This window comes from Blastomyces dermatitidis (genome assembly GCF_000003525.1).
Source record: "Blastomyces dermatitidis ER-3 genomic scaffold supercont1.7, whole genome shotgun sequence".
NCBI lineage: Eukaryota > Fungi > Ascomycota > Eurotiomycetes > Onygenales > Ajellomycetaceae > Blastomyces > Blastomyces dermatitidis.
The window spans coordinates 1,258,996-1,400,686 of record NW_025544780.1 but is presented as its reverse complement, the minus strand read 5'-3'; the positions used below and the strand labels follow the sequence as shown (position 1 = coordinate 1,400,686).

General features: G+C 35.9%; 21 protein-coding genes and 1 pseudogene across 23 annotated transcripts; 10 read left to right on the top strand and 12 right to left on the bottom strand.

The window, feature by feature from the left end:
* Positions 1-16,864: 16,864 nt before the first annotated feature.
* On the bottom strand, positions 16,865-16,945 carry BDCG_17378 (annotated as a pseudogene). The gene has a single exon. The product of its transcript is annotated as a tRNA-OTHER (tRNA).
* Positions 16,946-27,489: 10,544 nt separating this feature from the next.
* Positions 27,490-28,146, bottom strand: BDCG_17377 (uncharacterized protein; the record flags this gene model as incomplete). Its single annotated transcript, XM_045426512.1, has 2 exons — positions 27,490-27,687; positions 27,967-28,146. The coding sequence occupies 2 exons, from the start codon at positions 28,144-28,146 to the stop codon at positions 27,490-27,492; spliced, it is 378 nt and encodes a 125-aa protein (XP_045281810.1).
* Positions 28,147-40,290: 12,144 nt separating this feature from the next.
* On the top strand, positions 40,291-40,902 carry BDCG_17376 (uncharacterized protein; the record flags this gene model as incomplete). The annotated part of the gene is made up of 2 exons (XM_045426511.1): positions 40,291-40,750; positions 40,790-40,902. 2 exons carry the CDS (start codon positions 40,291-40,293, stop codon positions 40,900-40,902), a joined length of 573 nt encoding a protein of 190 aa, XP_045281809.1.
* A 20,390-nt stretch (positions 40,903-61,292) lies between these two features.
* BDCG_06711 (uncharacterized protein) lies at positions 61,293-64,941 on the bottom strand. The gene is made up of 2 exons (XM_045422463.1): positions 64,796-64,941; positions 61,293-64,733 (listed from the first exon to the last, which is right to left on the bottom strand). The coding sequence occupies exon 2, from the start codon at positions 63,967-63,969 to the stop codon at positions 61,720-61,722; it is 2,250 nt and encodes a 749-aa protein (XP_045278100.1). The 5' UTR covers positions 63,970-64,733; positions 64,796-64,941; the 3' UTR covers positions 61,293-61,719.
* On the top strand, positions 64,448-67,178 carry BDCG_06710 (uncharacterized protein). Its single transcript, XM_045422462.1, has 3 exons — positions 64,448-65,933; positions 66,001-66,379; positions 66,441-67,178. The coding sequence occupies exons 1-3, from the start codon at positions 65,197-65,199 to the stop codon at positions 66,477-66,479; spliced, it is 1,155 nt and encodes a 384-aa protein (XP_045278099.1). The 5' UTR covers positions 64,448-65,196; the 3' UTR covers positions 66,480-67,178.
* BDCG_06709 (uncharacterized protein) lies at positions 66,875-68,776 on the bottom strand. The gene is made up of 2 exons (XM_045422461.1): positions 68,614-68,776; positions 66,875-68,472 (listed from the first exon to the last, which is right to left on the bottom strand). Exons 1-2 carry the CDS (start codon positions 68,645-68,647, stop codon positions 67,247-67,249), a joined length of 1,260 nt encoding a protein of 419 aa, XP_045278098.1. The 5' UTR covers positions 68,648-68,776; the 3' UTR covers positions 66,875-67,246.
* Positions 68,777-68,780: 4 nt separating this feature from the next.
* On the bottom strand, positions 68,781-70,326 carry BDCG_06708 (uncharacterized protein). Its single transcript, XM_045422460.1, has 2 exons — positions 69,723-70,326; positions 68,781-69,650 (listed from the first exon to the last, which is right to left on the bottom strand). The coding sequence occupies exons 1-2, from the start codon at positions 70,102-70,104 to the stop codon at positions 69,187-69,189; spliced, it is 846 nt and encodes a 281-aa protein (XP_045278097.1). The 5' UTR covers positions 70,105-70,326; the 3' UTR covers positions 68,781-69,186.
* Positions 70,327-70,354: 28 nt separating this feature from the next.
* On the top strand, positions 70,355-72,965 carry BDCG_06707 (elongator complex protein 5). Its single transcript, XM_045422459.1, has 3 exons — positions 70,355-70,673; positions 70,955-71,123; positions 71,201-72,965. The coding sequence occupies exons 1-3, from the start codon at positions 70,515-70,517 to the stop codon at positions 71,944-71,946; spliced, it is 1,074 nt and encodes a 357-aa protein (XP_045278096.1). The 5' UTR covers positions 70,355-70,514; the 3' UTR covers positions 71,947-72,965.
* Positions 70,517-73,457, bottom strand: BDCG_06706 (vesicle transporter SEC22). The gene is made up of 5 exons (XM_045422458.1): positions 73,252-73,457; positions 73,137-73,174; positions 72,892-72,998; positions 72,413-72,818; positions 70,517-72,341 (listed from the first exon to the last, which is right to left on the bottom strand). Exons 1-5 carry the CDS (start codon positions 73,283-73,285, stop codon positions 72,279-72,281), a joined length of 648 nt encoding a protein of 215 aa, XP_045278095.1. The 5' UTR covers positions 73,286-73,457; the 3' UTR covers positions 70,517-72,278.
* A 146-nt stretch (positions 73,458-73,603) lies between these two features.
* BDCG_06705 (uncharacterized protein) lies at positions 73,604-76,232 on the top strand. Its single transcript, XM_045422457.1, has 3 exons — positions 73,604-73,928; positions 74,000-74,497; positions 74,584-76,232. Exons 1-3 carry the CDS (start codon positions 73,794-73,796, stop codon positions 75,691-75,693), a joined length of 1,743 nt encoding a protein of 580 aa, XP_045278094.1. The 5' UTR covers positions 73,604-73,793; the 3' UTR covers positions 75,694-76,232.
* Positions 76,019-78,268, bottom strand: BDCG_06704 (short chain dehydrogenase/reductase). The gene is made up of 5 exons (XM_045422456.1): positions 77,806-78,268; positions 77,601-77,686; positions 77,340-77,504; positions 77,214-77,284; positions 76,019-77,078 (listed from the first exon to the last, which is right to left on the bottom strand). Exons 1-5 carry the CDS (start codon positions 78,081-78,083, stop codon positions 76,386-76,388), a joined length of 1,293 nt encoding a protein of 430 aa, XP_045278093.1. The 5' UTR covers positions 78,084-78,268; the 3' UTR covers positions 76,019-76,385.
* A 137-nt stretch (positions 78,269-78,405) lies between these two features.
* BDCG_06703 (ClpTM1 domain-containing protein) lies at positions 78,406-80,820 on the top strand. Its single transcript, XM_045422455.1, has 4 exons — positions 78,406-78,538; positions 78,609-79,685; positions 79,751-80,236; positions 80,315-80,820. Exons 1-4 carry the CDS (start codon positions 78,497-78,499, stop codon positions 80,657-80,659), a joined length of 1,950 nt encoding a protein of 649 aa, XP_045278092.1. The 5' UTR covers positions 78,406-78,496; the 3' UTR covers positions 80,660-80,820.
* A 1-nt stretch (position 80,821) lies between these two features.
* BDCG_06702 (Mis6 domain-containing protein) lies at positions 80,822-84,189 on the top strand. The gene is made up of 4 exons (XM_045422454.1): positions 80,822-81,373; positions 81,451-81,495; positions 81,569-82,626; positions 82,706-84,189. Exons 1-4 carry the CDS (start codon positions 81,352-81,354, stop codon positions 83,792-83,794), a joined length of 2,214 nt encoding a protein of 737 aa, XP_045278091.1. The 5' UTR covers positions 80,822-81,351; the 3' UTR covers positions 83,795-84,189.
* Positions 81,345-85,185, bottom strand: BDCG_06701. Of its 2 annotated transcripts, XM_045422453.1 has the most exons (4): positions 84,555-85,185; positions 84,292-84,483; positions 82,144-84,222; positions 81,345-82,065 (listed from the first exon to the last, which is right to left on the bottom strand). In XM_045422453.1, exons 1-3 carry the CDS (start codon positions 84,763-84,765, stop codon positions 83,861-83,863), a joined length of 765 nt encoding a protein of 254 aa, XP_045281808.1. In that variant the 5' UTR covers positions 84,766-85,185; the 3' UTR covers positions 81,345-82,065; positions 82,144-83,860. The 2 variants fall into 2 exon arrangements, with proteins under 2 accessions (XP_045281808.1, XP_045278090.1); XM_045422452.1 differs by having other exon boundaries at positions 82,144-84,483.
* On the top strand, positions 84,224-91,796 carry BDCG_06700 (HEAT repeat protein). Its single transcript, XM_045422451.1, has 6 exons — positions 84,224-87,460; positions 87,514-87,876; positions 87,927-89,204; positions 89,269-89,500; positions 89,555-89,853; positions 89,914-91,796. The coding sequence occupies exons 1-6, from the start codon at positions 85,007-85,009 to the stop codon at positions 91,537-91,539; spliced, it is 6,252 nt and encodes a 2,083-aa protein (XP_045278089.1). The 5' UTR covers positions 84,224-85,006; the 3' UTR covers positions 91,540-91,796.
* Positions 91,494-93,617, bottom strand: BDCG_06699 (uncharacterized protein). The gene is made up of 2 exons (XM_045422450.1): positions 92,314-93,617; positions 91,494-92,199 (listed from the first exon to the last, which is right to left on the bottom strand). Exons 1-2 carry the CDS (start codon positions 93,494-93,496, stop codon positions 92,033-92,035), a joined length of 1,350 nt encoding a protein of 449 aa, XP_045278088.1. The 5' UTR covers positions 93,497-93,617; the 3' UTR covers positions 91,494-92,032.
* A 40-nt stretch (positions 93,618-93,657) lies between these two features.
* Positions 93,658-96,683, bottom strand: BDCG_06698 (uncharacterized protein). The gene is made up of 3 exons (XM_045422449.1): positions 96,203-96,683; positions 95,982-96,133; positions 93,658-95,915 (listed from the first exon to the last, which is right to left on the bottom strand). Exons 1-3 carry the CDS (start codon positions 96,343-96,345, stop codon positions 93,835-93,837), a joined length of 2,376 nt encoding a protein of 791 aa, XP_045278087.1. The 5' UTR covers positions 96,346-96,683; the 3' UTR covers positions 93,658-93,834.
* Positions 96,553-99,234, top strand: BDCG_06697 (cell division cycle protein 123). The gene is made up of 2 exons (XM_045422448.1): positions 96,553-97,024; positions 97,111-99,234. The coding sequence occupies exons 1-2, from the start codon at positions 96,915-96,917 to the stop codon at positions 98,357-98,359; spliced, it is 1,359 nt and encodes a 452-aa protein (XP_045278086.1). The 5' UTR covers positions 96,553-96,914; the 3' UTR covers positions 98,360-99,234.
* Positions 98,511-100,602, bottom strand: BDCG_06696 (enoyl-CoA hydratase). The gene is made up of 2 exons (XM_045422447.1): positions 99,801-100,602; positions 98,511-99,708 (listed from the first exon to the last, which is right to left on the bottom strand). The coding sequence occupies exons 1-2, from the start codon at positions 99,992-99,994 to the stop codon at positions 99,078-99,080; spliced, it is 825 nt and encodes a 274-aa protein (XP_045278085.1). The 5' UTR covers positions 99,995-100,602; the 3' UTR covers positions 98,511-99,077.
* A 61-nt stretch (positions 100,603-100,663) lies between these two features.
* BDCG_06695 (mitochondrial cytochrome c oxidase assembly factor) lies at positions 100,664-102,154 on the top strand. Its single transcript, XM_045422446.1, has 2 exons — positions 100,664-101,252; positions 101,346-102,154. The coding sequence occupies exons 1-2, from the start codon at positions 101,199-101,201 to the stop codon at positions 101,586-101,588; spliced, it is 297 nt and encodes a 98-aa protein (XP_045278084.1). The 5' UTR covers positions 100,664-101,198; the 3' UTR covers positions 101,589-102,154.
* BDCG_06694 (uncharacterized protein) lies at positions 101,804-103,342 on the bottom strand. Its single transcript, XM_045422445.1, has 2 exons — positions 102,765-103,342; positions 101,804-102,667 (listed from the first exon to the last, which is right to left on the bottom strand). The coding sequence occupies exons 1-2, from the start codon at positions 102,886-102,888 to the stop codon at positions 102,375-102,377; spliced, it is 417 nt and encodes a 138-aa protein (XP_045278083.1). The 5' UTR covers positions 102,889-103,342; the 3' UTR covers positions 101,804-102,374.
* Positions 103,343-127,175: 23,833 nt separating this feature from the next.
* On the top strand, positions 127,176-127,406 carry BDCG_17375 (uncharacterized protein; the record flags this gene model as incomplete). Its single annotated transcript, XM_045426510.1, has 1 exon — positions 127,176-127,406. One exon carries the CDS (start codon positions 127,176-127,178, stop codon positions 127,404-127,406), a length of 231 nt encoding a protein of 76 aa, XP_045281807.1.
* Positions 127,407-141,691: the final 14,285 nt, after the last annotated feature.

Below are 141,691 nucleotides of genomic sequence, written 5' to 3'. Positions count from 1 at the left end.
AGTGTAACAGAATAGTCTATATAATTGATCAGACACAGCCCGTCACAAAATATATACTCTTAATAATTTTTTATAACTCTAGAATTAATTTAATATATAAATTTATCAGATTATCTTGAAGATAGCAGTTAAATTCAGTTTTATAAGTATATAGTTTTATCTAATTTTCAGTTGTAATTAATATATATAAGTTCTATTTCAAAGTTAGTATTATAATTCTATATAATATAAAGTATTATCAAAGATTATTACTTATTAGAGAATTATATTTCATTATTTTTATATTTGTAATATCTGCTTATTCAAATCTCTGATAGTTAATATTGTAGTAATCTCAGACTAATTTAATAAATAAGTCTTATTTCTTCTCTATTCAATCTTGAGAAGTATAGATATTAATTTGATAAGAGAGATCTAGTAGAGCTATTATTATTATTATTATTATTCTTTCATTATACTCATATGCAAGTGAAGCTTATGATGAGTCCTTGCGTGATGTTAAATACAGGTCAAGTGTTGATTATACAGGAGAAAATACAGGTGTTGACACCACGCCAAGATAACAAGAACATAGGAAAATACAAAGAAGTGACAATTAGATACATGCGATAATAACTTCCCAGCCCAGGAACATAGAGCAATTCATTGAAGCAATTTGTACACCTCTGTATTTATTAGAAACCTGAGGTGCTTGAGTTCCGGATTTAATGTATCCCCTGCGGGTTTCAAACCCACGCGCCTTGGTTTCCCACGCCAAGGTGCTACCGGGTGGCCGCATTAACCATTCAGCCACCGGGGCCTAGTAGAGCTATTATAGTATAGTACTCTGTAAAAGATTATTCAGTTTTACTGTAATAATATATTAGTTTATCTCTTATAGTAATAACAGTCTGTGCTATAGTATTATCTCAGACTGAATTTCTTTTTAAGTAATTTAACTACTTCTTATTATACACTTATCAGACTAACTGCAGTATTAGTATATAAGTGATTAAGACTGTCTTTATTATGTTATAAAACTGAAACAGTAAATTAATCATATATTTTAACTGAGTTTACTTTATATTAGAAAGTCTTAATATCTGAATCTTTTCTCAATCAGAGTATTACACTTAATAATTAATTATCTGATATAATTAAAGAGTCTGAACAGTTATCTTATATATTGAACTTTATTATATTTTAATATTCTGTATTATATTCAGTGATATGACTGATTTATTTATTTATTAAATATTATAAAATTATTATTATTATTTAGAGAAGATATAAATTGTATTAATAATGTTTCAAATCTATGATATTTAAATTATTAGTCAATCTATTCAAAATTCACAGTAGTATTATTAAAAAGTATTATTAAAAAGCATTATTAAAAAACAATATTAAAAAGTGTTATTAAAAAACATTATCTTTTACAAAGTAAATATAAAAGTTACTTACTTTTATCTCATTCTCATTTCAAGAATCAGTCATTTTATTATTTATTATCTTAATGTTATGATTCTTTATCAGTGTTTCTATTATAAGTTGAATTATATAAGCAATATAGAGAATATAATCTTATTTATTATTTTAGAAATACAAAGTTAATTTTTGCTTCAAGCTCTTCATTATAATATAGTTATTCATAGTATTATCAGTTATAATTATAAGAAGACTGAGACTAATATCTTAATAGTTATTTTTAATCACTGTTATTAATAGCTCTATTATATAATTCTCAGTATAACTACTGATTAATGATTTAAATTCAATTAATATCTTTTAATAAGTTTAGTTCTTGTTAATATAATAATATATAACTCTTATAAATGTAAGATTATTTATACTAGTTTATCTATTCACTGTGAGAGATACTCTTCAATGATTTTTCAACTCTGATTCTAGATATTGTATATTAACTTTGTAGTATATCTTGAGATTGAATTAAAGACATGATTGATATGAAATATAAAGATTTAAATTAAGTATTTAAAGAAGTGTTCAGAATTCAGAGTTTTCAATTAATTAAAGAGAAAGATTCAGAGATATATATATATAAAGTAATTATTCACAGAAGTTATTAAATAAGAGTTATAAAATTAGAATACTCATATATAATTATTTTCATATAATTTTCTTCAAATTATAAAGTTAGTACTATTAAAAATCATTATCTAATAGAGTAACTTATCAGTCTAGTAGTAATTTTTTAATTATTTTTCCTTTATTATCTGCATTCTGATGATTTCAGATATTAGAAAATTTTATCAGAGTTATAATCAGTTTATAATAAATGTTTCTGAATAAAGTTACAGTAATTATAGCAGAGAGATGACTCTTCAATAATCTATAATACAATCTATTAATAATTATTTCATAGTTTATCTCAATATTTATGTTAAGTTTTTCATAAATTTCATGACCTGAAATCAGATGTGAAGAATGAAGTGATTATTTATTATAATTGAAAGAGAGTATTCTGTATTGAATTATAAATAATACAGACTTTGTAATTCACAGTAATTTCTTGAAGAGTTTATAAATCTTTAATAGAAGTGAAAGAAGTGAAAGAAGTGAATTCACAAGATATAATAAAGATTTAAAAAAGATAATAATTTATTTTTAATAAAGATAATAACTGATCACTGATGTGTATAAGAAGAATTATTATAAGAGAAAATAATCTTCTTTCTTAACTTAGTTATAATTTTAATATTAACTCAGATTGAATATTATTAATATATAAAAGTAAATAAACAATTTTAATTAATCTCTGTTATATTTCTTGAAATATATTAATATTATAAAAGAGAGTGTTACTAAATTACATTATCAGATAATATTATTTAAAATATATTAATATTATAAATATCAATGTTGAAAAAATATTGATACTTATATATTATAATGATTTGTAAATTATGATAGTTAAATATATATATATATATTATTTCTGACATTGATTACAACATATACAATAATTTTTAAAAACTTAAAATTAATTTTAATTATTAATAATTATAAACTTATAACTAATTAATATAAAAAGAAAAAAACTTTTTCTACTTATTATCTTTCTTCTCTTTCTTATTCTTCTTATTATTCTTTATAATTTACTTCTTATTCTTATTCTTCTTCTTCTTCTTCTTATCTGAGATGATAATCATCTTAAAATCTCTCTCTGCTATCATTTCAGAGAAGAGTTCTTACTACTCTCTCTCAGTCAGATTAATCTGTATCTTAAAATCCTGTATTTTCTGATCTGCTGTCTCAGGTTTCATCTCAGCAGTAAGCAGATTAATATACTCAGAGAGTAGAACTATCTTCTCAATGTTCTGAATTATGAAGTATATTTAAAATCTGAATAAGATCTTAATTCTCTTCTTCTCTGTCAGCTTCTGCTAATTAATTAGAGAACAGAAGTGTTATGAAAAATTATTATCTCTTAATAAATAAAAAACTTATTAGTTTTAACTTCTTTATCTCTTACTTTAACACTCTCTTAATCTTCTTCTATTATTTTGATGTGGAAAAAGATGCTTTCTCAAATGCTATTCCTGAGATTGAAGTTCTGAAGAGAAGAAAGAAAGAAGAAATAGAGAAACAACAAGTTCTTGAAATACAGAAACTTGAAAAAGCAAGCAAGATTCTTGAAAAGCAGTGTCTGAGTGAGATGAATGAAGAAGTTCTGTTAATTCTTCATGCTCAGGCTAGACAACTACAGGAGGTGATCAAGTTCAAACTTGGAATCTCAAACACAGTTCAAAAAACCTTGAAAATTTCTAGTACAATCACTGACTCTTCATCTTGCTCTTCTTCTTTCTTTCTTCCTACTTCTTCTTCTTCTTTGAATCAGAAGAAAACATATGCTCAAGCAGCTGAATCTGCTGTCTCTAAACCTGCTGTCTCAAAACCTGCTCAAAATCCTGAGAAAACTGAGAAGAATACTGCTCATGCCTCTATTCATAGAAAAGTGGAAAAGAAAATGCAAAAAGAGAAAAACTTTCAAATCTTCAGAAATAGAAGACTTATTCTCAAAGTCTCAAACCAGGACATTCTGCAAAGAAACAAGCTAAACTCAAATCTCATTTTCAGAATCAGAAATGAAATTAATCAGCAGTTCTTTTCTCAGTTGTTGACTGATATTGAAGTTCAAAAATCAGTTATAGCTTCAATTGAGTCATCATTCTTTGAAAACTCCATCATTCTGACTACAATGCCTGAATTCAGTGCTGAATTCCTTATTCAGAATGAGAATCTCTGAAAGTCAGCAGTAGAATCTTTGTTAAACACAACAATTCTATCTGAAAGAGATGAAAAGTGGGACAAATTCATTCTTCATAATATTCCAGTTGAAATTTTTGACTGTGAAGAAGGAATGCTACTTCTCAAAAATGAATTGAAAGAATACAACTTCATTCAACTGAGAAAGAAGCCTGTATGACTAAATTCAATTGAGTTCAGACAAAGCAGAAGAAATGCCTCTGTTCTAGTATATATAAAAACACTTGAACAGTCAAAGATCTCTGAAGTAAGAGTAACAGGTTTGAAAATGAGAGTTCATGAATACAAAGACTCAAGAATGAATCTCAAAGCTCAAACACAGTGTTCAAACTGTCAAAGATATGAACACTTTGCAATCTCATGTTTTAGAGACTCAAAATGTGCATTCTGTGCCAGAGATCACAAAACTAGTGAGCATAAATGTGAAACATGCTCAAAAAGAGATGAAATTTGTCAACATACTCTGCTTAAGTGCTCTAATTGCAAAGAAAAACATGCATTCAGCTCAAAAGAATGTATGTTTGCTTCTAGAACTCAAAAGAACTGGAGAAAAGAGGAAGTTCAAAGTCAATCTAGAACTGAAGAGAAGAGTCAAGCCAGTAAACTCACAACTGCAAGCTCAAAAAGAAGAAACTCTCAATTATCTAAGTCTTCAAACTTCAATTCTCCAGCAAAATGTAAACAGAATTTGAATTCTCAAACTCCTGTTAAGATTAGAGAATTGAGAAATAACTCTGATGATAAACTAGATATAATGCAAGCAGTTGAGATTTCTACTTTTCAGAACAGTTATAATCTACTATCTGATGATAGTGATTAGACTCTACTCTACTCTCTTTTAGTATGAATATACAACAAAAACAACAAAAAAAGTTTAAAAACTCTTCAAAAATCACATTTATTCAAAATAATGTGAATAGAAACTCAAATTGCATTTATTCTTGTCTTCAAATTGTATTTGAATAAAAAGTTGATTTTGTACTACTTCAGGAGCCGAATTTTGATGCTGAGCAAAAATATGTCATTTCTTATTCAAGCTACTACTGCTTTTTACCTCAAAAGTCTGAGATAAAGTCAAGAGTAGTGATCTATGAAAGAAAGAGATCAAGATATCAATTTAATCTAAGATTTGATATCATGTCTGACCCTGATATTCTGATGAGTGATATTATAGACAAAGAAAATGAGTTTGATACTATACAGCTCATAAATATCTATAATGAAAAGTCATTGAAGGAAAATAACAATATCTGAACAATTGATAGAGAATTTCTGAACATAACTTCATCAAGAAACTCTATAATTGCAGGAGATTTCAATGCACATCATCTCTGATGAAATTCAGAATGCAAGAGAGTAGTGAGAGCTGATAATCTGATTGAATGAACCTTTGAGCATTCAATAGATTTGGTTAATAAGTCTGATCAACAAACATTCTTTAGAAAAGGCATGAAACAGAAGTCTATTATAGATCTAACATTCATGTCACAAAATCTAATGAAAAGAAGACTTGTAAACTGATTTATTGATTCAAATGAGACATCAGAATCAGATCATGAGATTATTCAATTTGATATTGAACTGAGTGAAAAACAAATGAGTGAAAATCCTCTTCTCTCTAATCAGTATAACTTTGAAAAAGCTGATTGAAAAGCAGTTAAAGAAAGTATAAAACTGTTAAAATCTGAAAGACAGAATAAGCTATATTGAAATTCTGATCAAGATATCTCAAATGAAATGCTTGAGAATAGAGTGAAGCTTATTACATCTATTATTCTAACAAGAGTTAGAGATAATATTTCAAAAAGAAAATCTTCTGAGTATTCAAAACCTTGATGAAATGAGAATATCTCATCTAAAAGAAAAGAATTAGCTACTGTTAGAAGAGATTGAAAGAATGATGTAATTTCTGATGAAGAGTTCAAAGCTGTCAGAAATGAATATTTTTCAGATATTAAAAGAGCTAAAACAGACTGCTGGAATAAATTTCTTGAAGAAGCACAAGAGAAGGAAGTTTTTAAAGCTTTTAACTATACTAAAACAAGAAGTGTAGCAAAACTTCCAGCTCTAGAATATGAGTTTCAGAATAAATCATATACAGTAAACTCTTTTGAGGAAAAATGTCAAGCTTTCATGAGAATTCTCTTTCAGAACTCACCAGATTCAGATTCAGATTCAGAGAAAGAGAATATATCACTTCTCAACTATATTGATGAAAATGACTGAGAATGGCCTGATCTTATACAAGATGAATTAGAGTCAGCTATCTTCTCAAGTTCTATTAAAACTGCTACAGATCCTGATTCAATTAATCACTTGATTATTCAAAATACATATTCCTACTTAAAGAATGAATATTTTGAGCTCTTTTTTAATCTCTTGAAAAATGAATATCATTCTGAATGCTGGAGAGAAGCCACTGGAGTGATTCTTGCAAAACCTAATAGAAAAACTTCAATTTCTAAGTCATATAGAGTAATATCTCTATTGAACTGTCTAGGAAAGGTTTTAGAAAAGATAATAGCTACTCAACTATCTTTTATAAGCTCTATAGATGATTCTCTTTTATTCAGTGAATAAATGAGAGATAGAAAACAGTGTTCTGCAATTGACACTGTTCTCTCAATTGTTCATGATATTCAAATAGCAAAGCATGAGAGTCTGGTCTCAACTGCAGTGTTTATTAATATAAAAGAAGCATTTGATCATGTTTCAAAGTCAAAGTTAATTCAGACATTGAAGATATTAAAACTGCTACTTTCTCTAATAAAATGAGTTAACTGTTTTATATCTAAAAGAATTATACAACTCTTCTTTGATGGAATGAAATAAGACAAGACTGAGATAAAAATAGAAGTATCACAGAAGTCTTCAATCTCACTCATTTTATTTGCAATATACACTGCATATCTATTCAAGAATAGAAATATGAGAATAGTGTGATCTCTGAGTTATATGAATGATATTGGTCTAGTCTACAGCTCAAAAACTATCAAAGAGAATTTGAAAGTAATTGAAGAAGCTGCAAAGAAAATCTTTGTTAGAGCAGATATCAATCAAATTCAATTTGATATGAATAAAACTGAGTTAATTCATTTCTTTTCTAGATTCAATGAGAAAGAACTATCTCTAACTCTTTTAAATAGAGAGATTAAACTCAGTGTAAATGTCAAATAGTTAGAAGTATGGTTAAACTCTAAGTTGAATTTTAAATATCACATTCAACAAAGAACTGTCAAGGCAGAAAGACTATTGAATAACATAATCAGACTATCAAATACAGAGAGAGGTCTATTCTTCCAGGCTATGAGACAGTTATATATAGCCTGTATTACATCAGTAGCTGATTATGAAGTTCAAGTTTGATAAAATAATCAAGGCAATTTCACTGAACTCTTTCAAAGTCTGCAAAACAGAGCCTTGAGAAGAATTCTGAAAGCATTCAAATCATCTTCTATTAAAGCAATGAAAATTGAAGCTTCAATTCCTTCTCCTGCTATTAGATTTGAAAAGGCCTGTATAAACTATGCTCTGAGAGTTGTAAAGATGAGCTCAAATCATATAATCAGAGAAAGAGTCTCTTCTTCATTTTCATTAATTAACTCTGGAAATGAACTGGATTGAAATAGATTTCTTGATTAGAATGAAAATAATTCTTCAAAGAAAATGCCTTCTCAACTGTACAGACTATGCTCTCTGATTAAAAATCAATTTTCTTCTTTAAATATTGAAAAAGTTGATCATGAGAAGTTATCTCTCTGAAGAAAAAAGCTTGAATCTCTTATAGACTTATAAATAAGTGAACTATCAAAAGAGAAAGAATATGAACAGCATTTGAAGAGAATTTCTACAATCAATATAAAAGACTCTATTCTGATTTATTCAGATGACTCAAAAAATGAGAACTTGAATAGATTAGACACAGGCATTGCTTATACTGAAGATAATATTAATTTTATCTCAGATTTCTGAAATCTAGGCTCTGAATGTGAAGTCTTTGATGCTGAACTATTTACAATAGTGAAAGCTTTCAAACTCATTGAAATAAAATCTCATAAAAGAGGAAATTGTTTGAAAGAGGCATGAATATTCTCTGATAGTCAAGCTGCTTTAAAAAGACTTAGAAATAGTCAGATTCATAATGATCAAATGAATCTTGAACTGATCTTAAACTCTGTTTTAAAAATTCAAAAGAGAAGAATATCAAAGCTGAGAATTTATCTACACTGAGTTCCTACTCATATGAATATTCATGACAATGAATTGACTGATTCAGCTGTAAAAAAGGGTGCAGAATTAAGCAGATCTATTCAAAAAATTATGTTCTGATCTTTTATAAAGAGAAAAATAAAAGAATCTTGTTTAGACAAGTGAAATGAAAGCTGGCAGAAATAAAAGAAGAGTATACATTATTCAAGATTTGAAACAAAACTCAAGTGAAAATCTTGTTCAATTAAATGTAAAAAGAAAATATTCTCATCTATAATACAGCTGAAACTAGAACATGGCTATTTCAAATCTTATATACAAAGATTTGATGATAGATTTGACTCAATAGAATGCTCATTCTATAATACAAATGAGAATTCTGAGCATATTATAATACACTGTGCATTATACAATAGTCTCAGAGTCAGATTGAAAGAGAAGTATGATCTAAATCAATTAAATATGAGATTCTTATTCTCAACTGAGATAGGAATTAAATACTTAATAGACTTTCTATCAGAAACTCAAGCAGTTATAAGAAAATGACTAAATTCAGAATTATCTGAATATGAAGAGAAGGAAATCAATCAGATATAGTCTGTTAAAACAGCTATACACTCTCTTTTAATAATTTGTTTTATTATAGTCTCTCTTTACTTTATCTTTTTCTGTATCTTTTTCTTTCAGTTTCTTTCTATCTATCTATTTAATGTGTCTATCTTTGAGACTGTGTTCTTTCTCTCTTTTCTTTTGTCATGATATTGTCAAATGATTTCAAAGTATCAAAAGATGTTAAAACACTGCAATTTGTGAACAGTTTTTGTATTCTGGGCTGGAATTTTCTGATTTTGCATATCTGAAATTGATGAATGTACAATAGGTAACTTTACAGACATAGAAAAAACCCTGAGAACTAAAGTTCTCAGGTAGATGTCATAGTCTCTGACTGCATACATCTATAATTGAAGAATAATAATAATAATAATAATCTTCTATTATTACTTATTTATAGTAATACTCTTCTTCTCTCTCTCTTAGACTGACTGCTGAAATCATGAATTTCACATTTGATTTCATTTGATCTGATCTCATACATTTTTTGACGTGAATCCCGCTGGGACTAGTCATTAAAAAAACATGTAAAGTGACTATATATGAGATCTTAAAATGAAATCATGACTTGAAAAAAATGAGAAAGTGATTTCATTTGATTTCATTTAGTCTCATTCTTGACATAAAGTGACTATTTTTAGACATTTTAAGGTTTTCTTTTGACTATTTTTAATTTTTTAAAAAGTAATGCTTTTTAGTAATACTCAAATTAGATTTAAAGTTATTTAAAGCAATAAAAATAATTTAAATTGAGAAGTGAAAATCATAATCTTATTTGAAAAATGTGATAAGAGTAGATAGTAAGTCTCACTGAGACAGTATGAGACTACTATCTAATGTTAAAACTGTGTAATAGAATTGATTGAATTGGTAATAAGACTATCAAAAAATCTGATTCTAGTCTCAGACACGGTTATACAGTCAGTCTACTCTCTCTCTTTTTATCTTAATTTTAAATCATTCTCAGAACTTCTTCTGATCTTACTACTACTGTATAAGACTCTTCACTATTTTCTTTTTCAATCTTTTATAGATGATGTTATCTGTATTATTTCTATACTTAGTTCAATCTAAATCTATCAGAAGTATTACTTAAAATTATTATTATTTTACTTTCTTACAGAGTCTCTTTAAGATATTATAACATGTCTTATAATCTATCTTCTCTAGACTGACCGTGTGACCGTGTCTGAGACCAGAATCAGATTTTTTGATAGTCTCATTATCAATTCAACTGATCTCATTACACGGTTTTAACATTAGATAGTAGTTTCATACTGTCTCAGTGGGACTTACTGTCTACTCTTATCACATTTTTCAAATGAGATCATGATTTTCACTTCTCAATTTAAATTATTTTTATTGCTTTAAATGACTTTAAATCTCATTTGAGTATTATCAAAAAGTGTTACTTTTTAAAAAATTAAAAATAGTCTAAAAAAAACCTTAAAATGTCTAAAAATAGTAACTTTACGCCAAGAATGAGACTAAATGAGATCAAATGAGATCACTTTCTCATTTTTTTCAAGTCATGGTCCCATTTTAAAATCTGATATATAGTCACTTTGCATGTTTTTTTGATAGCCAGTCCCAGCGGGATTCACGCCAAGAAATGTATGGGACCAGATCAAATGAAATCAAATGTGAAATTCATGGTCCCGGCGGCCAGTCTAATCTTCTCTTACTTAAATGTTTTCTTCTTCTCTCTCTTCAATCTGTGACAGCACTCACGCGCCTTGATGATTCACAGAACTGTAGAATATTTGAAGAAGAATGATATAATTAATTTCAGTAAGTATTGAAGAGAGATAAAGACAGAAGAGATAATTAGAAATAATATAATAATAATAATAATAATAATAATGATAATAATAATAATAATAATAATAATAATAATGATAGTGATAATAATAATAATAATAATAATAATAATAATAATAATAATAATAATAATAATGAAAGAAGAAGTGTATTGAAATATATTACTGACTTATCAAATATAAGAAGATTCAAAGAAAATATTAATAGCTTTCAGAGATGTACAGAAACAGCTACAGTATTATATAGTAATATTATCTTCATTTAATACATGTACTGTTAATATTCTTTGTATACAGTTATTATATAATCTGTATCAGAGATACATGTGAAAAACAGATCTGTATTACTAGAATAAATGATTGCAGCAATTCTCTCTTTTCATATTATAAAGATAAGTTGTTCTTATTTCTTTCTTCTCTCTTTTCTCTTCTTCAATCAATCATTAATTTCAATCTAATATGCATAAGACTTTATTATTATTATTATTCTTCAATTATAGATGTATGCAGTCAGAGACTATAACATCTACCTGAGAACTTTAGTTCTCAGGGTTTTTTCTATGTCTGTAAAGTTAACTATTGTACATTCATCAATTTCAGATATGCAAAATCAGAAAATTCCAGCTCAGAATACAAAAACTGTTTACAAATTGCAGTGTTTTAACATCTTTTGATACTTTGAAATCATTTGACAATATCATGACAAAAGAAAAGAGAGAAAGAACACAGTCTCAAAGATAGACACATTAAATAGATAGATAGAAAGAAATTGAAAGAAAAAGATACAGAAAAAGATAAAGTAAAGAGAGACTATAACAAAACAAATTATTAAAAGAGAGTGTATAGCTGTTTTAACAGACTATATCTAATTAATTTCCTTCTCTTCATATTCAGATAATTCTGAATTTAGCCATTTTCTTATAGCTGCTTGAGTTTCTGATAGAAAGTCTATTAAGTATTTAATTCCTGTCTCAGTTGAGAATAAGAATCTCATATTTAATTGATTTAGATCATACTTGTCTTTCAATCTGGCTCTGAGACTATTGTATAATGCACAGTGCATTATAATGTGCTCAGAATTCTCATTTGTATTGCAGAATGAGCATTCTATTGAGTCAAATCTATCATCAAATCTTTGTATATAAGATTTGAAATAGCCATATCCTAGTTTCAGCTGTATTATAGATGAGAATATTTTCTTTTTATATTTAATTGAACAAGATTTTCACTTGGGTTTTATTTTAAATCTTGAATAATGTATACTCTTCTTTTGTTTCTGCCAGCTTTCATTTCACTTATCTAAACAAGATTCTTTTATTTTTCTCTTTATAAAAGATCAGAACATAATTTTTTGAATAGATCTGCTTAATTCTGCACTCTTTTTTGCAGCTGAATCAGTCAATTCATTGCTATGAATATTCATATGAGCAGGAACTCAGTGCAGATGAATTCTCAGCTTTAATATTCTTCTCTTTTGAATTTTTAAAACAGAGTTTAAGATCAGTTCAAGATTCATTTGATCATTATGAATCTGACTATTTCTAAGTCTTTTTAAAGCAGCTTGACTATCAGAGAATATTCATGCCTCTTTCAAATAATTTTCTCTTTTATGAGATTTTATTTCAATGAGTTTGAAAGCTTTCACTATTACAAATAGTTCAGCATCAAAGACTTCACATTCAGAGCCTAGGTTTCAGAAATCTGAGATAAAATTAATATTATCTTCAGTAAAAGCAATGCCTGCATCTAATCTATTCAAGTTCTCATTTTTTGAGTTATCTGAATAAATCAGAATAGAGTCTTTTACATTGATTGTAGAAATTCTCTTCAAATACTATTCATATTCTTTCTCTTTTAATAGTTCACTTATTTGTAAGTCTATAAGAGATTCAAGCTTTTTTCTCCAGAGAGATAACTTCTCATGATCAACTTTTTCAATATTTAAAGAGAAAAATTGATTTTTGATCAGAGAGCATAGTCTGTACAGTTGAGAAGGCATTTTCTTTGAAGAATTATTTTCATTTCAATCAAGAAATCTATTTCAATCCAGTTCATTTCCAGAGTTAATTGATGAAAATGAAGAAGAGACTCTTTCTCTGATTATATGATTTGAGCTCATCTTTACAACTCTCAGAGCATAGTTCATACAGGCCTTTTTAAATCTAATAGCAGAAGAAGGAATTGAAGCTTCAATTTTCATTGCTTTAATAGAAGATGATTTGAATGCTTTCAGAATTCTTCTCAAGACTCTGTTTTACAGACTTTGAAAGAGTTCAGTGAAATTCCCTTGATTATTTCATCAAACTTGAACTTCATAATCAGCTACTGATGTAATACAGCCTATATATAACTGTCTCATAGCCTGGAAGGATAGACCTCTCTCTGTATTTAATACTCTGATTATATTATTTAATAGTCTTTCTGCCTTGACAGTTCTTTGTTGAATGTGATATTTAAAATTCAACTTGAAGTTTAATCATACTTCTAATCATTTGACATTTACACTGAGTTTAATCTCTCTATTTAAAAGAGTTAGAGATAGTTCTTTCTCATTGAATCTAGAAAAGAAATGAATTAACTCAGTTTTATTCATATCAAATTGAATTTGATTGATATCTGCTCTAACAAAGATTTTCTTTGCAGCTTCTTCAATTACTTTCAAATTCTCTTTGATAGTTTTTGAGCTGTAGACTAGACCAATATCATTCACATAACTCAGAGATTGCACTATTCTCATATTTCTATTTTTGAATAGATATGCAGTGTATATTGCAAATAAAATGAGTGAGATTGAAGATCTCTGTGATACTTCTATTTTTATCTCAGTCTTGTCTTGTTTCATTCTATCAAAGAAGAGTTGTATAATTCTTTTAGACATAAAACAGTTAACTCATTTTATTAGAGAAAGTGACAGTTTTAATATCTTCAATGTCTGAATTAACTTTGACTTTGAAACATAATCAAATGCTTCTTTTATATCAATAAAAACTGCAGTTGAGACCAGACTCTCATACTTTGCTATTTGAATATCATGAATAACTGAGAGAACAGTGTTAATTGCAGAACACTGTTTTCTATCTCTCATTTATTCACTGAATAAAAGAGAATCATCTATAGAGCTTATAAAAGATAGTTGAGTAGCTATTATCTTTTCTAAAACCTTTTCTAGACAGTTCAATAGAGATATTACTCTATATGACTTAGAAATTGAAGTTTTTCTATTAGGTTTTGCAAGAATCACTCCAGTGGCTTCTCTCCAGTATTCAGAATGATATCCATTTTTCAAGAGATTAAAAAAGAGCTCAAAATATTCATTCTTTAAGTAGGAATATGTATTTTGAATAATTAAGTGATTAGACTGACCGTGTGACCGTGTCTGGGACCAGGACCAGATTTTTTGATAGTCCCATTATCAATTCGACTGATCCCATTACACGGTTTTAACATTAGATAGTAGTCCCATACTGTCTCAGTGAGACTTACTGTCTACTCTTGTCACATTTTCCAAATGGGACCATGATTTCCACTTCTCAATTTAAATTATTTTTATTGCTTTAAATGACTTTAAATCTCATTTGAGTGTTATCAAAAAGTGTTACTTTTTAAAAAATTAGAAATAGTCTAAAAAAAACCTTAAAATGTCTAAAAATAGTAACTTTATGCCAAGAATGAGACTAAATGGGACCAAATGGGACCACTTTCTCATTTTTTTCAAGTCATGGTTCCATTTTAAGATCTCATATATAGTCACTTTACCTGTTTTTTTGATAGCCAGTCCCAGCGGGATTCACGCCAAGAAATGTATGGGACCAGACCAAATGGGACCAAACGTGAAATTCATGGTCCCGGCGGCCAGTCTACAAGTGATTAATTGAATCAGGATCTGTAGCAGTTTTAACAGAACTTGAGAAGATAGCTGACTCTAATTCATCTTGTGTAAGATCAGGCCATTCTCAGTCATTTTCATCAATGTAGTTGAGAAGTGATATATTCTCTTCCTCTGAATCTGAATCTGAATCTGATGAGTTCTGAAAGAGAATTCTCATGAAAGCTTGACATTTTTCCTCAAAAGAGTTTACTGTATATAATTTATTCTGAAACTCATATTCTAGAGCTGGAAGTTTTGCTACACTTCTTGTTTTAGTATAGTTAAAAGCTTTAAAAACTTCCTTCTCTTATACTTCTTCAAGAAATTTATTTCAGCAGTCTGTTTTAACTCTTTTAATATCTGAAAAATATTCATTTCTGACAGCTTTGAACTCTTCATTAGATATTACATCATTCTTTCAATCTCTTCTAGCAGTAGCTAATTCTTTTCTTTTAGATGAGATATTCTCATTTCATCAAGGTTTTGAATACTCAGAAGATTTTCTTTTTAAAATATTATCTCTAACACTTGTTAGAATAATAGATGTAATAAGCTTCACTCTATTCTCAAGTATTTCATTTGAGATATCTTGATCAGAATTTCAATATAGCTCATTCTGTCTTTCAGATTTTAACAGTTTTATACTCTCTTTAACTGCTTTTCAATCAGCTTTTTCAAAGTTATACTGATTAGAGAGAAAAGGATTTTCACTCATTTGTTTTTCACTCAGTTCAATATCAAATTGAATAATCTCATGATCTGATTCTGATGTCTTATTTGAATTAATAAACTAGTTTATAAGTCTTCTTTTCATTAGATTTTATAATATGAATGTTAGATCTATAATAGACTTCTGTTTCATATCTTTTCTAAAGAATGTTTATTGATCAGACTTATTAATCAAATCTATTAAATGCTTAAAGATTCATTTAATCAGATTATCAGCTCTCACTACTCTCTTGCATTCTGAATTTCATCAGAGATGATATGCATTGAAATCTTCTACAATTATAGAGTTTCTTAATGAAGTTTTATTCAGAAATTCTCTATCAATTGTTCAGATATTGTTATTTTTCTTCAATGACTTTTCATTATAGATATTTATGAGCTGTATAGTATCAAACTCATTTTCTTTATCTATAATATCACTCATCAGAATATCAGGGTCAGACATGATATCAAATCTTAGATTAAATTGATATCTTGATCTCTTTCTTTCATAGATCACTACTCTTGACTTTATCTCTGACTTTTGAGGTAAAAAGCAGTAGTAGCTTGAATGAGAAATGACATATTTTTGCTCAGCATCAAAATTCGGCTCCTGAAGCAGTATAAAATCAACTTTTTATTCAAATGCAATTTGAAGACAAGAATAAATGCAATTTGAGTTTCTATCTACATTATTTTGAATAAATGTGACTACGGGCGCTAGCTACTCACAGGATGCATCTTAAGCTAATTACATTTAATCCTCTATAATTAACTGATCACTGTGTCTGTCTCTCGGGCCAGTCACTAATTTCCAGGGGCATTAGTTAGTGACTGCCACCGCCCACTTGATGGTGTACACACCAAGCTTCCGGTTGCTGATCTCAGCTTCATCAGATGTTCATAGGCCTATCAATCAGCTGTCATGGCCTCGCCCTGTGTTAGAGACTAATCATAGGCTTGATGACTGCAGTTCTCCCTGCCAGTATTAGGGGCTGGCAGTGAGCTTGCAGGCTCTAGCCTATCAGGGTGCCCTGTCTAGGGTCTAGATGCGCATCTAGACCTGCTAGTCAGATGGTTTTTAAAATCATTCCCTGTATTTGAGGGGGAGCTAGGCTTCAATGATGGCCCTAGTTAGGGACTTGCTTAAGTAGTGTATAACCACTACATTAGGCTTGGCTCTATATCATTAGAACCTTGACAGGTGCACAGTAGAATAGTGGGACATTGACATCTCATGCCGGCCCTGGTGGGTGTTTGCAGGATCTCACTTAACTAGTGGCTTGGCTTGCAGTTGAGAGTTCTACCCCGCATCAAGCCTTACTAATTAGGCTCAGCCCCTATTACATGGGGGCTTTCATGGGTAAGAAGTGGCAGGTGCCAGCGGTGGGATTCGAACCCATACACTTCTAATGTGTGCGGCCTTGATTACCAGTCTTACCAACTGGGCCACGCTGGCATATGCATAAGACTCTTAACTCTCTTCTTTTTCAATCTTTTACAGATGATGTCATCCGTATTATTTCTATACTTAGTTCAGTCTAAATCTATCAGAAGTGTTACTTAAAATCATTATTATTTTACTTTCTTACAGAGTCTCTTCAAGGCATTATAACATGTCTTACAATCAGTCTTCTCTTACTTAAATGTCTTTTTCTTCTCTCTCTTCAATCTGTGACAGTGCTCACGTGTCTTGATAGTTCACAGAACTGCAGAATATTTAAAGAAGAATAATATAATTAATTTCAGTGAGTATTAAAGAGAGATGAAGATAGAAGAGATAATCAGAAATAATATAATTATAATAATAATAATAATAATAATAATAATAATAATAGTAATAATAATAATAATAATAATAATAATAATAATAATAATAATAATAATAATAATAATAATAATAATAATAATAATGAAAGAAGCAGTATATTGAAATATATTACTGACTTATCAAATATAAAGAGACTTAAAGAAAATATTAATAGCTTTCAGAGATGTACAGAAACAGCTACAGTATTAGACTAACTGCTGAAATAATGAATTTTACATTTAATTTCATTTGATCTGATCTCATACATTTCTTGGTATGAAGTCTGCTGAGACTAATCATTAAAAAAACATGCAAAGTGACTATATATCAGATCTCAAAATAAGATCATGACTTAGAAATATTAAGAAAGTGATCTCATTTAATCTCATTTAGTCTCATTCATAGCATAAAGTTACTATTTTTAGACATTTTAAGATTTTTTTAAACTATTTTTAATTTTTTAAAAAGAAACACTTTTTGATAATGCTCAAATAAGATTTAAAGTCATTTAAAGCAATAAAAATAATTTAAATTGAGAAGTGAAAATCATGATCTCATTTGAAAAATATAATTAGAGTAGACAGTAAGTCTCACTGAGACAGTATGAGACTACTATCTAATGTTAAAACTGTGTAATGAGGTCAGTTAAATTAATAATAAAATCATTAAATATTCTGATCTCAGTCTCAGACACAGTCACATAGTCAGTCTATACAGTGTTGTATAGTAATATTATCTTCATTCAATACATGCACTGTTGATATTCTTTGTATACAGTTATTATATAATCTATATCAGAGATACATGCAGAAAACAGATCTTTATTACTAGAATGAATAATTGCAGCAATTCTCTATTTTCATATTATAAAGATAAGTTATTCTCATTTCTTTCTTCTCTCTTTTCTCTTCTTCAATTAATCACTAATTTCAAGCTGGTATGAAAACTATTAAAACACTCTCAGAAACTTTCAAATTGAAGAGTATAGATTAATTAAATTTCAAATGCAGAAGAAATTAAATTATCTTCTACAGATTCAATTACTCATCTCTCTCTTAAATAAAATAGCAGTTATGTCTTTCTTTCCTCTCAATCAAACAAAACATAGTCTGTGAAAAGTAAGTATCATATCAGATTATAATGATCAACACAGTCTCAGCATGCAGAGCTGTATACATGTAGTATGTACTGAACTGAGAGACTGTATAAGTTGCAAATCAGCAGCAGCATCTCAGAAAGAGCTGTGCAGTGTGAGAAAGCTGTAACTCTCTATTATATATACAGAGAATGAATTGCTGCAGTAAGTGTATATACATTGTATAAAAGTAATACTTTTTAATAACACTCAGTCTCTGATATCATGAAAATAGAGTCTCTTCATGAGATCTGTTTTTATCAAAAGTCAGAGAATCTTATATTTCTCAAGATCATCTTTATACATCTTATCTGTGAAATTAATGAGAGAAATCATCAATTTCAGCATTCTATTCTTAATATTATTCAAGTGACAGCAGAGTTCATTCTAATCACACTTTTTAAGTGTATGTTTTCTAATTATTCACATTTATACAGATATATACTGATTATTTATTAAATAGTGTTAAGATAATAACTCATTGTAGCTGTGTTACTCTCACTGTAAGAAATATACAGTTAATAATAAATATTATAAAGACTCTGAGAAGTAAGTATTTTAAGAATACTGCAGCTCTACAATCTTGATTTTTTTATTTTTATTTTTTATTTTTTTCTTTTTCTTATATTTTTTTTTCTTTCTCTTTTTATTTTGTTTTTTGTTTTTTTGTTTTTTTTGTATTTTATATTTTTTTATAATTAAAATTATATAAATTATACTCTATATTCAGAAAAGTAATGATATTTGATAACATTCTCTGTTGAATTTTCAACAAATGAGTACTATATTATAATATTATGTAAGTGAGAAATGATTTCATGATCTCATTTAATATTATTCTCAATAATGAGATCAGAATGAAAATGTAACTAAGAATTCAAATATATTCTTTATTTAAGACTAGATTTTTATTTGAAAAGTGAATCTGAAATCTTTAATATTTGAAATAATGTGATTTGAAATCAATGTAATGAATACAAATCATGATCAGAAGTAATGCTTTTAGACAATATAATAACTATAAAGTTTGATTCTGGTCTCAGACACGGTTACACGGTCAGTCTGAAGATTACAATATAATTATGCCTTTAGAATGAATTCTAAAACACAAGAATTGTTAACTGAACTTGATCAAGAAAGACGACGGCGTCAAGACGCGGAAGCTGAGAGAAGAAGTGAAAGAAGATGATGTGAAAAAGAGCAATGACTATATGAGAAGAATTAATAATAACATGAAGAAGAGTAATAATGACATAAAGAAGTAGAAGTTCTGACTTTAAGTACAGAGTTATCAACACTGTCTCTCTTTCTACATGTCTGTTATGAATTATTAATCATCATTCAGATTGTGACAGACTCTACTCAGACAACTCAAGATATAATAATAAGACTGATAAATTAAAGAGTTTCATCTCATATTACATTGTAAGAGATATTCACTGAGAAGTAAATGAAGATGTAATATAAACTTAATCAGTATTCTTATTTCTTAATAGAAAAGCTCTTTCTCTTTCTACATTAGCTTAACTACATTCATTAACTTATCAGCTTAATTTTCTCAGAGTGAGATCTTCAGTACTATGAATGAGAAACAGTGAAAAATCAAGTATGAGTTATAGTAGACTGAATATATGAGAATAATGAGCTTAAACAGACATTCAGCTTGCATGAATTAATTATCTTTGAAAGTCATGCTAATCTTAAGCTTTTAATACAGATAGATGATTTGAATCTGAGTAATTAACAGTTATTCATTAAACTTATGATGAGAAATAAATTAAGTAGTCTCAGTGACTAAATAATTAATGCGGTCACTCAGTATTATCTTGATATAAGAAATCAAGACATATGAGTTTGAAATCTGCAGGAAATACATTAAATTCAGAACTTAAGCATCTCAGGTTTCTAATAAATACAGAGATGTATAAATTACTTCAATAAAATCACTCTATATTCTTGAAATAGAAAGTTATTATTGCATGTATTTAATTATCACTTCTTTGTATTTTCTATGTTCTTGTTATCTTAGTATAATCTTAACATCTGTATTTTCTTCTGTATAATTAACACTTAATCTGTATTTAACATTATATAAGAACTTATCATAAGCTCTGCTTGCATATAAGTATAATGAAAGAATAATAATAATAATAATAATAATAATAATAACTGAATCAAGTATCAGAAAGAGAATGAGTAAGAAGAATAAAATAAAGAAAAAAGAGATTACAGTGATTATAACAGAATAGACAGATTAATTCTATATCTATTATTAAAATGATAATAAGTATATCTCATCACTTACTATTAGACTGACCGTGTGACCGTGTCTGAAACCAGGATCAGATTTTTTGATAGTCTCATTATCAATTCAACTGATCTCATTACACAGTTTTAACATTAGATAGTAGTCTCATACTGTCTCAGTGAGACTTACTGTCTACTCTTATCACATTTTTCAAATGAGATCATGATTTCTACTTCTCAATTTAAATTATTTTTATTGCTTTAAATGACTTTAAATCTCATTTGAGTGTTATCAAAAAGTGTTACTTTTTAAAAAATTAAAAATAGTCTAAAAAAAACCTTAAAATGTCTAAAAATAGTAACTTTATGCTAAGAATGAGACTAAATGAAATCAAATGAAACTACTTTCTCATTTTTTTCAAGTCATGATTTCATTTTAAGATCTGATATATAGTCACTTTACATGTTTTTTTAATAGTCAGTCCCAGCGGGATTCACGCTAAGAAATGTATAAGATCAGACCAAATGAGATCAAATGTGAAATTCATGATCCCGGCGGCCAGTCTACTTACTATCAAGTACAAGAGATCTCACAAGCTTACTTAGAATGAAATTGTAAGAGAAATGACTCAGAATATTCATTCTTTTAAAGAAATAATTAATAAGAAGTCAGATAATTCTTATTTCTACTTAAAGTAATTAGTTACGGTTATCATCACATAGTTATTCTTCTATATAGTTATCAAGAGAGTTCAGTACAGTTATATATACACTGAAGAAGTCTTTATCTTTCTATATATTATTGATAATCTGTTATTTATCATGTATTTTATTCATACTTTCAGTCTAGATGTTGAAGAAATCAATGATATCAGTCTTTATTTAACTATTATCACTCAGATACTAGTATTTATCTAAAGAGCTCTAGTATTCTCTTCTACTCTATAAGAATAATATAATTAAACTGACTGTATGACCGTGTCTGAGATCAGAATCAAACTTTATAGTTATTATATTATCTAAAAGTATTACTTCTGATTATAATTTGTGTTTAATACATTGATTTCAAATCATGTTATTTCAAATATTACAGGTCTTAGATTCACTTTTCAAATAAAAATCTAGTCTTAGATAAAGAATATATTTAAATTCTTAGTTACATTTTCATTCTGATCTCATTATTGAAAATGATATTAAATGAGAATATAAAATCATTTCTCACTTACATAATATTATAACATAGTGCTCATTTATTGAAAATTCAATAGAGAGTGTTATTAAATATTATTACTTTTCTAAACACAGATTATAATTAATATAATTTTAATTATAAAAAAAAATATAAAATATAAAAAAAACAAAAAAATAAAAAATAAAATAAAAATAAGAAAAAATCACAATGAAAAAACAAGAGAAAGAAAAAAAGAGAAAGAAAAAAAATAAAAGAAAAAGAAAAAAATAAAAAAAAATCAAGATTGCAGAGCTATAATACTTTTAAAATACTCACTTCTCAGAGTCTTTGTAATGTTTATTATTAACTGTATATTTCTCACAGTGAGAGTAACACAGCTGCAATGAGTTATTATCTTAATATTATCTAAAAATATCTTAATGCACACGAGCCTCTGTGTGCAAAGACATTGCGGAGCTAAGCTCAAAACAGAAGGCCTCACAAGATTGATTTTACAGCTTATTATTAATAATAATAGAAGGGATAGAACTGTAAAAATATATAGAGATTCATTTTTCAGTGCAAAAGCATCAGCTAACTAAGCAAGGAAAAAAATAAAAAACACTCTGCTCTGTCTCACTGACTCATATATCATTCTCAAGAACAGTTTGAATGATCTGAAGAAGGCTTGTAATAGTTCTGAATTTAGTCTTCAGAGCTGTATTCTCCTTGTGCAGAGCCTCATTTTCAATATGAAGAGTCAAAATTTCAATATCACAATCATCAACTGACTCAACACTTACTGTCTGTTTTTTCTAGACTCTAGTCTCTGTATTCTCAGCTGCAGAGCACTTCTTGAATGAACTCTTCTTCTTAACTTTCTTTCTCTTTTCATTCTTCTGCTTCTTTTCTTTCACTTTATCATTCTTCTTACTGACATTGACTATGTATAACTATTAGTTAATTATATTGAAATTGACATATTTCATGTTGAAAAGTGACTCACTTCTATGATAAGAGCAGTGACTTCCAGTGCCATTGTAATAACAACTGACACAAGCTTCATGGCACTGATTCAGAGCGCTGATGCAGATGGTAAAAGAGTCTTCTCCTCTAGCACAGTGACTGCAGGGGACTGCAAAAACAGCATCACAGAATTGTAGAAGAAGAGCTTTATAATTTGTATTGATTTTTGTATTGACCTGACAACCCTCTCACAAGACTGGCTCACAAGTACAGGACAATTTGATGAAAGTCTGTAGCTTCTTTGACAGCTTCTCAGGCATTCTTTCAGTCAAATGAGTCAACAGTTGACTTGATGGTCTAGGACCGACAGATGCAGCAGAGGCAGGCGCAGGCGCAGGTGCAGGACTGAGAATGAGGTTGATAACTGACAGCTCAGCAGGCTGGACAAGGTTGTTAAGAACTATGCTGACTGTTAGAATTGTAATTTTCATCATTTTGAGAATCTTACTTACAATGAATGTGTTTCAAGACATTGTTTTCAGCCATAATAACAGCATTGATGATTTTTTGAACTTCTGATGAATTAATAGAGATAAATGACATGATTTCTGAAAAAAAAAAAAAAACAGCTGGCAGAGATGAAAGATGAGAGATAAGATGAATTCTTCAAAGAGAAAGAGAATACTCTGAGATTCATTCACTTCCCCTCATACATGTGTTGATGACTGCAAGAATTCAATATCCCTTATCACATGATGCAACACAGGTCTTAATAACACAGGCCTCAGAAGATTCTCAATCTCTCAGATTAAAGATGTTATTATATTAAATCTGAACTGTATAGATTAATATTCAGATTGTTTCAATACCTTCTGTAGATCACTAACTACTCATTCTCAGGTTCAGTGATTATAATAGAATTGACCGCAATAGATTCATCAAATTCAATGATTGAATTCAGCAAATCTGTGAGCAGAACAGGCAGAGAGAATGATAGAACAGAGAGTGAAGAACTTGCAGTAATAAAGAATGAGTGAATGAGCAGATCAAATATGAACTGTGAAAAAGATGGAATAAAGAGCGGATGAAGCTATATAGAATATAGATTAGCAGAGACCTATAAAAAGAAAAGGAATATAACTTAGTTATCTGTTGACTTTGATATCTTGTATAATCAATCTCACACATCTGCATGCTTCTGCTTACTTCATCATCAGGCCAGTGAAATCTGAAATAATCAAAGAGTTGTTCAAACAGAAGATCTTGATATGTTTTGACCTGTGAAACTGCAACATATGTGAGACCAGTCTGGAATTCAGTCTCAGAAATATCAAGGACAGCCTGATCAAGTGATAATCCTTGGAATTTATGAACAGTAATGGCATATGCAACTGTAATAGGGAACTGCGTGCAGCTGCAGGCTTGATTAATATGAGAAAAGTCATGACAGCTGTGAAAGATAGGCACAAGTTTAAGACTCTTTCATTTCAAATAAGCAGGGCTGTCATATTTGTCAAAATTAATTAGCAGTGTAAATGAAGAATCTTGATGAGAATCCTTCACATCTGAACTTCATACAATGTTATGAAGAGTCTCAAGAGCATCATTAACAAGGCTGCAGTCTGTTCAAATATTCTGTAGAAGCATGATTCAGCAGCTGATAAAGAGAGAAAGATTCTGATGAAGATTGTCAGCCTTATCAGAATCTAACTGAGAAGTGTCTATATCAATATTTATAACCTGAATATTAATAACAGGTTGTTTACAGCTTTGAATAGTATCATCATTATAGACATGAACATGGCACTTCTTTGCATAAATGTGAATTGCATTCTCAAAGACCGGGGCTTCATGAGGGATAAGAGCCTGCACATACTTTGAAAGAAACTCTCAATCATTCAGAGTTAACTGATCAAGATGAAGATTTTTCAAGATCTCATGAAACTGGCAGCTGATGACATCTTCATCCACTTATCATCAAATCACAGTAAGTTGAATGATTTTACTAAAAGCTAAGTAGATTTGACAGCTCTGAATGTCTTCTTTATAATCAATACATTCATTATGATAGAGTGGAGTTTGAAAAACAGGTGAGAGCTGGTAGAAATCTTCACTGAGAATGACACTGAGATCATTAAAATGAGCATTCTTGTGAGAGAATATATAATAACAGGCCTGATCAATTCATGAGAGTTGTCATAAATCAATCATTGACTTTTCATCAATTAACAGATAGTGAACATCCTTAAAAAGAGCCTGCAAAGATTGAAGATTTTGGGGATTGAGTAGTTCATATGGCATGTTCTTGTGTATGAGGAGCCAAAATAATGCATGCAAGGTTTGAGTGTTAATGAAGTGAGCAGCTACACCAGTTAGTACAGCTTGAATGATTAGGATTGAGAGATCTTGAGCCTCTGCAAGATTTTAAAGAGTTGTAGACAAAATCATAATCAGATAGGTTTTATCAGTGTCACCTTCATCATCTAGATTAATTAGCAAAGGATTCAGAGACCCGCTGTTAAGAATCTCAGTATAATGATAGAGAATAGTGTCATGAAGAAGGTGTTAATCAGAGCCTAGAGTCTTGAGTGAGCCATGTTCATGAAGAGTAGTGTCTGCGGGAAAGTCAGTCTTCATATTGTTTCAAAATTCTGTGTCAAGATTGATATAAGTGCTAACATGAGAGCTTCAATCATAGTTGAAATCTAAGAACTGATGATCAAGCTGTTCACAGTTTCAGGTGTCAATGAGGCCATTATTATCATGCTGTGAGTTTTGACAGGTGAGCAATGCTTAAGAGAGATTAAGCTCTTCTTCATCATTCTGACCATCTTCAAACTCAGGTTCTGGTTCCAGCATGTCTTTATCATAGACATCAACTGAGTGATTATGAGAAAGACAGTAATAATTAAAGACCTCTGTAAAAGAGGGTCAAGAAGTGAGAAGATCAACAATCTTGAGATCTTCAATTTGATGAAAAGAGTGATGAAGAAGAAGTTTGACATAAGTATAGTTCTCTGAATCAGTTTTGAACTGATAAACAGAAAAGTAGATCAACACTTGAAATTTTACACAGGGACATCTCTTAATTTAATGACTGTGAGAAAAGATTTAAAGAAATTCAAGAAATAAAAGATCTTCAAATTCAGTTGATCACTGCTTATATTTTTTCAAAAAGAATGAATCACATTGTAATTCATCAGATTCAAGAATATAGCTATGACAATATTAAGATTCAGGCTGACAATCAACTGCAATTGACTCATGAGAACTCATTTGTAAAGAAAGATTTAAAAGAAGATGATAAATCTTCTGAGCAGATCAATTGCACTTGTCAATGAGCTGATTCATAAGTTTAACAACTGTAGAGAGCAGTGAGTGGCTTGAACTGGCCCTTGGAATCACTTGTTGAACAATCTGATGATAGGATTCTGTGTCTGTTTCAGCCTTGGCAATGTACTTAGACAGATAATTAAGAACAGCATGACTGTCAGTGCAGGGAGCAATGTCAGTATTTGCTAGTCAGCTTACTATAATCAATCTATTGTAGTTATTGAGAATTGAGTTGTTATGATGAGAGTGCAGCTGATAATATCTACTACACAAAGGTTTGAGAATAGCACAGTCAGTCCGGCATTCATGCAGGAAGTGAAATTGGTAATGTAGATTGTCAGTGATCTGGTGTTTACAAATGCAGTACTTTTCACTACAGTGATGACATTGAACACAGTTGAGAACTGCAGATAAATATTCAATGATATTCATCTGATCAGAATGGCTGAGGAAAAGAGATGATCATGCATCTTCAGACTGAGTGTAATTAGGCTCAGGATTCTCAGCTGTAATAATGAGATCTCAGTAGTCAGCAAAGGCTTGATGAGAGTCTTCATCCATGTCAAGTTCAGAATTCAGTGCATTCTTACATTAAAATACACTATGTGAGTGCACTGATCTGCGGCCTTGTCACTTGTAACAAGTTCAGTGATCTAGGATTTTGAATTTTGAGTCTAGAATCTTTTCCTTGAAGATTGCAAGTCATAGATGAAAGTAATGTGCAACTATAGTAGAATAGTCATGAATACTATCTCTTACAAACTTCAACCTCTCAAGGTTGATGCTGTGCTTTCAAATGGCATAGCCAGGGAAGTGATGCATCAGATCATCTCAGTGATAATCTGCAGCTGAGAGAGTAAGAAATAGATGTGAAGATCTGATATTTTGAACATAGGCTTATAGCTGATAACATTTTACATCTTAAAAAGAATGAGTTTCATGAAGACTCTCTGCAAACTGTGTAAGTGAATTCAAAATTGTGACAGATTGTAAAGTGTCAGCAGTAAAAGCAGTCTGCAGCTTCTCTAGAGTGAGGTTCTTAATAAGAGAATCAGTTTGATTGTAGAAAAAGCAGTCTCAATTATTAATCTATCTGTGAAATAGAGAATTGAAAAGAATATATTAAAAACAGCTATGATGAGCAAAGCAGCTGTCATGATATTTAAGAAGAAACTGTGTATAATCTGTAAGACTAATTGTTCTTTATCTAGAAAGAATGAATTCAGCTTCACCTTGTGAGAAAAGTGTTGAAAAGGCCTAAGAAAAGAGTGAGTGAGTGTTGTTAAACTTACTAAGTGATGTATTACAGACTGAAGACAGAGTGAGATGATCAATCTGTTCTCACTGTGATATTTCAAGTTCATAGTGAAGTTGCTCAACTTTGAACTGTGAGATTAAAAGATCTGAAACATCAGAGTATTCAGGTGAGATATTCAAGTTGTCAAGATTCAAATAATTCTCATTCTCAATGACTGTTAATTCTTGCTTATCAAGCTCATGAAAAGGAATCTGATCAGAGACATCTTCATTTTCAGATAACTAATTTCAAGTCTCTTTGTCAATCACAATGTTCTGATAACTGGGATGGTTTTTATGAAGATAGATTAGTCATTGAGCAACAGCTTCTTTGTAAATCATGAAATCTCAGTGAAACTGATATTGCAAGCAGAGATCTGTATTTGAATTTAAAGACTTCAATATAATAATATTAAGGTTCTTAGAAAGAAGTGAGAGAGTGTTATAAACACAGTCAGTGTCTCTAAGAAAGCTAATAACATGGTCTTTATACTTATACTGATGTTCTCTGACTTGACAGACCTCAATGAAGACATGCATGTGTGAAATTAATATCTCTTCAACCTGACTGAGAACAGGGAGATCTGAATCAAGATCACTGAGATCAAGGTTATTCTCTTGAGAGAATAAAAATGACTTGTCAGACAGCTGTCTCAAATCAACAGTATGATAATGAGTACAAATGTCATCTTGAAGATTCATTCTGAACCAGCAAATTCAACAACAGCTACAGGTCTTCATCTGTAAATCTTCAAGTATGTGATGAAATTCCTGCATACACTGCTAATCATCAGAATTAACAGCTGAATCTGTAAGATAAGTAGAACTCTGAGAGTTCATCAGAGAATCTGGGACAATTGCAGCCTGTAACTGATCATGTTTCTGAAGAATTGTGAGAGCTTCTATATTTGATATGTCAATTGAGCTTTCAGGCCATGTAGAATGTCAAGATGTCAAGAGGCTGCTAACTCTTCTATTGAGTCAATTAATGAATGAATCTGCAGAGCTCTGAGAAACAGGGCTTTGAGAAGTTGAGAATAAGAAAAATGATGTAAAAGGTGTCTGCAGTGAAAGCATGCCTGTAAAAGTGAAATGAGATTAACTTGAAAATGAGTTGAAGAGTGATACAGATAATTGATGAAAGGCTGAAGAGAGATCTGTAGAACTGAGAGATGAATTAATTATCAAAGATAACAGCTGCAGCTGTTTTCTCAATTGAGTTAAGAATGAAGTTGATGAGAGATATTCTCTATAATATCTGACAACATGATGAGCTCTTTGAATGGCAGTTTTCTTTTTACAGACTGCTGTCAATGAAGATGCATCAGAACTATGAATCTCACAGTGATAAAACTTAACCTCAGATGACATGTCTGTTTCAATAGACTGTTCACAGGCTCAAGAGGCTGCTGTTGATTGCATGAAGTGTTGACATGCCTGAGGTGGCAGAGGAAGTTCAGGCTCATTTACCACAGAATCTGTGACTGTAGAAGGATCTGGTTTCACTGCACACATCTGTTTATAGTTCTACACAGTGTAAAGAGGTAATCAGTGATAGAAAAGATGTAATGAGAGAAGATTACAATACCTGAGTCCTCTGAGTGCAGCATTGAAGGCAGACAGCTGTAGAAGTAGTAGAATGCTGTAAAGAAATGAATTGATCAAGAGACTGGTTTTACAAGCAGTGAATGCAGGCTTTTGACGCATTATTCATTCTTGAGAATCTATGAGAGGTGATTGATCAGATGCGTTATCTATTCAAGAATCTGTACAGAGTAGGTAGTTGATAAGATGCATGATCAATTATTCAAGAATCTGTATTCAAGAATCTGTACAGAGTAGATAGTTGATGAGATGTGTAATCTATTATTCAAGAATCTGTACAGAGTAGATGATATGATTGATGATATGGTTGATGAGATGAAAGATGAACGCGTTGTGAGTGTGTAGAAGAAGTCATAGTGTAATGTCACAGAATTGTGCTTTGCTTAATTCTACATCAATCAGTGGGCTGTATTCACACCAAGAACCTCAAAAAGGAAATTCTCTACTTTTAATGACCAGGGTTTTCATCATATATTTGCTTCGCTTCGCTCCGCAAATAAATAATCTGTATATATCTGTGGCGTGCTTCCGCCCTCTATTCAAGTCAATCCTCTATTCAGCTCTAGCTTCCGCTTCATTCCTTACTGTTTTCTGAAGCTTTCACTTCTATCTTCTCTCTCTGCTCTTTCCTTCATATGTGATTACTTCTTCTATGAGAGCTTTCACTTCTTCTCTACAGAGTCTTCATTCTTTTCTTCATATGTGATCACTTCTTCTATGAGAGCATTCACTTCTTCTCTACAGAGCCTCTGTTCTTCTCTTCATAGATGATCACTTCTTCTACAAGAGCTAATCTCTATAGAACAATCACTGTATATATAAGAGTGTACATCTATCTCTCATCTTTAAGAGAATAAGACAAGTTTTTACCCTTATATCTGACTCTATATAGCAGTGTACACTACAATTTAATAGCATGTCTTATTAAGAATCAAGTTCTTCTAGTCTCTTTAACTTTCACTTCACTCTCAATATACATAGCACTGGTGATTGGACCAGGCTGCGGACACTGAGAATTGACTAGCTGATAATCAGTCTGATTAGTTACTCTATCTTCTTTCAATACTGCAGCTAGTGATTAATCTAGCCTGCAGTCATTTAAATCTATCTCATTCAATACTACAGCTGATGATAGGTCTGACTGATAATTATTTAAGCATCTTTCACTTCAGAATGTCATAGCACTAGTGATCAGTCTAGAACATGATCACAGTCACAGTAAACTCATCTTCACACTCTTATATAACTTCATCAGTCTCATCAAAATAATGAAGCAGAACAGATAAATCACTCAGAGCAGCTTCTATCAGTCACTTTCTTTCACTGAACTGAACAAGCTTATCAGTGAAATTGAACAACTCATCTGAGAATTCACTGATGAACCTGACTTAGAATGAACTTACTCACAAGCAATGACTGAAAAGCATGCTATTATAATTACAGAAGTCTGACAGAACATAGATGAATAGTATAAGAGTGTCAAAAGCCAAGTGATGCTGTATAATTGTATCAAAGTGAAAGACATTCTTATGAGTGTATCAGTCAGGTGTTACAATAACATAAAAACAGCTCTTAACTCTGCTTCAGTAGCAGAATAGAAGAATGTCATTGATCTCTGATTGTGAGCCTTCTGCACAGATGTCACAAAGAATACTAAGAAGAGAGATTTAATAGCTTCAAGCTTTCATAAATTCAACTATCAGAACTGTGCTTCTTCTGATGAAGCAGCAATACTAGATATAATTAAGAAGTTAGAACAGCTAGAAGCCTGACTGATCTGACAAGAGAGTGAGCTCAATGAATATGAACATTAGCTTGATCAGTGAAAGAAGCAGTTGAATGAGTGTACTGCTCTTGTTAATGAATATGTTAACAAACTTCAAGAGAATCTCAAATGATTGATAGATGAAAGAAGCAGATTAGTGAAAGTGTGAAATAGCTTCTGTACTGAGAAAGCCACACTCACTGTTCAAAGACAGGAGCTGAACTGTTGTCAGCAGATGAACTGTTCAGCTCAGATTGACAGAACAGATATTAAAGCTGATAATCTTCTCAATGAGTCTGTGTGACAATTAGATGCCTTCTTTAAGAAAGGCTTCAAATCATCTTCTAGAATCTGACAAATATCAGCAATTTCATGAAGACTGTATGATGCTGAAGGCAGAACACACTGTCATAATCTAATGAGAGACAGGATTAATTTCCTCAGAGAAGCTGACACTGCATGTTTTACTTATAACTCAGAGAAAAACCGGATGCGCAGGGATCAGGCACTCACTCATGACAATCTTGATCTTTTACTTGATAGTGAACCTCATTCATCTGCATGAAGTGATGATAGATCAGTGAGATTACAGGCTGATAACATCATGCTATTCAACTCAGCAGAAACAGATGTAATGATGTTTATCAGTTGCTTGAAATTCATTGCCATGCAGGAGAAAGATGATGTGATTCTCTGTGTATTCTCTCTATGCCTGAAGAGTCAGGTGTTGAAATAGCATAATGATCTGTCTATTGAAATGAGAAAGAATATGAATGTCTCTCTTTCTATCACTGTCAATGAGTTAAAATGCGAGTTTCAGCTATCAGAAGAAGAAGCTTGAATGAAAGCTCAGACTCTGTGTTTTTTCTTTGAGAAGTTGAATAAACTGTCTCTGATATTATACATCTCACAGAAGATTAACTTACTGTGAGTCACTGCAATCTCTGACTCTGTTATGATAAAGAGACTCTTGTAAAAGAGTTTAGAGTTCAATCTTTTCTTAATCACACTGCTTGTTCTCACTGAATGATTGAATAACTTTCAATGATGAATTAGAGATAATGAGTCAGTCATCTGACATGTCTGAACTGATCAGAAGACTCAATTTGCTGACTACATACATAGTTTCAGATGTTTTGAACAGAATAATAATCACTGTCTATATCACATCTCTCTGTTCAAGCAGACAGAAGCTACAAAGCTGTCTGTGTCTACTGCAGAGACAGCAGCAATTCTCATGAGTGCTCTCACAATAAGTAAGTTACTGATTCAGTGTACAACAGAAGAAGGAAGACTGTCAGCACTCACAGCAGAGTGCTACATCTGCAGAGACTCTCATTACATCAATCACTATCTCAAAAAAGAGGAGAACAGTGATTATTCAGTGAATTAAGTCAAACTGAAGAGTATCAGAGAAGATGATGATAAGCTGCTGAATCTAGATCTTAGTCTAGATTTCAACAGTGAGTCAGAAAAATAATCAGTGAGATGAACACTGAGAGGCTCATCTTGTCTACAGACATTTTCTCAGATAATTATCAGAACATCTTTAATGCTGATATATATGCAGTTGCAGCACATGATATCTTTATAAGTGATTGAGAATATGTTAGCAGACTACAGTATTTGTCTTACATCTTTCTCATCATTTCTGTCATTACATCACAAGGCAATCTCTCTGTTTATATGAATACAGATGCAGATATATCACTTATCAATATAATAATAGCAAATCTATTCTTCTTTCATTGTTGACTGACCTCTATGCTGCATGATCAATGCATGAGTATTTGAGAAGTTGGCTCAGAAGCTGATGAATCAAATCTATTCATAATAACAGACCTTATCTTGAGAGTGAATAATGATTCTCTTTTCATTGTTGAAGACAAATTCCACTTAGTGCAATATCTTGAATGCAATATAATCATAGCTAATGATGTATTATCATCAGTGAAAGCAACTATCAATGTTCACAGTGAACTTGTTACATTTCATGAAAGATATTTCATAAATGTCAAGATCATCAGAGACACTATCTGCGCGGGTAGATGCCTGTCAAACTCACAGCTGCTTCAGCAGTGAAAGAAGATTGTCATTTATGTTATCAATGCTGATATCATTCATCATTCTGACTGGGAAGACCCTCTGTTTCCTATCTTGTACATTGAATTACATTTGACAGATGCAGAAGACCAGAATAATCTGCTTCAAATTTCCACAGCAGACACTCTCATCAAGCAGGTTCAAGTGAATGTATCAGATCACTGAGTGACAGAAGACTGAGCAGTCATTCAAGTAATCATTGACTGACATCACAAACTATTTAGCTCCAGCCTAGGCTTATTTTCAGATGATGTTAAGATGTCACTGCAGTTCATTGATAAGAGCAACTTTTCCAGCCTGAAACAGAGACTCTATTCTCTGTCTTGAAGAGATTATGAAGTCACTGACCAGATTCTGAACCTGCTTCTGTAAGATAGAAGAATTGAACATGTTTCTCTCAGAGATAGAAACCTCATTACTTCATTCATCTTTGTGATCTGACTTAGAGAGAAGCTGAGAGTGATGATTGATTTATGAAAAGTAAACACATACTTACTTCTCAATGCATATCTTCTACTGATACAACAAGATGTGTTGTAATCACTCAGTGATTCTATGATATTCTTATTCATGAATATCTATCAAGACTTCTTTCAATAAGCAATTGAACAGAGTGATCATTTCAAAATCATATTTATAACCCTGCACTGAGATCTTGAATGTTTTATAGTTATTATAATGAGGTTGACAACCTCATCTGAGTTCTTTCAACAGTGTATGAAGAAGATTCTAGTGAAATTTCTATAATGATTCATGTTAGTCTATGTAGATGATATCATCATCTTCTCTCACTTGCTGAATGAACATCTTCATTATATACAGTAAGTCTTCACAGCTCTCAAGACATCTGAGATAATAATGTCATTAACTAAATGTCATTTCATATACTTCTCAGTGTGTTTGCTGAGTCATCATATCAGTTAACTAGATATATCTACTTAAGAAGAGAAAGTAGCTGCTATTACTAATCTAGTCTTCTCTATAACACTCAGAGAACTAGAAGAAATTGTCAGTCTCTTCAATTAGTATCATAATTTTGTCAGTTTTTATGCAGATCAGATGAAAGTATTAGAGACTCTCAAGATTAAGTTGCTGCATAACAGTTCAAAAACAGGCCAGAAAAGAGTATTATACACAGCTAAGACCAAGTTGATGAGATTTGAGAACTTACTGCAGTTTCACACTCTGCTTGCAGAAGCCAGACATTTGTTTAATATGATAAAGCAAGTCTTGATGAACACTCTCATCTGAGCATATTCTGACTTTAAATGTCTCTTCATATTGTATGTGAACATCAGTAAGTAAAGAGATATCAGAGTAGCTCTACATTAAGTCAGAATAAATAACATTGAAAGATCTGTTCTATTTCTCTCTCACTAATTAAGTGTGGCTGAAAAGCGCTACTGAGTAACTGAATTGAAGTGTCTTGAACTTATATAAGTTCTGTGGAAATTACTGCAGTATTTAGACAGTGAGTTTACAGTTGTCATGAATCATATTACTCTTGTATTCACTTTTCAGTCACTGATAATAGGTTATCATAGCAACTGACTGATGAATTGAGCCTTAGTTCTAAGCTTGTACCTCTCACAAATGATAATCTGCTATCACAAGAGTGCTGTATATGCTAATGCTGACACTCTATTCAGGTTGTGCTGTCTAGATAATGATTCAGAAGAGATTTTCTCTGAAGAGCAGAAAAAAATCTGTCAGATCATTATCAATCAGACAGACAGACTGATAACAGACACATCTTCAGTGAAGATATATATGATTTCAACTACAGCAATAGAGCTCACTGACAAATTCAAAAAACAACTATACTGAGATATTTCTCACAATCTGGTATTGAGAAAGGTCTTTTGCAAGACCAGTCAGAAAGAGTGATATCAGTCATTTACAGTGCAGAACAGGCTATTATTCTTTGAAGAATTATATCTCTGTATTCTCAAATCACTGATGTGAGACATCATCTGTATATGTCATGATACAGCAGATCACTCTGATCTTCATCAAATGAAAAACCTTATTCATCAGTTCTTCTTCCTTCTTCATGCCTGAAAGAGAATCCTGGATCATCTATCACAATGCTCTAATTATCAACTAGTCAAACTGTCAAATCACTTGTCAGAGAGCAAATTACACCTCATCTCATTCTTAAAACAGCTGTTTGAAGTTCTTTCAATTGATTTTATTACAGGATTATCTGTGAGTGACAATCATAACACTATATTGACAGTCATAGACAAATTTTTGAAAGCAGTAATTCTAATTACAGAACAGAAATGATGAAATACTTCACAATGAGTAGAAGACTTCTATAAGAAGATAATCTGCTGCTGACAGCTCTCACTAATGATTATTTTAGATAGAGATCTCAAATTTACATTACAATTTTAAAAGTCAGTTCTTCAACTCATGAGAATTAAGACATGGATGACAACTGTCTACAATTCTCACTCAAATGATTAAAGTGAGTGAATTAATCTCATGATTGAAGTCACATTGTAAATACTTTTTATAGATGAATATGAAGTAAATTGAACTGCTCTGCTTGAATAAGTGAAAAGAGTATTAAACTCAGTAGCTGTACAGCCAGCAATGATCTCTCTCTTTGAATTACTCATGAGTGTAAAGCCTAGATAACTGTCATTGAATAATGAGAAAGCTCTGCTAGATGTAGCTGAGTTCATCACTGTGTGAGATGCAGTGCAGTAAGACATTCTTGACTCATATATTCTGACAAAAGCTAGAATGACTGAGTTCTTTAACTGATTTCATTCTCAATCAACTATTCAGATTGATGATTGAGTCTTCTTGAACCTCACTTAAAAAGCTCAAAAGAGCTATACATTAAAAGGGACATTCAAGCTATTACTCTTATAAGTAGGCTCATTTCACATTCTTCAGAAAGTATCAGATGCTGTATTTCAATTGAAACTGCCAGCTGATTGATAAATGTACTCAGTAATCTTCATCATTTATCTGAAAAAGACTGTGTTAACAGAAGCAGATATGAAGCACTTATTATCAGAATCAGTACTTATTGATGATTAGTTATAATTTGAAGTTGAAAACATCATAAGAAAGTACACAGAGAATGATAAGACTTATCTTCAGATTAAGTGAAAGAGATATGAAGACCTGATCTGAGAGTCTCTTGAAGTCATCATACAAGACACTCTGCACCTGGTCAAGATCTTCATGACTAAGAAGCCTCGCAGTCAGCTGAGTAAATAATAGAAAGAAAAGTAAAATAGAGACAGAGTGAAAGAAAGAAAGAAAATGTATTACAATCTAATTTTAGCTATTAAATGAGAAAATAAAGAAAATAAGAAAATCATCATCTTTCACTCTTTTCATCATTTCACTTCATCTCTTCTTATCAATCATCTTCAAGCTCTTCCTGCAGCTTGATCTCCTGCTCAGTGAGATATGCATCTCAAAATGCAATATTCACTGATAATCTCTCATTTATAAGATCACTGAAACACACCCTGCTGAGCAACTTAAAGAAATGATTATTAGTCATGATATTCTCTACAGCTGAAATCATATTGATAAACTTAGCTATCTTATTCAGTTTCTTCTGCACAGCCTGAACAGTGTTCAGATTATACTTGTCAAGATTAGACAGCTACCTCAGCATCTTCAGATCTTGAGCTCTACAATTGATTATACAGTCTTCAGAAGACAGAATCAATGACTGTCACACACTACTTATCTTAATCTTGTTAATCATCTTAGCAGAGGTCAAACAGCTTATCTTCATCTCACTATCTATCTTCACAGATGTTGAGATACTTTACTCACTGATTTAAACATGTTTTGAGAGTTTCAGTGCAATCAGACTCAACATCTTATGCTTGAAAAATGTAGATATTCTCTTCATTGAAACTATAGTTAAATTGTCCTTCTTCTCTGTATTACTGATCTTAACAATGTTATCAACATCTGTCTTCTCAGCTGCAGTCTTTTCAAATTCAGACATACTCTCTTTAAATAGCAAGTTATTCACATTTCATCTGAGTTCATATCAGCTACAGCAATTTAAAGAGCAGTGAGATCTCTTATTTTCTCACTGACAGTTAGTGTAAGTATCATGTTCTTATCATGTCTGTTTGTCATCTGCAGAGGTGATCACACATTTCTTGAATCACCTCTGGCTCTTCACATAACACTGATATGACACAGGAGCTATTTCTTCACAGGTCTGCAGAATAACAATATTCTGATTAGTGAAATCCTTAGAATTAATAATCTGTGAAGTGATTAGCTTATCATTATTCATTTATCAGTGCAACTTTCACTTAACAGATAACTATCTCAAATCTTTAATCAATTACTGACTGAGTAAAATGAAAAATTCATAATTAATAAATGACATCTTCTCACTATGTTCTGTAAGTCTTTCAATGATTAAGACAGTATCTGCAAGCCTCTTCACAGTTGAGTTCTGCATGATTAACATACTTGAGTGAGTGAGCTTATCATTCTGCTGAAAGTGCAAGTTGATCTTGTCATTATAATGCAGATGTCTCATATATACTGTGTCATACAGTTAAGATATCTGATCATTCTCAATGTTCTTCTTTCATTCTGACTTTCTCAAAACATTGTTACTCAGAGTCTCATATTACTTCTGACTAGCTCTTCAGCACTTCTTATTCTCTTTCATCAGTGATAGTTCTTCAGTATCTGTATCTGCTCATTCAGCTTCTACTTTCAGTTCTACTTACAGCTCTTCATCATCAGCCACTTCTGCAGCAGTCTTCTGACTCTCTTCTCTCTCATTCATCTTAATATCTTCTTCTGAAAACCAGTGTGTGAACAGCTATGACTTTTTCAAATGAATAAATAATATTATAAGCTTTCACATCACAGTCTTAGATTCTTCTTGACTCTTTGAGCTTCTATTATACAATTCATCTGTTAACTCTTCTGCAGCAGCATCATACAGCCTAGCTGAGCAATAATGAGATATCACTGTCTTTTCTTTATCTTGATCTTTGATCACTTCATATGTGAAAAGATAAGTTGATAGTGTTGAAAGCTTATCTGTTCAGAATTCTAACTCTTCATCTTCATTATTTTCTTTCATCTCATTCTCACCTGTTCTCTCTTCATCAGTCTTCTCACTCATCTTCTCTTCTCTATCACTCATATGAAGAAGAGCATCACACTTCTTCTGACTTAATAACTGAAATAATTTCTCTAAGATCAAGACCTTTTTCATCATACTTACTATACCTGTCTTCACAGCTGTTGACTTCTTCTTAAGACTCATTATTTCCATGATCTAATCTTCTATATATCACAATTTTCACTAATTCTGCTATGTTAAATTTTAGCAAGATGTGTGAGAAATAAGAGAAGAATAAGAAGAAAGTGATTATAATATATATATTGATACAATTATTCATCTACACTAATCTCTATCACTCACAGAATCTTTCTCTCATTATAATGAAACTTTCACTCTTATCTATCTTATCAAAGAATTCTTTCTCATTCAAGCTTCTTGTGATTTCTTTACAATTTCTTTCTTTTCTTACAGCTGTTTTTAGATTAAAGAACTTCTGTCTCTTTCTTATCATTTCTTTTCAAGTTATTCTTACATCTTTCACTCTTTGTAGAGATAAATAATTCTTACATCTGATCACTCTTTGTATGAATAAGTAATTCTATCACTCAGTCTCTTCTTTTCTATAATATCTGCAGTATATGTAAATGAACTAGCACTTCTGAATAATATCTGCCTCTTTGAGCCTAGCGCCCGTGATACTCATCATCTTTTTTCAATGTTATTTTTTTCTTCTTCATAAACACATCCTTTCAGATAGAGGAACTGTGGTGTGCTTTTACTCTCTATTCAAGTCAATTCTCTATTCAGCTCTAGCTTTCACTTCATTTCTTACTGTTTTCTGAAGCTTTCACTTCTATCTTCTCTCTCTGTTCTTCTCTTCATATGTGATCACTTCTTCTATAAGAGCTTTCACTTCTTCTCTACAGAGCCTTCATTCTTTTCTTCATATGCAATCACTTCTTCTATGAGAGCATTCACTTCTTCTCTACAGAGTCTCTGTTCTTCTCTTCATAGGTGATCACTTCTTCTACAAGAGCTAATCTCTATAGAACAATCACTGTATATATAAGAGTGTACGCCCATCTCCCATCTTTAAGAGAATAAGACAAGTTTTTACCCTTATATCTGACTCTACGTAGCGGCGTACGCTACAATATCTGTATAAATATAAATAATTAGAAAATATACTGTAAGGGGCCTACGCCGAATAGATCAGTATAATATTGATAGGTCTTATATAACAAAGATAAAAACATTAAAGAAGAAAGAAAAGAGAAAGTACAAGAATCAGTGATTAAGATGAATATTTATACACATATGTGATAAAGCTTCAGAGTGGAAGAATATACACACATTCATAGCAGTCAAGAATCAGTGATTGAGAATGACTGAGAATCAGAGTGTACATGTTCATAGCGGCTGAGGATCAGTGATTGAGAATGGCTGAGAATCAGAGTGTACATGAAATCTGTGAAGTGTAATGAAATAGTCTATATGATTGATCAGGCACAGCCTGTCACATTAGTCCCCTCTTTTCAGAAGCAGTTCCCATCAGTCAAGGACTACTGTTTCAGATAACATTAAACTTGAAGTTCAGGTTGATTGATTGTAGTCAACTCATTTCACAAGATACTATCAGCTGCAGTTATATGATGTCAGGAAAAAGAGGTTATACACTACTGAACGCCACCAACATCGTATTACTGAACGCCACCAACATCGTATTACTACAATATTTCTCATCATCATCAGCTTACTACAATACTTGTCTAATACTCGCTTATGCTAGCTCTCTTGGCTCGCACATATATTTTACTATAAATAGCTCCATCTTTTGTATGAAATAGATATATTAGATAGTGTACAGATAATATAACAAGCAGATCTTGATACAGATAAGATTTATATGTCTTCAACATATTCATCTGTGACACCCAATCCGACAGTTATGAGCCCAGTAAGCAGCATCTGAAGAGAAGTGTGATACACCGATCCCAATCCTCATTTGAACTGATAACTATCATTTGAACTGAGACAATTGATCCTCATTTGTATATGGTCCAATCTACTCGACTGTCATACCCAATTCCCAGTAAGCAGCATCTGAAGAGAAGCGTGATACACTGATCCCAATCCTCATTTGAACTGATAACTATCATTCAAACTGAGATGATAGATTCTCACTTGTATACATTCTGAAATACTCGACTGATATACACCCTGAATTCTGATCATATCTATTCTCAAATACTTGAACCGATTCCTCAATCCATTCAATATAACTGATATGACAGACAAGATAATGTCTAGTGCGACAGTACACCTTAGTGTTCCTGGAGATTGGAAACTTTGGTACAAGCATATGCTAGGATATGCAAAGGACAAGAAGATATCAGACTTCATCAATCTTGATAAACCTGATATCTTCTCTGAACTAGAAGAACCTCTGGAACCCGAGAGTCCAGAAGAAGCCACCGCGGAGGCCAAGATAGCATATGACATCAAGGTCACTGCGTGGAAAATCAAATATATGAAATATGAAAAAATGAATGAAGGTATGACAAAGATACGAGATGTCATATGGAGAACAGTGGATGTCACAGAGCTACGACATGTACACAGTGAGGATGATGATGTGAAGGAGATTATCTGTTCATTAAGAGATTGTCTCTCATCCATGACTGCGGACTATCAAGATGATGTGAGAACCCGATACCATGATCTCTGCAAAGCACTGAAAAACAGAGGTATAGAGAAGTGGTTAAATGACTGATCACTCATTGAAGATGATATCAAAGAGGCGGATATAGCTGGACAGTTCAACTTGAAGAAAGATTTCTTAAATGCGAACCTAGCTATTGATGCAGGTTATGCACAAGCATGGGCTAAGGATGTCTGATGTGATAAAGATGTTATATCTTTGATAGAGTTAGTTAAGGACTTCAAGGAATGGTATAGGGAAATGGGTATTCTCAAAGAAGATAAACCTATGAACTTTGCTACTCTTAATGAAAGATCTCAGCAATCATCACCAGCAACATTCAGAAACTGCATCTGCAGAGCCCGTCACCGATACACCCAGTGCTACTATCTCAATCCATCAAGAAAGCCACCTGAATGGAAGGAAAATGGGGAGAAGAGAACTCAGATCAATCAAGCTCTTAAAAATCAAGGATTGAAGAGACGCGTTGATCGTGCGATATCTAGAGATTCATCCACAAATACAGATATGGTAGATGCCAATGAAGCAGTCATAGGAGGAATGGTTCTGAAGCAATCAGTTCCTCAATCTATCGATCATCAATCTATCAATCATCAATCTATTGATCATCAATCTATTGATCATCAATCTATCAATCATCAATCTATTGATCATCAATCTATTGATCATCAATCTATCGATCATCTATCTATTGATAATCAATCTATCAATCAGCAAATCCGAAAAATATCAATGAACTCTTCACATTCTCGCTCCTACCTCCGAAACTCCTGGATCTTTGATACTGGCGCGGAACAGCATATATGCAATAATCGAACACATTTTCTATCCTTTACACCTGCGAATGAGAATGCGGAAGTCTATACAGGCGATTCCAGCACTAAAGTTGAAGGTTATGGAACTGTTAGAACTATCATGATAAATGAAGCAGAAAAGCAGTTCAATGTCAATCTCACCAACGCGGCTTACATCCCGAATTTCCATACAAATATCATCGCATGGAAACCATGTTTTCATATAGAAGGCATCTATTATGATGGAAAAGACTTCAGATTGTGAAAACACGCAGATAATACAATCTTTGCACATGTTGAAGTATTTGGGGGGTTGCTAGTTACAGAATATAGTGATATAACTGTTTTCTCAACTATATTGGAAAAATCCACTACTGAAGCTGATGCAGCTACCACATCACACACAACTAACATCACTATATCTGAAAAAATGAAATCTTCAAATTCTTCAACTTCTACAAATCATCCTTCTTCCAATCTGCCAAAACACACAAAACCTTCTCAAAAACCTAAGATCTCTATAGCTACTCAGTCTACATGGCATAAGAGATTAGAACATCCATCAAAAATCGTCATTCAAAAGCTTGCAAATGATGCAACTGGTGTTCAAATCACCAATCTAGAAGATGCTGTGAATGAGCTTACCACTGAGCTTTGCGAACCCTGCCATCTATCTAATGCAAAAAATCAAATATCTAGATGTTCCCACATTAGATCTCAAATATCATTTGAACACCTACATGCGGATATCACACATGGCCCTACACAGTGCTATAATGATGAGTGTTATCTCATACATTTCATGTGTGATTATCTACATTTCCATATAGCTATAACAGCTATCCGAAAATCAGAAATCTGAAAAGCTCTTAGATAAGCTATCAATTGAATTAAATGTCAATTCAACTGTACTATAAAGATCATTTGTATCAACAATGATACTGCAATCAAGGAAGCAGATGATTTCACAAATTGAGTGAATGATGAGGGCCTAGAGATGGAGTATTCTTCAGAGTATATTCATGAACAAAATGATGCAGCAGAGTGAGTAGAAGCAATATTAATAACAAAGGCAAGAACTCTATGAATAGAATCTCTTCTGTCACAATCACTATTCCCTGAGATTGCACTTGCTGTCACCTACCTAGCAAATCGAACCTCAACTAGAATTCTAGATTGGAAGTTATCTCTATGAGCATTGGAAGAATTCCTACAAATTGAACTGCACTCCTGTGCTCATCTTCAAATCTACAGATGTCACACCTATGCAAAGATACCAGATGAAGTCCTCAATAGGAACTGCTCTCAGAAGCTAGATCCCCGAGCACATATTGAATATCTAGTTGGATATGATTCAACAAACATCTATCAAATTTGGATTCCACACTTAGAATGAGTGATAAGAGCAAGAGATATGATGTTTGATGAGAATAGGAAATTCAACCCAGAAGACCTCTACATCGAAAGACAACTAAGAGATTGAGTATCTAAGAAGGTGAAGCTTCTACATATGAAAGTTCGAGAATCATCGATGACTACTATCAATCAATTGGAAGAGATTATAGATGCAGATATTGATATTTTCTGTTCTGAAGAAAATGCTCAAAGCTCTGAAAAAATAGGGAAGAAAAATAATGTTTTGATCCTTCCTACACCAGATTCAACGCCAGAGCCAACAGGTCCCGATGTTGATATTAATACTCATCCAGCTGTGATAGATAATAGAACACGGAACATTGCACCTAGAGCTCATGATATCAGTGCTGACTTTGATGAAGCAAATATCATTGATGGCTGCAGAACCTGAAAACACAGAGCTGCTCATCTTATGACAGTTTCAATTGTCAAAGACAATCCTTATTGAATGATCAATGATGTATTCTCTCATTCAAATTCGCACACAGACTTCAACAAGTCTCAAAATTTAATTCCTAATACTGTTTTCACAGTTATCAACAATACAGCTACATCAACAGCATTCATATTGACTTCAAGAATTCATAGATCTCAAATGCCAGATCCACCGAATCATTGGACAGATGTTGAAAAACACTCACATTGTGAAGAATTTGAGAACACTGTCAAGTGAGAATGAGATAGTATATCTCTGCAGAATACATATGAAATTACTAGCAGATCACAGAGAGATGTCCCAGTTATCCCTCTATAATGGGTATTCATCTACAAATTCGATGATGAAGGTTTTCTTTTGAAATACAAAGCTTATATCTGCGTACGTGGAGATCTTCAACCAACCACAGATCTCACTACAAAAGCCCACACACTAGCTGCCAGAGATCTCCGAATCTTGTTAGCTTTAACAGCAGCATTTGATCTAGATGCAGAACAGCTAGATAGAATCAATGTCTTCATTAATAGTGATATTGATGAGCTAGTATATGTGGAACTACCTGATGAATGATGGAAGTTGAAGAGGGTGCAAAATTTGAAGTGTACAAATCATGTGCTAAAACTTCTACAAGCACTATATGGATTACACAGATCATCCCTTCTCTGGTTAAATGAACTATCTTCAACATTGAGAACATTAGGCTTCACCTCTATGTCAGAGAATCAATGTCTCTTCTCTAATAATCAATTAATCATCTTCTTCTATGTGAATGATATCATCATTCTATTGCGACAAGAAGATTCAAAAGAAAGAGATCAACTAATCAAAGATCTTAAAAACATCTATGAGATCTGACAGATGAGAGATTTGAAATGGTTCCTCAACATGCGAATAATACGCGATCGCCCCAACTTGAAGCTCTGGCTATGCCAGGATGCCTATATTGATAAGATAGTTGATACATATCATCTCACACACGCCCGCAAGGCATATACCCCACTAACTGGTGCTTCATTAGAGTCTTTTAATGAGCCAGCTAGATCCGCAAAAATCCATCATTATCAACAATGTATCGGCTCCTGCATCTACTCAGCAGTGATGACTCGCCCTGATATTGCATATGCAGTGGGTAAACTAGCTACATTCATGACAAATCCATCAGAACACCACTCATCAGAGATGAATAGAATGATATCTTATCTACGTGATACAAAGAATCTCGCTATCCAATATGATGGTAACATTGGCAGACCTCTACAACTTGATCTCAAACCTGATATCATTGAAGCCACCAGTAATGCCTCTTTCACAGATAATCCGGATCGCCGCTCTACACAAGGATATATCTTCAAACTATTCAGTGAGGCCGTTGATTGGAAATCAAATAGACAGACAATCATAACTACATCTATCACAGAAGCTGAGCTTGTTGCTATCTCACGAGCTGGCAAGGAGTCTATCTGATGGAATAGGTTCTTCCAACATATCCAATTTGAACCTGGCCACAAGATCTGTATTCAATGTGATAATCATCAAACTGTTGGCATTCTTACAAAGAAAGACCCCTCTATAACCACAAAGCTCCGCCACATTGATATATATGGAAGCTGGCTCCGAGAACATGTTCAATCCAGCGATATTACAGTTGATTGGGTGCCTACGGCCCAGATGCCAGCGGATGGCCTCACTAAGGCTCTGCCATGCCAGAAACATACAGAATTCATCAAGATACTAGGCCTAGTTGATATATCAGATATCATCAAGGCGCAAGCAGATTAAATGATCTATCTTGATGTAATCTCTACAGATTCATCTACACTCTTTTTGTTGCAGCTTCATTTACATTTTCATTTACATGTTACATTCGCTGAAGAGGGTGTGTCAGGAAAAAGAGGTTATACACTACTGAACACCACCAACATCGTATTACTGAACGCCATCAACATCATATTACTACAATATTTCTCATCATTATCAGCTTACTACAACGCTCATCTAATACTCGCTTATGCTAGCTCTCTTGGCTCGCACATATATTTTACTATAAATAGCTCCATCTTTTGTATGAAATAGATATATTAGATAGTGTACGGATAATATAACAAGCAGATCTTGATACAGATAAGATTCATATGTCTTCAACATATTCATCCGTGACACTCAATCCGACATATGATCTCTCATTAAGAATTTCTTCAATCTCTTACTCAAGTTCATTATCTTCTTCTATAATCTCTGGTGATTGTCAGTCAGAAGTCAGTTGAGAAGAGAATGAATCAGTGATGATGCAGTGAAGCAAGCTTGTATGAAATACATTATGAATTTCTGATAATATATTAAGACAGTAGTTGTGACTACCTAGAACTTCTATTACTTTATACCTGGTGTGGCGGTAATCTAGTGTACAGAATGAACATGTAGTTCATATATTCTTAAGATTTAATCATACCAGATCTTCTATCTTATATTGTTCAGCAGAGTCTCAGTGAATATTGATTTGATTCTCTTGATCTTGTTTTACAGTTGTCATAAAGGCCTCTGCTCAATCACAGGCATCTTGAAGCTTTATTACTATATTATCAGTGATCTGAATTGAACTGCAGAGGTTCAGTGTGAACTGTGTAGTCTCTAGAAGATTTAACACTTTCATGTGATATTCATATGTAAGAAAGAATGAGCTTACATCTGTTGAAATAACATCTTAACTGTTGATAATGATCTCTGCATGTAGAAGAAGATCATGTCAATTATCTTATAAGTGATTGCAGAACTTATGAAGATAATTCTTTACAGTCTGAATTGTCTGTTCTGATACATCATCAGTCTCAGAGTGATAGACAGTTGACAGATAATATATAATCTTGAGAACTTGACAGATTCTAGTTCAGAGAGTGCTCATGAATTGACAGTCTTAATTCAATACTATGAATCTCAGTAATTCATGCATCTGATAGAATAGACTCTGTAGAAAGACTTTGATAACTTATTCAATATTCATCTTATTGTAAGATTTCAATATTACATCTTTGCTTAATTGATTCATAATAATCAGAATGTTTCTACAATTCTTGCTCTCAGATAGATTAACAGTGAAGTCAATTATCACATCTCATCAGATTCTATCAGAAATATTAAGTGATTTCAGTAGATCTTTTCTAGAGTTCTTTCATAAGATAATGAAAGAACAGTAATTACAGTTTTAAATAAAGAGTCTGATACTGTTTGATATCTCAGGTCAATAGAATTCTCAGAAGATCATTCTATATAGTTGTTCATAATCTGAATAATCAGTTATATATAAATCATGCATCTCTTGCATTATCTGAGTGTGTAAGAGTTCAGAGTGAGAGACTCAGTGTTGTTCATAGAATTGTAGAGTGTTATTATTATCAATTGAATATTCTAAGATGTCAGTTCTTACTTATAATTTTGAGAGAAATCAGAGTGCTTCTTGTCATACTGCTTCAGTGAGTATTTGAAGAAGTTTATTAATTTAAGCTGCTGTATGTCATAGCTCATCTAATATAGGTTCAGAAGAAGTTAAGATATCAGTAACAGTTCTAATTGAAGAAGCATGTATAGTGCTGTGAGCTGTTTCATCTTGATTAACTAGTATCTTCAGATTCAAGAGCCAGTGCTCTCAGTTCATTCAGTGAGTATCTGTTACATTGAATGGCATATCTTGCTCTCATCATGAGAGAGCATCTGCCATCAAGTTCTGACTGTCAGGATGATAGTGTATTGTAAAATGAAAGTGGCTTAAGAACTCAGATTATTACATCTGTTATTCAGTAAGTTTACAGATAGTTATAAAGTATTTGAGATTCTTATGATCTGTGACTATCTTAAACTCAGAGACACTTTGAAGTTCAGAGTCTCATTCTTCTAAACAGTGTATAATTATGAGAAGTTTCTTGTCATAGATCTCATAATTGCATTCAACAGGACTCAGTTTCTTAGATATGAAGGCACATGATCATAGAACATCTTTATTATCATATTACAATATCACTTCTTCTGTCATATAGTCAGAGAAATCAGCTTCAATAACTATCTCATGATCAGAATCAAAGATTATCAGCAGAGAAGTATTAATGAATATCTTCTTCATCTGTGTAAATGCAGTTTCAGTGTCTGCTGATTATTGAAATACTGAGTCTTTCTTAGTGAGATCTGTAAGTGATCTCATAATATCTGAGAAGTTTTGTATAAATTGCTGATAGAAGTTAGCAAATCTGATAAAGCTTTGTACATCTTTCACAGTACACAGAGCTTCTCATTCAAGAATGGCAGAGACTTTCTCAGAATTTATTTGAATTCTCTTATCAGCTTCTATAATAAAACTCAGATACTTGATACTCTTGACTTTAAAATCACACTTGTCAATATCTATTGATAGTTCTGCTTCTCATAGTTATTGTAATATCTTTTACACATGTTCTTGATATTCTTTTCTGAATTCATCAGTGAAGATGAGAATATTATCTAAATAAGCAGATACAAACTTATCAAGAAAATCTCAGAGTACTCAGTTGATATACTTCTGAAATATACTGAGAGCATTAGTCAGTTCAAAGAGTGTGACTATTCATTCAAAGAGATTATAATATGTTCAGAATACTGTAAGCTATTCATCTTCTTCAGTAATATGAATCTTATGAAACACAGTGACAATATCTAGTTTTATAAATCATTGAGCTCATCTGATTCATGCTAGAATTTCATTGATAAGAGATAAGAGATATCAATCTTTCTTTGTCAATCTGTTCAGATCTTGATAGTTCACACAGAATTGAAGTTCTTCATCTGATTTCTTTGTAAAGAGAATAGAAGCTGCAGTGAAAGAGTTGCTAATATATATGAATTCTTTATTCAACAGATAATTGAGTGTCTTTCAAAGAAGAAGAAGTTCATCTCAGAACATGTTATAAAGAGAGTCTTATGACAGTTCAGAGTTCTTATCATTCTTTTTCTCTAACTTGATACTGTGATTCACTTCAGAACCTTGTAAGAAAGATATGTTTGTAATATTATCTTATCAGAAGATATCTAGATATTCATGATATTATTGAGAGAGTTTTATACAAGAATCTGTTATTATAATATGAGATAACTTTTCTAGAGTCTTTTTAATATTGACCAGACTGACAGAATAGATTGACACATGATCTTACTATCAGTGATTTTAATAATGACTTCTTTTTCAGAGTATTTTATACATGTTGACAGAGATCTGTGTCAGATTCATAATCTTGTGAATATCATCTTTGTGAACTCTATCATTGTTAGAGAATATCAAGCTTCTGTTTTAAGTATTCAATAAGATGCCTTGTTCAGATAGTCAGATAAGTTCTAACATAAGATTATAATCAAGATTATCAACTTCATACACATAGACATCTTCACATTGATATTCTTCTACATCTATGATCAGCTTCATCATGTAACAGATACAAATGTCTTTTGAATCATCAAATTCTGTGAGAAGTCAGGGTTTTGATAGAGAGATATACTGAAGATTATAACATCTTATGACTGAAGATTTTATCATTGCATAGTGGCATAGATCACTGTCTATCATGGCCTTTATATTATACATGTTATTAATCACAGTGAATATAAAAATCACATTCATTATTATCTTCTCTTCAAATTATTGTCATCTGACCTCTTCAAGCTCCTGTTTATGAATTTGAATAGAAGCTAATCTTTTCCCTGTTTCATCAGAGTATTCTCATAGTTATTCTCTGAATCTTCCTCTAATACAACATGATTGATGCAGACAGATACTGATTCATTCTTTAAATAAAAAGACACTGATTCTTCTCTTGAATATGAAGACATATAGATTAATTAACAGTTGAAAGCAATGTGTTCTGATCAGTTACAGTTGATATACACTCTACATTAATGTTGATCAGTGACTTCTTCAGAAGTGATCTCAGAGACTCAGAAGCCTGTTCAGACAGTGAAGACTCTTGCTTATATATAGATATTTAAGTCTACTCAATTCATGACATCTGCATTATTGTTATTTCTCAGTGCAGGTGTATGAGTTACTGAGATATAACATCTTCTATCACTGTTCTGTATATTCTTGAGCTTGATAAGATGATCATTCATTGTTCAGAGCTGTGTATAGAAGTCTTTATAAGTTAAGTCTTTATCTATACTTATAAGAGTCTGTAAGAGTTCAAAAGTCAATGTCTTCTTGAGCATGCTAATCTTCATTCAATTCTTTCAAGACTGATCACCTGCTTCTAGAATCTTGGTGTTGAAGTTAGAGATAAATGTTGTAAGAGAAGTGTTTCTCTGTTAAGCACTCTGTAATCAATCTAATACTTTCTATTACATGACAGTGTCTCAGAACAGAATATCAAGATGTTTTATAATATTATCACATATTCACAATGCTGATTCATATGCTTTTATTCATGAATGAAACTTCTGTTTCATGCAATTCTTCAATTATTTATTAATATATTAATCTTGATTAGTTAATGAACTGATGAAATCTTCATCTACACTCAGTTTCACAAGTATTTTCATTCTTCATGATGAGTAGAGAGTGAGATCAGAAGTATTAAAATATATGAAAGCATTTAAGCATTCTTTCAGTGCTTTTATATTCAATTCTGTAAATACTGAAATTGCATAAGTTTCTTGTTATAATAATTATTAAATCTCTTCATATTAATGTTATTGAGTTGCATGTATATCAGCTATTTATTGTTATTATAGTTTCAACATTGCTTAGAGTCACTGTGACACTGTATTTATACTCATGTTTAAGAGTTCTATATTATCATTAGACATGATTATATTAATTGTCAGATGTATAATATCTGTGAAATCTGAAAAAGTGTAATTGTATTCTTATATATCTGAGTGTCAGAACTCTCAGATCTTTCACTGATATTCTCTTATAAGATCTTATTCTCTTCATAAGATTTTGTTACAGAGTCAGAGCAACTGATGAGCAAGCTTCTATTTAGAGACTCAGTGTTCACTTAACTGTGTGACTGTTTCTCTATTTCTTACATATTATTACATGTTCAGATATCTCTCAATGAATAATCATTTCTAATAAGAAGACAATGAACATTTTTATAGTGTAAGAAGTCTACACTGAATAGATCAGTATAATATTGATAGATCTTATATAACAAAGATAAAAATGTTAAAGAAGAAAGGAAAGAGAAAGTGTGAGAATCAGTGATCAAGGTGAATATTTATATATGTATATGATGGAGCTTCGGGGTGGAAGAATATACACGCGTTCATAGCAGCTGAGAATTGGCAATTGAGAATGACTGAGAATTGAAGTGTATGCATTTGTAGCGGCCGAGGATCAGTGATCGAGAATGGCTGAGAATCAGAGTGTACATGGAATCTGTGAAGTGTAACAGAATAGTCTATATAATTGATCGGGCGCAGCCCGCCACATATACACTTAAAAAGTGTGATTAAAATGAACTCTGCTGTCACTTGAATACTATTAAGAATAGAATACTGAAATTTATAATTTCTCTTATTGATTTCACAGACAAGATATGTGAAGATAATCTTAAAGAATATAAAATTCTCTGACTTCTAATAAAAATAGATCTCATGAAGAGACTCTATTTTCATAATATCAGAGACTGAGTATTATTAAAAAGTGTTACTTTTATACAATATATATATACTTACTGAAGTGATTCACTCTCTGTGCATATAACTGAGAATTACAGCTTTCTCACACTACACAGCTCTCTCTGAAATGCTGCTACTAACTTATAACTTATATAGTCTCTCAGTTCAGTACATATTGTATGTATACAACTCTGCATACTGAGACTGTGTTAATTATTATAATCTGATATAATACTCACTTTTCACAGATTATGTTTCATTTAATTGAGAGAGAGAAGAGAGAAATGTAACTACTATTTTATTTAAAAAGAGAGTGAGTAATTGAATTTATAGAAGATAATTTAATTTCTTCTGCATTTAAAATTTAATTAATCTATACTCTTTAATTTGAGAGTTTCTGAGAGTGTTTTAATAGTTTTCATACCAGCTTGAAATTAGTGATTGATTGAAGAAGAAAAAAGAGAGAAGAAAGAAATGAGAATAACTTATCTTTATAATATAAAAATAGAGAATTGCTGCAATTATTTACTCTAGTAATAAAGATCTGTTTTCTGCATATATCTCTGATACAGATTATATGATAACTGTATATAAAGAATATCAACAGTGCATGTATTGAATAAAGATAATATTACTATATAATACTATAGCTATTTTCATACATCTCTGAAAGCTGTTAATATTTTCTTTAAGTCTCTTTATATTTGATAAGTCAGTAATATATTTCAATACACTTGTAACGTGACGGAACCGAAGCGGTGACTAGTCAGCGGCGTCACATAGAGGTAGTTGTTTTGAAAAGCTGTATAAGTGAGCTTGACTATCTTACTTGAATAGCGAGCTCATAGGCTACAGAGTTATTATGAGAATATCACAGATATAATACTTAGTATACTAAGAAGATTGTATGAGACATGCAGTAACTCTTATATATATTTCAGTAGAAGTAAAATAAATCACTGACTTCTTTAATGAGAAGTCAGCATCTAGCTATTCTATATAGATAATGAGTGAATACTCTTCTCTCATTTCATGAGTAAGAATAGCTGGAGTGATACCTCAGCAGTGCCTTATTATCAAGAAAGAGTAATCTGCTAATCTTATATAAAAGCAGAGTTCTTATATTCATTAATCAGATCTTTCTATGATACATTCAAATAATATCATAGAGTGATTGAAAATCAGTTCAGACAGGATGAAATTATTCACATGAAAGTAATGAGTTATGTGAAACTGTAATGAGACCTTGATACAGTCAGAAGTATGACAATACTCTTTTCTTTAAGAGTATAGTCTCTATACTCTCAAGATTACTGAATTAGAAATTATCTTTGTTATATAGCAACAGTTGTCAACTGATTAACAGTGTGTGTGCTGCATGTGATACAAAGAAATAGATGAGTTCTTCTGCTGACTGTGTAGATCTTTCTTTTCCCATCTTCATTCAAATCAAACACATGATAAGTGAGTTTCTTATATATCAATTTGAAATGTGAAAAACATAGTTAACAAGTGACTTACAGATCTTTCAACATATTCTGTTCTACATATAAAATTCTCTGTAAAAATGATGTGTTTTAGAGACAAAGCTAACAGTAGTGACAGGATTTTTTTCAAAAAGATTCTCTCTCTCTGTGACACATTTTTCTCTCTCTTCTCTCATCTGCAATAGTGAGTGCATGAGAGTATCATTCTTGAAGAACAGTAGAGGGCTTATTCTGATGTTTTCTAGTGAGTAAATATCTTCATGATGCAGCAGCGGCCTCTGTGACTGTCAAGAAAGCCAGGTTGAAGACAGTGGCATTAATGAGCCGCGGGAGCATCACTCTCATTGTCACATCTCCTTCTGCTTCTCTTGCAGCTGCGGCAGTTCTGTCAGTCAGTGTATCTGCATTCAGTCTGTTCCCTGCCCCCCTCACTGCCGTTGCGACGCCGCCTCCCCTCCCAGCCAATATGATGGCATATGACCCTGTGTGATCATTTGGAGAGGAACCTGGGAAGAGCTTGATTTCAGAGACAGTGGCTCTGAGAAGCTCAATCTGTAGTTCCTCTCTCACACACTCAAGCCCTGCTCAGGATGCTGCTGAGTTGAGTTCACAGAGTCTCATAATTTCTTCATCTTCTCTCTGTGAGAAGGCTCTGATGCAGTCTCTGCTCAGTATCACTACTTGTCTGCACTGCACTAAGTAGCTGAAGAAAGAGAGAATTTTATATATTCATCTCTTCTCTCACTCTTATTGTTTCTGTTATATCTGTAACAATAACTTCTGTCTCTCTATAAGTATTATCTCACAGAAAGACATCATGTCAGCTCTGATAAGAAGTCTAGATACTTAAGTAGTACAGAGCAAGAGTCTCAGAGCTTCAAGCATTGACAGATTTCATTCAGGCTGAGAAGGTTTCTCTTACTTGTCTGTAAAAGAAGATAAAAGTGTGAATCTCTGAGATGAAAAAACATCTCAGAATGACTGATCTCAAGAAGAGATTAGTCAGTGTTACTGTTAAAAGTACTGCAGAGATCAATCACTGATTGAAGAGAATCTTGCTTCAATTGAAGCAGATGACTGAGATGCTTTATAAGTTAATAAGTTAATATTTCATGTATTTCTTCTGCTCTTCTGCAGCACTGCAGTGCTAACTTCTCAGCAGACAAAGATATCAGTGCTGAAGACTTCAACAGTGAAGAATGAGTTTAATGAGAGTGTGATTATTGATAAGTAGACCCTGGTCTCTCTTTTTACTTTTTCAGTGAGCTGCAGCCTCATTAGAATAGCAGCAGTTCATAGATTGATAATATTAATCTTTTTTATTAATTTCAAATATTTCTTTTCTTTTAACTGCTTCAGAAATGTTACACTTGTGTAGTCTCATTAAACTTCTAAAAATTCTTTGAGAGAAAATAGAAGAAGAGTGCTACAGAGTCTACAAGACATCAGCTTATTATTATAAGATCATCTCTAAAAAACTCTTTAAGAAAAATAAGAAGTCTCAAGCAGCATTTCTTACTCAACATCTCTAACATGTAACAGAGCAGTCTCTACTAGCTGTCTTATAGATTGCAATCTCTTTCTCAGCATTTTTCAAATACTTAAGCAGTTCTTACAAATTCTCTGATGATGAATAATCTTTCTATTTAATAAGATATTGAAGCTTACTGTAATATATTCACTTATTCAATATTTTCTTCATAAGATATTCAGTATCACTCTCAATCTCAATGTTATTCAGTCAAGACAGCTCTGCTCTGAGACATTGCTTATAGAGCTTTAAATAGAAAATATGAAAAACAGAATAAATTGATTTCAATTCTGTGAGTAATTTCAACTTATATGCCTGCTTACTCATTACTCTTGTTATCAGAAAAGATTCTAGTCATCACTTACTGAGCTTCTTACACAGTCTCATTGTCTTAATATTCTTTGCTGAAAGTAGCACTTAATTCTCTATCAAGAACTTCATTGAAAGATATTTTCAATTATAGTATTTCATTTACTGCTTCTGAGTGTGATGAATACTTTTCACTGCCTTCTCATGAATTTTATTCAAAAGTTCCAATCTCACTTTTACTTCTGATACTGAGAAATACTTCATTCTCTGTATCTATTCAACATTCTAACTGTCTATCTCTTTCTTTGAAATGTCATTCATGACATCACTGAGTAACAAAGAATTATATTCATAATAAGCATAGAAAGAAGATATCTTTAAGATTACATTCTTTACATTGTTATATATGAATTCAGTGATTAGAAGATGTTTGAGCTAATTATTTTAATAATATGAATAGAACACTCAAAGATGCTGTTCTAGTGTCTGATTCTGATATTCAGTCTGGCCATCAGTCTGCGAATGAAATGCAGTACTGAGAAGACATCTTATCATAAGATAATAGCAAAAAGTCAATCAGTACTTGCTGATAAAGAGAAATTCTCAATCTATTATCAACAATTTCAAAGCACTGTGATTACAAATGATGATATCTAAAAACAGATCAGTCAATTCAGAGGCTTTAATCTTTTTATAAGTAGAAATATATCTGATCATCTTCATGAAGCAGTCAACAATGATCAAAATTAAGTCATATTCTTTGACTCTTATCAACTTTAACAGGTCAACTATGAAATTCATCAATAGATTCTATTATGAGTTCTTTGAAACAGACAGTGATGTCAACTCACTGTATTACTTATACTGCAGAATCTTTATTCTTTGATAGATATTACAAGTCTTAATATACTCTTTAATATCTGTCTGAAGCTTGTTCTAAGTATATTTACATTTTAAAAGCTTCTCAGTCTTCTCTAATCTGAAGTGCTCTGCATGAGAATCATTATAATGAATCCTCAATAACTTCTGACACACTGCTCTACTATGAGGAATGAAGACTGAATTATTCAGTAGTAGAAGTTCATATTCTTCTAGTTATCAGTGACTTGATTTCTTAGCAGCACTGCCCTGCTCAGAGTCTGTCTTTTTCAAGTTTAAACTGAACTCTTTCTTCTTCAACTTCTGAATTCAAGCTGCAGTAGAGATATCTCTCTTCTATAACTCATCAATAAATTTCAAAAGTAGTCAGATTGAAAGATTGTAGATTATTTCATTCTTTATCAATTCAATAGTTGTAAGATATGACATAAGAAGCTTATAATCTTCAGTGTCAGTCTCTCACAGAGACTCAGATTCTCTTTCACCTTCTATACTGAGTCACACAGCTGTCTCTTCAGCACTGTTCTCAAGCTTTAGAGAACTTCAACTCTCTACAGCCAGCTTCTTCTGCAGTGATGACAGAGATTCTTTTATAGAATTCTTCTTCACATCAATAATATTATAATCAGGCTGTCTAGACAGTGTATCAGCAGAGTTAAGCCAATCTGAACAGTATCAGATATAGAAATCATACTTTAAAAGCAGCTTCACTCACCTGGCTTGACATTCTGTCAAGCTCTTTGTTGTCAAGAAGTAACATAGATTTGCATGATTAGTGAGAACTTACACTGAGTATCTACTACTCTGAAGATAATGTCATCAGATCTTAAAGAATTTAACAATTACTAACATCTTCTGATTATGAGTATCATATCTTCTCTGTGTGAGTGATAACTTCTTGAAGAAGAAGATCACTGATCTTCATTTACAGTGTCTTATAGACTCTGTGAAAAAGTCTTCTCTCACAGATAATTCATTATCTGTTTTCTCAGAGATGATTATTCTCTGATTCTTTCAACATTGAAAGATCTTCAGTATCAACTGTGAAAAGATTTCACAGATCTCATTCTCAGATATATCAGTCTTACACTGACTGAGTAAGTCAGAGTTAAAGTGATTCAGCATTATAGCATCTGTAAAAGCTTGTTTCAATTCTGTAAACATCTGCACAGTGCCTTGAATAAGAATAAACAGTCTCATTTTCCTGTCTTTCACACTTCTCTTTAACAGATCTGTAAGAGGGGCAGTAATCTGTGAATATATATAGATAAATCATCTGTAGAAATTCACAAATTCTAGAAACACCTACACCTCGCGGTACATCTGTGGCACTGACCAGTTCTCAATGATGAAGACTTAACTTCTGTTCATTGAAATGTCATTCATCTCAACAATATAATCTAAGAAATCAATCTCCTGCATGTAGAATGAGCATTTTTCAGTGTTTGCATAGAGTTAATACTGTCTCAAGCAACTCAACACTTCTTGAACATGAGTATCATGTTCTTTCTTCATTTTTAAGAAGATTAGAATGTCATTCAAGTATACTATACAGGAGATGTCAACAAGGCCCTGCAGCATCTCATTTATATAGGTCTAGAAGATGACTGAAGCATTACAGAGATTAAAAGGCAAAACAAGATATTCAAAATTGTCATACTTGATATAAAAGATCATTTTTCAAACATCATCTTCATTAATTCTGATTCTATGATAGATATCTTATATATCAATCTTTGAGAACATCTTTGCTTCAGATAATTGATCAATCATCTCATCAATCAACAGTAATGAATAGTAATTCTTAACTATTATCTTGTTAAGGCCTCTGTAGTCTATACATAGACATAGTCTATCATTCTTCTTGAGTACAAAGAGTATAGACATCTCTGCTGAACTCTTTGATAAATATATTCAGTTCTTTAATTGTACTTCTTCAAGATATTTATACAGAATATTCAACTTCTTTACAGATAAGTTATAAAGAGATCTGTACAGTGCTGTTGCACTGTCTTCAAGACAAATCTTATATTATATCTTGATATCAGGAAACTTCACTGCTTCTCTTTTTAAAAAGACATTCTTAAAATCTGTAAAGAGACATCATGTATATTCATCTTCAATGACAGATACTGCTGCTAATCTTACAGTGAGAGTGATGACTTCTTCACCTGTTTTCAAGTCTCAATCACCTGCTACACAGTATATTGACTCAATTCTTTTCTCAAGATTCTTCTGATGAAACTCTTCAGATTCCTCTATCACTATCTCTTCATCAGTGAGATAATACTGCCATATCTGAGTAACTCAGTCAATGAGAGAATTGTTTTCTCTCAATTATAAGAGATCTAGAATGACATTCTTATCTATAATATTGACTGTATAAAGAAGCAGACTGCTCTTCTTGAAGATTTCTTCAGAGTCTGTGATCACACACTTCACTTGAATTATGCTAAAACAGTGATATTTCATTTCATCAGTAAATTTCATATAATCTGATGAATCTATCTTCTTTCAACTCTTCATCAAAGAAAAGAAATAGAATATGAAGTTAGTATTCATCTCAGAGTCAAGTAGACATCTCACTGATATCTTCTCATTCAGAGTACATATTATGATTATAATATGAACTCAGAGATATGAGAATTGTCAATTCTTCTCTTTCTCTTCTTTATCTTTCACAGATACATTTGTCAGAAGAGAAGTCAACTTTGAGAAGATATCTTCTCAGTTTCTTCTCTTCTTCAGCTTCTTACAATCACTGACATAGTGATTATCAGCTTCACAGTTGAAACAGAGATCTTTGTCAAATCTTTTTTAACATTTCTTTGCAGTGAGTGAAGAATTAGAATACTTGAAATTCTTCTTTACTTTCTTCATACTGAAGCTGTTATAACACTGTTTAGATCTTATCATTGATTACTTAGAAGAGGTCTTATTAGTCTTTTTCTCAGAGAATTGATTATTCAAATAGATCTGAGAAGTCAGATTGACAAGCTCAGTGCAATTAATTAATGAACTCTGATATTATAATATTATTATCTACACCTTGTGAGTCAGCTTCATGAGATAAAGCTGTGTTTTTAATTGATTCAAATCATCAGTCAGTTTCTTTCAATATTCTTCAAATCTTGTATTGAAATTGAAAGAATTTTTATTATTCTATTAATATAATGAGTTGAATCACTGTATCACTGTGAAGCTGCAGTTACAGTGATCTTTGATTTAATTCAGTAAAAAGTTCTTGAATTCTTCTCAAGTTATAGCAGTATTGATACACTCAAGCTCTCTTTTCTTAATAGCTCAAGTAGTTGCAGAGATGCCTTCAAGAAGATTAACAGTGTATATTACTTATATCTTATAAGTATTATACTGACTCAGATTAAGGTGAAATTTTCATTCAAGAGTACAGATAAAGCTGTGAAATTCAGATAAGATGTTTCTCTTATATCTTGATAAATCTCTGACCTTAATCTCTCTATCTTTATAATAGATGTAGATGTGTAGAGGCTGCAGTGATAATAGAGCAGTTGAAGAGCTTATGTTAAAATATACAGCAGGTTCAGAAATCTCAGATTTCTGCTGAGATAAAGATGTACACACTCTAGAGAATGATATAGTGTTTCTCTCAGAGAGTGAGGTCAGATCAGTCTCAGCACAGATATATGAGACTATATCAGTCTGTTAGAGCTCAACTGATTCAAATATATAATCAGATTAAGTAATTTGAATTGTAATATAATGAAATCAAAGCAGTAACTAGTCAGCAGTATTATATAGAAATAGTTGTTTTAAGAAGTTATATAAGTGAGCTTGACTATCTTGCTTGAATAGTGAGCTTGTAGACTACAGAGTTATTGCAAGAATATCACAGATATGATACTTAGTATACTAAGAAAATTGTATGAGACACACAGTAACTCTTATATATATTTCAGTAGAAGTAAAATGAATCACTGACTTCTTTGATGAGAAGCCAGCATCTAGCTATTCTATATAGATAATGAGTGAATACTCTTCTCTTATTTCATGAGCAAGAATAGTCAAAGTGATACCTTAGCAGTATCTCATTATCAAGAAAGAGTAATCTGCTGACCTCATATAAAAGCAGGGTTCTTATATTCATCAATCAGATCTTTCTATGATACATCTGAATGATATTATAGAGTAGTTGAAAACCGGTTCAGACAGGATGAAATCATCTGCATGAAAGTGATGAGCCGTGTGAAACCGCAATGAGGCCTTGGCACGGCTGAGAGCGTGACAACACTCTCTCTTTTATTATTATTATTATTAGTATTACTATTATTATTATCATCATTACTATTATTACTATTATCATCATTAGTATCATTATTATTATTATTATTATTATTATTATTATATTATTTCTAATTATCTCTTCTATCTTTATCTCTCTTTAATACTTACTGAAATTAATTATATTATCTCTCTTCAAATATTCTGTGATTCTGTAGATTATTAAGACGCGTGAGTACTGTTACAGATTAAAGAAAGAGAAGAAGATGTTTAAGTAAGAGAAGACAGATTGTAAAATATATTATAATATCTTAAAGAGACTCTGTAAGAGAGTAGAATGATAATAATTTTAAGTAATACTTTTAATAGATTTAGACTAAGTATAGAAATAATGTGAATAATACTATCTATAAGAGATTGAAAAAGAAGATAATGAAGAGTCTAATATAATAGTAGTAAGATTAGAAGAAGTTCTGAGAATGATTTAAGATTAAGATAAAGAGAGAAAGAGAGAAGAAGAGTATTACTATAAATAAGTAATAGTAGAAGAAGATTAAGAGAGTATTAAAGTAAGAGATAAAGAAGTTAAAACTAATAAGTTTTTTATTTATTAAGAGATAATAATTTTTAATAATACTTCTATTTACTAATTAATTAACAGAAGCTGATAGAGAAGAAGAGAATTAAAATCTTATTCAGATCTTAAATACACTTTATAATTCAGAATATTGAGAAGATAGCTCTACTCTCTAAGTATATTAATCTGCTTATCACTGAAGTGAAACCTGAGACAGCAGATCAGAAAATGTGAGATTTTGAAACACAGATTAATCTGACTGAGAGAAAGCAGTGAGAACTCTTCTCTGAAAAGATAGTAGAGAGAGATTTTAAGATGATTATCATCTCAGATAAGAAGAAGAAGAAGAAGAATAAGAATAAGAAGTAAATTACAAAGAATAATAAGAAGAATAAGAAAGAGAAGAAAGATAATAAGTAGAAAAAGTTTTTTTCTTTTTATATTAATTAGTTATAAGTTCATAATTTTTAATAATTGAAATTAATTTTAAGTTTTCAAAAATTATTATACAAGTTGTAATCAATATCAGAAATAATATATATATATATATTTAACTATCATGATTTATAAATTATTATAATGTATAAGTATTAATATTTTTTCAATATTGATATTTATAATATTAATATATTTTTAATAATATTATCTGATAATGTAATTTAATAACACTCTCTTTTACAATATTAATATATTTCAAGAAATATGATAGAGATTAATCAAGATTATTTATTTACTTTTATATATTAATAATATTCAATCTGAGTTAGTACTAAAATTATAACTAAGCTAAGAAAGAAGATTATTTTCTCTTATAATAATTCTTCTTATATATATCAGTAATCAGTTATTATCTTTATTAAAAATAAATTATTATTTTTCTTAAATCTTTATTATATCTTCTGAATTCACTTCTTTCACTTCTTTCACTTCTATTAAAGATTTATAAACTCTTCAAGAAATGACTATTCTACATATTTTTATTCAGTCTCTTTATAAATATTATTATTCAGGTCTTATTTCAGAGCTCTGTTTCAATAGATCTTAATTCATATTATAATTTTATAAAGCACTGTAAGTAGTCTTTATCAGATTTCTTATCTCTTTTTCTATTATTACTGATTATGATTCATATGTTCTCTATTCAGCTTACAGAGTTTCTTAACTTATTCTCTAAATAGGTCTTGAGAACTGATTAGTGAGATCTCTCATAATTATTCTCTAGATAATTCAGTTAATTCTTGACTTCAGTATAGTAGAGATCTGTTATTGTGTAGATGACAGCTTCTTTATCTTTCATATCACACAGTCTGACTTATGAGTCAATTTCAAAGATAAACTTATAAAAGCTTTTATAGATTGTGATTCAGTAGCTGGCCTTAAGTGATCACAGCTCAAGAAAGTTTCTTTTCAGTTTATAAGTATAACTCCCTACACGTTTTGTTGGACATTAATAGTCGTATCACACTAGAAGAAGTTCAATAGAAGAATGAAAAGAAAATGAGAATGAAAAGAAAAATAAAATAGTAAAAATGAAAGCGGAAGGTTTTAAATTAAACAGTAGAACCAATATAACGAGGCGGAGGGAAATAATAGGGGTAAAATAAATGATATCAAAATGGAGAGTGAAGACAAAAAGCCGAACAATCCAACTTTCCAATATTGTTCATATATCACCGGAGAACAAAAGTCAAATCTTCAGCATTGGTATCACGGCGAAACCTGACGTTCTCATCGCTCGAAGTTCCGGCGGACTCACCAAATCCACCACTGTATCTCAAAGCTGCGATGACGATATCAAGCGTTGAAGGTCGAGAATGCATAAATAACGGCCTGGCCAATGTCCGGCCCAAAACAAAGATGCATCCAACTATGGCCATTGCCACGCCTAGTTTACTTGATTGAGAATCGGTTCCATACCCCCAGACACGGAACTTTTTAAGCGAGGTGAGTTGAGGATGTCGCTCCATATAGGTGCCGGACTCTCCCAGCTCAGTGGCATTGACTAGTGTATGGCCAATGAGAGACAGAGCATGGTTGTAAATGAGCCTATGCTGGTCCAAGACAACATTCGTAGCCTTTCTGAAGGGTGGGATATCCTCGCGTGTCTCAGGTAGAGGAATGCTAGCGAGGGATTTGACACTGGCTACCAAATTGGATGCTGCGAGGCGATTGCCATCCACTGTGCCGGATCTTGACACTGACCAAGCGGCAAGCATCCAGTCAGAGTGCAGGAATATGCTCTTTGGCGGTTTGCCTTGGGGAACAACCAGTTTGACGATGGTGTTGTTGATTTCCAGGGGCGTTAGCGTCATTGTATAGGAAGGGAACGTAAGGTGGGAATTTGTTTGACACACTACGGTAGAGTTTGGCGTGACCATGTTTGTAGGGGTATATTCAACAAATTGTATATTCAAGTGGAGAGCTGCTTGTCTTGGGTTTCGAACAATAAGGGACGATATTCGATCCCAGTCACAGCTATCACTGATTTCACGATCCACAATACAGTGCTCCTTCTCTGGAGGGATTCCAAAGGACCTCCCCACTGAATACATATTCACAGAAATGTTTCTACCTGATGTTGTGTCTGTTTCTCGGATTGAAAAGTTTGAATGGGCAACTCTAGCGTCCTTCCAAGGAGATCCAAGGCGGATGCACTCATAATAATAACCGGGTTGGCTCCGGGAAGTTGTATTATAGCAATGGACCGACTTGGTACTGGATAGTTCTATGTCGATGATACTAGCTGTGGTGCAAAAGCCCTTGGTTCCAAGGCTAGGGCCTTCACGGTGCACTTCAATGTCCAGGGTATTCCGATAGTAATTGAAGAGATCAAAATCAAGATCGCGATCGGGCAGAGCACGTTTCGCCTCCTCAAAGGTATTTTTGGATTTTGAATTAAAAATCTCCATGTAATCAAGACTCATCTCTCGCAGGATCTGTCGACTTGGCACCCATACATGGTGGATGTCTCCCCATGTCGACGAATTATAGGAGAAGGCCACATTACCATCCGCGAGGATCGGTTCCAGCACTGTAGAACCATTATCCCAGAGTGAGCGGCGCCATTGCAATCCCGCCGACATTTCGTCCACACTTGAAGAATAGTAATCAGTGCAAGTAAAATTACCTGCTATCAAGGCCGCCTCTTCACAGCTGCGGAGGTTGCTAATACGTTTTGGAGGATCAGATGCAAGCATCACCCCGAAAGCCCCCTCCATAGGTGAGTTGACTTCTGCCCACCCAAGGGAAGGGATAACGAGGACCGCAACTGCAGGCCCCATCAGATTGCACGTTATGCAAAGGAGTAGAGCCAGGAAAGCGAAAAACCAAAGAGAAGCTTTTGATTTTCGATGAGAGACAGATGAAGCCAGGTTCTTAGGAGTTCTAATCGATTTCCAGAACGTAAAACTGAAAGGGCTCATGACATTGGCAAATTCCATGTACGTCAGGAAATAGCCCACTGGAAGGCCACGGCGCCGGAGTAGCAGCATCGAGAAATCCAAGACAAGGCTGCCGGCACAAACTGTGAACCAGACCTCAAGAGCTTTGGCAACCAGCTGTAAGAATCCCAACACCTCATGATCCTTGTTGTCCAATGCAACGGTATGTTCTTGGAGATTCCGCCAAAGATTGCAGTGATCTTTGTAGCCCGGGATAGCACAGGAAACGCTTGCTCCGATAACATACTCCGTGAAATTTAACCAGAGCGAGGCGATAATCGGCACCAGCCATGCGAAACAGAAAATATCGAAAATCACGTTGTGCAGGGTAGTGGATTTGTACCAAGGTGTTCGAGTCTGGACATCCTCTCGGCTCGCATCTGGCGCATTCTCTTCTCCCCCGATTTCGCTCAGCGATTTCGGTATATCGGATGAAGTATTGTTATTCTTACCATGTCCGAAGTGGCCGTTAAGGTCCATACTCTCTGGAGATACACGCCGATATTGAGGAGGGACAGTCAAGCATGAAGCGTTGGTATGGAGAGAAGGGCATAAAACACGCAAGATGCACCAGAAATATCAAAGACGTATATTATTAGCCTTCTCGCCGGCCGCTTTTCGGAAATTGCAGCGTAAGCATCCTCTCACGGCTTCATCAAAATTAAAAACGGATCCAAGGGCAGAGTTGGGTGATATTAAGCCTCAAAAAGTCAAGGCTTCTCCTCCATCATGAGCGTCGAACGGGTGCAGGAAACAACAAATCATTGACTCTAGTAGGAATATCAATCCCTTGCTGTGTCGATGCCGTAGTCGAGTGGTGCCGATCCAAGCATCACGGTAAGCAGTCAGAAGAAATCGGAACGGCATATGTAGCTTTTCATCAATAGGAATATTGATGGGGTTAAAGCTTGAAAACATGACCGCTGCCTGGTGTGACACGCGGGGGAGAACATGCATGGGTTCTCGTTTTCCAGTACTCTTGCTGGATTTACCTTTATTTGATAAGTTACCGGTAAACACAATGAAAAACTCTGCAAAAGATCACCAACCCTCGAGACGGGAGGAGGAGGGCTTGAGGGGAAATAGTGCGAACACAGCGAATCGACGAAGGTCGTGGAAGACGACTGCTGCCATAAATTCAGCGATAGTGCTTCAAGCAAGTCAACTAAAACTTGAGTTAAATATAACTAATAACTTTGTCAACAAAATCTCGTTGGCACAATTTTTGTCTTCGTTACAGCTTTCTGGTCATGGATGTCAGAACTTCTGCCATTCAAACATAGCCATACACAGAGTGACAGCTCACGCATTTTTCAGTGCCCCATTTTTGCGTGCAGGTGAAGATTCGCTTCAAATGGCAGATCTGCAGAAGATAAATATGAGTGAGTGGAAGGTGATGTAAATAACCGGAAGAATTCATCTGCCCTTGCTCAACCTTTCAACCAATCCACATCATTCCTCCACAAAAAAAAAAAAAAATATGGTCAAACCAGCAACTACAAGCAGCGACTAATTTTTGCTCGTTGAAAATGTGTCTATCTTGGAAAACTTAAACTCATCACAGGCTGAAAATTCGCTTTTTAAGCAAATGTGCGTGTGAGACCGTCGTCCTGAGCCGTTTTTCAGCATCTCAGGCCGACAGTGCATCCAGCAGGACGATAGTTACTCCTGAGATAGAATGATCGCCAACCTTAGAGAGGTTTAACTATGAGCTATCCGGTCTCTAATGCAGGTCATATTTTGATAATGAACTATAACGCAAGGCTTTTGCAGGCCCCAGTTGTACTTTTTCATGCCAATGGACAACAGAATATCACTTCGGGCACTGAGGGGCTTATTCTGGCAACATGCCCCGGGATGAAGATACATAAGTCGGGGCCAATATCTTCTTCAATCGAATTTATATTCACCTCCTTCTTGAAGCTGATAATCCCGATCATCTCCCTGCCAGCCATGATGTTGTTCAGAACTACCTTTCTTTCACTCAGCCTGTGGACTCTCTGTGTGCTGGCGCAATCGCTGCAGCAGGCTCTTCGTGACAATGGACATATTCGATTTGCCGACTTTCTTGCAAGTGATCCTCCATTTGAATTAGATCCGACTGCATCTTCCGCTTTCATCCTCGCTCCGATAGATGCTGCCTTTGATGATCAACCAAACGGCATCCTGGGTCGCAGGGCCGCCTTACAGAAGGATTCAGCGGAATACTACACCGGTGAGAACGGAAACGCGAGACGGGGCTTGTTAACACCTGATGAGACGGTGGTCGAAACATTCTTTACGAACCCTCAATACGTGAATCTCAACGGCCGTGGTCAAGTCTTTATCAGGCAACCAACGCTGCTGGGATTATTCGAAAGGATATCCAGCGGCCTTCAAGAGAGCGTTAACATTGTGTCGGGCGATATTCCATTTGACCAGGGAACGATCCGCGCTATTGATGGGTAAGAAACACACAGAGCGACTAAATATGCAAACAGTGCGAAATCCATGCTGACAGTGTCAAAAAAGCTTTCTCACGGTGCCCGAAAGCATATCCACAACTATCGCCAAGATAGGATTTGGGCCCTTCACAGAATTCCTCGAGAGTACCGGCATTCTCAGTATGATCAATGGCATGCCAACCCTCACCCTTCTAATCCCCACAAATTTTGCTCCTCCGTCCCCTGACCAGTTTGATGAGTTCATACAAATAATGCAACAACATGTTCTCATCGATTTCCCGGGGTACACCTCGATGCTCGAGGATGGACAGTCATATCGCACGCTTGCTGGCCCTGGGAAGGATGTCACTGTCCAAATTAGGGGAGACTCCTACTTTATCAATGGTGCTCGAATTGTCCAAGCAAACATAATTGTCGGCAATGGGGCTATCCATGTGCTCGATAGGGTATGAATATTCCCGCTTCGCGTCTATCACATATACTCTTGACTAACATTGACGAATACAGATGGTGAACGCACCCCCGGGCCAATTGCCGCTATCATAGCCCAGCTTAGACCAACCCCCTTACTATTAATATATCCTTTTTCATTCACATTTTCATTGGATCCATTTTCCGAGGTTATAATGGTTGCACCAGCTGAATGGGAAATGGTAGCTGTGTTTAATGAAGTTTACAACATAGTGAAAAGCTACCTTGTTTTTTTGTTCCTTTCCTTGTGGCTCCCTCACGCTTCCTTTATTATGCACAATTTCATGCCTAATCGATGGAATAGACATCATTAACAAGCTTCTTACTGCGTTGAACTCTGATATGCCCCTTCTAGAGTGGGCCGTCTTTCATATAGCCTAACATATAAGCTTAAATCTTAGCCCCCGGGCCAGAAACTGATGCGCCCGGCCACCTCCGCAAATAACTTAAGAGCACCAATCTACAGGATTTTACCCAAACAAGTGTGAGAATGTAGCCAATATTTACTGCACAATTTTAGTCTCGTGGAGAAGATCGCATGGAAGGATTTCAGCAAGGATAAAACTCATGAAAGCGTCTCATAAATGGTGCATTACATGTGCCGGTATGAATAGTTACCTAGGTACCCTCACATGGATAGATTCAAAAAAAATCAGATGTCCTGACCATACCCAACAAACCAATGGAGGAAAAACAGGCTCACATGAATACAACTCTTCGAAGATATCACTGGTTATGGCTAGCTTGCGTCTCAACAACAGGAATCCAAAGCACCATATGTACAGTACACACGTAGCAGAAGTATTTCTAACTGGAAGTGTACCCGTTCACACAGATACAAATTACACAAATTTCCTTGGATCCAGCCTCGCGATACTGGCACTCTTCGCCTCTCCCTCAAACACAAACTCGCTTATCAGCTTCCCGGTTCCAGGGGCATTCTGGATCCCCCAACAGGTATGGCCTGTGGCCATGAAAAGCCCCTTAATTCCCACATGTCCGATCAATGGACCAGCGCGTGCTATCTCTACGTTCGGCAGATAGCAGGCTTGTCTGGTAATTACATCCCCCTCCCGAAGAGCCTTGGACACACTCCCGATGGAGTCGATGATATCCTGGCACCGGGCCGGGTCAACCTCGACGTCTGCAGTTGTGTCGGGCAAAGGCACGAGGGTATCTCCCTCGCCACATGCATAAACAGTATCATCTGGTCTAGCATAGATCTCAGGAGAAACTACTCTTGGTCGTACTTTCCCTTTCCCCGCACCCGACAAAGACCCGAATCCAGCGGGCAGCGCAAGCTCTGTAAATAGCGTGTACGCGGATACGGGCCGTGTAGGACGGACAACGACACTGTGTGCTCGTAGGGCGGATATGGGCGCACGGGGGAAAATGTTCCGTGTCCATGGCCCAGCAGCAATAACCACATCCGTTGCCGGGATGCTATGCGAAGCACCCGTTTCCTTCTCCGTATAAGTCACAGATTGAACAGCATCCTTCGAGTGCTTAATATTCGTGACCTGGCCAAGAACAACCCTTGCGCCCTTATCTTCCGCCAGTTGTGCCATGGAGGTAGTGAACAGGTACGGGTGTACCTGCGCCGTCTCCCCAGAGCCGCTCATTTCTTCATAACTCTTCAACGCCTCCGCATCAAACCAGTCCAAATCCCTTGGGAAACCCGCGGATTTCAACTCCTTCATCGCCTCCTCACCCCTTTTTTGCAACGAAACCGCTGCACCAGGATCTTGCGGAGCTTCCGCAGAGTTATTGTCACCAGGCTTGTTCACCGTCCACGGGCGGCCCTGCGCGGCAAGCTGCCCGCAATTCACCTCCCGATAGCCCCACCGCTCCTTGCCATTATGTTCCCGTGCCAGCTCAGCGTGCAACCTGTAACTGAGCGGCACTATGCTGCTCGGAAAAGCCCATAGCGCAAGAAGTCCACCTGCCTTGCCAGAGGCGCCACCTGCGATCTCCGTCGCTTCGAGGATTGTAATCTTGTGTCGGGATGGGTCGTATGAGGGATGTCTTGTTAGGAAGTAGGCTGCTGAACAGCCGATTATCCCTCCGCCTATGTAGTAGCCATATCACTCGTGGTTAGTTTATTCTTGTTGTGGTTTCGTGGGGCGATTGAGTCGTGGTCGCCGCGCGCCACATCCAAGAATTGGGGTGCGGGGAGCTGAGGGGAAGAGGGACGGTAAGTTAATAGTACCTATCACAACGATATGCCGCTCCTGGCTTGTCATAATACTGCGGGATGTTATTCGGATGGCCTATTAACTATTAACAGAATTGGTGGTAAGCTGTAGAGTGTGCCCTGCTTCTCAAGGTGGGCTTGGTCGAGGCCACACCTTACGTTAGAATGCGGAGCTGTAACTAGTTGACACTTTGAACTGGTGAATGTTGACGAGCCAGGTGGAGAATAATAATCCCAGGGTAGCCAGCCCCCAGAGATAAAAGCCTGAGTCTACAATCTTGGTTGCTAGTCTTTGCCTACAGTTATCTCCAATGGTACGAAAATAAGGAGTGAAAATAGAACAGAAGCAAGTTTAGATGCTACAGAAAAATATATGCCAGGAATCAATCCATCAACGCCCAACCCAAGATGGTACACGTGCATGAACAATTACTCAGATAAACACATAAATGGACCTAGCGCAGGAAAACAAAGGGATAAAATTGGTATGAGCTCGCTCGAAACGCTCTGTAAGACGTAAAATATAAAAAGAGGATCAAAATCACCCCAAAGAAGAAAGGAAGGAAATGAGTTGACAGAAGCTCCAGTTCAGCGTGTCGGACTCAATGGTCTGTTAAATCCTCCTTGCCGGTTCATGTACTGTCTGTACTGGGTCTTCTTCTCCTTGCGCACGCCATAGATATTGTTTCCAGGTACTTTAGTGTTCTGAGTAGTCCGGAATGACGAGAACCCCATCGTCTTCCGAATCAACTGGTCCAACTCATCGCCATCTGCACCATCAATATCCATGGCCATGCTGTCGGGCATAGGCTGGGTCTGGGGCTTTGTTGAACCATGCCGTCTCGATTCAGAAGTCCCATTCACCCTCCCCGATTCCCGGACAGCATCTCGACGGTCAGTTCTCGCGCCCCGCTGCCGTGGAGGTGACCGTGACCGTCGAGGTCGCGTCGATGTAGTACCATTTCGTGTAGGTGAGAGTGCTGGGGAAAGGGATCGGGTCCATGACCTATCACGACCACGTTCGCGGTATCGAGCCGATTTCCCATGATCTCCTACATATAACATCAGTACACATATTCAATATTTTCAGCATGAACATCAGGACAGAGAAAAAATGAACCAACCCCGTCTGGTATATCTGTCCCTACTTCCGCTCCTATCTCTATCCCTCCGCCCAGCCCTATCCCTATCTCTATCCCTATCCCTTCTTTCCCTGGACCTGGACCTGGACCTGGACCTGCTCCGATCTCTCCGATCTCTCGATCTACTCCGGTCACGTCTCCGGCCATCCCTATCTCTAGAGCGAGACCGTTGTCTACGCTCATCTCTCAGTGCGTTGCTCCGTTTAATATCGTCCCTGGTCGACCCCGCGTCTCGTCTGGATATGCCGCCATCTACCTCATTGCTATCATGGTCGCCCGCGACAGATTTCGAGTCATTCATCTCCCACATGGTCGAGCTGTCTGTCCTCCTCGCGCGTTTGGCTGGAGGTTCAACCATTGTCATTGTAATATTTTCGTTGAAGGGCTACCAGGGTGGACGTTTGGAGAGAGATATCGGGAGGCGAAATGCGCGTCGTGTCAAATAGTGCCGGGTACTAATAGTATAGTATGACTTTGTTCCTGCGAATTTATTCGTGTAAAAGGGAAAGGAGTTCAATCGTAGCCTACTTCGTTGTCCCGCTTAAAAAAAGAAAAAAGAAATTGACTGGTGGTGCTTCGATGTCAAGAGGTTTAACTTATTTACTGAATTAATAGTTACGGTCGCCGGTTCCTGCCGCGGATGCTTGCCGCGTCAACTTCAATTCGGACATCAAAATCCCGCAAAACGAGCATGAAATAAGAAGATCAGCGAAAGAGACGTCAGCCTTAAAAGAGAAAATCGAATTTGTTTGGAATATTTGATCTATATTAATCATGCCACCTACAAGTGTTTCCCATCGCCGTACGCATAATTTGCTATTAATATCCAAGCTACTTGGTGTGCGCAACTCCGCCTCGCCATTAACTCTCCTCCTAGACTCTCTAGAGCAGCCAGCTACCCCTTTGATCAGGGAATATATCAGAAGAGCAAAGGTAATATTTAAAATCTTAGTCTGCTTTACTTTGCTGTGGTTTGCTTTGATTTTAATTTAATGCTGTGTGTTACGGTTGATTTCTCCGTAAACCTTTAATAATTGTTTCAAGTTCCCCGCCGTCAATCAAGCATATATATAATACTTCATCCTGAATTCGCTATCATGTTGGATATCTAATTCCCCATAACATATCCCCCCATTGATAATTATGTATAAATTTTTGTTTCCACTGGAAGGAGGTTTCAGTGAGCGTCCCAGCTGACAGTCCTGTTTTAACAGCTATCAAAAATCCATATTATATTTGTCTCCTTCGAGACACTGACCCGCCCAGATGGCGTTGATACATTTATCCCGACCCGGCGGAAAAGCCTGGCAGCTATTGCGAAAGAAGTGATCTCGGCTATATCGTCGCCACTTTCACCACATCCGTCAGGTCCTATTCCAAGAAGTATGTCGTTCGCTTTCCCCCTGGTTCAAACGAATGACTGTGACAGGGGAAGCCATGACTCACAGCACACCATATAGGATCCCTTGTAATTATCGATTCAGTTAATCTAATGATGTCTCGCAAACACGTCGAAGACCAGGAAATGAACCTCGCAGCGTATCTAAGCTCATTCCTAGGGCCACCCCCAACCAGCCCACAGAGCCAACATTCTACATCTCTAATTGCCATATACCATCAAGATATACCCACGTGCCCACAGAAGCAGGTACCGTACGCCCCATCCCCATTATCTCTCCTAACATACCTCGCCACAACAATCCTCACCGTCCACTGCATGAGCCATATCCTTGCCGAAAAGGTAGCGAGGGATAGGAGCCTAATGGCCCCTATCTTCGGTTTAGCGGAAGAAGCAGATGGCGTCATCATCGGCCGCCGCACTAGTCATAGCAAGAGCACCGATGATGATAGCAAAGGCCTCGTTATTGAAATGGAACATAGACGCAAGAGCGGCAGGGGTATTGTGGAGTGGTACTATCTCCCTCCTGCGGCGAAGATTCATCGGCAGCAGGTTAAAGAAGTAGTGATTTTGCTCGACGACCATCCGCTGTATAGACGAGAGGAGGAGCAGGGCGTTGAGAAGGAGGGGTGGGAGCCGGAGTCGACGTTTGAGTTGGGCTTGACGGAGCGGCAAAGGCTGGAGAGGGAAGGAGTTGTGTTGCCTTATTTCGATGCGCAGAAAGGAGATGGGCCTGGTGAAGGGGGTAGGATCCTCTATGATATGGGTGAGGAGGATGATTTCGATGAAGAGGAGGATGAGATTTGAATTGTCGCTTTACATCGTGGAGGTGGGGAGTATTAGTCGTCTTGCTAAAGCGGGGGAGTAGAAGACAATTGCTACAGAGCCAATGTGTAGGGTGGAACGCTTTGGAACTTCTGCCTGAGCGTCTGCGGGTAAAGGTTGCTGCGATAGGATGCTGAACATAGTTACCGCGAGCCTCATGATCCATTTGGTACCAAGCTTGACGATTTCAAAAAGGATGTCAGAGCTAGTACGAATGGCACGAAAAAGGATAGTGGGGGTGTGTGGAGATCTGATCAAGCTGAAAGAAAGGTCGAGAAGAAAGAAACGATATCATTATTAAAACAAAGCGCTATTTAAAAAAACCGCCAGCAGATTAAAACAAACAAAATGAAACCCACTGCCGCAAAGGGTCCATACTACAATAAAGACAATATCAAAATTAGCAACACCTTCTGCGATTACTTTTATTCATGTTTGACACACTTACCTGTTTCACAAGCAACTCCCAGTTTATCCGCACCGCGGCCTTACGGTATTTGAGACTGTCCTCCCTCAATCTCCCGGACATCTCGCCCATCCGCTCTAAGCTGTCGCCCCGGTAAAGGAGGTCTTCGACATTCTTAACCATGTATTTTGTTACATCTCGGAGCTCATCATTCAACTTGTCCAAGTTCTGGGGGGCGCGGCTATCTTGGTAGGTTTTCATTGTTCGCTTGATGAAACCGTCGAATTCAACGAAGGCGTATGGGCGTAAATTGGTGGAGAGGTATTGTGAAGCTGAATAGTTGGTTGTGAATTCGGTGGCTAGGTCACCGAGGTAGCTAAATGCGAGTTTACGCGGGTATGATCTGTCTGCGATGCAGAGGAAGCAAACCTCGTCTCGGATGACATAGCTGTATATAAACGTATAAGATTCCGTTGTATAAAAGGCAACAGGAGCTTTTCCGCAGACAATGTCCCACTCACTGAAGGTTGTATTGCCCGGACTCTATAGTAGCTTGCGGTTCTGAGTTTCGATTCAATCGACGGCATATGAGTTTGGCTTGCGACTTTGGTTCGGACAATATCTCTGTCTATTGATGTTCTCCGTGTTAGCATAACGAGCATCTTTCGTTTTCTCTCTCCTCTCCCCTCTCCTCCCCTTTCACTAGAAACATAAAGCCGCGCGAGTGAACAGCAACACCAGCAACACCAGCATCGAGAACACCTACCTGCTGCTCATCATCTACGGAAGCCGCAAGCGGAACACCTAGATCAATCAAAAGCACCTATTAACACAAAGATCAACCAGAATCTCCCGGTAAACAAGAGTTTCCTAGAACCTACCATCCAGCCTCCAAATCTGAGTTGATAGAACCATCCTTCACGCACGAGATATGTTCCTTTTCGCTCTAGCTTGTTGCTACTTCCTTATCTCATCGCAGGATTCCGTGGACCAATTTATAGAACTGCAACGGAGGCAAAAAACTGCTCCTTGTTGTTAGCTTGCTTGTTTCAACAAGCCAGATCTCCGCCCCCTTCGCCGGGTGAACTTTGTCCTGTGAAGCTTCCTTTGACACGAGAACGTCACTTGATGAGTCAGCAGCTATGGGCCGGCGCCGGAAACAGAAGGCGGACAGCGGCGGCAAAACACCGCCTAAGCACGGCGCATTAAAGTAAGTTCATGTTAATGTTCATTTTCACCATCTTGATCAGTGTCTATTTGATTTGTCTCCTATATATACACAGCTTATCTGCTATAGCTATTGCGGGAAAGCTAACTATGTTGAAGACCCCGCGCACCACGCCGTACTTCTGGTGCAGCAGGTCCTCCATATGATGTTGCGAATACCAAGACAAAGACCACCGTCGCGAAACCTCCGCCTAGAATGACCAAGCTAGGGCGTGTCAAGAAGTCTACTGGAGCACGACGTGGCCCGTCGAGGACTTCTAAGAAAGACCCGTGGAGGGAAGAGCAATTGACAACCAGCACAAATTCGCCTCTCATTCATCTTGACCTCGTCGTAAGTTGTGATCGATTATTAAATTTAACATCCTCCACTAGAAGGAACGAAGCTAACTGATGTATCTCCAGAAACTACTAGCGGACCCCAGGACATGGACCTGTCTCGATGAAGATGAGAAGAAGGAAATCATAGCTCTACTTCCTGATGAGATACAGCGGCATGCTGACCCGGGCCCAAATTCCGAAGGCCAAAAAGATAGTGGTGCACATGTCATTCCGCCACTCCCTGAATCCTTTGTGCGCTATTCTAATAACTGGCGTGATGCTGTGCGCCAATTCCAGGCCGACTTGGAGACGGGCAAGTATGATCCAGAATGGCAGCGCCAGGCAGCAGAAGCGATGGAAGAGAGAGCGCAGGGGAAGTTCGATAAGTTCAAGGAGGACCAATTCGAGGAGTTCTGGGGACAGAAACAGAAACTTGACTATGATGTTATTGCGGGAGAAAGTAGCAGGGTGAAGTTGGGGACTTTGGTTGAGAATGGTGTCGTTAGAGTTGGTGATGTCTGGAGATATTCGAGGTCGTTTGGCAGGGGACGTGAAAAGCTGCTGCTCGAGAAGGAGGTTCGGGTGGGTGATTTTCTTCTTTGTCTGTCATCTGCATTATTCTGCTCTGCCACAAGGGCTTTTACCTCTCTAACGCGACCTTAAAACAGATTGTGGACAGAGATGGCTCTACTCTCACTTTCGCAATTCCTCCTGGCCAGCGTGTATTTCTATGTGATAATTCTGACATGGCCCCGAAATCTTCGCGCGAGAATATTCAGACGGAAACTATCGACACAGAAGCTATCGACACAGCGCCAAACGGAGTAAATAATGGCTCTTCGCCAGCTGAACAAGCTTCTCAGGAGGGCCAGGTTGGTCCAATATCCGACCCCGTTACAAGTTCAAGGCCTGATGGGACCACTCCCAATGGATATGTAAATCCGACATTAGATACTCCGCCTACGGTTGCTGACAACCATCTTGCCAGTGAATCCATGGAGGGCACAGGTTTTGACCGTACTGATACACCAGTAAAATCTTTGAGCCCCGCCGCTGGGCCGGAACCCATGAATGTCGATAACTGGTGTGATAATATACTTCCAGGAATCTATGAGATGGCTTCAGCTGATTCCGACTCGGGGCTGTCATCAGCAGTAGATATGTCCTCTCCCCTATCTTGGAGGGAGGAAACGAAGTTTCCGGCCACTGGCGCAACGGACATCGGAATCACTGCTACTGAACTAATCGCGGAAGCCTTACAGATGGATACGACACTAGATGAAAAACCTGTCGTGGATCGCTTGAGCGATCCACCTTCCGACGTACCGGCGACAGCTAATGGCGGTGATGCCATTAACGCTGGTGCGGAGGCTGGAGTCAACGATGTCCAACTGAAAGGCCCCATGGAGTCAGTTCCACCGCGCTCTCAGTCTCCTGCGAACTCTGTTGTCAATGGTGACACGACGGAAGCCACACTCGCTGCTGGAGTTCCAGCCCTTTCCAAGCACGAAACGACAGCGGAGCCCACAGGTGAAACTACCGCTCCCACCGCACCAGAACCTACATCGGAACAAGCCCAAGAATCCATTCCCAAAGACATAATATTCAGCGGCGTTTCCGGACCTGGCCGTCTCTCTAACAAAATCCTAGAAATTGACGGCCGTATCACTCAGCCTCCCAACGGAAACGCCTGGAAAGAGTTCCGCTGTTACAGGGATAACCAGGATATAGGAAGCTTGTGGGAGTGCAGGCAGTCGTGGTTTGTGAGGAACAAGTGATGGGGCATGATGAACTGAAATGTTCTTCAGCCTCTTTTTGCTTTTTAACATTTCCGATCCCTAGCCATCCTGTCCTCCTCAGGTTGCATTTATAGTGCAGGTGAATAATCCCCGTACCACCCTCCCATCAACTTGGTCTATCAAATATGCATTGATAAACGCTCAATGAGCTTTGATCCACCACGATCTTGGCAAGTACAATCCTTTACACTGCCCAAACTCTTTCTTTTTTCGCGACCTTTATTTTACTTCATATTTTTTGCAAAATTCCTCTTCTTTTTTTCACTTTCTTTCTCTGGAACTCGCGGGATCCTGAAGATCATTTTCAATGTATCATGTGGGCACGGGATCTGATATTTGTACTGGACAATGCTGGCGTTCTTTATGATTGAAGAACAAAACCTTTGCATCGCAAATCATAAATTTTTGCCACTTAGATGTAGAATAGCCACCGGGAAACTTCATTAGGGTTATTTAACTGTCCTTCCCGGTTAATGGGGATTTGAGATCAATTAATGATATACCACAATACCTTCCTCCCCACAATTCCTCTCGTGGACTCCAAGTATTCATAAAACAAGTAGGTATATACATCGAGCAGGACCCCATCAATAACCCCGTAAATATATGAAAATGTAAGTATACTCATGAAATACCAATCACCACCCATCCCCCGCACCTGCATTTGACCCCTACCCACCTCCGCCTCCGCCTCCACCTACACCACTCGCACTCAAACTCCCAGCATCTGGATCAACATTAATATCCACCGCGCTGCTACACTCAATAAAATCCTCGAGCTCCTCGGTCACCGTCTTCAACTTCTCCTTGACGGCCGCAATGCCCTCCGCCCCTACAATATGCCTAGCAGGCGGATTCTCATGTCCACCAATGGCCGTGATCGCATGGATGGTTTCCGCAATTAGTACATCCAGATGCGCGGGGCTCAGGGGTGGATAAATAGATACTACCGTTGGTGCGGATAGGGGTTCGTTGCAGGTTGAGCTGATGGGCTCTTCGTCAAGGTCGGCGTCGGTGTCTTCTGTTTGTCTGCTGGCGTAAGGACGTGGATTTGTTCCATTGTTAGTGTAGGACTTTGTGTTCGTTGAGGCTGTTGATGACGCGGATGGGGATACTGGGGAGGCGGAAGGATACGTCTCCGGCGCTGCCTCGGGCGATTGGCTGTAGGATCCCTGGAGATTTGGCAGGCGAGAGAGAAGGCCGTTCATAATGCCGCGGAATAACGGGGCGTAGTTTGTGGAGGGGGAGTAAGCGGGGAGGATGGGAGGGACACTGGTGATAAGGTTTGTGAGAATGCCGATTTCGATGCTGCATTGGAGGATGGTGAGGCGGATGTTGAAAGGGGCGATTTCGTAGGCGAGGCTCTGTTTCGTTATGTTATTAGATTCATGTTCTTTATTATACGCTCCTTCTCCTTGTTCCTTATTTTTTTTTATTCTCCACTATTTCTTTTCCTCTCCTGTCATGAGGGGTTGTCATGAACCTGCGGCAAAACACACATCACAGAAGCCCTCTAAAGCCCAACCTGCTGCACAGTAAACCCCTAACCCAGGGGTACCTATATGGCCGGCTAAGAAAATAATTAGAACTATGTTGTAGTCGTATGTCCAGTCTGCTCTACATACTAATGCCCCCAACGACGAGAATATGGCCATTTTTCTGCTTCCGAAATTGGGGTAAAACAGCCTTAATTAGATTTACTGGGCCAAAGTAATTGGTTTCGAACTGGTCCTTTACTAGAAGTCGAGTCCGTTCAGATGAAGCAAGTTCCTCGACAGTGCCAATTATTGCTGTAGATTGGGGGTTCTAAGTCAGTCATACATGTCGATTGACACTAGATATAACTTCCATGCGATGATACAAGGGAGTGACTCGCAACAACCCACCTTGGCTCGTGCAGCATACCAAAACATCGACTCTTCCAAATGCGTTAATGGCCTCTGCCACAATAGTTTGGCATTCATTCATCATTCTGCAACCAATTTGGCCATAGTGAATCAGCTGAGCTGTTCGTACTCTAAGAACCTCGCCCTTGGCTTTCCAAGAACCAGACAAGTTCAGTGCTCGATTAAATCTTCGGGGGCGGCAGACCTGATGTCAATAACCACAGGCTTCATACGCTCCCTGCATCCTACACCTTGGGCAGAGAGTTCGCCCAGAAGGGCTTCAAAGTCAGCGCTGCGAGGATCTTCCCGTTCAGGGTTCGGTTCAGGGACACCGGCGACGACGATCTCCCCGTGGGCAAGCAGCTGGCGAGCCAGTGAGATGCCGATGGGTGAGGTTCCCGCTGATATAACCCAAACCCGTGGCCCATCATGGGTAGGGAAATGAGAAGGTACGGAGCCTGGGGACGTAGGGTTGTCCGTCATCTGTGAATAATAAAGCCGAACAACAATTCTGGAACATGACGATCCATATAGCTGTCCCGTGTGATTTATAGTATTTACTGAGGTTTCAGCAGGTATAGCATATCCATCAACATGAAAATATATGAACAGAAAAAGAAGAATACACCCCCCTTTGAAACACGCAGATCGGATAACTTATATACAAATATGGTGCTAGGAGTAATAAGGGGGGTTGTTGCTTCTATCCCGCTTGCGCCAAGCAAATACCACGTGACGTCCGTTCCTGGTGCTGACGTTATTTCATTTGCTCGGAGCTGTTCGCCGGAGCTCCGATAGCAGCGAACTGGCTTCTGTCAACTAACTGCCGCGATTGCTTTGCGCAGACGCCTATCCACCCCGCAGAATTTTGGTATTGCGTTCAGAAGTTCAGCAATATGTCGGGGCGCAGGCAACAGCAAGAGGAGCAGGGCTCAGGCGTAAGCATCCTGTCCTTTATCTCCAAATCATATGCTACGCTCGCTCTTAACTAATGAGATGAAGATGTAGTCTTTGATCAAATCTGCCCTTCAGGGGTTGGCCTTGTTCATCGCAACCCAGTTTTTCGTTTCGCAAGTATTCGGGCCGTCAAAATCAGCGCAAAATGATACCAGTGGTGGTTCTGCGGCTGCGGGGAAAGCAGCTATTCCAGCTTTCGCAGACCGGCCGGATATCCGTACCATCACCAATGCTAGTATGGTCCCTCACAAGGTCGCCCCAATATGGCCTATGAATAGCTCGGTAGACATTTCCATTTACGTCTCGCCATCTACCAGTATTCCGTCATTGGATACTCTCCCAGAAGATGCAAAGGTGCTTGAGGAGAAGAATTTTACTCTCGGTGATTGGGACGACACCAGGGAGATCGCGACAAGTTTCAAAGTGCCCAGAGAAGTCCAACAAAACGGGACGCTATGGGCTCATTTCTACATGTCGCTCACTGGACAGCCACTGGACCCAAAAGACAAATCCTATAACGCTGCCAACGCTGTTTATTTCCGACGCCCGCTGAACCAGTATTTTCCCAAAAAGAAAGTGAAGAAGCTAAAGAATCTCCTCAATGCGGACGAGATAGAAGAGGGCGAGGTTGATGTTCCACGAGTGACCCAAATCGGGTCATTCTATCACCCCAACTTTACCCTCTCTGTCATCCCGGATACTGGGGTTATTAATTTCCCGGTCATGGCTCCAGCAGCGCGACAATATCTCCAGCTTGAGAGGACAGGCGCTAGAGATGCTACCGGCCAGAATGGATGGTACTACCCTATCCTCTTTGTCAATACATTTTGGCAATTAAAGAGCCATATGACCGAACTGAACTCCACTGTTGAGACGCTACCCCTCCATATCACGTTAAAAAACATGCAGAACTGGAAATTTACCTTGTTGGCCAACATTGATGAGAATACAAAACAAAGCCAGAGACAAGCTGCAAGTGGCGGCCCCCTCCCTACTGGTGGTGACGGAAGCGAATTCGAAACTTTTAAGGAGATTTTGTTAGACACCAATAGTTACCTTTTGGCCACTACATTCTTCGTCAGCATTCTTCATATGATTTTCGAGGGGCTTGCATTTAAAAATGATATTGTGAGTGCATTCCTTGCTATCTTTTATCCCATGTGTGAAGTGCTGTATCGCTAACATCTAAACAGTCTCACTGGCGCCAGAAGAAAGATTCGGTTGGTACGTCAGTTCGCACCATCCTTGCGAATGTCTTCATGCAAACAATTATCTTCCTGTACCTGCTTGATAACAGTGAGGGTACCTCATGGATGATTCTCGGCGGCCAAGCCTTTGGCATTGTCCTGGAAGCATGGAAGATCACCAAAACCGTTGACGTTCGCCTTCGTCGTCCGCGACGGGGGTCGGCTTTCTCGTTCCTACCATACGTTATTGTCTTCGAAGATAAACATAAGCTCAGTGAGACGGAACAAAAAACCAAGGAATATGATGAAATAGCTTTCAGGTACCTTTATATGCTCGCGGTCCCATTGCTGGCTGCATATGCAGTTTATAGCCTGGTGTATGAAGACCATAAGTCGTGGTACTCCTATGTTATCGAAACCTTGGTGGGAAGTGTCTACGCTTACGGATTCCTTATGATGGTTCCTAGCCTCTACATCAACTATCGTTTGAAGGTAGGGATGTTCTTAAGCCCCACTCCATGAAACTTCTGTTTTCGTCATAATCTCAACTAACATTGCTTTCCCCCTCAGTCCGTCGCACATATGCCTGGCAAAGCCCTCACATATAAATTCCTAAATACCTTCATCGACGATCTCTTCGCGTTCACCATCAAGATGCCCACTCTCCATAGAATCGCCACACTTAGAGACGATATTATCTTCTTTATCTGGTTGTATCAGAGCTATAAATATAAGGTTGACTATAAGCGTGTAAACGAATTTGGTCAGGGTGGGGAGGAGGATGAAGTTGAAGAAACCGAAGCGGATAAGCGGCCAAAGGCCCTTAAGGACTCTGAGCCTACTACTGTATCGGAGCCTGAGACAAGTACATCGGGAGCGAAAGCCAGAAAAGAACCCGCTCGCAAGCGGAAGTAAATTCAACTGTACAGTACATGGCCTGGCAAAGAGGGGTTGCAGTGGACTTGGGACCCAATAGTTAGATCTGGGAATATTAATGCATCTTATAGTTAGTTTTTAAATTGAATAGAGGTACATAAGTGTTTTTATTGGCGTTGTATAAGACTCCTGCATCATCTAGCTTTCAGCTTTCACCAGTTGAATGAACTATATATAAAAGGTTTCGCTACATGAGGGTCATGTGAGGTAGTATTTAGAAGTTGTCATATGGACGAAGTCCGCTTATATTTATTTTAATATCCAAAGGCCATTCTTTTTGAAATCAAAACTATTCAGAGAATTTCCTATGCAACTAATGCGCCGCTTCTCTGCACTCGAAAGTCGAATGTTATATGATTTCCTGGTTTCAACCCCGCGATCAGATAAACACCTAGACGCGCCAATCGCCGCGCACCAGTATATACCTTCGCGACTGATTTCAGACAATCCGTGCCCGATAATTCGAACATACGTTTTCCAAAACCGTAATTGTACAAGTATTTGACCAAAGAGGTGTTTGTTCATTATTGGCGATCTTATTGTTTCTATTGCCAACTCTAGTTTTCATGATAGAATGGGAACCGTATGGATCCTTGGGAACGTCCCTTGAAAGCGAATTGGGAAGTTCATCCACTACAGAAATATAAAGCGTCTAAATTATTCTAGAGAATATGGCTCCAGAAGGGCAACAAGGTGAGATAAGATACTACAATCTTCAGTTCGGTTGTGCATCACGGATTCAACTTCCAACTAACCGTTCAATTCAATAGACAAGCAGCAGGAAATGAAAGACGCAATTGAACAGCTGGAAAATGGTAAGAATACACGCAAGTTCATCCATATCGTAATATTGTACATGAGAAATGAATATCTAACATGCGCACGCAGTTGCTCCCCTCCCGCCAAAGCAGCGACACACGAACGTCGCTGATCTGGCGAAATCGATCGCGTCCGCCGCTTACGAGTCAGGCATTCCAACTCATCTGCTAGAGCGCCTAATCGCCACCATCTCAAAATCCAAGCATCTAGACCAAACGACGATAACCACTATAGTAAAGAATCTCTACCCATCCGAGCGCGTGCGCCCTCGCACAGCTTCAATGGTCATATCCTGCTTCGGACCCAGCAGAAGCAAGCCATCGCCTGCAACCCAATCCTTACTCATACGCTGGCTAATTCTAGTGTACGAGGATATGGAAGACCAATCATGCCTGTCAAGGCTCTATGCTGTCTTGTTTAATTTCCTGGACATGATCAGCCTACGCAGGTCACTATGTCATCTTCTCTCGCTAATCACACGTAGGAAACACATAAAGCCATTCCGCATTCAAGCGCTCATGGAGCTAATGAGAAACACCGGCGGCGAAGAGCGGGAGCTTCTGGGCCTGCTGAAAGTTTTTAAGAGCTATTATCCTGACATCATTGTTGGGGATGCCTACGCATCAAGTGGGCGTGCAACTTACTTCTTCAAACATCCCGATCCTGAGTGGGTTAAACAGATGAGGCATATTCAAGAACGAACTGCCCCTTCAGGATTGCCGGGTAATGGTCAAGGCGCTCCGCAGACTTTCCAAGCTGTGCGGCGCGGGGGGGTGAAAAGGAGTCGAATTGAGGTTGTTATCCCAGTCGTGCAGACCTCGCGAGTCAAGCGAGATTTCACATCACTGGAGGAATTACGGAGTGCAAACGATTTCGTCCGGAAACTGGACAGGATCGAGGTGCCGAATCAGGTTGCTGCGGCCTTAGTGGATCCGCTCGCGCAAAGGTATTTGCTGTTCGTGAGGAATGAAGCAGCGACACAACGGTTAGAGAGCTGGTTGGATAGTTTTTTTGAGGATGAACTGGACCGAATGCGAGCGGTGAGGGAAGGAGAGGATGAAGTAAATGACTCAGAACATCTTGAATATGTACTTGATGCCCTTGTTGGGTTTGTGCGGTTTACCAAGGTGGGTAGTGATCTAAGTTTCTCCTCTTGCTCGTGGGTTTCGCAGTGTTGCTTTTAATATTGACTTCGTTATTCTGCAGAGTATGCCTGAAGCTGTGGATAAGTTTCTGCGCAAATACCTCCTTTTCTGGAACGGCCATGACAGCAGAACTACCATCCTTGGGCTCCTGGAGTATATACCCATACAAGACTACGATACCCTTCGACAAAATTACTTCATTCCATTAGAGGATGCTATTCTAAGTGATCAACCCGAGTCAAAAGTTGTCATGCTTCAATACTATTCGTCTTTAATCCAACATTGGGGTTCAGTAATCCGCGCTACTCCTTCTCTTTCCCCTATACCTCCTTTACTCCAACTCATTAGCAGGGCAGAGCTCCTTGCCCTAACTGTCCTCGAGAGCTCACCGGGGACTAAGTGGACAGGAACCATTCAAAAAAGATCCACTACGTTATCGGTACTTCAGTTTTATACCGACCTGGCAGGACTTTACAGCTATGCGCCCAAGAATGCCAACATACGCATCACGGTCCCGCAACCGCAAATAATATATATACTTGCGTTCACACAGACACTAAGCCATATATCTACGCTATGTTCCGTACTGGCAGTGTATAAGCATTCTTTCGAAACTTCACTTACGTCAGCGACGCTTCAAAGCACCAGGACGCCCGATCAACCGTATTCAACAGAAGTAGTGTCTCGGTTTAATGGTTACGTGATTGATATTTGCAACCTGTTGTGGCGAAACAGAGGCTTAAACTCGGACGATCCTAATGCCTTGGGCTGCATTGTTCCACCTGGAACGGTAAATGAGCTCTCGAAGTATATGCAGGCGTTGAGCGAGACGTCTAGTTCCGCTAGTGGTGAAAAGCACAAATACCAACTTTCTTCTATATTTTCATTAAGTCAAAATGCCGCATTTTGCAACGTCTCCTCTGCGTGTTTCAGGGGGATTGAAGAAGCATTAGCTGATACTCAAGGGAAATCATTGTCCGTGCGATTGACAAGGCCGGTGACGCAGAGGGCGCTAGCTGCGCTAGATAAAGAGGGAGGTATAACGATAAACTGGCAAGAATACAGATTAAAGATGCTTGAATGGCTGGACGAAATGGGAGCTGAAGGAGTTGGGAATCTGATGCGGAGTACAATGAAAGCGTTGCGGTAGTAGTGTACATGAGATTTGTATATTCGATGGTTACCGAGGGCCGATTGATCCTATTGTTGTTTCTGATTATAATGTAGTTGAATTGGTATATATATCCTGGACGGTGGGTTCCTCTCGAATTGCACTCAGGATCTCCTCGATTTTATCTGCATCTTCTCTCGATTGCAGTTCCACAACCGTGTCCTTATTCGGGTCCCAAATAATGTCAGCGGTCTCGATTTTCAATCCAGTCAGTGCTGAAAGTTTATCACCAACAGCCTTCGTATCTGCGTACTCTGCGAATACTCTGAGCCGACCTTGATCGTCTGTATCCACATCAATAGCTCCAGCATCAATGGCATGCTCCAGGTGGTCATCTACGTTCAAGCCTTCGACCTTCTCAAATACGATTCTGCCTTTCTTCTCGAATAGATAGCTCGTGGGTGTGACTGTCCCCCCGTGATGTTTAATTAAAAAGCGGACATCTTGCAGTGTTCTCATTTTCTGATCCGTCATACATTCGATCACGACAGCAACAGATGATGGTAGGAGTGCTTCAATCGTTACCGATTCGAGGGGTGCACCCGTCGGCGATATTCCCTGGCCACGCGCAATAGCAGCCTCAATTGTACTCTTTGACATACCGCTTCGTTTCGCTTTGCTGATGACAAGGGCGAGTCGGGGATTTGAGGCCGGGTCTGGTCCAAATACTTTGCATAGTGTCAGTATTATGAGGAGTAAGAAATATGGACAACAAATGTTCAGTGTAAAGTTTGCTTACACTTCGACGCATTGATTATGTCTCTGGCGTAGAGAATGCGCTCTTTGCTCTTTGCCGCATCGTTTTTGCCCTTGTCGTGCCTAATTGTAGACCAACGGTTGTGACCTGCCTGTACGATTGCGGAGGAACTCAGGGCTCGACAATGCTTGCACACCCAAGGGCGTAGGCTTCGAGGCCCTCCCAAAAGTCTCAATCTAAAAGTAGAAGCCATGAGGTCTATAATAACGGCGGTAACGTCGGCGCGCGAGAACGATGTCGTTGTCCGACGACACTTTTGGGGGCTCCGCGGGAGAGGATCGGCCCGACTGTTGATCCGCGCCGGTGATATATCTTGACAGTTCGTGAACTATGGCACGAGCACGACGTTTAACTCCAACCCCTTAAAGGTGAACCATTTAGTTCGCACAAATTGTAGATGTGCCTGGGAGTATTCCTATGAAGCATCAGCAGCAATGGCGGCTCCTGATACCGCTGCTGCGCCATCAGCGGGGCCAGACACTGCGGACTCCCGCCTCGAACTAGATGTGCCCAAGCTTCATTCACTCCCCTCCGAACAACAAGACCTCTACCTCCTGAGGTTTACCGCGGACCTCGTTCAATACACAGCGACACTCGATAAAGCGGGTCTATCTTCTCAGCAACGGTTTATCATTCAGGAACTCTTTAAAATATTGAAGCTTTCGTCGCCTCCTCCCACCAGGGTGATACGAAATAACGTCGGCCGATGTTTCAACGCTATCTTCAGCAAGGGGGACCGAACCACGCTGTACGACACCGTCACACAACTTCTGGGAATACTCAATGCTGGGAAGAATGATTGGGAGCTGAAGACTAAGTTTGCCGCCGCTGTCGCGATAGGGGAGATATATGCAGGAGCTGGAGACAGTCTGTTCACTCAGTCGACTGTTGTCTGCTCCGCATTGTTGAAGCTATTCAAGTCCTCCCAAAACCATGCCGGATTGAGGAGCTCCTTATATACAGCCTTGAAGAGGGTGGTTGGCAGCATCGGTTCTCCTGTGGATGAACAAACAGCGAAGGATATCTGGAAGCATGCTCGAAACACGGCCACCAACGACAAGGCCGTCGCCGTCCAAGCGAGTGCATGTTATTGCCTTGAGCAGTTGATTAAGAGCACATCCTATTTTGGGACGTTAGCCGACTTCGAGAATCTCAAAGCTACAATTTGGAAAGTGATTGACAGCCCTAGTCCATCTGTAAGGCATGCGGCCGCTTCCTGCCTTGCTGCCATGTTGATCAAAGCTCTCGTAGCCGGAGACCAGGTCCAGGACGTGCCAACTGTTCGAAAACCCAAAAAGCAATCGAAAAAACAGCCAACTGCCCCTGATGGTGATGACGCAACCGAGCGACCTCAGTCGCCGCAGCCTTCTGCAGGTCGAAGAGTGGACCTTCATATTTCATTCCAACTCCCCGAGCTCTTGAAACAACTTTCTTTTCAATACTGCCGAACCTCAACTAGTAACCGAGCAAGAGCAGGTATTGCTACGTGTTATAAGCAAATCCTAAGAGGCCTTGGCAACAACTTTGTCGAAGAACGCTATGCGGAAATTGCTGGTCACTTTCTAGTTACGGTATTAAATCATCCAACCATCACTTACAACCGATACCGACTCCTGATGACCAGGAAATTTATCAAGAGCTTATTAGAGGATACTGTTTGTCGTGAAATCCTCCGTGAGAATAGTAAACTTAACGCCGCCAAATGGCTAACAAATGGCCTGCTTAAGGATTACCCGAAAGTGGTCCAGGAGCGACCTGAGCCAAGCAAATACACTTTAACGAGTGCCTTGAGCACATTATCTGCTATTATATCTTCCTTAGGCTCTGCTCTGGCGGTTATCGGGGACAGCTGTCGTGATTCACTCCTCCAGGTACTCCAGCATCCTAGCTATACTGTCCAAATTCATACCGCCCAGTGCTTGCGCAACTTTGTTCTTGCTTGCCCTCAGCAACTCCTCTCTTGCGTGACGGTCTGCATGAATAGCCTTAACAGGGAGATTGGTCAGCTATCTACTCCACGACATTCCAATAGGCGATGCCTTGGATACGCCCATGGCCTGGCGGCTATGTTGAGTACCTCTCGATTGCAGCCACTCTATGGCTCCGTCGATGTGTACGCACGGGTCCTATCACAAGCTACAGATCTCCTGAAAACAAGTAGCAGCTCGGAGTTGAGGATTGCAAGCACGCAAATCCAGGTTGCATGGATTTTAATTGGCGGTCTGATGCCGCTTGGACCTAGCTTCACCAAAATTCACCTACCCCAGCTACTCCTATTGTGGAAAAATGCCCTCCCAAAGCCTTTGCCCAAAGATAACCTGGCTCAACGCGGTCCCCTAGAGATGAGCTTTTTGGCCCACGTCCGAGAATGCGCCCTTGGTTCAATCTACGTGTTTTTGGAGTTCAACAGCAACCTTGTAACGGCAGATGGATCAAGACGTATTGCTGCAATGCTTCAGAATACAGTGATGTTTTTGGATAACCTGCCAAGACTCAAGTCTGCGGAAGATATCTCTCAGCGCCTATCGCCTTCACTACAGTTAAAGGATTTCGCCACGATGATTCGTCGACGTGTATTGCAGTGTTTTTCAAAACTAGTCAACATAGACCACGCAAATTCAGATGTTCTATCATTGTCGAATATCCTAGGCCTAGCGATCTCGTCATTTGCTGATCCTGAGGTTATTTCCGCAAACCCTTTTGATACATCCATTGCTAGTTCCACTACTCACTTTGATAATATTTGGGACCTTGACGACAATTTTGGATTTGGTGTAACAGGTTTAGCACATGAATTTGCCGTCGAGACCATCTCAGGATGTCATAAAGAAGATAACTCCGCCGGCACGAAAGCGATGGAATCACCTGAGCAGGGAATTGACAATATTGTAAGCTCCAAACTACCCGCCTTAATGCATGCAAATCTAACTACTTTCTGTAGTTGTTATCCCCGATCTGCCAAGCTAGGGAGCATGACTCTGTACTTCTCTATTCGGTGACTGAGCGAAATAGCGGATCATACTCGGACCCTCCCGATACCGAAGTTGTGAATGCAGCAATAGACTTATTTGCGAAGGCGTTACCATTACAATCGCCAAAGGTTCAGGAAAGTAGTGTGGAGCAAATAGCAGCCTTACTCTCCGCCCAAAGTCTAAACCGCAACCCTGGGCGAAAGGCAGCCATGACTGTCAATATTGCTGTAGCTCTGCTCCTTGCTGTTAAAGTTGCCGTTAAGGAGACCCCATCGGCGCCGGGGAACTTGAGGTATCCTGCAACTGAGAAAGTTATGCAGGAGCTCATTCTGGTAAAAACCTACCCTCTACACAATCACCTATATATGCTAAGGACCAGTAGACTTTTACCACCCACCCCGATCCCATCGTGCGTTGTATAGGCTCCGAAGCACTAGGGCGGCTGTGCAATAGTTCCGGGAATGCCTTCACTAGCAGCCAAATCAACTTCCTCGTTGATTCCATTGTTGAGAACCGAGATCCCAGCACGCGTGCTGGATGCGCGACAGCTCTAGGTTGTATCCATTCTCAAGTCGGCGGCATGGCGGCTAGTTTCCACTTGAAAACCATTGTTGGCGTCCTCATGTCCCTCTGCAGTGATCCTCACCCCGTCGTTCACTTCTGGGCACTAGAAGGCTTGGGTCGAGTGGCAGAATCTGCTGGATTGACCTTTTCGGCCTATGTGTCAAGCTCCCTCGGCATGCTTGCCAGGCTATATATTGCCGATACCCATAATGAAGAAGCTTCATCTGTGTCAACCTCCAATCTAGAAGTGGCATTTCCGACTACCGTGTCCATTAGTCGCTGCGTTGATTCGCTTATCAACGTTCTTGGTCCGGATTTACGGGATATCTCAAAAACTCGGGAACTGATTTTCACGCTCGTGAAGGAATTTCAGCTTGAGAAATCCACAGCGCTGGTGGCAGAGAGCTCAAAATGCTTAGATCATCTGTCTTTATATGCTCCAAATCACATGGATTTCTCCGCCTATGTCCGATGGCTTCAGCAGGAACTTGCATTGAAAAGCACGACAATTCAGGATGCCGCTATTCGAGGCTTCAACAATCTGATGAAAAGAGACGCCGATTTGGTCATTCGCACAGCCTCACCGAGCCTTGAGGATGAGTTCTGGCTAGCCTTTGAGAGCGCGACGGATAACGAAGCATTGAAAAACATTGTCTGCAACTGGCTGCAGCAAACTGGGCTCACGGATACTGATGATTGGATACAACGGTTCCAAAAGGTCCTCACGAAGACGCGATCGAAACAGGATGATAATCCTCCACCTACCACAGTCAACACCACTGCTATTCATGACATCGCAGACGACGAGGTGGCAGGATTTGCCGCAGCCGTTGGGGGAGAGCCCGGCGAAACGGCCAACGAGTCCTCCTCTGGTCAGGAACTGCTCAGGTGGCAAACCAGAAATTTCGTGATGGCCTGTCTAAGTGAGCTTCTGTCCATGGTTAGCAAAAACATATTGCCCGATCAAATTATTCCCGCAGAAATGGCGTTGCAAGAAAGGGTTGGAGATATTATTCGAATGGCATTTTCCGCATCCACTGCCAACGTCATTGAGCTCCGAATCTGGGGTTTGAAAATAATTGATCAAATATTGAAGGTTAGTAGTGCCCATTGGATTTCCATCCCCTCCCCAGTTTACTAAAAAGCGAAATTTTCTCTAGATGTTTGGCAAAACCCCGGATCCCGATTTTGCGGAAGCGTTACTCTTGGAACAATATCAAGCTCAAATTAGTTCCGCACTAACTCCTGCATTTGCAGCTGACTCTTCATCTGAGCTGGCCTCGGAGGCGATTAATGTTTGCGCAACTTTCGTTGGTACCGGAATCGTGACAAATGTGGATCGTATGGGTCGTATTTTTAAACTACTGGTTGTTGGCCTGGAGAACTTCGCGAGTATGTGTTCTTACTTCCCTTGCTAGCTGATAACTTCGCTAATCCATTCATTAGATAAACCTGACACCACAGAGATTGGTGATCTCAAAGGGCTTAATTCTAATGCGCGTGTGATGGTGAAGCTTGCACTATTCTCAGCTTGGGCTAGGTTGCAGATAGCTAGCAACGACCAAAATTGGTTGGCTGAAATTGTGCAGCCGTATACCGCTACCCTCACTCCCCTGTGGCTCTCTTCCCTCCAGGAATTTGCGCGCCTCCGATTTGAACCGGAAATATCCAGCACGCTTGGGCCCACCGTATCTGACAATTTGGACGAGGTGTATGCAGCATTGAACCGGGAAACATTATTGAAAGTATGCATTCTGACTTGATCATGTCTTCTACCACACCACTAACACATATGCTCAAACTAGTTCTATCAAGATTCCTGGCTGAGTTTCGTTGATGCCATCGCAAGCCTGGTTGAGAAGGATAGCGAGTTCGTCTTCGATGCCCTTGATGGGAAACTTGAACCGTCAAAGGAAGTAGTTAGTGCTGATAAACCTGAAGTAAATGGTGTAAAGGGGGAGAAGGGAACGCATATAAACTATCGCGATGAACCAGTCGCGTTCTTTTTTGTTCTCTTTGGCCTTGCCTTCGAGGCTCTCGTCGCGCAAAGCCATGAACAATCAAATCAGTCATTGGAAATTCTGCGAGCCTTGCGAAAGATCCTCCACCCATCCGTTGCTGGGAATGCCGTGTACCAACAGGCCGTATTTTCCGAAACTATGGATACGTTGGACAGATTAGTGATGACTGAAGGCTCCAGCGTACAAACGGTCATTGTCCAAATGGCACGAGATCTGGCTCTGCACCACCACTCTGCACCGAATAACCAGCCTCGATCTGACAATCTGTCAGACGATATTGAGCAGCTATTCGAACTCACACGAAACATCATTCTTGTCCTTGCAGGACTCCTGCCTAATCTCAGCGAGTCTCCGACGCACACCCGCTTCAATATATCTGATGAGGCGGCCTCCCTCATAACACTATCCCTCTCCTCACTTGTCGACGTCACCTCTGTTTTTCCCTCCATTATCCGCGGGGATCTCCGCGCCTGCATCTTGCATATTTTCACAACAATTTTGGCCATGGGCATCTGCCAAGCCGAAGTCGTCCCTCGAGCTCTCCCCATCTTTCGCCGCTTCATCCAGGGCATCACCCGCCCACCGACGTCAATCACAACTTCGGCTGTACCCACTGATTCTGAAACCCCACATCCTCCCCCCGAAGACCCAGAAATCATCTCCCGTCAAATCCGAGGTTGCATCTCCCGTCTTCTCCAGATTCTCACGATTGCCCAACGCCGCGAATCGGAAACCTCACTCACTTGCGCCAAAAATACTCTCTTATCCCTAACCGTCCTGCTGACAACAAGCACCCACGTAATACCACCGCAAGATCCCTTAATCCCTCGCGTACTCTCCGAGTTCCTCGACTGCTTACAGGACCTGGGCCTCGCGACTGTCGCAGCGGGCTGCCTCCGCTCCATCCTTCTTAGCCCATCGACCCAAACCACCCGCTCCCCGACCGACGACGCAATTGCTCGTTTCCTCCTCCCACGACTCATTGCCTTCATAACAAGCCTGCCCGCCAGCGAACTTGAGACGCCCGTAGACCCTGAAAATGTCAAGGGGACCATCACACTGGCTCTCGTCTCGTGTATCGGCTCGGGCACGATTGCACCAGCGAGTGTCCCCATAGCGATGGCTCTGGTTATTCCCGCACTCCTGATGCGCGCGAGGAATGAAGGCCAGGGAATTTATAAGGAGATAGCCGCTGCTCTTCTTGAGCTAGCGAAGATCGACGCGGTGTCGTTTAGAGGTCTAGTGGCGGGGATGGGTGCTGAGCAGCGAGCTTTTACGGAGGAGATTCTGAGAAATGGGGGGATTGGGGGTGGTGGGGGTGGTGGGGGGAAGGAGGGGAGGAACGTTTCCGACGGGGCGGATGATGGGGAGAGGAATGTACCGAGTATTGCGTTGCGGATGGACTTTTAGAATTTGGTTTTATTTACTCCGTCCAGATAGGGTTACTTTGGATATAATGATCCGGCCGTCCGGTTGGCTTTGTAACACACATATATATTTTATACATACTATAATTCATAAGTTTTTACCTTGCCATGGGTATGCGTAAATTCTTGACATAGATATTGGTCATTGAGAAACAGGAGCTATATGTCATATGGCATCACTTATGTTTCAATTAAAGTATTAGGAAATATTCACCCACTGTTCGACAAATTAATTATCTATAGGTCGAGGTCGTCTATATAATTGGTTGGGGTATAAGGTAATTATTCAAAATGGAAACGCAAGCGGAGTGTTGAAAGAAGCCCGATGTTTCTAGCTGGTTCTTTATCGACCACAAACAGAAAAAGCTGAAGGGAAAAACTCGGGGGGCAAAGAATGAACGTCTGCTGTTAGGATTATGCGTCAAGGAAGGTCGGTTGGAATATGTGAAATATATGCTTTCTGTCCCGTCTTGTCCTCACCCAATCGGCTCTGTGGCCATTGACTCTGGACTAGAGATGGGCGGTAACGAAGGGTCAGCGGAAGGTTGGTCGTTGAGTTTCACCTCAGCGGCAGCACCTTTAGCTGCATTTTCCTTCTCGCGGTGCTTATATGAGGAATATCTGAGAGCGAGGATAATCATGCCTAATTTTATGAAGCTGGTCAGATAGGTAGTTAAAAAAGAGGGGTTATTGCAAAAAAGGATAAAAGCAGAGGTAACTCAAAGAAACGCATAGGATAAGGAAAAGGAGATCTGACTGGCACTCGTGGCAATAGCCAGCGCGGCTCTCCTGGTCAAAATCCACCGTAGCCCCTCAACCTCGCTCTTCCCGTCACTATTCAGCGACACGGTGATCTGATAATTCAACTCCTGGATTGCCGTATCCAGCGAACGCTGTAGTTCCCTCGTCGAAATTTTCTGATCATTGAACATCTCTTTCAAGTCATCTTTCAACCCTGCCAGTTCCTGTGTCATGCGCTGCGTTAGGATATCCAACTCGTGCTGCAGCTGGGCTCGCTCTGAGCGCTGGGCTTGTATGGCTGTATTCCGTGAGGCCTGGACGGAGTTTCGAAGCTCCGAACATGCCGCCTGAAAAAGATACGTCTCGTTTTCCACGTCGGATTTGGATATAAGGCCTTTCCGTGCCAGCTCGAGGTTATCGGCCAGTAGGCCTCGGATAGCCTTCATGATGGACACGGACTGTTCCTCTGTAAACCCAGACCGACCTAGATCTTTCACGAGAGTGTACGTATCGAAGTGGTGTACGTATGGCCGCGGGCTCAGATGCGGGGGTTTCTGCTGTTGGGAATTCTCCGGGGGCAGGGATTGAGAAGGAGCCTCGACCTCGGGTGACGAGGAAGATATGGGTCCGGGCATTTGAAATACAAAGTCTTGGGGCCCTTTCAATAAATCTACCTTTCGTTCTTCTGCCGTAGAATCGGGGGAAGCAGCAGCCTCAATCCCCGCTTTTTGCGCCGAGTCCCTGCTACCTTGAGACGGTAACTCCGCCGAAATGTTTGTGGACGATGCGGAGACGGCGGACGAGGAGGGTGAGGATTTCTTGGATCCGGCATCTGATTTAGCCTCTTTCCCCGTATCCTTCACATCCTGTGGCTCAGAAGGTTTAGACATCTTTCTCTGCCTGTCCGCTTGGGTTTGTTCCTTCTTGGGTGTGTTCTGCTGGGCCTCTGGGGAGACCACATCTTTTGGCTTCGGAGGAGGGGGAATTCGAGGCTCTGCAGCCGGCCCATAGCGCTGGTGGAATGGCTCTGCATCACAGAGTTGACTGGTATGAAATGCTGAGAATAGGCTGCTGCTCTTCTGGTGTGATGCTTGCTGTGGTGGTGGGGGGAATCTTATCGACCGATAGGTCGTTGGCTCACATGCCCTGACTGAGCGCAAAAGGTTCGGGTACAGGAATGGGAGTCTGGGAGCTGCCATGCCAGCTCCTTGACGTAATGCGACAAGAGAAAATAGCTCTTTAGGGAAAAGCGGGAAGTATACAAGTCCAGGCTGTAAAGAAAATGATACAACGTTAGGATGTTGGGCGGAGACATGCTGCAGCTACCTAGGTACTTACCTAACCCCGAGGCCGAGTCATGTGATCCTGTTTTCCCGTTACACCGACCTACAACGGATAAATTACAAGAGAAAATAGCATGAGAGTGAAAACGACGAATCCACATTGACTATTATGTACAGATGACTCCTCTCTTTATATAGGTAGATATATATTATGAACAGGATTCCATTTACTTTGTGAACTGAAAGAAAAAAAATCAACCCAACAGCCCAAATAGTAGTTGAGTTTGCTTCCAATACTTCTGAGCCCTGCTCTCGAGGGTACGCAACTCCGTGTCGCCATCTAGGTCAATGTCCTTTCTGACCAGCTCGACAATAGATCCGAGGTCATCCTCCGCTTTGGGGTGATGGAAATTCCGTATAGAAAGCGCCTCTTCCAGATAAAACACGTCGAAAACAAGCTGAATTTTGCGGTCCCGCAAGACTTCCGAAGAAACATCTGCCGGGGTTGTTGGCTCCCGCGGCAATTCTGCTACAGTAACTTCAGGAGCACTGTCGCCGTTTGGAGTTTTATTATCAGGCTGGTGCTCATTGTGTATAGGGCTTTTAGCATCCGAAGCAGCACTATCGGTGCTCTTTTCGAGGTCTGCAGAAATACTTGACGATATCATTTTATGCAGTTTATTTTTCAGTACGCCCACAGCTGAAGGATTCCAAAGGTCGGGGCCTTGTTCCTCCATCGTCGTGACCAGTTTCTGCAACAATTTGAAAGCGGCTGGGGATGGTTGAATAGGGAGCGGTGGGTTGCCTTCCCAGAGCGTGCGACCAGCACAACCTGCTCCGTGACGTTTCCCAAGAGCTCGGGTGATAATTGATGGTAAAATTTGAGAACTGATCTCAACGGCTAGGATGTCGTGTAATTTTGGAACAAGGCCATCAGCAAATAGATGATCCTCAGCCGAAATGCCTCTAGGGATCTGCCCTCGAATTTCTCGAATGACTCGTAGCATGAAAGCTGCCTGCTTCCCACGATGAGATCCACCCATATTGGCCAAGGCGCTGTGGAGACATGTCTGTAGCGCCGAGAAACCTTTGGTCAACGTAGTTTCGTATTCTTTCTGGAGAAGGTCGGGGTCATCTTGATTCAAAATCCCGACTGTGTTTTGCAGGACGTCTTCATCTTCGTCGTCTTCGACGATATCCTCCCACCTAATTTTTTTAAGGTCGTCGATCATATCTTTGCATTCTTCAACACCAGACAGCCACGTAGTATATGACCCCGATATCTGTAGTACCTTACTATCTCTTCCCAGGGTCCTGTTGATAATCTCCCTTTTGAAGGTGGTGGCACCGCCTGAAGAATCGAGGAACACAACATTCGCATCCCAGAGTGATAGAGAGGAAGCCCCGTCTTCGATCTCGCCCCACCCGGTAATTGTAGATGAGATCTCAAGCCCAAGCAAAGTCAGACCCTTGGCTTGCGCACGTAGAATAGAAACAAGCTGATTGTTCACAGCGCCGCGGATGCCCTCAAGTATCTCCAGAGGCGAATGGCATGGTGTGGAGCTTTGAACTGGTAACCAAATACCCAACAGGTTTCTGCGAAGAAGTAAGATCTCCTTCAAATTTTGAGATCGCTCTAAATTCTTTCTCATTCCGTCAGTCAACGCTCTGAATCCCTTCCTCGACCAATCCTTTATTATTTGGCCCGCCTCTGATTTGGATAAATCAATATGTTTCACCCATGGCGTAAAGTTCCTAATGTCGTTGGCCACCCATCGCTCAAAAATATCAATTGCCAGCCCATCCAGCTTTCGCACCTCCGGGTCATCAAGGATGGGGTGAATGGTTAGCTTTCCAAGGGCGTCTGATAGACTGCCCGAGAGCAGCTCTGATGTGCGTTTCAAAGTATGTATAAGGAGTTTCAAGCTCTGTTCAATATTTGCGAAGCTTGGATCTTCTCGCAAGAGTACCGCTTGTATAGCCTCCAACCGGACCTGATGAAATTGGCGTAGTACATCCGTAGAAGAGGAACTGGTCGCTAGGCAATAAGCTGACATAGCCTCAATAATTTCTTGGATTGAATAGTTCGGGGTGGCCAGCTTGCGCCCGATGCGCTTTAGTAGGCTGCGGCGGAGGGAGGCCAACTGGGTTCGGAGATTTTCAAGGAACACGGGAGCGCGATTGCTCTGAGAAAGGGTCTTGTGAAGAAGCCGCGATATGACAAGGAGTTTTGCAATCAGGAGATTCGAACCATGTTTCCGGAACAGTCTATAGCCGGCGGATGTGCAGCTATGCAGGAGGGCCAGCTGCGCGGCAATTGCTCTCTCATCAACGCCTATATGTGACATGTTAACTATACCGAGAATCTCCACAGAGTTGGCAGATGGCAGGGTATACAAACCTTCATCCACAGCAGAAATATTCGATTTATTTTCGATCAACCGGGGATTACATCGCCTTCCAATGCTCGATAGCTTAGTCTCGACCTCCTGGATCTCGTCGTTCATTTCGACAATTGTCTGCGCGGTGCCGAGAAGCTCTCGATATCTCATCCTAAGCGCAATAAGGGGTTAATCAGCAAAATGGTTCATTTGGTCATACTAGTGTGGCATTAAATATTACCCGACAAGAGAGCGCAACTTGTCCTTGTTGCTGGCGATGTCGCGGCGGAGTTCCTCCTCGACTCGCCGCACGGTGGGGATTGGGTGTTGAAACGCCTCCTGCCATGATTGAAGGCTGTAGGCATCTGGTACATCTGTGGCCATGTTTTAAGCCAGGCGCTATGTCGCTGTCTCCAGGTGGGAGATACAGCAGCTGAGAGAGCGGGAGAGTTGGCGTTGTTGTCAAGTCTGTCCTCTCCCATCCCGATGTTGTCCTGAGCATCGGCTGGCCCGTGCACCGCTGCTAACTATTTCTTCATGTTATTTAACATAAATACTCCGTTTAGAGTATTTCGATCCAGATAGCAAATTAAATATTCCAAAGAGCACTAAAAAATTGATACCGCAGCATCTTCAACAAGATTCATTCCCAAATATAACTATTTCCGATTTCTCAAGCTGCTGTCTAGGTCTGATTTCCCCAGATCAATACCGCCGGATTAGGGTTTAGGGCTGGCTAAACTCTACTAAATATGCGTCATCTTTAGGGAAATGAAAGCGGCGGGAAAATAAAAAAAAACCAGGCTTCAAAAGGACTGGAATCAACGCAATAACATCATTGAGTCTATTTAACTTGCACAATATACTTTTGCCTCGAGGCAGCAAATTTGTCCTATATCTCAACTTTCTGTATATCTCGCATATACAGTATTCTCCCGGCAGAGCCGGAGCTCATGGCGGGCGACGATATTACCCCTCAGCAAGGCGCCTCGAACGGGCTGCCATTCCCCACCCTCAAGAAATCGCATATTCTACATTGCTCGTATCATTACTGGCATCCGAAGTACGTCACTATTGTTGCTCCATATGCCATTCCCGGCAACTATTTGTAGTCGGCCGGATTACTGACCTCCCGCCTGGATGATATAGATACCGCTCTATAACCCCAAAAGCCCGTCTCATCCCCTTGAATGATGCATTCCTTACCTATCTCCGCGCGGACGGAATAATTCTACCTCCCCAAGATGGAGACCCTCCCGGCGCGGACGACGATAGCGGCGTCTATTCCCTATCAGACGGCTCTGAGTCGGATGACGAGGACGAGGATCCTTCTACGCAATGGCAGGAGATACACGCTCAGATAAAAGCGACGATAGAAGAACTAGATGGGAAAGTTGCCCCAAAACTTAACTGGAGTGCCCCGAAAGATGCAACCTGGATATCGGCGACAAACGATATGCAGTGCAGAAATCCTAATGACATATATCTGTTACTGAAAAGCAGCGATTTTGTGACTCATGATCTGGAACATGCTTTCGACGGATGTGTATCAGACAGTGAAGAAGAGGACAAAGAAGCAAAGGAGGAGGAGCAAAACCCAACAGAAAAAAGCCGCATCCCATACCACCTCGTCCTACGCAAATACATAACCCTAAACCCCTCCCTCGAATTCCGCTGCTTCGTCCGTGACAGAAAACTCCTCTGCCTCTGCCAACGCGACCTAAACCACTTTAATTTCCTCTTCGGCCTTCGCGACGACCTTCGCGACAAAATCCAGACCTTCTTTGACATCAGGCTGCGCGACACGTTTCCCGATCCAGATTTTGTGTTTGATGTCTACGTGCCCCCGCCGCATAATCGCGTGTGGCTAATGGATATCAACCCCTGGGCGATCCGGACGGATCCACTACTATTCTCGTGGTTGGAGATTTTAAACATGAAAGGACCAAGTTGCGATGAGGATGTGGCGAATGAGAAGAGGGAGGGAGGGGAGAGTGAGGTGGTGCGAATAAAATTGCGCCAGGGCGGGACAAAGGAAGGTGCACAAAAAGAAGATAGCGAAAGCGCGCTTGAGAAAGAGGATGGTAGTGACAAGGATGACGAAGAAAATGAGGATGAGGATGAGGATGAGGATGAGGATGACCTAGACGATATCACCACACTTCCCTTCGTGCCCGAATTCCGTCTCGTGGAACACGACGATCCAGAAGCATATGGCTTCTCGACACCACGATATTCGGCGCATAAGTTACCCAAGGAAGTTGTGGATGCGTCGAGAAGCGGGCCTGGTGGCATGGGCGAGTTCCTCGGCCAGTGGCAGGATATCCTTGCGAAAAAGATACAGGAAGATGACGAGGCGGAGGCCGCGGCTGTAGGGCCTACTATGGGTGACGGTTGAGATTTGGGATTTGTTACAGCACAGATGAAAGAAACAAGCTCGTTCTTATTAATATTATTCTTTGTTCATTTATGAACTTGTATGAATAATTAAATTGGAGGTGACGGCAGGTACTCCATGTCCGGGACAATATTTATGATGCTTTGAAGGAGTAAAGACAGTTAACATTGTTCAGAGAATGGGTGGAATTGTTATTTATATTTCATGCACTTTGTTTTGTCTACCATGGAACTAACTACTTCTTCCTTGCTGGTATTTTAGCTGTGGGGTGTTGTAATGAGTTTCTTTGTCCACAGGCTTGAATGCCCCTTGCACATGGCTTATCGTCCCTGCATCATCCCCACGCAATGATGAAGTCCCGCAACGGGATGACAACATCTTCCCAAAATTCATATACAGTACATTGGTGCTGGGTATTCTAATTCTAGAATTTCCATCCTAGCCCTCATAGATCTATCTATCATCTAAATTTGAGATTGTGGACACAATATCCCATTCCGCACTGTCTCGTCATCCGGAGAAAACACTTAGAAACACCTATCTAGAAAAAAAATGGAAAAAGAGACAAAAAAGGACATAATCAAGAGAGAACGCAATCAAAAACCAAGGAGCAGAAAGTGACCTGGGCAAAGAAGAGAAAAGTTTCTATCCCAACCAACCTTCCAATTGTACACACATCACCCCAAAAGTACATGTACATACATGCACCTTGAGCCAATTACAACTTATGCTTCTTCTGCCCAGTCGCAATCTTCATAAACTCCTGCTGTGGAATGCCAGCCATAAACCTATCCATCCCCATAAACACCTCCAAAACATTCTGGCGATCCAACACCCGCCTCCCTGGCCGTCTAATCAGCTCCTTAACCTTAACCATGCTGTCCTGATTAAGATGTGTCCCAAGCCTCTCCTCAACCTCCTCCAATACCAGTTTCAAAAACCCAGCCGCATCCTCCTTTCCACCGGGGGCAGTGAACACCTTGTTCACATACCCAGTCGAAACCAGATCCTCAATGGGGATTCGCTTGCTCATGATCAACGCCTCGTTGGCCTTGGAGATACCCAGGCGTTCAACCAAGGCGTGGCTGGCACCACCCTCAGCCACGAGACCGAGGGATGTGAAGGGCGTGAGGAGGAATGTGTGTGGAGCGGCGTAGATGAAATCCCCGAAGGCAGTGAGAGCGGCGGAGAGACCGACTGCTGGGCCGTTGAGGGCTACGACGAGAATCTTGGGGTGGTTGGAGAAAGTGTTTGTCAGGTCCAGGTTGCCGGCAACGAAGCCGCGCAGGACTTCACGGCGGGCGTCAGCATCGCCAGAAGCAGGACGGGTCTTCTGAACATCGGCACCACTAAATATTCGAGGGTTGTATTGTTAGAGAATGTTGTGTTTTCTAGTCAAAGTGAGGGATGTGTTTGGGGGTCTTAATACGTTTTGACTTACGCAGAAAAGAAGCGACCTGTTCCCGTCAGGACAGTGATGAAGATGTCATCGCGCTGGGCGATCTCGCGCATCTTCTGACCCAGTTCCCAGTAGTGGTCACCACCCAGAGCATTGAGCTTCTTAGGCCGGTTGAGGGTGATGATGGCTACCCGGTCCTTGTAGGTGACGGTGATTTCTTGGGCTGCAGAGCTCATTTTTGCGCTGTGATCTGATTTCCTTTATTATGTACGAAAAGAAGGAAGACTATAACTATTGTGGGATCTCGAAGGATGACAATGCAAGAAAGAAAGCAGTAACTCGAAACGAACGTTGAGCTATTGACGTGTTGTTAGTTCCAGAGGCGGTGTTATGCCTTTGGAAGATGCCCTTCAAAAAACGTCAGGGTCGAGGGGGAAGGAAGAGAAAGAGAATGAGCAGAAGAAGAGATCAGTTAAATGGTTTTATATTCATGAAATTAGAAAGAAAGCGGGACAAGAAAGAGAGACAAATATGAGCTGTGTTTCTGCCATTTCTAAGGGAGGGAGGGGGTTTTGGAGAAACACCCGCGGCTAAAAATAAGCTGTGTTAGCATTGAGCCGAAAATTGAACGGCAATGAGCTACAAAGGAACTAATGGAAAGAAACCTGGAAAATAGACGGCTGGGGTACAAGCAAGGTGACAGGACAAAAATCTCCTTGGGCTAATTAGTCTCCGTGGCCACTGGCTAACTGGCTAGAGTCAGAACAAATAGGCCACTATTTCAGTTCGCGATGCAAAGTAAATACTCCGTACAGCACTTCGCGATACGATATAGCACTTCTGCCGTTGAGCTGCAAGCGCAGAATGAGCCGAGGTTCGGCGCAAAAGTGCTAGCGCGTGTATTAGGAGAATTAGTTACTAAGCAAACGGCGAAGATTCACGTGGTACAGGATCAACAGACACTAATCAATATTAAGTCTAGTGCAATGAATCACATCTGACTAATCCGTTACCAACCCGCCGCTCCGACAGGCTTCCTATTGAAAAAGTAACTTCCAGCGGAGACAGAGGAACAGACACTGCTATTTCAACAATTCCCCCCGCCGGAAAACACCGTGTTCACTCCTTCTAGTCGCCCTAGAGCCATTCGGTACCGTGTATAAGGGAAACGGGCCCCTCGTTCCATTCCAATTCGGAAAATTGGTTCCCCGCGGTCATAGCTCTGGGCTTTTGTCCAATTCCTAGTATATATAATATACCGGAATAACAGGGAAATCAAACCCTACAAGTACAGGAGGGAAAGGAACAAAGGAAAGGGAGGCGGGCGAAAAAGCAAAAAACAGATAAGGGCGAAGGGCAACAACCCAGGAAGGGAGAAAAAAGAAATAAGAGGAAACCGGCACACCAAAAGCCTTAAAGAAGAGAAAAAATTTATTCACAATGCTCAGCGCCGTGCTCCGCAGACTCCAAGGCGGGAATCTTGAAGTGTTCAAGGTATGCCAGCTGCTACACTAACTGATATGCTAACTACCCATCTTCCTTCTCACTTACTAAACCAAACCAAAACCTAACACACAAAATCTCCAGTTCGGCATCTACATCCTCTTCCCCATCGGCTGGATGTACTATTTCGGTACGAACCTCGAAGAACGCTTCTCCGTCCCCGGTTTCTGGCCCACGAAGGAACAATCACACAAGATCCCCCTCGAGCTTGGTGATATTGAGAAGGAGCTGGCGCGCATGGATAAGCAGAAGGCGTTGCGGGCGGCGCAATTGCGGGGTGAGCGTGCAGTGGGGAGTGAAGGCGGTAGTGTCGCGGAGGGTTCGTGAGTTACATATTTCGAGCGTTGTATAACAAATGGGATATGAGGGATCAAAGAATGGAAGGAAGTGGGAGGTAAGGTGGCATATGGAGGGGTGTTAAAAGGGTTTTTTCCCCTTCCCTCGGGCCTGGCCCAGTTTCTGTGTATATATATACATAAGGGATATGATATTCTTTGGCAAAGCATCTTTTCTTCGGCATGGGATTAAAGGAGTTCGTTCTGGGATGGATGGATTGGCTTCTTGTTTCATTCCTTGGCTTCAATTTTGGAATGTGTTGTATTTATTGTGTACATATATATTAATTCTCCTCTTCGCAATTTTTCATTGATAATATCTGGCTTGAATGAGGTGTATAAGCAGCCAACGGACAAAACACATATGTGGTGCAAGGAGGCGGGGATATAGACGCAAAAACCGACACAATAACACCCGATCATTGAAGATATTAAATTAGTATAAAACTTGCCGCATGGAACGTAGACATTATGAGAGTGACCATAGATAGGCTAACAAGAAGAACAGAATAACATCCTCATCCTGAGAACGAACCATCGTATGCAACACGAGCCACGAAAACAAACACGCCATAAAAAAAAAAAAAAAAACACGCCTGCTATTTCCACGAGATCAAAACACCCGAACAACTCCAGTTAGTGTAGCCAGCAGCCATCTTAACTAAAATTAAAATAAAATATATATATATATTTTTTTTTACAAAACTAATTCATATGTCAAAGAAGATAACAACGAATTCCCATCACAGTCCCATCACAGACACAAACAACGCCCAAATTACAACTCCCCGCCAGCCACCTTCCCCGCCGTCGTCGCAGCCGTCTCAGCTACTTTCTTCGCAGTCTCCATTAGTGTTTCATACCCTTCCTGCTGCGCAGCAGATAGGGAGGTTTTGGCACTTGCTGCGGCGGCGGCGGTGGCGGAGGTAGAGACGTTGACGAAGGGGAAGTCTGTGAAAGCGTCACCTGCCCAGTAGTACCAGATGCGCTTGCTGACTGTGGTGACGTGGTCGGGGAGATAGACGTAGGCTGCTGTGAGGAGCATGGAGGTTATGAGGAGGAGGAGGGTGTCTAGGGCGTGCGCGGAGGGGGGTTGTTAGTTCGTTTGTGGCTCGGAGGATTTTTGTTTTTTGAAAGGGGGGGGGGGGGGGGGAGTAGACAAACGTACTGAAAACGAATTTCTCTATAGGGGTAAGCATGTAGAGGGAGATGGTGACTTCATATTGATAGTTTTTCAAACGGAGCCAGCGGATGAAGGACGTGATGATTGAGGGGGAGGAGGTTTGCGACATGGCTAACTTGGGTTGTAAGAAACGCACAGATTTTGGAGATATGGTGGAAACGGAGCAGACGGCCAACTGGGGGTTGTTGGCAAGAGGAGTTTCTCTTTTCGTTTTTTTTTTTTTTTTTTTTTTTTTTTTTTTTTTTTGAAGATTCGCAGTCGTAAGAGAAATTGTATGCAGGTTGGTTTCTGAAAATGGCGCGGTTTGTATCTAATCGTTCGGGAATGTCAATAGTCTGGCGGGATAGCCAACGTGATATTCCTGTCGATACGAGGAGGAACGGACGGATTGATCGTGGACGAACGGAGATATTATTACACAGCAACTAGAATTGAAAGTTGTGTTGTTGGACCAGAGAGAGAGACTGAAGAGAAATGATCCCAGGGGCAGCCAATCAGCAGCGAGAAATGTTTAAGGTTAGCGCAAGCGGCAGAAGTAGATCGCCCCCAAGAGTTTATTGTCACTTCTGATGCTCATATTTATATATAGTTATATATATATATCATATACTCCGTAAAACTGCAAAAATGGAGAAATGAAGGAAGATCAAGCAAGTTTCCCCACCAGTCACCTTGCTCACCAGGCTCCACCCCAATTACCAAGAGCATTGGGCACTTCTGTCACTCTACCAATATCAGAAGACTACCCAAATCATAATCTGCTTTGTAGTCTCAGCATAGTGCTGCCTTCAGCGTTGCGTGAAAGAATTCTGCAGCTGTTTTGCTATGCCACTACATTTGATTCTAGCAAGAGCTGCCCAGCAGTTCGAAATTTGAATGGCCGCATTCAGAGAAGTGGTTGGGACGTAAGGAGAGATTTTGGACACTGGAGATACACGGGGACCCGGGGTCAAGTTCATTTCGCGTCTCATTTGATAGTCCTTGTTTCGAAGGGTTTAATTCCTCCGAGCTCGTATCTTTTCTTTGCTGCTAAAGTCCTTCAAAGTCAATTTTACTAGCGTAAGATAAATGCAGTCCTTCTCATATCAGTGCTCCGCTAAGTATTTTATAAATGAAAGTATACATACCAATTCACGCACTATTTTTTAAATAGACCTAGTTAATTCTGAACTCTTCTTTACAGCTAAATCAGCCATTTCATTGCTATGAGTAGGAACTCAGTGTAAATGAGTTATTATTTTTGATTTTCTTCTCTTTTGAATTTTCATAACAGAATTCAAAATCAGTTCAAGATTCATTTAATTATTATAAATCTGACTATTTCTCAGTCTTTTTAGAGCAGCTTGATTGTTAAAAAATATTCATACTTTTTTTAAACTAGTTTCTGTAAGAGGTCTACACTGAATAGATCAGTATAATATATAGATCTTATAATACAAAAGTGAAAAACATTAGAGAAGAAAAGAAAGAGAAAGTGCAGAAATCAGTGATTGAAATAAATATTTATACATATACATAGTGAAGCTTCAGAGCAGAAAAATAGAGACTTTATATACATAGTAAAGCTTCAGAGTAGAAGAATAGAAATTTCATAAGTTTTTTAACTGAGAATCAGTGACTGAGAATCAGAGCTTTTAGTGAACTGAGAATCAGAGCTTTTAGTAGAATTTATAAAGTGTAATAAAATAGTTTATATAATTAATCAGATACAGTCTGTTATATTAACTCTCTGTTTTTACAGATGAGATTGTATATAGATCTTAAAAGATAATAGCTACTAGATTATCTTTTATAAGCTCTATTAATAATTCTCTTCTATTTAATAAACAAATGAGAGGTAGAAAACAATGTTCTGTAATTGATACTATTCTCTCAGTTATTCATGATATTCAAGTAGCAAAGCATGAAGGCCTGGTCTCAACTGCAGTTTTTATTGATATAAAAGATGCCTTTGATCATGTTTCAAAGTCTAAGATGATTCAATCTTTGAAGATGTTAAAACTGCCACTTTCTCTAATAAAATGAGTCAATTGTTTCATATCTAAAAGAATTATACAACTATTCTTTGATGGAAGAAAACAAGATAAAACTGAGATAAAAATAGAAGTATCACAAGAATCTTCAATCTCATCTGTTTTATTTGCAATATACACTGCATATCTATTCAAGAATAGAGAGATGAAAATAGTGAGATCTTCAAGTTATGTAGATGATATTGATCTACTCTACAGTTCAAAGACATTCAAAGAGAATTTAGAAGTAATTAAGAAAGCAGTAAAGAAAATCTTTATTAGAGCAGATATCAATTTAATTCAATTTGATATGAATAAAACTGAGCTAATTCACTTTTTTCTCAGGTTTAATGAGAAAGAACTAAGTCTAACTCTTTTGAATAAAGAGATTAAACTCTGTTTGAATGTCAAATGACTAGAAGTATGATTAAACTTCAAGTTGAATTTTAAATATCACATTCAACAAAGAATCATCAAGGCAGAGAGACTACTGAATAGTATAATCAGACTATCAAATACTGAGAGAGATCAATTCTTTCAGGCTATGAGACAGTTATACATAGCCTGTATTATCTCAGTAGCTGATTATGAAGTTCAAGTTTGATGAAACAATCAAGGAAACTTCACTGAACTCTTTCAAAGTCTATAAAACAGAGCTTTGAGAAGAATTCTGAGAGTATTCAAGTCATCTTCTATTAAAGCAATGGAAATTGAAGCTTCAATTCTACCTTCTGCTATTCAATTTGAAAAGGCCTGTATAAACTATGCTCTGAGAGTTATGAAGATGAGCTCAAATCATATAATCAGAAAAAGAGTCTCTTCTTCATTTTCATCAGTTAACTCAGAAAATGAACTGAATTGAAATAGATTTCTTGATTGAAATGAGAATAATACTTTAAAGAAAATGCCCTCTCAACTGTATAGACTATGTTCACTTATTAAGAATTAATTTTCTTCATTAAATGTTGAGAAAATTGATCATAAGAAGATATCTCTCTGAAGAGAAAAGCTGAAATCTCTCATAGACTTATAAATAAGTAAACTATCTAAAGAGAGAGAATATAAACAGTATTTGAAGAAGATCTCTACAATTAATATAAAAGACTCTATTCTGATTTACTCAGATAGCTCAAAAAATGAGAATTTGAATAGATTAGACACAGACATTGCTTATACTGAAGATAATATTAATTTTATCTCAGATTTCTGGAATTTAGGCTGTGAATCTGAAGTCTTTGATACTGAACTATTTATAATAGTGAAAGCTTTCAGACTCATTGAAATAAAATCTCATAAAAGAGGAAATGATTTGAAAGAGGCATGAATATTCTCTGATAGTCAAGCTACTTTAAAAAGACTTAGAAATAGTCAGATTCATAATGATCAAATGAATCTTGAACTGATTTTAAACTCTGTTTTGAAAATTCAAAAGAGAAGAATATCAAAACTGATAATTCATCTGCATTGAGTTCCTGCTTATATGAAGATTCATGGCAATGAATTGGCTGATTCAGCTGCAAAAAAGGGTTCAGAATTAAGCAGATCTATTCAAAAAACAGTGTTCTGATCTTTCATAAAGAGAAAGATAAAAGAATCTTGTTTAAACAAGTGAAATGAAAGCTGGCAGAAACAAAAGAAGAGTATACATTATTCAAGATTTGAGACAAAATCAAAGTGGAAATCTTGTTCAATTAAATGTAAAAAGAAAATATTCTCATCTATAATTTAGCTGAAACTAGAACATGATTATTTCAAATCTTATATACAAAGATTTGATGATAGATTTGACTCAACAGAGTGCTCATTCTGCAATGTGAATGAAAATCCTGAGTATATTGTAATGCATTGTGCATTATACAATAGTCTCAGAGTCAGATTAAAGAAAAAGTATGATTTAAATCAATTAAATTTGAGGTTCTTATTCTCAACTGAGACAGGAACTAAATACTTAATAGACTTTCTATCAGAAACTAGAGCAGCTATAAGAAAATAGCTGAATTCAGAAGTATCTGAATATGAAGAGGTGAAAATTAACTATATATAGTCTGTTAAAACAGCTATACATCATCTTTTAATAATTTTATTTTGTTATAGTCTCTCTTTACTGTACTTGTTTCCTTCTGTTCTTTTCTCTATCTATTTAATATGTCTATCTTTAAGACTATGTTCTCTTTTCTTTTGTCATAATATTTTCAAATGATTTCAAACTATCAGAAGGTGTTGAAATACTGCAATTTGTAAACAGTTTTTGTATTCTGAGCTGAAATTTTCTGATTTTGCATATTTGAAATTAATAAATGTATAATAGTTGACTCTATAGATATAGGAAAAACTCTGAGAACTAAAGATTCTCAGATAGATGTCATAGTCTCTGACTGCATACATCTATAATTGAAGAATAATAATAATAATAAGTATATAGATCTTATTAGTTAAAAGTCACTGTTTTAAATAATATAAAGCTTGAAATTCAGATCAGATAATTATAACTAATTTATTTTATAAAATATTATTAGCTGTGACTGTAGAGTCTCTTATCAAGAATATTTTTAATCTCTTACTTAAGTTTATTATCTTCTTCTACAATCTCTGATAACTGTCAGTTAGAAGTTAATTAAGAAGAGAATAGATCAGTGATAGTATAGTGAAGTAAGCTTATATAAAAGATATTATAAATCTCTGATAATATATTAAAATAGTAATTATGACTGTCTAGAACTTCTATCATCTTATATTTAATATAATGATAATTCAGTATATGAGATGAGTGTGTAATTTATATATTCTTAAGATTCAATTATATTAAATCTTCTATCTTATATTACTTAATAACATCTCAGTGAATATTAGTTTAATCTTCTTAATTCTGTTTAATATTTATTATAAAAACTTCTACTCAGTTATAGATATCTCAGAGCTTTATTACTATATTATGACAGACTGCGCCTGATTATTTATATAGACTATTCTGTTACACTTCACAGATTTCTACCGCTCTGATTCTCAGTCATTCTCAATCACTAATTCTCAGTCACTATGAATGTGTATAAATGTGTATGCTTCAATTCTCAGCCATTCTTGATTGCCAATTCTCAGTCACTATAAATGTGTATAAATATTCACTTCAATCACTGATTCTTGTACTTTCTCTTTCTTTTTCTTCTTTAACATTTTTCACTTTATTATATAAGATCTATATATTATACTGATCTATTCAGTGTAGACCTCTTACACTTGAAAAATGTTCATTATCTTCTTATTAGAAATGATTACTCATGTATCATCTACTCATTAGAAACAATTATTCATTGAGAAAATATCTGAATGCATGATAATATGTAAGAAAGAGAAACACAGTTAAGCAGATATTAAGTTCTCAGATAGAAGCTTGCTTATCAGTTACTCTGATCTTATAATAAGATCTTGTAAGAGAATGTTAGTGAAAGATCTGAGAGTTCTGACACTCAGATATATAAGATATTTATATAATTATACTTCTTCAGATTTCACAGATATTATATATTCAATGAATAATATATCTAACAATAATATAGAAGAACTTTTAAATATAAGTATAGAAGTAATATCACAGTAACTCTGAGTAATGTTGAAATTACAACAGCAATAGATAGCAGATATACATATAACTCAATAACTTCAATATGAAGAGATTTAACAATTAACTTAACAAAGAATTTATATGATTTTAATATTTACAGAATTGAATATAAAAGCACTGAAAGAATGCTTAAATACTTCTGTATATTTTAATACTTCTAATCTCACTCTTTACTCAATATGAAGAATGAAAATGCTTATGAAACTGAGTGTAAATGAAGATATCATCAGTTCATTAATTAATCAAGATTGATATATTAATGAATAATTAAAGAATTGTATGAAACAGAAGTTTCATTCATGAATAGAAGTATGTGAATCAGTGTTGTAAATATCTAATAATATTATAAAATATCTTGATATTCTATTCTAAGACACTGTTATGTAATAGAAAGTATTAGATTAATTACAGAGTATCTGACAGAGAAACACTTCTCTTATAATATTTATTTCTGACTTCAATATCAAGATTCTAGAAGCAGATGATCAATCTTGAGAGAATTAAATGAAGATTAGTATGCTTAAGAAGACATTAACTTTCAATCTCTTACAGAGTCTTATAAGTATAGATAAAGATCAGACTTATAAAGGTTTCTGTACATAACTCTGAATATTGAATAATCATCTTATCAAGCTTGAGAGTGTACAGAACAGTAGTAGAAGATATTACATCTCAGTCACTCATACACTGATGTTAAAATCTGTACTGAAGAATAATAACAATGATGCAGATATTATGAACTGAGTAGACTTAAATATCTACACTTAAGCAAGAGTCTCTGCTATTTAAATAAGCTTTTAAGTTTCTAGAATCATTTCTGAAGAAGTTGCTGATCAATGTCAATTTGAAGTATATATCAACTGTAACTGATCAGAACACATTGCTTTTAACTGCTGATTAATCTATATATCTTCACACTCAAGAGAAAGATCAGTATCTTCTCATTCAAAGAATGAATCAGTGCCTGTTCACATCAATTACATTGTAGTGAAGAAAGATTCAGAAGATAACTACAAGAATATCTTAATAAAACAGGGAAAAGATTAACTTCTATTCAAATTTATAGACAGAATCTTGAAGAGATTAAATGATAATAATTTAAAGAGAAAATGATAATAAATGTGATTCTTGTATCTACTGTGATTGATAATATATATAGTATAAAAGCTATGATAGACAGTGATCTATATCACTATGTAATAATAAAATCTTCAGTTGTAAGATGTTATAATCTTCAGTGTATTCTCTTATTAAAACTCTGACTTCTCACACAATTTAATGATTTAAAAGATATTTGTATCTATTACATGATAAAACTAAACATAGATGTTGAAGAATATCAATGTGAAGATATCTATGCATATAAAGTTAATAATCTTAAATATAATCTTATATTAGAACTTATCTGACTATCTGAATAAGATATTTTATTAAATGCTTAAAACAGAAGCTTGATATTCTCTAACAATGATAGAATTCATGAAGATAATATTCATAAGACTATGAATCTTACACAGATCTCTGCCAACACTTCTAAAATACTCTGAAAAAGAAGTCATTATTAAAACTGCTGATAAAATCACTGATAGTAGAACTATATATCAATCTATTTCATCAGTCTGACTGATATTAAAAAGGCTCTAGAAAAGTTATCCTGTGTTATAATAATAGATTCTTATACAAAACTTTCTTAATAATATTATGAATATCTAGATGTCTTCTGATAAGATAATAATGTTATAAATCTATCTCTCTTATAAGGTTCAGAAGTGAATCACAGTATCAAGTTAAAAAAGAAAAACAGTAAGAACTCTGAATTATCATGAGACTCTCTTTATAACATGTTCTAAGATGAACTTCTTCTTCTTTAAAAGACACTCAATGATCTGTTGAATAAAGAATTTATATATATTAGCAACTCTTTCACTGCAGCCTCTATTCTCTTTGCAAAGAAATCAGATAAAGAACTCTGATTCTGCATGAATTATCAAGAATTGAACAGATTAATAAAGAAGAACTGTTATTCTTTATCTCTTATCAATGAAACTCTAACTCACATTGAATAAGCTCAATAATTTATAAAGTTAGATGTCATCACAGCATTTCATAAGATCTGCATTACTGAAGATAATGAGTAATTTACAGTATTCTAAACATGATATAGTCTCTTTAAATGAGTAGTTACACTCTTTGAACTGACTAACACTCTCAGTATATTTCAGAAGTATATTAACTAAGCACTCTGAGATTTTCTTAATGAATTTATATCTGCATATCTTGATAACATTGTCATCTTCACTAATGAGTTCAGGAAAGAATACTAAGAACATGTATAAAAGATATTATAATAACTACAGAAAGCAGAACTACTGATAGATATAGATAAGTATAATTTTAAGATTAAAAGTATAAAATATCTAAACTTTATCATAGAAGCTGATAAGAAAATCTAAATGAATTCTGAGAAGATCTCTGTTATTCTTAAATGAGAGACTCTGTGCACTGTGAAACATGTATAAAGCGTTATTGAATTTACTAAATTCTATCAGTAATTTATATGAAACTTCTCAGATAATATGAGATCACTTACAGAACTTACTAAGAAGAACTCAGTATTTCAATGAGCAGTGAACACTGAAGCTGTATTTACACAGATGAAGAAGATGTTCATTAATATCTCTCTACTAATAATATTTGATTCTGATTATAAGACAGTTATTGAAGCTGATTTCTCTGATTATATCATAGAAGAAGCTATATTATAATATAATAATGAAGATGTCTTACAATTATGTGTCTTTATATCTAAGAAACTGAGTTCTGCTGAATGTAATTATAAGATCTATGACAAGAAACTTCTTACAATTATACACTGTCTAGAAGAATGAGACTCTGAACTTCAAAATATCTTCAAATTTGAGATAATAATAGATTATAAGAACTTTAAATACTTCATAACTATCTATAAACTTATCAAATAACAGATGCAATGATCTGAGTTTCTAAGTCACTTTCATCTTACAATATACTACCACTCTGACAGTCAGAACTTGATGACAGATGCACTCTTGCAATAAGAACAAGATATGCTGTTCAATGTGACAGACATGTACTGAATGATTGAGAACATCAGCTCTTGAACCTGAAGATATTAGTTGATCATGATAAGATCACTTATGACACTATACATACTTCTCTGATTAGAACACTCTCTCTCTGAACTAATACTGATATTTTCACTTCTTCTACACTGAATGAACTGTGATATACAGCAGCTTAGGCTGATGAACTTCTTCAAATTCTTATCAAAGCAGTATAATAAGAAGCATCTCAATTCTCTTCAGAATTACATATAAAGACTGGCATCTTAGAATGTTCAATAGATGACAGTAATACTCTGTGATTTTGTGAATAATACTGAGTCTCTCACTTCAAATCCTTATGCACTCAGATAATACAAGAGATACATGACTCATGTATAACTGATTATTCAGAGTATGAACAACTGTATAGAATGATCTCCTGAGAATTCTACTGACTTAAGATATTAAACAGTATCAGACACTTTGTCTGAAACTGCAATCACTGTTTTTCTATTATCTTATGAAAGAACTGTAGAAAAGATCTACTGAAATCACTTAATATCTCTGATAGAATCTGATGAGATGTAGTAATTGACTTTGCTATTGATCTATCTAAGAGCAAGAGTTATAAGAATATTCTGATCATCATTGACTGATTAAGTAAAGATGTAATATTAAAATCTTGTGATAAGATGAATACTGAATAAGTCACTGAAGTCTTCTTACAGAGTTCATTCTATTAAATGCATGAGTTACTGAGATCTATCATATCAGATCAAGACTGTAAATTCATGAGTACTCTCTAAACAAGAATCTATCAAGTTCTCAAGATTATATGTCATTTGTCAACTATCTATCACTCTGAGACTGATGATGCATCAGAATAAATAATTCAGACTGTGAAGAATTATCTTCATAAGTTCTGTAATCACTTACAAGACAATTGACATGATCTTTGTCTACATACAGAGATTGCTATCAATGATTGAGATACTGTTTTAATAGATATAAGCTCATTCTTTCTTATATATAGATATTACATAAAAGTGTTGAATCTTCTACAGATTATACAGTTCACACTGAACCCCTGCAGTTCAATTCAGATTGCTGATAATATAGTAATAATGCTTTAAGATACCTGTGACTGAGCAGAAGCCTTCATGACAAGTATTAAACAAGATTAAGAAAATCAAGTCAATATTCAACAAGATTCTACAGAATAGTATAAGATAGAAGATCTTATGTAATTGAATCTCAAGAATATATAGATTATATACTTATTCTGTACATTGAATTATTATTATGTGAAATACACAGTGATAGAAGTTCTAGACAGTCATAACTATTATCTTGATACTTTATCAGAGATTCATGATGTGTTTCATACAAGTCTACTTTATTATGTCATTACTGACTCATTCTTCTCATAACTGACTTCTGACTGACAGCTGCTAGAAATTATAGAAGAAGATAATGAACTTGAGTAAGAAATTAAAGATATTCTCAATGAGAGACTCTGCAGCCGCAGCTGACAGTATCTTGTGAAATAAATTAACTACAATTATCTGACCTGAACTCTGAGTTTCATGTTATCTGAGACCGCGGCTCTTGACTGATGAGAAGAGAAGGGCTAATGTAACAGACTGCGCCTGATCATTTATATAGACTATTCTGTTACACTTCACAGATTTCTACTGCTTTAATTCTCAGTCATTCTCAATCACTGATTCTCAGTCACTACAAACATGTATAAATGTGTACACTCTGATTCTCAGTCATTCTCAATCACTGATTCTCAGTCACTATAAATACATATAAATATTCACTTTAATTGCTGATTCTTATACTTTCTCTTTCTTTTCCTTCTTTAATGTTTTTCACTTTGTTATATAAGATCTATATATTAGACCGATCTATTCGGCGTAGACCTCTTACATATATTATCAGTAATCTGAATTGAACTGTAGAGATTCAATGTGAAATGTATAATCTCTAGAAGATTTAATATCTTCATGTAATAATTATATATGAGAAAGAATGAGCTTATATCTATTAAAATAGTATCTTAGTCATTCATAGTAACTTCAGTGTGTAAAAGAAGATTATATTAGTTATCTTATAAATAATTACAGAATTTATAAAGAAAATTCTTCACTATCTGAATTATTTACTCTGATATATTATCAGTCTCAGAGTAATAGACAGTTAATAAACAGTATATAATCTTGAAAACTTGGCAGATTCTTATTCAGAGAGTGCTTATAAATTGATAGTTTTAATCTGATACTATAGATCTCAGTAATTCATATATTTAATAGAATGATCTCTGAAGAAAGACTTTAGTAACTTATTCAGTATCTATCTTATCACAGAATTTTAATATCATATCTTTACTTAATCAGTTAATAATAATCAGAATATTTTTATAACTCTTAATCTTAGAGAGATCAATAGCAAAGTTAATTACTATATTATATCAGATTCTATCAGAGATATTAAGTAGTTTTAGTAGATCTTTTTTATAATTCTTTTATAAGATAATAGAGAAATAATAATTACAATTTTAAGTAAAGTATCTGATACTGTTTAATATCTCAGATAAGTAGAATTCTTGAGAGATTATTCAGTACAGTTATTCACAATCTGAATATTCAGTTATACATTTCTTATACATTTCTTATATTATTCAGATATATAAGAGTTCAGAGTAAGAAACTCAGTATTATTTATAGAATTACAAAGTGTTATTATTATTGATTAAGTACTGTAAGATATTAGTTCTTATACATAGTTCTGAGAAGAATCAGAGTGCTTCTTAATATACTGCTTCAGTGAGTGTTTAAAGAAGTTCATTAGTTTAAGCTGTTATATATTACAATTCATTCAGTATAGATTTGAAAGAAGTTGAGATATCAGTGACAGTTCTAATCAGAGAAGTATGTATAATATCATAAGTTATTTTATCTTGATTAACTAATATTATCAGATTGAAGAGCTGATGCTCTTGATTCATTCAGTGAGTATCTATTACATTGAATAATATATTATATATTCTACTCTTATTATGAGAGAGTATCTATCATCAAGTTCTGACTATCAGAGTGATAGTGTATTGTTAAATGAAAATAACTTAATAGCTCAGATCATTGCATCTGTTATTTAATAAGCTTATAAGTGATAGTAAAGTATTTGAGATTCTTATAATCTGTGATTATCTTAAATTTGAAGATACTTCAGAGTTCAGAGTCTCATTCTTTTAAATAGTATATAATTGTAAGAAGTTTCTTATCATAGATCTTGAAATTGTATTCAGCAGAACTCAGTTTCTTAGACATGAAGATACATAATTATAAGATATCTTTATTATCATATTATTATTATTATTATTATTCTTCAATTATAGATGTATACAGTCAGAGACTATGACATCTATCTGAGAACCTTTAGTTCTCAGGGTTTTTCCTATATCTATAGAGTCAACTATTATACACTTATCAATTTCAGATATGCAAAAACAGAAAATTCCAGATCAGAATACAAAAACTGTTTACAAATTGCAGTATTTCAACATCTATTAATACTTTGAAATCATTTGAAAATATCATGACAAAGGAAAAGAGAACATAGTCTTAAAGATAGACACATTAAATAGATAGATAGAAAAGAACAGAAAGAAACAAGCATAGTAAAGAGAGACTATAACAAAATAAAATTATTAAAAGAAAGTGTATAGCTGTTTTAACAGACTATATCTAATCAATTTCTATCTCTTCATATTCAGATACTTCTGAGTTGAGTCATTTTCTTGTAGCTGCTTGAGTTTCTGATAGAAAGTCTATTAAGTATTTAAGTTCTGTCTCAGTTGAGAATAAGAACCTTATATTTAATTGATTTAAATCATACTTCTTCTTTAATCTGACTCTGAGACTATTGTATAATGCACAATGCATTATAATATACTCAGAATTCTCATTTGTATTGCAGAATGAGTACTCTGTTGAATCAAATCTATTATCAAATCTTTGTATATAAGATTTGAAATAATCATATTCTAGTTTTAGCTGAAGTATGAATGAGAATATTTTCTTTTTACATTTAATTGAACAAGATTTTCACTTTGATTTTGTCTCAAATCTTGAATAATTTATGCTCTTCTTTTGTTTCTGCCAGCTTTCATTTCACTTATTTAAACAAGATTCTTTTATCTTTCTCTTTATGAAAGATCAGAACACTGTTTTTTGAATAGATCTGCTTAATTCTGAACTCTTTTTTACAGCTGAATCAGCCAATTCATTACCATGAATATTCATATGAGCAGGAACTCAATGCAGATGAATTATCAGTTTAAATATTCTTCTCTTTTGAATCTTCAAAACAGAGTTTAAAATCAGATCAAGACTCATTTGATCATTATGAATCTGACTATTTCTAAGTCTTGTTAAAGCAGCTTGACTGTGGCGGGCTGCGCCCGATCAATCATATAGACTATTCCATTACACTCCATAGATTCTTCCATTCCCGATCGCCGATCCGCGGCCGCTACGAACGCGCGTAGTGTATGCTCCGATTCTCGGCCACTCCTGATCACTGATTCGCGGCTGCTATGAACACGCGTAGTGTACACTCCGATTCTCAGCCATTTCTGATCACTGATTCTCAGCCGCTACGAACGCGCGTATATTCTTCCATCCTGAAGCTCCACCATGTACATCACCACATACACATATAAATATCCATCTCAATCACTGATTCTTGCACTTTCTCTTTCTTTTCTTCTCTAACATTTTTATCTTTATTATATAAGACCTATCAATATTATACTGATCTATTCAGTGTAGACCTCTTACACTATAAAAATATTCATTATCTTCTTATTAGAAAACAATTATTCACACATTATCTTCTCATCAGGAATAATTATTCATTGAGAGATATTTAAACATGTAACAACACATAAGAAACAGTCACATAGTTAAGCAGATATCAAGTCTCTAAATAGAAGCTTGCTCATCAGTTACTCTGACTCTGTAACAAGATCTTACAAAGAGAATAAGATTTTATAAGAGAATATCAGTGAAAGACTCAAGAGTTCTGACATTTAAATATATAAGAATACAATTACACTTCTTCAGATTTCACAGATATCATATATTTGATAATCAATATAATCATGTCTAACAATAATATGAAACTCTTGAACATGAGTATAGATACAGTGTCACAGTAACTCTGAGCAATGTTGAAACTATAACAATAATAAATAGCTGATATACATGCAACTCAACAACACTAATATAAAGAGATTCAACAATTATCATAATAAGAAACTCATGCAATTTCAGCATCTACAGAATTGAATATAAAAGCACTGAAAGAATACTTAGATACTCTCATATATTTCAATACTTCTGATCTCACTCTCTACTCATCATAGAGAATGAAAATGCTTATGAAACTGAGTGTAGATAGAGATTTCATCAGTTTATTAATTAATCAAGATTAGTATATCAATGAACAATTGAAGAATCATATGAAACAGAAGTTTCATTCATGAATAAAAGCATATGAACCAGTGTTATAAATGCCTGATAACATCATGAAATATCTTGATATTCTGTTTCAAGACACTGTTATGTAACAGAAAGTATTAGATTGATTACAGAGTATCTGACAGAGAAATACTTCTCTTACAATATTCATCTCTGACTTCAATACCAAGATTCTAAAAGCAGATAATCAGTCTTGAGAGAATTGAATGAAGATTAGCATGCTTAAGAAGACATTGACTTTCAAACTCTTACAGACTCTTATGAGTATAGATGAAGACTTAACTTATGAAGACTTCTGCACACAGCTCTGAACAATGAATGATCATCTTATCAAGCTCAAGAATATACAGAACAGTGATAGAAGACATTACATCTCAGTAACTTATACATCTGTGCTGAGAAATAACAATAATACAGATATCATGAATTGAGTAGACTCAAATATCTATACATAAGCAAGAGTCTTCACTGTCTGAACAGGCTTTCAAGTTTCTGAGATCACTTCTGAAGAAGCTGCTGATTAATATCAATGTAGAGTGTGCATTAACTGTAACTGATCAGAACACATTGCTTTCAACTGCTAATCAACCTATGTGTCTTCATATTCAAGAGAAGAATTAATGTCTTCTTATTCAAAGAATGAATCAGTATCTGTCTGTATCAATTATATTACATTAGAGAAAGATTCAGAGAATAACTATAAGAATATCTCAGTGAAACAGGGAAAAGATTAGCTTCTATTCAAATTCATAAACAGAAGCTTGAAGAGATCAGATAATAACAATTTGAAGAGAAGATAACAATGAATATAATTCTTGTATTCACTGTAATTAATAACATGTATAATATGAAGACTATAATAGACAGTGATCTATATCACTATGCAATGATAAAATCTTCAGTCATAAGATATTATAATCTTCAGTGTATCTCTCTATTAAAACCCTGACTTCTTACAGAATTTAATGATTTAAAAGACATTTGTATCTATTACATGATGAAGCTGATTATAGATATAGAAGAACATCAATGTAAAGATGTCTATACATATAAAGTTAATAATCTTGATTATAATCTTATATTAGAACTTGTCTGACTATCTGAACAAGGTATCTTATTGAATACTTAAAACAGAAGCTTGATATTCTCTAACAATGATAGAGTTCATAAAAATGATATTCACAAGATCATGAATCTGACACAGATCTCTGTCAACACATACAAAATACTCTGAAAAAGAAGTCATTATTAAAATCACTGACAGAGTCACTGACAGCAAGATCATATATCAATCTATTTCATCAGTCTGATTAATATTAAAAAGACTCTAGAAAAGTTATTTCATATTATAATAACAGATTCTTATATAAAACTTTCTCAATAATATCATGAATATCTAGATATTTTTCAACAAGATAATATTATAAATATATCTCTCTTACAAGGTTCTGAAGTGAATCACAGTATTAAGTTAGAGAAAAAGAATGATAAGAACTCTGAACTGTTATAAGATTCTCTTTATAGCATGTTCTGAAATGAACTTCTTCTTCTTCAAAAGACACTCAATGATCTGTTGAATAAAGAATTCATATATATTAGTAACTCTTTCATCACAGTCTCTATTCTCTTTGTAAAGAAATCAGGTGAAGAACTCTGATTCTGTGTGAACTACTGAGATCTGAACAGATTGATAAAGAAAGATTAATATTTCTTATCTCTCATTAATAAAACTCTAGCATGAATTGAGTGAGCTCAATGATTTACAAAACTAGATGTCATCATCACATTTCATAAGATTTGTATTACTAAAGAAGATGAATGGCTTACAGCATTCTGAACATATTATAATCTCTTTGAATAAATAGTCACACTCTTTGAACTGACTAATGCTCTCAGTACATTTCAGAAGTATATTAACTGAGTACTCTGAGATTTCCTTGATAAGTTTGTATCTGCTTATCTAGATAACATTCTCATCTTCACTGATGAATTCAGAAAAGAATATCAAGAACATGTATAAAAGATATTATAATAGCTATGAGAAGCAGAACTATCAATAGATATTGATAAGTGTGATTTTGAAGTCAAGAGTATCAAGTATCTGAGTTTTATTATAGAAGCTGATAAGAGAATTTGAATGAATTCTGAGAAAGTCTCTGCTATTCTTGAATGAGAAGCTCTGTGTACTGTGAAAGATGTATAAAGCTTCATCAGATTTGCTAACTTCTATCAGTAATTTATATAAAACTTCTCAAATATTGTGAGATCACTTACAGATCTTATTAAGAAAGACTCAGTATTTCAATGATCAGTGAACACTGAAGCTGTATTTACACAGATGAAGAAGATGTTCATTAATATCTCTCTGCTAATAATATTTGATTCTGATTATAAGACAGTTATTGAAGCTGATTTCTCTGACTATATAACAGAAGAAGTGATATTGTAATATAATAATAAAGATATTCTACAATTATGTGTCTTCATATCTAAGAAACTGAGTCCTGCTGAATGCAATTATGAGATCTATGATAAGGAACTTCTCATAATTATACACTGTTTAGAAGAATGAGACTCTGAACTCTGAAGTATCTCTGAATTTGAGATAGTCACAGATTATAAGAATCTCAAATACTTCACAACTATCTGTAAACTTATTAAATAATAGATATGATAATCTGAGTTTCTAAGCTGCTTTTATTTTATAATATACTATCATTCTAGCAGTCAGAACTTGATGACAGATGCTCTCTTATAACAAGAGTAAGATATATTATCTGATGTAACAGATACTCACTGAATGAACTGAGAGCATCAGCTCTTGAATCTGAAGATATTAATTAATCAAGATAGAACAGCTCACAGCATTATATATACTTCTTCAATTAGAACTGACATCAATATCTTCACTTTCTCTACACTGAATAAACTATGATATACAGCAGCTCAGACTGATGAACTTCTTCAGACTCTCACTGAAGCAGTATATTAAGAAGCATTCTGATTTCTCTCAGAACTATATATTAGAACTGATATCTCAGAATACTTAATCAATGATAATAATACTCTATAATTCTGTGAACAATGCTGAGTCTCTCACTTCAAACTCTTACACACTCAGATAATGCAAGAGATGTATAATTTATATATAATCAGTTATTCAGACTGTGAACAACTGTATAGAATAATCTTCTGAGAATTCTACTAGTCTGAGATATTAAACAGTATCAGATACTTTATCTGAAACTGTAATCACTGTTCTTCTATTATCTTATAAAAGAACTGTAGAAAAGATCTACTGAAATCACTTAATGTCTCTGATAAAATCTGATGAGATGTAGTAATTAACTTCACTATTGATCTATCTGAGAGTAAGAGCTGTAGAAACATTCTGATCATTATTAACTGACTAAGTAAGAATGTAATATTAAAATCTTATAATAAGATGAATACTGAACAAGTTACTGAAGCCTTCTTACAGAGTTCATTCTATTGAATATATGAATTGCTGAGATTAATAGTATCAGATCAGAGCTGTTAATTTATAAGTACTCTCTGAATAAGAATCTGTCAAGTTCTCAAGATTACACACTGTCTGTTAACTGTCTATTATTCTGAGATCAATAATGCATTAGAACAGATAATTCAGACTGTAAAGAATTATCTTTATAAGTTCTGTAATTACTTATAAAATGATTGATATGATCTTCTTCTATATACAGAGATTACTATCAACAGTTGAGATGCTGTTTTAACAGATATAAGCTCATTCTTTCTTATACACAGATATTATATGAAAGTGTTGAATCTTCTAGAGATTACACAGTGCACACTGAATCTCTGTAGTTCAATTCAGATCACTGATAATATAGTAATAAAGCTCTGAGATACTTATGACTGAGCAGAGGTCTTCATAATAACTATAAAACAAGATCAAGAAGATTAAATCAATATCTGATGAGATTCTGCAGAGCAGTATAAGATAGAAGACTTTGTGTGATTGAATCTCAAGAATATACAAATCATACATTCATTGTATACACTAGACTATCATCATATCAGATATAAAGTGATAGAAGTTCTAGATAGTCACAACTACTGTCTTAACACATCATCAGAAATTCATAATATATTTTATACAAGCTTACTCTGCTGTGCTGTCACTGATCTATTCTCTTCTCAGCTGACTTCTGACTGACAGCTGCCAGGCATTATAGAAGAAGATAATGAGCTTAAGTGAGAGATTGAAGATATTCTCAATGAGAGATTTCACAGCTGCAGCTGACAATATCTGATGAAATGAGTCAGCTATAATTAACTGACCTGAACTCTGAGTTCTGTATTATCTGAAACAGCAGTCCTTGATCAATGAGAACTGCTTCTGAAAAGAGAGGGCTAATGTGGCAGGCTGTGCCTGATCAATCATATAGACTATTTCATTACACTTCATAGATTCTTTCATTCTTGATCACCGATTCACAGCTGCTATGAACGTGTGTAGCATACACTCTGATTCTCAGCCACTTCTGATCGCCGATCCACGGCTGCTATGAACATGTGTAGCATACACTCCGATTCTCAGCCATTTTCAATCACTGATCCTCAGCTGCTATGAACGCGTGTATATTCTTTCATCTCAAAGCTCCACCATGTACACCATCACATACGCGTATAAATATTCATCTCAATCACTGATTCTCACACTTTCTCTTTCTTTCCTTCTCTAACATTTTTATCTTTGTTATATAAGACCTATCAATATTATACCGATCTATTCGGCGTAGGCCTCTTACATTGACTATCAGAGAATATTCATGTCTCTTTCAAACTATTTTCTCTTTTATGAGATTTTATTTAAATGAGTTTGAAAGCTTTCACTATTACAAATAGTTCAGCATCAAAGACTTCAGATTCACAGTCTAAATTTCAGAAATCTGAGATAAAATTGATATTATCTTCAGTATAAGCAATACCTGCATCTAATCTATTCAAATTCTCATTTTTTGAGTTATCTGAGTAAATCAGAATAGAATCTTTTATATTAATTGTAGAGATCTTCTTCAAATGCTGTTCATATTCTCTCTCTTTAGATAGTTCACTTATTTATAAGTCTATAAGAGATTTCAGCTTTTCTCTTCAGAGAGATATCTTCTCATGATCAATTTTCTCAACATTTAATGAAAAAAATTGATTCTTAATAAGTGAACATAGTCTATACAGTTGAGAGGGCATTTTCTTTAAAGTATTATTCTCATTTCAATTAAGAAATCTATTTCAATTCAGTTCATTTTCTGAGTTAACTGATGAAAATGAAGAAGAGACTCTTTCTCTGATTATATGATTTGAGCTTATCTTTATGACTCTCAGAGTATAGTTTATACAGATCTTTTCAAATTGAATAGCAGAAGATGAAATTGAGGCTTCAATTTCCATTGCTTTAATACAAGATGATTTGAATGCTCTCAGAATTCTTCTCAAAGCTCTGTTTTATAGACTTTGAAACAGTTCAGTGAAGTTATCTTGATTATTTCATCAAACTTGAACTTCATAATCAGCTACTGAGATAATACAGACTATGTATAACTGTCTTATAGCCTGAAAAGATAGACCTCTCTCAGTATTTAATAGTCTGATTATACTATTCAGTAGTCTCTCTGCCTTGATGATTCTTTATTAAATATGATATTTAAAATTCATCTTGAAGTTTAATCATACTTCTAGTCATTTGACATTCAAACTGAGTTTAATCTCTTTATTCAGAAGAGTTAGACTTAGTTCTTTCTCATTAAATCTGGAAAAAAAGTGAATTAACTCAGTTTTATTCATATTAAATTGAATTAGATTGATATCTGCTTTAATAAAGATTTTCTTTACTGCTTTCTCAATCACTTCTAAATTCTCTTTGATTGTCTTTGAACTGTAGAGTAGATCAATATCATCTATATAACTTGAAGATCTCACTATTTTCATCTCTCTATTCTTGAATAAATATGCAGTGTATATTGCAAATAAAACAGGTGAGATTGAAGATTCTTGTAATACTTCTATTTTTATCTCAGTTTTATCTTGTTTTCTTCCATTAAAGAATAGTTGTATAATTCTTTTAGATATGAAACAATCAACTCATTTTATTAGAGAAAGTGGCAGTTTTAACATCTTCAAAGTTTGAATCATCTTAGACTTTGAAACATGATCAAATGCATCTTTTATGTCAATAAAAACTGCAGTTGAGACCAGGTCTTTATGCTTTACTACTTGAATATCATGAATAACTGAGAGAACAGTGTCAATTGCAGAACATTGTTTTCTATCTCTCATTTATTTATTAAATAGAAGAGAATCACTAATGAAGCTTATAAAAGATAATCTAGTAGCTATTATCTTTTCTAGAACTTTTCTTAAACAGTTCAACAGAGATATTACTCTATATAACTTAGAAACTGAAGCTTTTCTATTAGGTTTTGCAAGAATTACTTCAGTAGCTTCTCTCCAGCACTCAGAATGATAATCATTTCTTAAGAGATTGAAAAAGAGCTCAAAATATTCATTCTTCAAGTAGAAATATGTGTTTTGAATAATTAAATGATTAATTGAATCAGGCTCTGCAGCAGTTTTAATTAAACTTGAGAATATTGCTGACTCTAGTTCATCACCTGTAAGCTCAGGTCATTCCCAGTTATTTTCATCAATATATTCATGAAATGACATATTCTCCTCTTCTAAATGTGATGAGTTTTGAAAGAGAATTCTTATAAAAGCTTAACATTTTTCCTCAAAAGAGTTTACTGTATACAATTCATTCTGAAATTCATATTCTAAGGTTGAAAGCTTTGCTACACTTCTTGTTTTAGTATAGTTGAAGGCTTTAAAAACTTCTTTTTCTTGTGCCTCTTCAAGAAATTTGTTCCAGCAATCTGTTTTGGCTTTTTTAATATCTGAAAAATATTCATTTTGAATAGCTTTGAACTCTTCATCAGATATTAAGTTATTCTTTCACTCTCTCTTAGCAGTGACTAATTGCTTTCTTTTAGAAGTGATATTCTCATTTCATCAAGGTTTGGAAAACTCAGAAGACTTTTTCTTTGGAATATTTTCTTCAATACTTGTTAGAAGAATAGATGTAATCAGCTTTGCTCTATTCTCAAGCATTTCATTTGAGATATCTTGACTTTGATTTCAATAAAGCTCACTCTGTCTTTCAGATTTCAGCTGTTTTACTCTTTCTTCAACTGCTTTTCAATCAGCTTTTTCAAAGTTATACTGATTAGAGAGAAGAGGATTTTCACTTCTTTGTTTTTCACTCAGTTTAATATCAAATTGAATGATTTCATGATCTGATTCTGAGGTTTCATTTGAATCAATAAACCAGTTTATAAGTCTTTTTTCAATTAGATTTTATGACATGAAAGTTAGATCTATAATAGATTTTTATTTCATGCCTTTTCTAAAGAATGTTTGTTGATCAGACTTGTTAACTAAATCTATTGAATGCTCAAAAGTTCATTCAACTAGTTTATCTGCTCTTACTGCTCTTATATACTCTGAGTTTCATCAGAGATGATGTGCATTGAAGTCTTCTATAATTATAGAGTTTTTTAAGAGAGTTATATTCAAAAATCCTGTATCAATTATTCAGATATTGTTGTTTTCTTTCAATGACTTTTCATTATAGATATTTATAAGTTGAATAGTATCAAACTCATTCTCTTTATCTATAATATCACTCACTAGAATATCAGAGTCAGATATGATTAGACTGACCGTGTAACCGTGTCTGAGATCAGGACCAAACTTTACAGTTGTCACGTTGCCTAAAAGCATTACTTCTGGTCATAGTTTGTGTTCATCACATTGATTTCAAATCTCATTATTTCAAATATTAAAGGTTTCAGATTCACTTTTCAAATAAAAATCTAGTCTCAGATAAAGAATATGTTTGAATTCTTAGTCACATTTTCATTTTGATTTCATTATTGAAAATAACACTAAATAAGATTATGAAATCATTTCTCACTTACATAATATCATAACATAGTGCTCATTTGTTGAAAATTCAATAGAGAGTATTATCAAATATCATTACTTTTCTGAACACAGATTATAATTAATATCATTTTAATTAAAAAAAAAAATGTAAAATACAAAAAATAACAAAAAAACAAAAAATAAAACAACAAGAAAAAATCACAACAAAAAAAAAAAAAAAAAAGAGAAAGAAAAAAAGAAGAGAAAGAAAAAGATAGAAAGAGAAAGAAAAATTAAAAAAAAAAGAAAAGAAAAAGAAAAAAACAAAAAACAAAAACAAAAAAAAATCAAGATCACAGAGTCACAGTATCTCTAAAATACTCACTTTTCAGAGTCTTCACAATATTCATCATCAATCATATATCTCTCACAGTGAGAATAACACAGTTATAATAAGTCATTATCTTAACATCATCTAATAAATAATCAGTATATATCTATATAAATGTGAATAATTAGAAAATATACACTCAAAAAGTGTGGCCAGGGTGAACTCTGCTGTCACTTGAATGATATCAAGAGCAGAATGCTGGAATTGATGATTTCTCTCATCAATTTCACAGACAAGATATGTGAAGATGATCTTGAGAAATATAAGATTCTCTGACTTCTGATAGAAACAGATCTTATAAAGAGACTCTATTTTCATCATATCAGAGACTGAGTATTATCAAAAAGTGTTACTTCAATGCATATGTATTTACTGCAGTGATTCACTCTCTGTATATGTGACTGAGAGTTGTGACTTTCTCACGCTGCATGGCTCTCCCTGAGATGCTGCTGCTGGTTTGCAATTCACACAGTCTCTCAGTCCAGCACACACTGCGCATATGCAGCCCTGCATGCTGAGGCTGTGTTGATCATTATGGCCTGGCGTGGTACTCGCTTTTCACAGGCCATGTTTCATTTGATTGAGAGGGGAGAGGGAACACAACTGCTGTTTTATTTGAGAGAAAATAGATAATTGAATCTGTAGAAGATAATTTGATTTCTTCTGTATTTAAAATTTGATTAGTCTATACTCTTCAATTTGAGAGTTTCTGAGAGTGTTTTAATAGTTTTCATATCAGCTTGAAATTAGTGATTGATTGAAGAAGAGAAAAGAGAGAAGAAAGAAATAAGAATAACTTATCTTTATAATATGAAAACAGAGAATTGCTGCAATCATTTATCCTAGCAATAAAGATCTGTTTTCTGCATGTATCTCTGATATAGATTATATAATAACTGCATATAAAGAATATCAACAGTGCATGCATTGAATGAAGATGATATTGCTATACAACACTGTAGCTGTTTCTGTACATCACTGAAAGCTGTTAATATTTTCTTTAAGTCTCTTTATATTTGATAAGTCAGTAATATATTTCAATGCACTCTCTCTTTCATCATCATTATTATCATTATTATCATTATCATTATCATCATCATCACTATTATTACTATCATTATCATTATTATTATTATTATCATCATCATCATCATCATCATCATCATTATTATTATTATATTATTTCTGACTGTCTCTTCTGTCTTCACCCCTCTTCAACACTCACTGAAATCAATCATATTATCTCTCTTCAAATATTCTGTGGTTCTGCAGACCATCAAGGCGTGTGAGCACTGTCACAGATTGAAGAGAGAGAAGAAGAAGGTGTTTAAGTGAGAGAAGACAGATCACAAGACATATTATAATACCTTGAAGAGGCTCTGTAAGAGAGTAGAATAATAACAATTTTAAGTAACAGTTCTGATAGATTTAGACTGAACTAAGTATAGAAATAATGCAGATGACACTGTCTGTGAGAGATTGAAGAAGAAGACAGTGAAGAGTCTTATGCAGTAGCAGTGAAATCAGAAGAAGTTCTGAGAATGATTTGAGGTCAAGATAGAGAGAGAGAGAGAGAAGAAGAGTGTTACTGTAAATAAGCAGTGATAGAAGAAGATTAAAAGAGTGTTAAAGTGAGAGACAAAGAAGTTAAAACTGATAAGTTTTTTATTTATTAAGAGATAATGATTTTTGATAACACTTCTGTTCTCTAATTGATTAGCAGGAGCTGACAGAGAAGGAGGGAATTGAGACCTTGTTCAGGTCTTGAATGCACTTCATGATTCAGAATATTGAGAAGACAGCTCTGCTCTCTGAGCATGTCAATCTGCTTATCACTGAAGTGGAACCTGAGACAGTAGACCAGAAAATGCAGGATTTTGAGATGCAGGTTGACCTGACTGAGAGAGAGCAGCAGAAACCCTTCTCTGAGAAGACAGTGAAGAGAGATTTTGAGATGATTATCATCTCAGATGAGAAGAAGAAGAAGAAGAAGAAGAATGAGAAGTGAATTGTAAAGAATGATAAGAAGAATGAGAAAGAGAAGAAAGATGATAAGTAGAAAAAGTTTTTTTCTTTTTATATTAGTTAGTTTAGTTATAAGTTCATAATTATTAATAATTGAAATTAATTTTGAGTTTTTAAAAATTATTGTACAAGTTGTAATCAAGTCAGGAACAATATATATATATATATATATATTTAACTATCATGATTCATAAATCACTATAATGTATAAGTATCAACATTTTTTCAATATTAATATTCACAATATTAATATATTTTTAATGATATTATCTGATAATATAATTTAGTAACACTCTCTTTCACAATATTAATATATTTTAAGAAATATGACAGAGATTAATCAAGATTATTTGTTTACTTTTATACATTGATAATATTCAATCTGAGTTAGTACTAAAATTATAACTAAGCTAAGAAACAAGATTATTTTCTCTTATATTAATTCTTCTTACACACATCAGTGATCAGTTATTGAAAATAAATTATTATCTTTCTCAAATTATTATTATATCTTCTGAATTCACTTCTTTTACTTCTATTGAAGATTCACAAACTCTTCAAGAAATCACTGTGAATCACAAAGTCTATGTTATTTACAATTCAATACAGAATACTCTCTTTCAATTATGATGAATGATCACTTCATTCTTCATATCTGATTTCAGGTCATGAAATTTATGAAAAACTCAACACAAACATTGAGATAAACTATGGAATAATTATTAACAGATTGTATTATAGATTACTGAAGAGTTATCTCTCTGCTACAATCACTGCAACTTCATTCAGAAACATTCATTATAAACTGATCATAATTCTGAAGAAATTTTCTGATATCTGAAGTCATCAGAATGCAGACAATAAAAAAAAAATAATCAGAAAATTACTACTGAGCTGATAAGTTACTCTATCAGATAATGATTTTTGATAATGCTAACTTTCTAATTTGAAGAAAATTATATAAAAATAACTCTGTACTAGTACTCTGATTTCATAACTCTCATCTGATAACTTCTGTGAATAATTACTTTACATGTATATATCTCTGAATCTTTCTCTTCAATTAATTGAAAATCCTGAATTCTGAACACTTCTTCAAATGCTTAATTCAAATCTTCATATTTCACATTAATTCTGTCTTCAGTTCAATCTTGAGATACACTACAAAGTTAATATGCAATATCTAGAATCAGAGTTGAAGAATCATCAAAGAGTGTCTCTCATAGTGAATGCATGAACTAGTATAAATAATCTTGTATTTATGAGAGTTACATGTTATTACATTGATGAGAACTGAACTTATTAAAAGACATTAATTGAATTTAAATCATTGATTAGTAGTTATACTGAGAATTATATAACAGAGATATTAATAACTGTGATTAAAAATGACTATTAAGATATTAGTCTCAGTCTTCTTACAATTACAACTGATAATACTGTGAATAACTACACTATGATGAAGAGCTTGGAGCAAAAATTGACTTTGCATTTCTGAAATGATAAATAAGGTCATATTCTCTGTATTGCTCACATAGTTCAACTTGTGATACAAACACTAATAAAGAATCTTAACATCAAGATAAAGAATAATGAGATGACTGATTCTTGAAATGAGAATGAGATGAAAGTAATTACTCAAGTAACTTTTGTATTCACTTTACAAAAGATAATGTTTTTTGATAACACTTTTTAATATTGCTTTTTGATAATGCTTTTTGATAATACTACTGTTAATTTTGAATAGATTGACTAATAATTTAAATATCATAGATTTGAAACATTGCTAATGTGATTTGTATCTCTTCTAAATAATAACAATAATTTCATAATATTCAATAAATAAACAAATCAGTCACATCACTGAATATGATACAAAATGTTAAAATATGATAAAGTTCAATATATAAGATGACTGTTCAGACTCTTCAATTGTATCAGATGATTGATTATTGAGTGCAACACTCTGATCAGAAAAAGATTCAGATATTGAAACTTTCTGATATGAAGTGAACTCAGTTGAAATATGTAATTGATTTACTGTTTCAGTTTTATAAGATAATAAAGACAGTCTCAATCACTTATACATCAATGCTGCAGTCAGTCTGATGAGTGTATAACAGTTTATTTACTCATCTTGAGAAGCAGTTGAATCACTCAAAAAGAAATTCAGTCTGAAATAATGCTATAGTGCAGGCTATTGTTACTGTAAGGAATAAACTAGTATATTACTACAGCAAAATGAAATAATCTTTTACAGAGTACTATGCTATAGCAGCTCTACTAGATTTCTCTTATCAAGTTAATATCTACACTTCTCAAGATTGAACAGAGAAGAAATGAGACTCATATGTTAAATTAGTCTGAGACTACTACAATGTCAACTATCAGAGATTTGAATGAGCAGATGTTTGAGATGTGAAGACAGTGAAATACAATTCTCTAGTAAGTAATAATCTTTGATAACACTTCATATTATATAGAACTATAATACTAACTTTGAAACAGAACTTACATACATTGATTACAACTGAAAATCAGACAAAACTACATACTTGTAAAACTGAATTTGACTGCTATCTTCAAGATAATTCAACAAATTTACATGTCAAATCAATTCTAGAGTTATGAAAAATTATTAAGAGTACATATTCAACTGTTGCACTGATGATATGTGATATTCTGATAATTTCATTGACAGAGGTGAGAATGAAGTAAAAGTTCAACTCAAGTTGAGATATTTATCATTATTATCAGAGACAATTATAAGAAGAAATAATCAAGAAACTCATAATTGTAAAACATGAAATTATCAGACAGTTTAATATCTCTGATCACAGTATATCAGAGAAGTGTAGTTTTCATGAGAAAGTAAAGAATAAACTTACACAAGAATGTATTTAGTTGTTTCATGAGTGTTATCAATAATTATTATCAAATTCTGATTATATAAGCAATCACTGAATGAACTGAATAAGACTGATTTTGATCTTCAGTTTCAGTCTCATTCTGATTTTGAAAGAATGATCATCTTTCACAGTTTATCCTGGAAAATTACTCTCATTTCACTGTTCTTGAATTAAATCTGGTCATTTTTCATGCCATTTCTCTCAGAAATGGTCCATTTTCAGATTTTTCTAAGGCTTGGTCCTGGTGGGACTCACGCCAAGAAATGTATGAGACCAGATCAAATGAGACCAAATGTGAAATTCATGGTCCCAGCGGCCAGTCTAGATATGATATTGTGATTCAAAGATTGCTTAAGCCAGCGTACGATTACAGGCGTACACCGGCTTCTTATATATTGTAATATCATACGCTAATTTAATTAGCGGCCGCTATAGCCTCTTTACACTCATAAGCTAGTAGTTCAGAAGCGGCTGCATTATTATCTGACAGTCATATGTTCTTTCAAATCACATTCTCTCTTATCAGATTCAGTCACACTTATATGATCATGTTATACACTCTAACTTCATGCAGATTAGCTCATCACTAGTCTTTTGCAATCATGTGACCTATCTCTGATTCAGCTAGCATTTTATATACACTCTTACAAAGAAACTTTTACTATATTACATCACTTCTTCACTAACTTTTCTCATTCTTCAATCATCTTTTTCATTATCATCATCATTAAACATCATCATTATTTCATCTCAGATTACTGCTTCTTCTTCTGTTCAATATCTTCTATCTGTTTATCTATTACATTATATGTGTTTCTAGCAATGACTTCTCATTCTCATAACAAGCATTCTCATAGTACTCACATCAGGCAGTTTGTTAGCAGTAAGTGTAACACATTGTAAAACATGATCAGAACTTGTTTATCTTCTAATAATTATCAGAACATACTATCATGAATAGCATATCTTCTTCATCTTCTTATACACTCTCAATCATTTCCTTCTCAGTGAGTTTTTGATCATGTTTTCTGACATGATTTTGTGTGAACACAGATGCTGATGTTTGTTTTTATTCATATAGAATCTTCACATATTGACAGATCTGCATTCACTGATAATAGTGAACTCAATGTTGAATCATTGATTGAGAATCTGAAGAACACAATAATAAAGAAATTGTCTGTATCATGTGTGACTGAGTCTTTCATATTCTCTTCTGCTTCTTCTGTCACTGCCTCTCAATCTTCTACATCTGCCTCTGTGTCTGATTCTCCCGCTTTCACTACTTCTGTTCCTGTGATTCTCACTCTCACTACTTCTGCTCTCTCTGGTTTTACTGTCTCTGCTTTCATTATCAGCTCTCCCTGTTTCAAGAAAATATTGTGTAGGCTTAATTGTAAGAATAAGTGCTCGCAGGCGATTATTCGAGTGTTTGCAGCTTGGTGTGATATGTACTGTTAACTACTAGAAGTACTTACAGTAGAAAGATAAAATATAGAAATCAAATATATAATAGCATTCAAGCTGAGTTATGAATAGTATTCATGAACTTCAGTCTATATAGTTATGTATAGTCAAGGGCTGCTAGCTCTATTAATTACACAAGAGATAGAAATAGAGATAAAGAATCTGTGAGAAGTGAGATTTCTTACATACTTTTCCCTCTCTAAGACTTCATCTGTGAAGCCTTTCACTGAGTGACTTCATAGAATCAGCTCAGCACTGCAGTGATACTCACTAAAAATTCTTCATATCTATAAAAAATCTCAGTGAGGAAAAATCCCTTGTTATCACAAAGAGAAAAGAGTCTGTCACTCAGTTTCTTATTCTGTGAGATTCTTTGTAATCTACAGATTCTTCTCTGACTATCACACAGATTCATCTCACATCTTTTATATAGAAGAGTTTCAGTTGACTCTTAATTATTTTTACAAGATTCTTATGTGATTATTACACAGATTCATCTTACAGATGAATCACTCTCTATAAGATCATTCTCATCAAAGAGAAGCATTTGTAAGTTAATCTTTCACTCATTCTCACAAATCATTGTTCTTTGATACTGTAGAATTGTGAGGAATTTTTCATTCTTTTATCAACTCTGTAGAATTGTAGAATCAAGATATTCACAGTCTGTAATCACTCTTTATAGTCATATAGAAAGATTCAGACCTGTAATTCATAATCACTCTTATTTACTAGAGTGATCTGACTGTTTTATAAGATCACTCACAGTGTAAGCAAACCTCTCTAAAGTAGTATAAATATCTCAGATCTGTCTGTGAAACTTTATCTTCTTTTCTCTTTTTCTATAACAGCTCTTATTCTTATAAACTGTGAGTATTCTCATTCATCTATGAAGTGTTTTCACTTAGATGATAGAGAGAGAGTGTTTCTGACAATATCTGTATATTAATTCAAGAACTTCTTAAGAATAAAAATTTTTTCAATTTCAATATCTTCATAAATAATGTCTGATCACTGCTGAGCTTCTTATAAGTATTCTCATAACTTCTCTGATTACTTTTTATCAGCTAATGAAGCAGAGATGCTGCTGCTCATAACTGTATCTTCATTCTTCTCAGCCTCATCACTGTATCTGATCTTCAGGTCAGTGACTTATCTCATCTCTTTTTCAGATCAGTCTCTGACTCTAAGCAGTGCAGTCTCTCTCTTTGCTGTAAGTCCTCTCATAAGTAATTTCTTACAGATTCTAGCTGACAGTTCTTGCAAAGCTTCTGATGTTATCAGTGTCTTCTGCAGTCTCATGAGTCTACAATTATCTTCTCTCTGTCTGCACAATCTCTGATCAGATATATGTAAATATGTCTAGGTTCTCTATCAATGATTCTCACACCGCAGCGCATTTCTGCAATCTCATTATCAATGAGAGATAAGTCTCTGAGTACCTGTAAAATCCAGATAATTAAGACAATGTGAATGTCATAAATTCATAACAGAAGTTGATCTGAATAGATGAGCTCTCTCTTTATATCTTAATTGTTTCTGAGCTGAATACTTCAGTATAACTGAGGAAGCAGACACAGCTTTGTGAGAGATATCTGATCACACACACAGACAGTCAGTCTCTAAGACTCTGTCACAACTGTATATATTCTGATGTTCAGCTTCTCTGAAATCTGTGCATTTCTGACAGTCTTTACATCAAATGTAATAATTGTCTGTATTATAAGCATGATACTCTCTGCTTCTTTGAAGAGAGAAATTGATAGTTGTGAGGAGATTGAGTGTCACAGATATTGAGAATATGAATATAAGTTTTCTTTGTTTTTTCTTTGTTAATCTCTAAATTGTGTTCACAGCTCTGTTTATTTTCTGTTTTTTTTTTTTTTTTTTAGCTTTAATGAGAACATGATTTCTTCTTTTCTTATATACACTGCAGACTGTTCATCTCAGTAGAAACTCATTATCTTATAGACTAGGATTTATAAATGACAGTGTTAATGTCTTTATCATAATCAGATTCTTAGCAAAGACTGTGTTATTCTGACTTGTCAGAATTCACAGTATAAAAGTCATGTCTCAGCTTCTACAGATGTCTTATCTGCTCAGATGATTCTTAAGTGAACTCATTCATCTTGTCAGAATACTCTTATCACTGAATCTTGAATCAGAGCTCACAATCTCACTTCTCTGATATTCTCTTTCACTCTCTAGTACTTTATAAATAGAGTAATGAGTCACAGAATTCTCTCCTGAGAATTCCTTATATTTATGAAGTAAAGAGATATGAAAAACATTGTATATCTACAACTCAGATAACAGTTTCAATCTGTAGAACTGTGAGCTAACTTTCTTCATAATCTTATAAGACTATATTCACAAGAGATTCAGCTTCTTACTAGATCTTCATATAATGATGTTTTCTAGACTCAGTCAGACTTTATCATCTTTCTTAAAACTCTTTATAATATGCTTGAAGTTATAGTATCTCTTCTGATACTCTTGAGTCTTTCTTAAGAATTTATAAGCTTTCTCTCAGATCTTCTGAATTCTCTCAGTCTGTTCACAGATATCATCATACTCTATAGTATACTCTCACAGGTTTATCAAGATCATCTGTGAATAAGTCTCAGTGAGTATCTCAAAGAGGGTTTTATCTATGCTGACATACTTTGAGTTGTTGTACATGAACTCTGTGAGTGATAAGCAATGCACTCAGTTATTCTGATTATAATTAATAAAGCACTGCAGATACTGTTTTAATATACTCATCAGATATTCTATCTGATTATCTGTCTATTAATGAAAAGTCATATTTAGATCTTATGAGATCTTCAGTATAGTTATCAGATCAGATCAGAACTCTTCTATGAAGATTAATTCTCTGTCTAAAATAATATTCACAGATAACTCATACAACTGAATCACATTGCAGATGAAGATATGAGTCAAATTCTTTAACTTCAAGTTCTTATAAGTGAATATAAAGTATGTTATCTTAATGAAGTGATTCACTATCATCAGCACACTATCAAAGCAGACATTATATATATTGTTGCTTTTAGAGAGACTCACAAGAGCATTCATTTCTAGCTGTTCTCAAGATTCTCATGAGATGAGTAGAGAAGTAAGTTCTTCATATAATCTGAATCACACTATTCATGAATTCTGATAAATAGTATAAGAATTCACTATCTTCTTCACAAGTTCTCACATCTTCAGTCAGAAGTATTTTCTTATAAGTAACTCATAAGTTCTAGTATCTATAAAATAACCTGCTAGAGAAGAGTCATGATATCTTTTAATAAGTTCTATATGTAGAAACTCATTTACAGGCATATAAATTCAATTCTCTCTTTATAAGAGATTATTTAAGTCTCTTCAACTCTTTATTTCTGCAGGATTGATTTCTGCTGTAAGCAGTTTCTGAATATACTGAGTATATTCATTCTTCAGTTGTAGTTCAGACAATCTGAATAGAAGATCTTACAAAGACTTATACTCTGTTTCTTCTTACATCAGATCTTCTATGATACTTCTCAAAGTCTGCAAATTCTTCAGATTATAGATACTCTCTTCAAGAATTCTCACAGAGATTCTCAGAGTGTTGACTCTCAGTGTTGTAGAGAGTAGTTATACAGACTTCTTTTCTTTCTCTTCTCTCTTCTCTTATAGAGAATTAAGAGACTCTTCAGTCAATCTCTTTATAACACTCAGTCTGAGCATCTTATGAAGCTTTTCTGTCTTCTCTAGTCTCTCTATATCTGTCACTCTGGTCTTCTTAATATAGTCTGATCTGTGAGAGAGTTCATCTGCTGAGTTCTTAGTTCTCTTGATATATTCTATCTTGAATCAGAACTCACTCAGTCTCTGAGCTTAGTAAATCTGCTGTTATAAGAGTTTCTTAATTGAAGTAAACTGTTGTAAGCTATTATAATCAGTTCTAACAGTAATCACTGTTATAAGACTCTTAAAGTAGTGATATCAGTGACAGAAGAATTTCACTATTATAAGAAGCTTCTGATTATGAATGTTATAGTTAATCTCTGTGAGTTGTATCTTTTATAAGAAAAAGATCACTGAAATCTAGTTCTCATTTAACTGTAGTTGCAAGACTATTTCTGAAATTATAAAGAAGAAGACATCTGTCTTCAATCTGATTAAGAGCAAGAGATCAAAGTAGAACAGTATCACTATATTTATGAATATCTGTTTCAATCTTACAAAGACTCTGTGAGCTTCTGAGATAAGAAAGTTCTTACAGTTCTTTCTTCTCAACAATCTTTTCATTCTTTATTCATAGAATAATTTCTTCTTATTTCTATTCTTTAGCATGTCTTTAAGAGCTAAGAAGATTCTTGTGAATATAAAGATAAACTGTCTATAGAAATTCACAAAGCTCAGAAAGATCTGAATCTTATAAATACTAGTTAACTTCAGTTATAATAGAATAGTCTTAACTTATGAAGATTTCATCTGAATATTATCTGCAGTGATTATATATTCTAGAAAATTAATCTGATAAGCACTGAAGTTATACTTTATAAGCTTAATATACAGTTCTGTCTCATCTAAGGCCTTTAACACACTTTGCATATGCTCAGTATGTTCTTTCTTCTTTATAAAGTACATCATCACATCATTCAGATATATTATCACAAAGACATTCAGATATATATAAAGTGTTTTATTGATAAAAGACTGAAATATCATGAAGATATTAGTCAGATCAAAAGACATTACTAGATATTCAAATAATCTCAGTGTAGTTCTAAAGACAGTCTTTCATTTATTCTCAGATTATATTCACAGCTGTGTATATATATTAATCATATTCAGTTATATGAATATGACAGCTTCTGTAAGATGATTGATCACATTCTCAATCAGAGACAGAAAATAGCAGCTCTTTATTATCTTGAAGTTCAGATTACAGTAGTCTATATATAATCTGAGATCTTCATTCTTCTTCTTTATAAACATTACAGAGACTCTTATGAAGATCTGTGAAGATCAGATAAAGTCATTCTTCAGATTCTTCTTTACATAGATCTGTAAAATCTCTGTCTTATGATAAGAGAGCTTATAGATTAATTCTCAGAAGAATTTCTGCTCTTCTATTAAATCTATTATCAGATTCTTCTCATGATAAGAAGAAAGCTTAGCTGTCTTTACTGAGCTGAATATCTCTGTAAGATCTCAGTATTTCTCTGATATCTGAAGCTCAGTTTTTATAATTGTGAGATTCTCAGATATTCACAAAGTCATTATATAGATGAGCTTGTCTTCTCTAATTAACTCTGCAGTATCAACTGATTCTATCTCTGTGAGTGAGTCTATTAACACTGATCAGAAGTATAAATCTGACTTATAGACAGCTATGTACAGATTATGTCTTTAAAGTTATACAAGTCTCAAGTACATGTCATCTGTGATGTCTGTAATAATCACAGTTTTCACAAATCTTCTTCAGGTTTCAGAGAGATCTTGCAATTCAAAGATAACTCTTATAAGTCTCTCAGTTCTCAGGTCTGAGTTCTCATATTCTGCTTGTTGCAAGAGTAGATTCTCAGTCTCTATCTTTCAGCTCATTCACTCTGTGAGCTTTAGAGACATTACAGTGATCTGAGATCCTGAGTTCATCAATGCTTTTCATGCTTATGAGACAGCAGTATCACAGTATGATCTCTTCTCATGAGTAAGCATTTTCATCAGAGAAGTAACAGATTCAGATGTTAGCTTCAAGACTCTTAAGAAGGCTGTTGCTGACTCTGTCTATAACTCTTCAAATTTCTATTTTGATTTGTTCAGACAGTTTGTGTGAAGATGTTCTAATTTAGAATAGATAAAGCAGAGTCTCTTTTTCTTGATCTCTCTGTTATACACTCTGTTCACAGAAGCTTATAAGACTCTCTCTCTCTGCTCAGCAGTTAGACATGAATCTCTTTATATCTTATCATCTTTTTCTGATAAATCTGTTCTCTGTTGTTCTGATTCTTATGAGACTGATTGATAATCTGCTCTTCACAGATCTGTGACTCTCACAGTGATCTGTAAGCAGTGAATGAGAGTCATCAGTTTCTTCAGAGTTAAGAACTTAGAGTCTTACTCAATGAGCTTGTTCTATATATCTTTATTCAGTCTCTTTATAAATATCATCATTCAGATCTTGTTTCAGAGCTCTGTTTTCACAGATCTCAATTCATATTATAATTTCATGAAGTGCTGTAAGTAGTCTTTATCAGATTTCTCATCTCTTTTTCTAATATTGATGATCACAGCTCAGATGTTCTCTGTTCAGCTTATGAAGTCTCTTAACTTATTCTCTAGATAGATCTTAAGAACAGATTAGTAAAATCTCTTATAATCATTCTCTAGATAATTCAGCCAGTTCTTGACTTCAGTGTAATAGAGATCTGTCATTATATAGATAACAGCTTCTTCATCTTTCATGTCACACAGCTAGGCTTGTGAGTCAATTTTAAATACAAACTCATAAAAGCTTTTATAAATTGTGATTCAATAAGTAATCTTAAGTGATTGCAGCTTAAGAAAGTTTCTTTTCAGTTCACAGATGTCTCTGAAGATCATGTTTAGAGACTCAGTTCAAGAATGTTTATAAGCAGTAAGTATTTCTTATAGAAAAATAGCTTGATTCTGTAGAAGATGCTCAAGAATGTTCTTCACTGAGATTGATTCATTTATAAGTTCAGAGAGTTCTTCTGTCACAGATGTAGAGAATAATATTCTGTGAGTGATTGATAAGTTTTCTAAGACTTCTTTTACAGAGATTATTCATGATTCAGATAACTGCTTCTGAGTGTCTGCAGTAGAGTTCACAGAGATTAAAGTATATGAGTTTCTAGTTCTTTCAGTTATAATAAGTGATTGCTGACTGACTGAGCTTGAAATGTAAGAATAAGTACTTACAGATGATTATTCAGATATTTGCAGCTTGACATGATATGTACTGTTAACTACTAGAAGTATTTACAGTAGAAAGATAAAATGTAGAGATTAAATGTATAATAGCATTTAAGCTGAGTTGTAAATAGTATTTGTGAACTTCAGTCTATATAGTTGTGTGTAGCCAAGGGCCACTAGCCCTATTGATTACACAAGAGATAGGAATAGAGGTAAAGAATCCGCGAGAAGCGGGATTTCTTATATTAATGAACCATGTTTATCAGCATATACACTCTCACTCTTTCTACTGACTTCTAGAATGATTTATTATACAAAGACTGTATATGACATAACTATCTGAAGCTCAGTCACAGACACTGATTATTACATTCATTTTAAATATTCATGATAAGAGAATTATTCATTCATACTAGAGAATCACTCTTCTTCTCAACAGTATTGAGATTGTAAGTCTTTTTCTTTTCATCTTTTCTTTCTGATGCTGATTTTTCTGTTCTTAAAGAAAATTATTATGAGTTTTACTGTGCATGATGTTGTGATATTCACAGACATCAAGAAACTTTTCATAATCATTAAATTCAATATTACAGGTACATTCACTCTGATGAATACCTTCAGAATGATTGACTCATATTAGCCTATTCTTTGATATTTGTTGTTCAACTTCATGATGCAGGTGAAGAATATTCATGTTTTCAGAAACAGAAACATGAATGTCATACTCTTTTACACCTGCAGATGTGAGGCTTATATGTCTTGTCTGAGATGTTATTATGAAAATGAGCTGTTCACATACTGTATTCTGCTTTCTGTATTCTCTCATGTCTCTCTCTCTCTTTCTGAGAAGCCTCATGTGTGTTGTAATTGTATGTACAACTCTAAGATCAGTGAGTGTTTGTTCAGTAACTGTTCTCATCTCTGATTTTACAGTTTTCATATGCTAACAATGATTCTTAGTTGCTCTGATGTCAGAGGTCATTCTGATCAAAGATAACTGTAAGAGGCCTACGCCGAATAGATCGGTATAATATTGATAGGTCTTATATAACAAAGATAAAAATGTTAGAGAAGGAAAGAAAGAGAAAGTGCAAGAATCAGTGATTGAGATGGATATTTATACATGTATGTGATGGTGTATGTGGTGGAGCTTCGGGGTGGAAGAATATACACGTGTTTGTAGCGGCTGAGGATCAGTGATTGGAAGTGGCTGAGAATCAGAGTGTATGCTACACGCGTTCATAGCAGCCGCGGATCAGCGATCGGGAATGAAAGAATCTATGAAGTGTAATGGAATAGTCTATATGATTGATCAGGCGCAGCCTGCCACATTAGTCCCCTCTTTTCAGAAGCAGTTCTCATCAGTCAAGAGCTGCTGTTTTGAATAATGTGAAACTCAGAGTCCAGGTCAGTTGATCATAGCTGACTCATTTCATCAGATATTGTCAGCCACAGTCACAGAATCTCTTATTGAGAATATCTTCAATCTCTCACTCAAGCTCATTATCTTCTTCTATGATGCCTGGCAGCTGTCAGTCAGAAGTCAGCTGAGAAGAGAACAGATCAGTGATAGCACAGTGAAGTAAGCTTATATAAAATACATTATAAATCTCTAATGATGTGTCAAGATGATAGTTATGACTATCTAGAACTTCTATCACTTTATATCTGACATGACAGTAGTCTAGTGTATGAGATGAATATGTGATTCATATGTTCTTGAGATTTAATTATACAAGGTCTTCTATCTTATACTGCTCTGCAGAATCTCATTGAATATTGATTTGATCTTCTTAATCTTGTTTCACAGTTGTCATGAAGACCTCTGCTTAGTTACAGACATCTCAGAGCTTTATTACTATATTATCAGCAATCTGAATCAGACTGCAAGAGTTCAGTGTGCACTGTGTAATCTCTAGAAGATTTAACACTTTCATATGATACTTATGTATAAGAAAGAATGAGCTTATATCTGTTAAAACAGCATCTCAACTGTTAATAGTAATCTCTGTGTGTAGAAGAAGATCATATCAATCATCTTATAAGTGATTACAGAACTTATAAAGATAATTCTTTACAGTCTGAATTATTCATTCTGATGCATCATCAGTCTCAGAGTGATAGATAGTTAATAGATAGTATATAATCTTGAGAACTTGACAGATTCTTATTCAGAGAGTACTCATGAATTGATAATCTTAATTTAATACTATCAATCTCAGTAATTCATGCATTCAATAGAATGAACTCTGTAAGAAGACTTCAGTGACTTGTTCAGCATTCATCTTATCATAAGATTTCAATATTACACTCTTACTTAGTCAGTCAACAATGACCAGAATGTTTCTACAGCTCTTGCTCTCAGATAGATTAATAGTGAAGTTAATTACTACATCTTATCAGATTCTATCAGAGACATTAAGTGATTTCAGTAGACCTTTTCTATAATTCTTTCATGAGATAATAGAAGAACAGTAATTACAGTTTCAGATAAAGTGTCTGATACTGTTTAATATCTCAGATCAGTAGAATTCTCAGAAGATCATTCTATACAGTTGTTCATAACCTGAATAACTGATTATATATGAATCATGCATCTCTTGTATTATCTGAGTGTATAAGAGTTCAAAGTGAGAGACTCAGCATCATTCATGAAATCATAGAATGTTATTGTTATCAATTGAGTATTCTGAGATATCAGTTCTGATACATAGTTCTGAGAAAAATCAGAGTACTTCTTGATATACTGCTTTAATGAGAGTCTGAAGAAGTTCATCAGTCTGAGCTGCTGTATGCCATAGTTCATTCAGTGTAGAAGAAGTGAAGATATCAATGTCAGTTCTAATCAGAGAAGTATGTATAATGTCATGAGTCATTCTATTTTAATCAATTAATATCTTCAGATTCAAGAGCTGATGCTCTCAGTTCATTCAGTGAGTATCTGTTACATCAGATGATATATCTTACTCTC

Excerpts from the sequence above, each read along its gene's own strand:
- BDCG_06710 (XM_045422462.1), top strand. The coding sequence starts at position 65,197 with ATGAGCTATCCGGTCTCTAATGCAGGTCATATTTTGATAATGAACTAT. Across the intron at positions 65,934-66,000 it reads ACGATCCGCGCTATTGATGG|CTTTCTCACGGTGCCCGAAA; the intron begins GTAAGAAACACA and ends GTGTCAAAAAAG. Across the intron at positions 66,380-66,440 it reads CTATCCATGTGCTCGATAGG|ATGGTGAACGCACCCCCGGG; the intron begins GTATGAATATTC and ends TGACGAATACAG.
- BDCG_06706 (XM_045422458.1), bottom strand. The coding sequence starts at position 73,285 with ATGGTTCTATCAACTCAGATTTGGAGGCTGGATG. Across the intron at positions 72,999-73,136 it reads CCGTAGATGATGAGCAGCAG|ACAGAGATATTGTCCGAACC; the intron begins GTAGGTGTTCTC and ends GAACATCAATAG. Across the intron at positions 72,819-72,891 it reads TCCGGGCAATACAACCTTCA|CTATGTCATCCGAGACGAGG; the intron begins GTGAGTGGGACA and ends GTTTATATACAG.
- BDCG_06694 (XM_045422445.1), bottom strand. The coding sequence starts at position 102,888 with ATGTCGCAAACCTCCTCCCCCTCAATCATCACGTCCTTCATCCGCTGG. Across the intron at positions 102,668-102,764 it reads TATAGAGAAATTCGTTTTCA|ACACCCTCCTCCTCCTCATA; the intron begins GTACGTTTGTCT and ends CGCACGCCCTAG.
- BDCG_06695 (XM_045422446.1), top strand. The coding sequence starts at position 101,199 with ATGCTCAGCGCCGTGCTCCGCAGACTCCAAGGCGGGAATCTTGAAGTG. Across the intron at positions 101,253-101,345 it reads GGAATCTTGAAGTGTTCAAG|TTCGGCATCTACATCCTCTT; the intron begins GTATGCCAGCTG and ends CAAAATCTCCAG.
- BDCG_06699 (XM_045422450.1), bottom strand. The coding sequence starts at position 93,496 with ATGGCAGCTCCCAGACTCCCATTCCTGTACCCGAACCTTTTGCGCTCA. Across the intron at positions 92,200-92,313 it reads GGCTATTGCCACGAGTGCCA|GCATGATTATCCTCGCTCTC; the intron begins GTCAGATCTCCT and ends TCATAAAATTAG.
- BDCG_06698 (XM_045422449.1), bottom strand. The coding sequence starts at position 96,345 with ATGGCCACAGATGTACCAGATGCCTACAGCCTTCAATCATGGCAGGAG. Across the intron at positions 96,134-96,202 it reads AAGTTGCGCTCTCTTGTCGG|GATGAGATATCGAGAGCTTC; the intron begins GTAATATTTAAT and ends TATTGCGCTTAG. Across the intron at positions 95,916-95,981 it reads TATTTCTGCTGTGGATGAAG|GCGTTGATGAGAGAGCAATT; the intron begins GTTTGTATACCC and ends TGTCACATATAG.
- BDCG_06697 (XM_045422448.1), top strand. The coding sequence starts at position 96,915 with ATGGCGGGCGACGATATTACCCCTCAGCAAGGCGCCTCGAACGGGCTG. Across the intron at positions 97,025-97,110 it reads TATCATTACTGGCATCCGAA|ATACCGCTCTATAACCCCAA; the intron begins GTACGTCACTAT and ends TGGATGATATAG.
- BDCG_06707 (XM_045422459.1), top strand. The coding sequence starts at position 70,515 with ATGCCACCTACAAGTGTTTCCCATCGCCGTACGCATAATTTGCTATTA. Across the intron at positions 70,674-70,954 it reads AATATATCAGAAGAGCAAAG|CTATCAAAAATCCATATTAT; the intron begins GTAATATTTAAA and ends CTGTTTTAACAG. Across the intron at positions 71,124-71,200 it reads GTCAGGTCCTATTCCAAGAA|GATCCCTTGTAATTATCGAT; the intron begins GTATGTCGTTCG and ends CACACCATATAG.
- BDCG_06704 (XM_045422456.1), bottom strand. The coding sequence starts at position 78,083 with ATGACGGACAACCCTACGTCCCCAGGCTCCGTACCTTCTCATTTCCCT. Across the intron at positions 77,687-77,805 it reads CCTGTGGTTATTGACATCAG|AATGATGAATGAATGCCAAA; the intron begins GTCTGCCGCCCC and ends AATTGGTTGCAG. Across the intron at positions 77,079-77,213 it reads CTTTAGAGGGCTTCTGTGAT|AGCCTCGCCTACGAAATCGC; the intron begins GTGTGTTTTGCC and ends ATAACGAAACAG.
- BDCG_06701 (XM_045422452.1), bottom strand. The coding sequence starts at position 84,765 with ATGGCTTCTACTTTTAGATTGAGACTTTTGGGAGGGCCTCGAAGCCTA. Across the intron at positions 84,484-84,554 it reads CATAATCAATGCGTCGAAGT|TATTTGGACCAGACCCGGCC; the intron begins GTAAGCAAACTT and ends CACTATGCAAAG.
- BDCG_06708 (XM_045422460.1), bottom strand. The coding sequence starts at position 70,104 with ATGACAATGGTTGAACCTCCAGCCAAACGCGCGAGGAGGACAGACAGC. Across the intron at positions 69,651-69,722 it reads GGACAGATATACCAGACGGG|GAGATCATGGGAAATCGGCT; the intron begins GTTGGTTCATTT and ends TGTTATATGTAG.
- BDCG_06702 (XM_045422454.1), top strand. The coding sequence starts at position 81,352 with ATGGCTCCAGAAGGGCAACAAG. Across the intron at positions 81,496-81,568 it reads AATTGAACAGCTGGAAAATG|TTGCTCCCCTCCCGCCAAAG; the intron begins GTAAGAATACAC and ends ATGCGCACGCAG. Across the intron at positions 82,627-82,705 it reads GGTTTGTGCGGTTTACCAAG|AGTATGCCTGAAGCTGTGGA; the intron begins GTGGGTAGTGAT and ends GTTATTCTGCAG.
- BDCG_06696 (XM_045422447.1), bottom strand. The coding sequence starts at position 99,994 with ATGAGCTCTGCAGCCCAAGAAATCACCGTCACCTACAAGGACCGGGTA. Across the intron at positions 99,709-99,800 it reads ACAGGTCGCTTCTTTTCTGC|TGGTGCCGATGTTCAGAAGA; the intron begins GTAAGTCAAAAC and ends TCGAATATTTAG.
- BDCG_06709 (XM_045422461.1), bottom strand. The coding sequence starts at position 68,647 with ATGACAAGCCAGGAGCGGCATATCGTTGTGATAG. Across the intron at positions 68,473-68,613 it reads GCGGCATATCGTTGTGATAG|GCGGAGGGATAATCGGCTGT; the intron begins GTACTATTAACT and ends GCTACTACATAG.
- BDCG_06703 (XM_045422455.1), top strand. The coding sequence starts at position 78,497 with ATGTCGGGGCGCAGGCAACAGCAAGAGGAGCAGGGCTCAGGC. Across the intron at positions 78,539-78,608 it reads AAGAGGAGCAGGGCTCAGGC|TCTTTGATCAAATCTGCCCT; the intron begins GTAAGCATCCTG and ends ATGAAGATGTAG. Across the intron at positions 79,686-79,750 it reads TTGCATTTAAAAATGATATT|TCTCACTGGCGCCAGAAGAA; the intron begins GTGAGTGCATTC and ends ACATCTAAACAG.
- BDCG_06700 (XM_045422451.1), top strand. The coding sequence starts at position 85,007 with ATGGCGGCTCCTGATACCGCTGCTGCGCCATCAGCGGGGCCAGACACT. Across the intron at positions 89,205-89,268 it reads TAATTGATCAAATATTGAAG|ATGTTTGGCAAAACCCCGGA; the intron begins GTTAGTAGTGCC and ends AATTTTCTCTAG. Across the intron at positions 89,501-89,554 it reads TGGCCTGGAGAACTTCGCGA|ATAAACCTGACACCACAGAG; the intron begins GTATGTGTTCTT and ends TCCATTCATTAG.
- BDCG_06705 (XM_045422457.1), top strand. The coding sequence starts at position 73,794 with ATGACCAAGCTAGGGCGTGTCAAGAAGTCTACTGGAGCACGACGTGGC. Across the intron at positions 73,929-73,999 it reads TCATTCATCTTGACCTCGTC|AAACTACTAGCGGACCCCAG; the intron begins GTAAGTTGTGAT and ends ATGTATCTCCAG. Across the intron at positions 74,498-74,583 it reads TGCTCGAGAAGGAGGTTCGG|ATTGTGGACAGAGATGGCTC; the intron begins GTGGGTGATTTT and ends ACCTTAAAACAG.
- BDCG_06711 (XM_045422463.1), bottom strand. The coding sequence starts at position 63,969 with ATGGACCTTAACGGCCACTTCGGACATGGTAAGAATAACAATACTTCA.